This window comes from Saccopteryx bilineata, chromosome 1 (genome assembly GCF_036850765.1).
Source record: "Saccopteryx bilineata isolate mSacBil1 chromosome 1, mSacBil1_pri_phased_curated, whole genome shotgun sequence".
Lineage (NCBI taxonomy): Eukaryota > Metazoa > Chordata > Mammalia > Chiroptera > Emballonuridae > Saccopteryx > Saccopteryx bilineata.
Window position 1 is genome coordinate 352732862 of NC_089490.1, and position 141311 is coordinate 352874172.

Here is a 141311-nt window from a genome sequence, read left to right on the forward strand (position 1 = left end):
CTCCATCCCCTTCTGGCGGCATCCAACTGGCTGACAGCCCTGGAACCTGGGTCCCAGCAGCCATGCTGTTTTTGTTCTTGGAAATATGTAGAAGTTTATCTTTATGCCTGGACTCATGGCAGATTGCTTTTAGGGAGAGAAAAAGATCTATCAAACCAATTCATCTCCTAGCTGTAGGCCTTTTTTGCCTACAGCTTTTCCTAGGACATGCTGATCCGGGCCCACAGCTAGGCAAAAACGACAGGCCCTTCTATCAGTGAACAGCCCAATCCCCCATCACCCCAACATGGCACCTGATAGTTATTTATAAAGACCAAATTCTCTCACCACCCCCAAGGACAGCTCAGACTCTATCTGGAATCTCACCTGGCCTGTGGTGGTGCAGTGGATAGTGTTGACCTGGAATGCTGAGGTTGCCAGTTCAAGAACCCAGGCTTGCCCGGTCTAAGTCATATATGAGAAGCAACTACAAGTTGATGCTTCCTGCTCCTCCCCTGCCTCTCTCAAATCAATATATAAAATCTAAAAAAAATAATAAAAATCTCTAAATATCCTATGAAATGAGCCTATTGAAAGGCCTATACAGAGCTGAGTCTTCCTCAGTCAACAAATCTTTTCTTTACCCTTCATCCTCCAGCCCAGCCTAGGGAAGGTCTTAGAGAACAAAGAGGCTCACAACATGTAACAGTCACAGCTAGTTTATTGAGCATCACCTCTGTACCTGGCCCTGGCTAGAGATTTCCTCAGTTGGCCCACACAATCCCATGAGACAGGAATCCTACCATTTTCCAAATGAGGAATGTGACAAAGATTAAATGACTGTCAGCAATAAGTGGCAGGCCAGGACTTGAACTCAGGCCTGATTCCGAAGTCTGTACTCTCAGTCAGACACATGCCGGGGCCCCACAGGACAGTAACAGATGCTGGGAGTTAGGGAAATACAGCTCCAAAGATGGAGATGACGATAAAGAGAAAAGTAGTGCTTAGTACAGAGACATTTAACAGTCCTGACCTGGAAGCCCAAACGGATGTGTTCAGTCAGGATAGGAGTGGACTACCAGTTGTCCCAGAGCCAAGAGGCAACACCTGCCTATCTGAAGTGTTGAAGGCCTGAGCAGACCAAAGGTGAAGGAACAGAAGCTATGAGTAAGCAGAGGGAGCTGGTCTGTAGACAGGTCAGAATAGAGGAGAATGGAGATGCCAGGACAGAAAGCCCAAATGGCTTCTGACAGTGGCTCCCGAGAGATGGAAAAAGGAGTCAAACCCAGAGATGTCTTGAATCCCAAACCATCTAGTTTCCATGACACCAAAGTGATCCATAATTCCCAGACACCCCTGTGTTCTCACACTAAACGCCCTTATTCATTAGGTAGCCCGGATGATTTTAATCTTCTTGCAACCAGGAATCCTTCATCAGAGCAGGGCTGAGCCAGGGATTTTACTGCACTTTGTTTCTTGGACAGTAGAAAGGTGGAACCAGGTCCTGGGTCACAGCCTGGCTGGTTACAGTCTTCAGAGTTCTGGGCATGGCGTTCAAAACTTGCCTCCCCTTTCAAGGGGAGTGTATGTGGGGGGGTCCATAGGTCACCTGCGCTTATAGAGACATGGCTGAAGCTTCAGGCCTGAGAGTTGAGCCTTGGGGCCTACCCGAGGGGGCCCAATCTTTTCAAAATCAAACAAGAAGAAGTGGCTGTTGGTCAGGTCCTAGGGGCAGAAAAGACCCAGTGAGCCCCAAGTCCTCACCCCACTCTTCAAAAACACCTTCATCTATGTCCCACCCCTGCTCAGAAAGCTTCCCAGGGCTCTCCCATGAGTTGTGCCTTCAAGGAGCAAATGTCTACGCCAACGGCCTCTTTCCTGAGCACCATTACCTTTTTTGAAAAGGGTCACACATTAGCCTGACCTGGGGTGTTGCAGTGGATAAAGTGTCAACCTGGAACTCTGAGGTCGCCAGTTCAAAACCCAGGCTTGCCTGGTCAAGGCACACATGGGAATCAACTATGAGTAGATGCTTCCTGCTTTCCCTCAACACCCTTTCTCTCTCTCTCTCCCCTCTCTAAAATGAATAAAATCTTAAAAAACAAAACAAAACAAAAAAACAGGCCCTGGCTGGTTTGCTCAATGGTAGAGCATCGGCCAAGCATGTCAAAGTCCCGGGTTTGATTCCTAGCCAGAGCACACAGAAGAAGCGCCCATCTGCTTCTCCACCTTTCCCCCTCTCCTCTCTCTCTTTCCCTTCCGCATCTACGGCTCCATTGGAGCAAAGTTGGCCTGGGCATTGAGGATGACTCCATGGACTCCACCTCAGGTGCTAGAATGGCTTCAGTTACAACGGAGCAACGCCCCAGATGGGCAGAGCATCGCCCCCTAGTGGGGTTGCCAGTAGGGCGCTTACAGGAGTCTGTCTTTCTGCCTATCCCAGGAAAAAAACAAAAAAAACCCCCAAAACAAAAAAAACGAACGGACCACACATGTGACAAAAATAGGAACAGACATCTTGGAGCCCTTACCTTGAATATGACCTTGAAGCCCAGTTTGGTCACAGCTCCTAGAAAGGTCCGAACATCTTCAAAGCGGCTGCTAACTTCAGCCACTTTCAGGAGACCCCTAAGAATGGAAAGTTCTATGTAAGTGCACAGACACATGCATGTGCACATACAAAAGCACCTGTGTTCTAGAGGCTCTTACCCTGGCTTCAGCACTCGATTTGCTTCCTCTAGGAAGTCCCTGATGTTGGTTCCCATCAGCGAAAGGCAGAACACAGCCACATCTACAGATTCATCCTCCAGAGGCACCTGAGGAGTCAGGGTGTTGTGTGAGGCACAGAATATGGGGAGAAGAAAGCCAGCCCCGAATGGTAAGAGTTGAACACCAGGATGGGGCGGGGGGGGAGGGAGAAAAGAGTGTTAAGAAATAGCACATACAGCCTGACTAGGCAGTGGTACAGTGGATAGAGCGTTGGACTGGGATGCGGAGGACCCAGGTTCGAGACCCTGAGGTCGCCAGCTTGAGCGCGGGCTCATCTGGTTTGAGCAAAGCTCACCAGCTTGGACCCAAAGTCGCTGGCTTGAGCAAGAGGTTACTCGGTCTGCTGTAGCCCCACAGTCAAGGCACATATGAGAAATCAATCAATGAACAACTAAGGTGTCGCAATGGAAAACTAATGATTGATGCTTCTCATCTCTCTCCATTCCTGTCTATCCCTCTCTCTGACTCTCTGTCTCTGTAAAAAAAAAAAAAAAAGAAAAGAAAAAAAGAAAGAAAAAAAAAGAAAAGAAATAGCACATACAGGTTAGGCCTAGAGAGCACAGGCCAGGTACACAGAGGGATAAAGGGGTTTACCTGGGCCATATCACAAACAGTGACCCTGGGGTCCAGAGAGGCCAAGTCAAAGCAGTGCACAGGATTCCGAATACTTGAAGCCAAGCGGCAGTCCCCACAGCCAAAGTCAGCTACCACCAGGGATGCAGGCCTGGGAGTGGAGGGGAGGGATCATTCACTGGTTTAATCTAAGCCCATGACTGACCCTCATTGCTTTTCAGTGCCCAACCCCTATTCACCGCTGGCGAAGATCCCTAGCGATGCGGTCTACTGGCTGTAGTGGCCACTTCTTGATTTGGCTCTGGAATCCCCGGTGGTAAAGGAGAAAGGCCTCAGGGTCTTCCTGGAAGAGGCGTTGTGCAGCACTGCTGGGCCCTGAGTACAATTGTTCGTTGAGGTAGCGAAACTGAGCACCATCCAGCCGCAGTGTCATGCGGGCTCGCAGAGCTCCTGCACGAGCCTCTTGGCTGTCCTGAGTGGGGGCAGGAGGCACCTCTGTCTCCTCTGTGGGGACTGTGGCTAAAGCTGGGGCTGGAGGCTGAGGTGGCCGAAACTTGTTCTTATGTCTACGCTTGTTCTTCTGCCGGTTCCGCCACTGCTTGCGACTCAAGGTATGGGGTGTTAAAGAGGAAGTGGTCCCAGGGCTTGGCTTGGAAGGGTCATCTGTAGTACTACTCTTGCAAGTTTTGGGACCTGTAGGAATGGAGATGGGAAGGCAAATTTGGGGCAAGATCCACTGAATTCAGAGTCTTGGCAAATTCATCCTGGCCAAGAAAGAGACTCTGGCCTAGATGAAAGTACTTCTAATTGCCTAACCCCAAACCTAATGGTGGCAAGTAACCTCTGTGATCTGTAGTAACATCAGATGATCGCCCTCCTCCCTTTCCCACACACAAACATGTATCCGCTAATACCTGTTTGGTCAACACTGCCCAGGTGCTGGACAGTGTATAAAGGGGACTGTTTCTGGCATTTCCTTTTTCTTTTCTCTTCTGTAGCAGAGTCACTGCCAAGAAGAGTCCCTTTACGGAACTTTTTTGTTACTTCCTTTTCTGCTGCGTCACTGACAGGTAGGCCCTGTTTTTGATGCTGCTTCTTCCTTTTCTCCTCTACTTCCGTAGAAGCAGTGGCAAAGAAAACCTTTTTCGGGCATTTCCTCTTCCTCTCCACCACCTCCTCCTCCTCAGAGTCACTGCCAGGCAGGCTGGGGGGTTGCTGGGAAAGAGATGCTGCCTCCAAGACCCGTAGTGTGGCCAAGAGCCGGCGACGCTTGGAGCCCTGGGGGAAAACAAGGGATGGAAGCAAGAGTGAGACTGGATGGGACCCAGGGAATAATAAGGGAGAGATGGAGCCCTGTTTCAGATGCTGGCAAAGGTATCTGAACTACTCCCAGTTAACTAGCTTGTCATGAAGGCTGCCAGACCCTGAAGAACTTTCAGGTTGCCATCCCAACCTTCCGGCAGAGAAAGCACCCATCCTGCTCTCTTCAGTGTTCAGAGGAGATACTAGGATTCCCCAGAGGAATGTGGTAAGACCACAAGCAACAGGACCATGGCCAGAGACCAGGAGTTCCAATCCTGCATCTCAGACTTTTGTCTCCAGCTTATAAAAGGTAGAAAGTTTTCTGAAAACAAAACTGACAAGATGACATATGTTTATTGAAAATGACTCTAGCTGCAGGGTGAAGAACAAACTGAAGGGGACAAGCTGCAGACAGAGGGGCCAATAGCCTGTATTATAGCAATGGGTTGAGAGAATGAAGAAGAGGCGTCAAGCAGACAGATTCCATCTTTGGAACTCACAGAGGATAGGAAGGACCTAAGAAAGTACACCAACCTTCGCATCAGCAAAAGCTTAAAAGAGAAAGAAGGTCTACTGTCTGGGAGGACTTCAGGTTTGAAGTCCTACTGGGCAGTCCTAGACCAGGCACCTGAAAGGGAGGTTCTTAGTACCTTCCTCCTACCACCTTTTGAAATGGTATTACTGACTGACAACCCTTCACTGCCATTCCCTCTTACTCTCTCAAATTCAATCTCCACACTGCAATTCTGAAGGAATCCTTCCACTGCTAAAACTGCTTTTTTGGCTTCTATCCTTAAAATATGCAAAACCCTCACTTACCTCTCCAAATTCAATGGCATCCTCTCTCTCTGTGCTCCGATGACATGGATTAGTGTGTGTGTGTGTGTGTGTGTGTGTGAGAGAGAGAGAGAGAGAGAGAGAGACCCTGAAAGGACATGCTCTCCTGTCCCAGGACTTTTGCATGTGTTTTTCCGGTCCAAGAAACCCTCTGGGCTTCACTAACTCCTACCTACCAAATCTCAGTTCCAACATCATTTTCTTTTGGAAGTTCTCAGCTTCGTTCGCAGTCGACCGTTGCGCGCTCGCACACCCGCACCCACACACCCACACCCACCCAGGAGTGCGCGCACGGCGCGGCCAACGCTGTGATCCACCTGGATCCGCTTCTTGGCCTGATACAGTTCCCAGGGCCTTCCCTGCGCGGCTACTCACCTTGATTTGCAAGGCTGCCGTGGGCCGAGGCCGTGAGGCTACAGGCTCGAGGGCCGCGGCTAATGGGGCCTCCTCGGCCCACTCTGGCTCCTCAAACATGCGGGTGGTGCGGAGTGAGGTCGCGGGGGGCCCGCGCCCGACCAAGCACAGAGAGCGTCTCCAAAAATCCGGGCATGTAGGGCCGCCAAAAGAGAGCCGGAAACCAAAAAAAGAAAGCCAAGGTGGCTAGAGCGGCCACTGCGATGCCTAAAACCATCGAGTTTAAGCACTGGTGGGCTAGAAGGGCAAGGAAGAGAGAGGAAGGGAGGCCTTCGTCGGCCCCTGAGGGCCAGGGGCGGGGCGGGGCCGCGCGGCGGGCGCGGCCGGACGGGAGTTCCCCAAAGAAGGCTCCTCCAGCCCAAGTCCCGGTGAGTGCAAGAACACCCGTACCTCCTCCCCAAAGCCCGAGGGCTGCCGACCCGTCATCCTTCACTCTGCCTAAGTTACGAGTCGGGAACGAGGGCCACTCTTGGGAAAGATCCTCGATCTCCTCCCCGAGGGAATAGAGCGCCTGAACTTCTCCCCTCCCCCAGCTCTGTTAGCGGGTTGAGTTCCTGTGCTTGCTCTCTGACATCCCTTCAGGAAATACTACCTCCTCATCAACCCCTACCTGGCCCGGACTCGCCTTACCCTCACGCCCGGGACACAGAGTTGGGGATCATCCTGTTGCCCCCAACTGCTTCCCAGTCCTCCACTAACTGGGGACGCAGCACCGAGACTCCCCAACACAAACACTGCTGCAGGGTACAAAATTTGGGTTCATCTCTTTTTCCTGGATCTCTTCACAGCCCCCAGGATTCCCCATTAAGGGGACTCAGCGCCGGGACGCTGCTATGGACGACATTTTTACCCAATGCCGGGAGGGCAACGCGGTAGCCGTTCGCTTGTGGCTGGACAACACGGAGAACGACCTCAACCAGGGGTGAGCTGAGGTTGCTGGTGGGGAAAGGCAAAGACAGCCTCTGCTCAGTTATGTGGGGTGCTCACATCTGGTGGGGTGTGATGAGTGCCAAGCACAGCCTCTGGGGGTGGGGGTGGGGGTGAGGGACGGGGAGGGAGCTGAGGGTCTCCACAAGAAGCAGCTTGTTTGGGCTAAATCTTGACTGCTAAATAAGAGTTTTATTGGCAGAGGCTGCAGAGAGCTTTCCAGCCTCAGTGAAATGCATGGGCGAGGAGGCAAAACAGAGGAGAGTGTCCGGAAATTGTCCAGTTTCATATGGCTGAAGGATAGAAATCTACTTTGGGCTTCTGTGGGCTGAAGCAATGGGTTTACAAGTGGAGAAGGATAGGAGACTGGACAGGTCTGCAAGGGCCAGCCAGATCATGAAAGTATATTTAGGCTATAATAAGGTCTTTATTCTAAGAACAAGGGTTTAAAGCCATGTAGTGATAGGAGGTTGTCCATTTGTGAAGTGTCAATTTGGACTCTTTGTGAAGAACAGGTGGCAATGTGAAGAGAGGCAAAAACCCAGTCCATCCCAAAAGTGGCGGTGGCTTGGACTAAAATATGTGTCGATGAAAAAAGAACGATCAGATTTCTGAAATCTATTATAAAGAATTGGTGAAAATGTCAGGGGGATATGTCCCCATGTATAAGATGCATCTTAATTTTGGAGCCCGAACTTTGAAAAAAAATGTACTACATAAAGTTATTGAACTCGTTTTATTCATCATAAAATTCATACAACTCCTCATCACTGTCAAAACTCCCATCCATTAGCTTGTCCTCATCCGTGTCTAATGACAATTCACTGTTTTCAACAATGAGTGCAAAAACAAGCATGAAAAAGCGGGAAATGCAAATAAAAAAAACCCCCTACAACCACTGTATAAGACACACCCAGTTTTTAGACCCCAAGTTTTTCGAAAAAGGGTGCATCTTACACATGGGGAAATACGGTGTATGATTGGCTAACCACTATGCTGTACACCTGAAATTAGTACAAAATAATATTGAACTATATCTAATTGGAAAAAAAGAATTGGTGCTTCTTGGTGTGGGAAATGAGGAAGGTCAGAGTCAATGACCAGGGTTCTGGCTTGGGCACTTGGGTAGGTGGTAGTTTCTTGTACTGAGATGGATAAGACTGAATGATGATGACCTCTACTCTAGACTTGTTAAAGTGACAGTACAGTGAAGTGGAAGTGTTGAGTAGGTTGTTGGTCATGCATATTTGGTTTTCAGGAGATGGGTCTGAGTCAAAGGCACGGATTTGGGAGATATTAGCATATAGATAATTCCTGAAGACATGGGTGGGAAGGAGGGGAAGCCTGCAAGAATTAAAAGTTGGAGAAACAGGAAAATGTTGGTAAAGCTTAGGTGAATATTTCAATGAAGGGGGAGTGGTAAACAGTAGTTTAGGCTCCTGAGAGGTCAAAGAACTTGAACACTTTAAGGTAACCATTGAATTTACAGTTAATATTTGATTATCTCTCTGAGGGATAGTTCAGAGGAAAACAGGTGAACAATCCAGATTACACTGGTTGCTTCATTTAAGTAACTAGACCAAACACCCTTTGCTAGGTGTTCGAGTTAGGGAATCAGACTTAATGCCTGACCTTATGGCAGAGGCCTTGTGCCAGGTTGAATGGGAGATGAAGCTGCCTGAGACTGAAGACAAGAAAAACAATAGTGATGTTGACTCAGGATGGAGAGTCAACAACATTTTTATTTAAAAATTTTATTTAAGGTTTGCAGAGTTCAGTTTTTAGGTTTGAGAGGTAAGAATCACCTGTCATCTTCATCCAGGCTCCCACTGGGCTCATTAGTTCTCATTAGGCCCTATATTACTTCTCCATAATTTGTAGTCACCTGCTATTAATGTAATTCTCAAAGGGTGCTCTAATAAAGGCAGTGGGCACCCTTACTATTTTGTTGGTGAGGTTATAAAAGTTTAGGGGAAGTTGTCCAGTGGGTGTGGCATCTATATAGACTCTGCTGCCCAAAGGTGCAGGAGTGACATTAGTGAAACTGGAAGACTTTGTTGGTTTGAGGGGATAGGTTGTGGGGGCCCAAACTGGCCATATGATAGATATGATGTGAGGATGAATTTCCTGCAGGCCCCTTTGGGATTCAAGTCTAGGCCCTGAGGTGACAGGCAGCCTGAATGTGGGCAGAACCCTGCCCATATTTTTGCCCTCAGACTTTTGCTTGCTCTGGGGGCATAGACTGAGGGAGGCTGATAAGCCAAGGCACAAATTAAAGACCTGGGAGGTAAAACTGACTGATAGGCAAGGGGTGGTAATTGCTTTGGGGAGGGAGAGGATCCCCACCTCCCAGGAAAGCTTTTGGCTATCTATGTGAGCAGATGAAGTCAGCTCTGGAAGGAAATCATTAAGTTAAAAGCCACGCCTCCCTTTCCCCATCAGCTGTTGTGGTATCTGGGTGGCCTATGGTGGCCAGACCCTTGAACAGCTCCAGGCTTGGCCTAGAGCCCCCACACGGGAAGTGACCACAGCACTAAGGCATCTGGAGGCAGTGGGCCCAAACCGCAGACCGCCTCTTGCTCCGCCCCTTGGATCTATCTCCCGGACTGGAGGGAATTTCCTTTTATGGCCCCAGGCTGTCAGGCAGGCCCAACTCCTACCCAATTGTTTTTTTTTTTTTTTGTACATTTCTTTTACTTTATAAGATACACGTGCTTGGGAAAAGAAAAATATCAGACAGGTTTCTTTCTGCAGAAGCCATTCTTATTTTCTTCTGTTGTCTGTGGCCAGGATTGCTTGAATAGACGAATCCTGTTTTATGTGGTTGGTTGATATCTGCCTCATCAGTAATGACTTATAAAAATATCTCACTTTCATTATAAACCCTTCTAAAACGTCATTATAATTCCACTCCATTTTTAGATCTGAATTTCAGTACCAGAGCCAGTCAATAAATTTGCTCCCCCTCCCATGAGCTGTGGCCTTCCTTTTCTAAGACCCCATCTCCAACATGCACTGGACACCTACTGTCAATTCATTCTCTCCAGAAGCTTACAGTCTGACAAGACAGCCCATTAACAAATTTTTACAATCCAGTGTGATAGGTGCTTTAGTAAGGGTATGTACAAGATGCAATGGAACCAACAGATATTGCAAGAGGGATGCAGAGGACACCAGATGAAGAATGCTACCATTTAATAATAGGGTATGCTACAGAAGGCTGGTAGAAGATAGTCCTGAAAACAATGAATCATATAGATTTTTGGGGAGTTGGGTTTGAAGCTGGGGGAAGGTCTCGGACAGCTTTGGGAGTTGCTGACATGAATGAGAATTGAAGTCCTGGAGAGGTAAGGTTTCCCAGGGTTGGTATGCAGAGGGACTCAGTTTTTCCTATACTAAGGCCTCTGCCCCCATTCACCTCCAGATAAATAACCACTGCCCTTCCCTTCAAAGGGATGATCATGGCTTCTCCCCCTTGCACTGGGCCTGCCGAGAGGGCCGCTCTGCGGTAGTTGAGATGCTGATCATGCGGGGGGCACGAATCAATGTGATGAACCGTGGGGATGACACTCCCTTGCACCTGGCAGCCAGTCATGGACACCGTGATATTGTACAGAAGGTACATATGATCCCCTCGGTCCCCTATATCACATACGTGCTCAAAAGTCAGTTACAGGCAACATAACATTGTGGAGAAGCATGTGTACTCTTCTCTTTCCCCGCGTGTCTTAACACCCATCTCTCATTTGGGACTGACTCTGCCTTTTGCCTCCTTTCTGTCTGGCCGGCCCTGGGGACCAGCTGCTGCAGTACAAAGCTGACATCAATGCAGTGAATGAGCATGGAAATGTGCCTCTGCACTATGCCTGTTTTTGGGGTCAAGATCAGGTAGCAGAAGTGAGTACTCAGGCCCCGAGCCCTGGGATGGGTGGGAAGTCAAGTCTGAGCCTCTGTGGGAGATCTGTAATCCTCAACCATCCTGTAAGCACTGCTGAGTATAATATGACACCCACAGAGTCTGTATTGCATCTGCATTCATGGTTGGTTGTGACTGCCAGGAAGGTAGCCGTGACCCTCGGGACCCTCGCTATAACCACTTTATTTCAGGACCTGGTGGCTAATGGGGCCCTTGTCAGCATCTGCAACAAGTATGGAGAAATGCCTGTGGACAAAGCCAAGGCACCCCTGAGAGAGCTGCTCCGAGGTCTGTCCTCCACCCCCAGCTTGTGTCCCTCTTGTCTTGTCCCTGCCTATTTCCTTCCTCTACCCTGCAGCTGAGGCCAAGACTGTCTGCCTTTCTTTCCCAGAGCGAGCAGAGAAGATGGGCCAGAATCTCAACCGCATTCCATACAAGGACACATTCTGGAAGGGGACCACCCGCACTCGGCCCAGTGAGTCAGTTGTGAGGGGAGGGGTAATAGGAATAATCCTTGGGCCGGGTTAGGGGGAAGCTGGGTACCTGACATGCTCACACTCTCAGGAAATGGGACTCTGAACAAACACTCTGGCATTGACTTCAAACAACTCAACTTCCTCGCAAAGCTCAATGAGAACCACTCTGGAGAGGTAACCCCTGTCTTCTGTGCCCTTCCCTCCCCAAATTACATGCTTTGTACCTCTTTTAAGTTTCTTCTATTGTTAGTGGGCACGAAAGTGGTGGCCTTAGTTAAAGCCTTCTAACCCTTACCTGTCCCTCAGCTGTGGAAGGGCCGCTGGCAGGGCAATGACATCGTCGTGAAGGTGCTGAAGGTTCGAGACTGGAGTACAAGGAAAAGCAGGGACTTCAATGAGGAGTGTCCCCGGCTCAGGTGGGACAAGGTCTAACCTGGAAGCTGCTGCTTCCAAGGAAACCTGACTAGCACCCAAGAGGGAGGTGTTTTACTCTGGGTCTCAGCCAGGGACACTCTCTTCCTCTCCCAGGATTTTCTCGCATCCGAATGTGCTCCCAGTGCTAGGTTTCTGTCAGTCTCCACCTGCTCCTCACCCTACCCTCATCACACACTGGATGCCATATGGATCCCTGTACAATGTACTACATGAAGGCACCAGTGAGTAGGGGATGCCAGATCTCACTGAAGTGGGGAAAGGGTGTGTGAGCCTCTCCAAACTATTTTCTTGCCTCCTCTCCTAGATTTTGTTGTGGACCAGAGCCAGGCTGTGAAGTTTGCATTGGACATGGCAAGGGGCATGGCCTTCCTACACACACTAGAGCCCCTCATCCCACGACATGCGCTCAATAGTCGTAGTGTAATGGTGAGGTCACAGCTTCACTTCTAGCTCCATTTCCCCTCAGAAGACCGTTCCCTATCTAGAATTGGATTTACCTCCTTCCATATATCTATCTTTTTCTCAGATTGATGAGGATATGACTGCCCGAATCAGCATGGCTGATGTCAAATTCTCCTTCCAATGCCCTGGGCGCATGTATGCACCTGCCTGGGTGGCCCCTGAAGGTGAGTGCAGGCATGTTGGGAGGTAGAGAAGGGCCAGCAGTGGAAGAGGGCAGAAGCAGGACAGGTCAGACAGCTGGAACAGATAAGTCCTGTCCCGCCAGCTCTACAGAAGAAGCCTGAAGACACAAATAGACGCTCAGCTGACATGTGGAGTTTTGCAGTGCTTCTATGGGAACTGGTGACACGGGAAGTGCCCTTTGCTGACCTCTCCAACATGGAGATTGGAATGAAGGTAAGGGCACACTTTTGCAGGGGAATGGCTATAGTAGTGACAGTAATTATAGAGGGGTGGGGTTTTTCCCACATTTGTTCAAATATACAGGAATCCTGTCCTGAGGGCTGGAGGCCTCTCACAGAAGACTCAAATTCTGAGACCCACCTTGTTTATCCCTGTATTTACAGGTGGCACTGGAAGGCCTTCGGCCTACCATCCCGCCAGGCATTTCCCCCCATGTGTGTAAACTCATGAAGATCTGCATGAATGAAGACCCTGCTAAGCGACCCAAGTTTGACATGATTGTGCCTATCCTGGAGAAGATGCAGGACAAGTAGGGCTGGAAAGTCCTTGCCTAAACTTCAGAGGTGTGGGGTTAGGGGAGTGTGCCTCCCCAAAGCAGCAGGCCTCTGGTTGCCTCCCTCCCCTGCCTTGTCATGGTACTACCCCAGCCATGGGGCCCATCCCCTGCCCCCATTCCTACCACTGTGGCCCCCAAAGGGGCTGGGCTCAGAGCTTTGTCATGTGCCACACGGTGTCTCCCAGCATGGGAGGGATCAGCCCTGCCTGTCACAATAAAGTTTATTATGAAAACAGGCTGGTGTGGGGACAAGGGAACAGACAAATACATATAGGTTGGGTGGCTCAGGTGAAATAGTGCGGCTTCTTCACATTGATGCCATACTCGCTGAGGGCGGGGGTCAAGTCCTCCATGGTTAGAGTGTACTTGCGGTCCTGAGGGAAAAGGGAAGAGCACCAGCTCAACATGGGAATCCTGATTTTAATCCCAGGTGGGAGACCCTGAGTAGGTTTTTTTTTTTTACCTCCCCTAGGCTATTTCCCTAAAGGGATTTCAAGGTAAATTAAATCTCTTTGCTGTGGGAGGTAATTACTGATTCAGTGAACCTCCCCTCACACCTTGCTCTTGCTTCGGGAGCTGCCAGAAGCTGTGCCCTTCATTTTGCAGTGCTGTAGTGCATCATTGGCAATATCTGAGATGAATTTCTGGGCAGCTAGGGAGATAAGCCGAATTCTAGAGAGAAAAAACTGGTATAAGGAGATGGACAGCAAATTGCACAAGTACCCAAGGATCTAATCTGTCGAGAATTTACTCACATGCGAGGGTCTGAGGCCTCAAAGCCAGCGCGGTTCAGGTAGTAACCAGTCACTGCATCTGGGATCTGAGAAATCAATCAGACAACTGTCAGTGTTAGCCCTGTGCACTGCTGGGCTGAGTGAGGGTAAGGGCAGGAGGACCGGCCTGGCTATCAGAAAGCTCGCAGTTTGGGTGGGCAGAGAGAATAAGTCACAAGACCTAGCAAGAAAACAAATACAAGAGGATGCTGGAAATCCAGACGGTGGAGCAGAAAGCTGGCATGACAGCGGGTCAATAGCCTTGTTCAGGCAGTATGCCCACCGTGGGTGTGTAATCCTCCAGCTGCATCAGGAAGTCCACCAGAGGCGTGCTGGACACCACCGGCTTCACGTCTCCGTTGGCCGCACTGGGCAGCACATAAACTCCATTAGACAACGCCCCCTCGGGGGGCGCCGCGCCGCCCGCCGACACCGGAGCTGGAGGAGAACCAACAAACTGAGACACGGAGGTGAAAGGCGCAGAGCCCCAGCTAGGTCGGCCTTATACCCTCTGCCCTTCCCGTCGAAGGGCCCAGACCAAGGCACTGCCCTTGCCCCTCATCCGTCCCGGCCCTCACCCGCCCCGCGCCGCTCGGCCGGCTCCACGGCCCGCGCCGCCACGGGTCCCGTGCCCCCAGCCGCGGCTCCAGCCCCAGGCCCCCCTACTGTCCCCGCGGGGCTGGCCTTGTTCTCCGCAGCGGTGCCAGTGGGCAGCGCGGCGGGGGCCGAGACCGCGGGGGCCGGAGCCGGGGCCGAGGCGGCGCCAACAGGCGCAGCTTCGGGGTCCGCGCCGGAGCCGCTGCAGCTCATCAGGCCGGTGGGAGAGGCGGGGAACAGAGCCGCTTCCGCTTCCGCTCACGTTACGCACACCCTGAAGTGACGTCAGGCTCCTCGCACTTGCCCCTCCCACTCCATGACGGCTCTCTGCCTTGGGCTTATCTCCTCTTGGTTTCTTAAATGCCCGCTGGATGACACAGACCGAGGCGGTGAAGACCAAACCTTGGAGAACAGCGGTGCTCGCGGACGTTCCACAGCCCGCTCCGCTGTACTCCTAGTCGGTCCTGTCGGGCTAGGAATCCTGGAATGCCGAGGACGTCTCTTTCCGGCCTGGGACCTCCGGACTCCTAAAAGACCTCCTTTAGGGCTCATCGGCCCGGCATCCCCCCACCACCCATGCCTGCCAGTCTGCATCCTTTCTAGTTCCCTTGTTCAGCCTTTTAAGGCTTTGTAGTGGAAGTGGAAAGCCCCCCTTTCCGCCAGCCGCACGCACGGAGAAGCGAGGGCTGCAGGAGAGTGCACACAATGCTGCTGTAGATGGGCAGGAAGGCATTTCAGCCCCAGTAAACAACATACGTAGCATGACAGTAAGTCCAAGAGTGAGGTTTTCAATGAAGCATTTATTTAATTTTTATTTTCCAATCTTGTACTACGGCCTGGGAATACAAAGTTAAGTGAAACAAGATTCTTGTCTTCTAGGCACCAACGGTCTTGGAAAGGGAGTCAAACAGGTCAACTGGCAATTTCAATACCATGTATAAGTTACAATATTGGAGGTAGACACAGAGTGTGCAGTGCAAAAAACGAAGGGAATTAACAGCTGCTGCCTACTTCTGTGTGTCAAGTACTCTATCACCTTTATTCCATTTAATTATTCGTTGACTATTATGAGAGGCAGGTATTGATATCCTCACTTAACAAGTGAAGAAAAGGCTCAGGGAGATGAACTTAATTGCCCAAGGCTCTCCACTAGTCTGTACAGGAAACAAGAATCAAAGAGGGTTGGTTTCACAATCTTAAGATTTTTGTGAGCCAAAAGGTCCACAAGAGAAGGTGGCTTCTGAGCTGAGTTTGGAAGGAATCCTTGAAATCAACCAATCAAAGGGGAATCAGGAGTAGTGTTAAGGGCACAGACTATCTTGAGCAAAAATGTTTGGGGGAGAGCAGGGAGGATAAACAATTTGTTGCTTAGGAACAAATAGCAAGGAATGGATCAACTTTGTGAGTCATTAAAAGCCTGAAATGTATCCAGTAATCTTTGAAAGGGTCTTAATCAAGTAAATGGCTTAATGCATTTTTCATTTTACTCTGGAAGATGGTTTAGGAAAGAGCAAAAAGAAAGGTCATTTTTTGCAAGAGCCTCCTTCAATTTAGAGGAGAGAAAAATAATGGCTTTAAGCTAATGTAGTAGCAGTGGAGATGGAGAGAAGTAGATGAGTTCTAGATATACATAGGAAATATAACTGGCAGGACTTGTGGATTGATAAAGATATATTTAAGTAGGAGTTATTAACTGAAGGGGAAGAGGTGAAGGAAATGGGAGTCTAGAAGGACATTTAGCTCTCTGGCTTGGTTGAAAAAAGCATAGTATCATTTACCAACAAGAAACAAAAGGAAACAAGTTTGGGATTGGGAAGGAGGAAGAGATGAAATGTTGAGAACTGCACATTTAGGATTTGGAGTATCAATCACTATTGGATAGAAAGTCTGCTTTAGTGACATGGTGATGGCTGTGGATGCCAATGATTGATTTAGTCCAGGAATCAATGGGTAGTGTGAGAAGAGCAAAAGACTAAGGATGCAGTAATAAAGTACAACATTCAATGAGGAAGCAGAGAAGGCGAAGAAGGAAAAGGGCATGGTTGGAAAAAAAGTTAAGCCCTAGAAGCTAAGGAAGGAGAGGGAGTGGGTGGCTATGGCAGAGGGCTATAAAACAAAGATTGGGAATTGTACACTCAATGAAGCATCAGGGAGGCCACTGTTGCTGTGATAGGAGATGAAAGACTTAAAAAGTGAAAGCAGAGGTCTCCCTGCAATGAATTAAGTCACAAATATGAAGTAAAATCATGTACACAGACAGTGTAGACAACCCTTTAGAAAAGCCTGGTTGTAAAGAGAAAGAAGTAATGAGGTGGGGGATGCTCCCAAATAATACTGGTGAGGAAACCTGAGGCAAGAACAGGGAGACCTGAGTATGATGGACCAGGGTAGGGTTGGGAGTTAAGTCACACGCATAGCAGCACTTCAGGGTTAGGGAGATAAGCTGTCTGCAGCAGTCAACAGGTGAGGGTTCAGCAGGGCTTTCAACAGTGTAGAACAAGGAAGGAAGCTACCAGCTGTGGGGTAGGGGATAGGCCCACTCTCCTAGCAGGAAATGGTCAAGGATTGATTAATGTCTTCAGCAGAACCGGGAAATTGGGTGTTCCCCAGCCTGTCACAGGATCCCAGCCAGGGCCAGAGCAGAAACCTTGTCCCTGTATCTCTTCATTCAGACAGGACTCATGGCAGCCATGGGTTACCTAGGGATAAGGTGGGCATCAGATCTGGGCTGGCTGGAACTGATACTAGCAGACTATACTCCCTCATTCTGTATTCACATCCCAGAGACTTCCATGCCCCATCAGAACTGTTCTCAAGTTTATCTTAGCACTCCCCTTACTCTTATGAAAATGTCCACACATCTCCCTTCCACACTCACATCAAAGAGACCTGCTCCACGCTGCTGGTAGAGTCTAGGGTTGAGAAAGCCAAGAGGGGGACGGCCACTGAGGATTCGGTGTTCATTTATCAGGGATAGGATCCCTCCAAACACTGGAGTAGAGGCCTGCAAGAGTGAGGATGCAAGTAGAGGTTAGGGGTTCATATTAATAGGACTTTGGGGGAGGGATGTTTGAAAGGATCAGAAGTCTCCGAAGAGTCAGGGGTCTAGGTGCAAGGTTTTGGGGGTAGAAGCTAAAGGTGGTTCCTGAGGGTTTGAGGCCAGGCTGATTCTCACCGAGGTGCCAGATACCCATGGAATAGGCACACGGTTGCTGACCACCCAGTAGTTATCGGAGAGTGCAGCCACATCTGGATAGGCACGTCCACTGGCATTGAAGTAACTGGATGGTGGCAAGCGGGGACTGGAGCTCAGGAAATGGGCTACAGCTTCTTCCTGAAGGGCATTGTTGAGTGAGTATGTCTCCTGAACTGAGGATTTCTGACCCCTACCCTCATCTACCCACATTAGCATACACATACCTGGTATGAAGGCCGTGGGAACACATTGCTGAAGCCGCCACCACTGATAGAGTCAACAATCTCACTTGTGATTTTGTAAGGATTCTGGAAGGCTGTGCCTCCCACTGTGGTGACATAAGGGCTGAGAGCAGCAGACAATACTCAGATTGTTGGAGTCTCAAAGGGTATCTCCAAAATGTGTGGGGATGGGTAAGTATGGCCTGGGTATGGCTGGAGGGACTGGACCCTGTGGGGAAGCATGTATGTGGGGAAGACTAAAGTTCTGAGCCTTGAAGGCTTGGCTTGAGGTCACTACATACTTCTCCTACAGAACACCCTCCAAATCTTCTAGTGAAATGCCTGGGGACTGAGGAAGAGAAACACTGGGAGCTGTGTCCTACTCAGGAGACTGGGGGCCTGGGACCTACAGGGAGTAAAGGGAAGTACAGCAACCAGGGCATGTAAAACTAAGGCTGAGCTATAGGTGCACCTGGTGAGGTCAAGGCAAAGGTTCAGACCATGAGGTCACAGAGAAAGGCTGGTGGTCTCAGATAAGTGGGGAGCTGAGGTGCTTACCTGGAGGCAGGGAAGCTGGGTCGGAACTCGTATCTTCCAGAGACAGACCGACACCCAGTTCCAATGTCACCTGGGAGAAAGACCAAGTTTAGCACTCAGGTTAATTGGTCAGAGTGTCATATGCAGGTTCGGCTGTCAAAGAGGAAATTTAAGTGTTAGGCATTATTGTAAGAGGTCGGGCCAGTGGTCCCTATTAAATTCAGATCATGACTTAGAGATCAGGATTAGAGGTCACTGTGGGGTCAAAGCTCCCAGATTGGGAAGAGGGGTCTAAGTTTCCAGGAGGAGGTCACCTGAGGCAAAGAGCAGGGTAAGACCCCGAGCAGCAGCTTTCATGAACTCGGTGTTGACCCTCTGGATATAGGCGCTGCTGAGGGAGTCCTCGTCATCTCCGTAGCTCACGGTGTGCACAGTTGGCAGGGCTGACTCGTTACTGAGCAGCAGGAGCCACTGCAGGAAGGGCTCCTGTGACTCGTGCCGGCCTAGATTTTTTGAGGGGAGTGGGGCACAAAGTGGTCATTTGTGGGGTTGTCAGGACTTCCCTCTACTTCATGGGATTCCCTTGAGGGAACAAAGATCAACATTCACCCCCTACCCTTCTCCCCACCAACCAGTCCCCTTGGTAGTACCAGGGTTACTGTAGACCCAGGTGGAGATGTTGGCGCCAGCACTCATCAGGTACTGCACATCTAGACTGGCCTCGAGCCCAGCCCGGCCCCGGCCCTGTTGTCCGATCACACGGGCTACTGATTCCTGGTGTGCAAAGTGCCCACCGAAGAGATGCATGAATTCGGCCAAGTCTGAGTCATGGAAATACTGCTCCAGGAACTGCAGAGGGAGTCAAAGCAGATACCATCAATCAAATAACACAGCCCCAAGGGTCAGGGCAAGAGAGACATCGTATATCACGAGATAGGGGATAAGAGCAGGCTTTTAGCTGGTCAGGCTCCCTGGAGAGGCTTTAAGGATCCTGGGGCTCCTGCATGACTCACCTGGGCACAGGCTTGGCTGTTGTTGGTTGCGCCAGAGCCCACGTCTTGTGCTGTCAAGTTGTATCGCTCACGGAACACCGATGGGGTCACCCCCAGGTGCAGGCCAACAGTATCTGCCACCTGTGGCTCAGGGCGTTGCCTCAAGGATGACGTCGGGGGAAAACGGTGCAGCCCCCCAACTGTGAGGAGATCGGGTTTGAGAAGATCTTTTAGACTCCAACGTCTACTTTACTGCTAATCTCCCCAACCTCCCACACAGCATCTAAAGTTCTCCAGCCCTTGACTCTGCATGCCCCAAACCCACCAATCCCACTAGGTGTTACCAAAATCCACATGTGGGGCCAAAGCCTTCGGGAGCTGGTAGGGATGTGGGGACCTCACAACATGGGTCTCTGCAGGTCCCCCCACATAGCGATGAAACTCAGACCCAGAGAGCAGCAGCTCTGCCTGTCTGGAGGTCAGAGATCAGAGAACAGAGGTCAAAAGGCATGGAACAGAGCAGAGCAGTGTCCATGACGGTCACCAGGCAGTTAGTTGTTTCCCCATGCTTCAGCTCTCGCCCATAGTCCCCAGCAAGCTCTCAGCTCTCTCTCATTGCGTGACCAGTCTCCCTGATGGGATGATTGGTACCCTGGGGCAATCATTCTTTCTCACCGGACACTCATCCAGCAGGTCAGAAAGTCCTGTGTGGCCACTGAGTTGCAGTTCCGGGCTCCAGCTGCCAAGAGCCATTTCTGGACTGTGCGGAGAGTCAGTGATGATGGCCGGACCAGTTCAGCCACATCGTCCAGGGTCAGGTATTTTCCTACAGGGATCAGTAGAGACTCGTGCCTTCATTCACTACTTTCCTAGTGAATGTAAACCAGAAGACATCAGGAGTCCAGAGAAGGGTCTTGAGGGAGAAGTAGGAACTTTCTAGCAAAAAGGTAGGCTGTGTAGGTATAGCTTATTCTTGGTGGTCAAGGGAAGAAAACCTGGAGAGAGTTGAAATGCCAGGGCCAGAAATATGAATTTATTTTATAGGCTGCAAATGTTGTACCACAGCATGCACTGCAAAAATCATGAAAAACAAATGAAGTTCCGAAGTTAAACCTATCCATTTTAAGCTTATCTCCAATAAAAGTTTTCAAAACTTTCATAGCCAAATATAAAATGACATCTAGCCTGATCATTGGTGGTGCAGTGCATAGAGAGTCAACCTGGGGACACTGATGTCTCAGGCTTGAAACGCCAAGGCCACTCACTGGCTTGAGTGTGGGCTCATCAGCTTGAGTGCGGGGTCAGTGGCTCAAGCATGGGATCATAGACATGACCCCATGGTAGCTGGCTTGAGTCTAAAGGTCATTGGCTTGAGTCCAAGATCTCTGACTTGAGCAAGGGGTTACTGGCTTGGCTTGAACCCCCTGGTCAAGGCACATATGAGAAGCAATCAATGAGCAACTAAAGTGACTCAACTACAGGTTCATGCTTCTCATCTCTCTCCCTTCCTGTTTCTCTCTCTCTCTCTCAAAAAGATAACATCGAATTTAGGTCAAATTTTCATACTTGTTAATTTTAAGCTCAACATGATGGCGAGCCACTGTTTTCCTGCATAGAACAACACACACTAGTACTTGCCTGTTCGGTGCATCTGAGACTGGCCCCTTCCCCCAACACATACACTCCTGCACCCACCATGAAGGGCTGAAAGCAGGGAAAGAACACAATTCACCCTGATCATTGGAACAAACATTGACTGCTTTGGAGCAGAGTGTGGAGAAGAGTGGAGGGTGGTGTAGAGGAAAAGGCACAATAAGGGGGCTAAGCAGCAGTCAAGTGAGAAAGTAAACAACTGAGCTGGTGGCAACAAGGGATGTTGAGGAGTGGACTACACCAAAGGTTATTCAGAGTTAGAAATGGAAGACAGCATCTGAGTATGAGAGAAGGAAATAGGAGTAAATTTGAGGAATCTGAGTTGATGAGCACCTATATGTACAGATAGTCCCCCACTTATGATTTTTCATATTTATGATGGTGCAAGATCGATACAGATTCAGTGAAAACTATACTTTGAATTTTGATCTTTTCTGAGGCTAGCAATATGTGGTAAGACGCTCTCTCCTAATGCTGGGCAGTGACAGGAAGCCACAGCTCCCAGTCAGCCATGCGATCATGAGGGTAAACAGTTTTTTTTATATTGTTTTCTGAGCATATTTAAGGTAGGCAAGGCTAAGCTATGATGTTCAGTAGGTCAGGTGTTTTAAATGCATTTGATTAAACAATATTTTCAACTTATGAGGGGTTATTGGGACATAATCCCCATGGTAAGTGAATTAATATCTGTACTAGATGCTATGAGTTTTATCTGGTAGCTGGTAAGCAGTAGAGTCATAATTTGAATCCAGATCATAATTTGAATTTCAGGGCTTGTGCTCTTAACTACATCTACTTTTAGGTTTCTGGCCTGATAAACACAGATGGAAAGTTTTGGGGGAAACAATGAGTTAGTTTTGGACAATTTAGCTCTAGTTCACTTTTTTATTCAGAAACTCTTCAGTGCGAGCTACTGCCATTCATCTGCCTTCTATCCTCCCCTTGACAGGCACTGAGAGCATGACCCTAATGTGATCTGCATTATCTATGCTCAGCCCAGCCCTGCGTCCCTGCACTGCCTCCCACATCCTGCCCTAGTCCCGACACACACCGTAGCGAGGAGAGGCAGGATCCGACACGGCCTGCACCAGCTCGGACAGTCTTTCCAGGTTCTGCTGTCTTAGGGCAAAAGTGAGACTCAGCTCTTCCTCAGGGTGTGCCGGGCCCAGGGATGCCCAGCCTGGGGGTAGCCTGTGGGGTCAAGAACATGTCCTTTCTTAGGCTGGCAATGGGAAATGGTGCTCAGGAAGGTTCAGGATCAGGGGCTGAGACCTTGGGTAGGATCCCAGCAGCATATATGGCTCAGAGGAGGTGAATGATAGGCAAATGAGCCTGGGAGCCTGGGGGTGAGACCAGTGGCGGGATTCAGCCAGTTCGCACCTGTTCCACAGAACCGATACCTAATTTTTTGTTGAGTTCGGTGAACTGGTTGTTAAAATGGCATTTCTAATCAGGGTTCTCTCTAAGGTGGGCACCTGGGCAGCTGCCCAAAATGGAAATCACAAATTTACATTCCTTACTCTTTTGTGTATGTGTGTGTGTGTGTGTGTGTGTGTGTGTGTGACAGAGAGAGAGAGAGAGAGAGAGAGAGAGAGAGAGGAAAGAAGAGAGATGAGAAGCATCAATTCTTCATTGCAGCTCCTTAGTCTCCTTAGTTGTTCATTGATTGCTTTCCCATATGTGCCTTGACCGAGGGGCTACAGCAGAGTGAGTGACCCCTTGCTCAAGCCAGCGACCTTGGGCTCAAGCTGGTGAGCTGTGTTCAACCTAGATGAGCCCATGCTCAAGCCGGCGACCTCGGGGTTTTGAACTTGGGTCCTCTGTGTCCCAGCCCAATGCTCTATTCACTGTGCTACAACCTGGTCAGGCCATTCCTTACTCTTTTTCAATGTTCATCTGCGTAACAGCGTATTCTAAGCACCTGTAGTAATGTTCATTCTGTCCATAGGTGAAAAAGATTTGATGGAGCTATGCTTGCAATATTTACTTATTCATTTCATAAAACTTATTATACTTTTGATGAAATACTACATTTTAATTTCTGTGCATTTGTTACTTCAGTAAATAAATACATATAATGTAAAGAGAAAAGTGCCTCTCTTATTGTTTTTATTTAAGTATTAAATGCATGAAATAATAAAATATCTTTCAGTATATCTTTTTTTATATACTTAAAATGATTGTTAGGGCAGAGAATCAGTTGTTAATTATTTGAATCCCACCACTGGATAAAACCAGAGAGTCTGGTAAGGGGGTAAGGAATGCGATGGAGCTGGTAAGGGGGTGAGGAAGGATAGGACCAGGACAGTGGGAGTAGGACAGGGCATGGGGAAAGGGGTGGTCAGTGCTAAATCAACTCACGTCCACTGCTGGTCCGGCTCTGGGTTGTAACTGCATTTGCCCACGATGATGAGGGTTAGGAGCCCTAGGAGGCTGCAGGGGTGGTAGGTGAGTTTCAGCGGGAGCTGGATTGTCATTGTGTCCCCACCCTCCAACATAGACTCCCTCCAGCGTGATCCCCTTCTCCCAGGCCCTCCAAATTTCTCACCCGGTTTGGAGTCCCATTCCGTCTTTTAGCAGACTGCTGTCATGTGACAGGTCACATGAATCTTATAGTTGACCACCCTTCTGCCTAGAAACTAGTGACGTAACTGGATCCTCCCTCAAGTGGGTGGTCCTGAATGCTAGGGGAATGCTGCCTGCCACTTGGATTCTCTCTGTGGCCGAGTTTTTCATTAAACCCAGGGCTTCCCCCTACTGCCAGAATCCAGCGAACACTCACCACAAGGTCTGGGGGGCTTAAGAAAGGTGCCCTAGAGGCCTACAGATTCTTAGACCCGAATTCTTCCTAGCTGTAGATCAGGAAACTCACCTAACCTCTCAGAGCCCAGGTTTCTTCATTTAGATTACAAACTGTTACATTAAAAGTGGGCTGTCTCATAGGGTTGCAGTGAAAATTTACATATGTGTCTTGACCAGGCAAGCCCAGGATTTTGAACCAGCGACCTTAGAATTCCAGGTCGATGCTTTATCCACTGTGCCACCACAGGTCAGGCTGCAGTGAAAAGTTACAGATAAAACAGGCAAATTGCTCAGCAGAGCAAAGGCTCTACAAATTTGAACTTCCTATTGATTCCAGAAAAATACCCATGTTTGTGCTGCCTGTTACCACTCAGCCAAATAGAAGACACAAGGACTGATCCTTTATTTTTATTTATTTATTTATTTATTTATTGTATTTTTCTGAAGCTGGAAACGAAGAGAGACAGTCAGACAGACTCCCGCATGCGCCCGACCAGGATCCACCCGGCACGCCCACCAGGGGGCGACGCTCTGCCCACCAGGGGGCGATGCTCTGCCCCTCCGGGGCGTCGCTCTGTTGCGACCAGAGCCACTCTAGCGCCTGGGGCAGAGGCCAAGGAGCCATCCCCAGCGCCCGGGCCATCCTTGCTCCAATGGAGCCTCGCTGCGGGAGGGGAAGAGAGAGACAGAGAGGAAGGAGAGGGGGAGGGGTGGAGAAGCAGATGGGCGCCTCTCCTATGTGCCCTGGCCGGGAATCGAACCCGGGACTTCTGCACGCCAAGCCGACGCTCTACCACTGAGCCAACCGGCCAGGGCCAGGACTGATCCTTTATATGTGCTTTATTCAGATGGGTGGCGATCTGAGAAGGTGGGGGTTCTGTACCCCCAAACCATCTTAACATCTCGTCTCAGCCAACCTTTTTTTTTTTTTTTTTAAGGGGAAGAAAGGAGTAGGTAAAGGATTTGGAATTTAAGAAGTTAATTAGATAAAAGTTGCAGTCCAGGGGTTCTTCTAGTGTTTCATCTGCTGACCAGTACTTCTTTATCTGTGTCCTTGTCAGGGGGCGTTCTGTCCTTGAAGCACCTGGACTTAGATACCATCTTGCTTGTAGATCTCTTAGACATGGGGCACAAAGGTGGGTTGCCTGCAGCCTTATCAAGTCACATAGTTCCTATTCATGTGTCCAGCTCCTAGAACAAGCTTTTAATTTGCATTAACCATTAAGCCTATTGATTATAACTAAAAGCTACTATTATATTACTAAAGCTAAATTTCTAACTCTTGAGTTCCCCTATCAGTATTACATGTGAGTATATACTGGCTGCTCCTGTATCCACCCCCATTTCCTTGAAGACTCTAAGGCTTAGATCTGGGCATTTCTAAGCTCTCTCCTCATCCAATCTCTCTGTCACTGTCTGCCTTCTTCCTGGCCTCTTGCCTGTGTTAGAGGGAAAGGTTAGCTACAGAGAGATGGCTCCCAGTGCCAGTTCCACCTTATATGCCCCTGTGCTCATCACACCTCTGTGCCTCTGGAGACGTCCACAATGTGCTAGGTACCTTCCAGTCAAGCCCCCACCCCTATGGCCCGCACAGAATTGAGCCGGACGCTTGATACAAACTGCAGTTTATTAAGGCTCCAGAGTGAGAATTGGCACTTGGTTCTGGGCAGGGGCAAGGGTGACAATGGAACCCAAAGGAGCTGGGCCCAAAGAGGTTGGAGGACCTTGCTCAACCCCCTACCCCCAATAAATAAAGTCTCAGCTCCATCTCAGGGTGCTGGCGCAGGGCAGAAGCCCTCACTGAGGAGAACCCAGGGCTGCTGCCGCCTTCATATTTCTCCTCACTTTGGATCTGGCCACAGGTCACTGCCCACAGGGCCTCTGTTGTGCTGGTGCTCTGATGGGACCAGGGTGAAATGTGCAACCTGCCCCCACTGGAGGAGTTTAGGTTGGGAAGCTGGTCTCCCCTGTGGCCAATCATGGTCCAAGGCTGCCCAGGGCAGGCTCAGATGGGGCCTGCATTGGGGACACTGAACGCGTCCCAAGTCAGGGCCCAGCTGGGCCACAACTAGATGTGCAGCTCAGTGTCATCGGGTGGCTCCAGGCCAGACTCTGTGCTGAGTGCTGAAGCTGAGGGGCCCTGGGCCACCCCAAAAGGCGAGACAACAGGTGAGCGAGCAGCCAGAGGAGAGAGTGAAGGTGAGAAGCTGGGGGACATGGCAGCTGAGGACAGAGAGCCTTCGTGGCTGATGGGAGAGCGGTGAGAGGCTGGTGGGAAGATGGCCCGGGTTGCAGCTGTGCTGGCTGGCTTGGGGGGCACGGACTTGGCTCCTGGGTGGGCCACGGCAGTGATGAGGGGTGGCGGGTCAATACGGGGAGCTGGGGGACAGGGCCGTGCTTCATCCTTGAGCCGGGCGATCTCTGTGAACACACTGGCCAGTGGCTGGAACTGAGGGCACCAGCTCAGCAGGTAGTCCCAATTATAGCTGCCACGGAGCTCTTCCTCGCCAGCTACAATGGCTGTCAGTGCACCTGCCACGCACGGCTTGCCATCTGCTGGGAAGCCATAGTCCCCAGTGGGTGCAGGGCTCAGGCCACAGCCCCCCAAGAAGGCCGTGGCAGGGGCTGGGGGCCCCTCTTCTCGGTACAGAGTGGCTCCTGCACCTGGCAGCAGCAGCCCTGCCTTTCGACCCTTATACCAGGTGTCAGGGGCAGGTGGCTCACAGGATGTGTCACTCAGTCCGTCTGCGTCCTGCTGGATGCCTGAGTCAGGGCCCCGGGCAGCCAGGGAGGAGGCCACACTGGCCACACGGGGGAACTCGTTGATCATGCGGATCTCGTCATCCTCTGCAGCTTCTGCTGAGCCTCGGCCACTTGAATGGGAAGGGTCCAGGGAGCCACCCCGGGGGTAGGGGCCCCCAGCTCCTGGCCCACCATAGCTGGGGAGAGTCTGGTGATACAGGTGCTCTGATGGTGGTGGGCTGGGGGGCTCTCTGTCCAGCTTCTGCAGGGAGCCACTGGCCAGGGGTGCTGCTTGCGACATTGGGCCAGGCGCTGCTTCTGCCTTGCGACTACGGGCCCGCACCAGCCCGAGGACCAGGGCCACCAGTGCAAGTACCACCACCACTCCCAGGGAGGCCGCCACAGCCCCCACCAAGAGCAGGTTGAGGTCAGGTGCCAGGCCCAGTGCAGTGTGGGTGATATCCACGGTCACAGGCACTGTGGCACTCCTTGAACCAGGCAGAGGTCCCCGTGCCACCACTTCCAACCTCAGCTCCCGTGGCGCTTCGCGCCGGGTCCGGACCCCACCCCCAGAGGGGCCTGTTCCACTGCCTGGTGCCCGGCTGTCCACCCGCAGATACAAGGCACCTGTAGTCTGGTTGATACCAAAGTAGGGAGAAGAGGTGGCAAGTGAATAAAGCACCAGACCATCAGCACCTCCATCCTCATCTGTGGCCTGCACATGACCCAGGCTGTGGCCACGCCGGGCACCTTCTGGCACTTGGAAGTGGAAAGCTGGAGCTAGGAATACTGGGTCATACTCATCCTCGCCAGTCACCAGCACTGACACAGTGACCGAAGCTGAGAGATTCCCAGCATCAGCAGCACCCACCAGCAGCTGGAAGCTTCCTGTGTGCTCATAGTCAAAGGCCACTCGTGCCCTCAGCTCCCCTGTCGAGCCGTTCAGTGCAAATGCCTCATGTCCCTCAGGCCCTGGCCCGGCCTCCAACAGGCTGTAGCGGAGCCTCCCAAAAGCACCAGCATCCTGATCAATCGCATGCAGAGTGGTCACAAGAGTGCCTGGAGGCTGGTTCTCTGCCAGGCTAGTGCTGAGCAAGCTCAGTGGGAAGGCTGGACTATGGTCATTCACATCCTGGACCTCAATGGTCACTGGTGCCAGTGCAAAGTGTGCCCCCGCAGGGTCTGCAGCCTGCACTACAAGCTGATGTTGAGCCTGGGTCTCACAGTCCAAGGGGCGGGCCAGTCGCAAGGCACCCGAGCTCTCATCCAGCTCAAAGAACCCGGAAGGGTCACCTGAGCTGAGGGTGAAACGCACAAGGCCATGAGGGCCTGGGTCAGCGTCAGAGGCCTCCACATGTAGCAGCTCGGCTCCAACCGGCGTGTCTTCAGATATGGCCACGCGGTAGGATGATCGAGTAAAGACAGGTGGGTTGTCGTTGACATCCAGCACAGTGACAGTGACTGGCACGGCTGAGCTGCGAGGTGGCTGTCCCCGATCTGCTGCAGCCACAGTTAGATTGTACTGGGTTAAGCTTTCAAAGTCTAGAGGCTCAAGCAACACCAAGCATCCCAGTGCCTGGGGGCCAAGTCCACCACTCTCCCCAGCTTCAGCAAGCCGGGGTTCTAGCTGGAAGACTCGGCCCCGGTTGCCACTGACAATGCTGTAGTCCACAGTGGCATGGGTACGGCTTCCATCGGCATCTGTGGCCTCCAGGGTGAGCAGGGTGGAGCCAGGGGGCAGGTCCTCAGTCACAGCCACACGGTAGTGTGGCAGTGTGAAGCTCGGGGCATGGTCGTTCTGGTCCTGCAGCTGCACATGCACTGTGGCTCGGGCTGCCCGGCCCGGCATCCCATGATCTCGTGCTTCCAGCACCACGTCCACAACTCCTAGATCCTCATGGCCCAAGGCCATTGTTCCCACTGTTGTGAACAAGGTCCCTGAGATAAGGGAGTGAAGAGAAACACGCATTCACCAGAGGCTGTGGGTGAGCAGAAGAAGTAAGCCTTCAGGATCTAGGAAACAGACTCAGAAGTCAGACTCCAGGGAATGAATAGCCTGTGTGCTGGGAGATTATGGGATGGCCTCCAGGATTCAGGGAATAGCTTCTAGACATGCAGCCAGAAAAGGGCTTAAAATAGAAACAAAGGAGGAAAAATGTCCTCTTGGGTTAGAGATTCTGGAGTTAAGAGTTTGGGCAAAAAATTCTAGGAATGAGGTCAGATTGTGGCCTAAACAGTCAAAGATAAAGGGTCAGGTTCGGGGAAGAACGCACCGTTGTTGGGGTCAACACTGAAGCCCTCAGCAGGGGAAGCCAGGTGGTAGGATATGTGACCATTGGCACCTGAGTCCCGGTCAGTGGCAGAGACGGAGAGAATGGCACTGCCTGGGGGCGTGTGCTCAAGCATCGTCACCTGAAGTGTGAGGACAAATGTTCATGGCCATGCTGCCCTGCTGCCCATCCAGCCTGTGTTCGGGAGGTGGGTCCCATGAGCCCTACTGGCATCCATTCCAGCTTCAAGCCCATACTCCTTAGTATCTGAATTGCTCACTTTTCCCCATTTTTGGACATGGGACAAAGAACATGGATACAGTTCTCAGGACTCACAAGGCTAGTCTGAAATGGGACCTCCCACCCAGAGCTCCATACCCACAACAGTTCTAAGGTCCAGCTGATCTCAGACATTTCTACCTTCCTCAATTCTCTCAAATATGAACACTGGGTCCAGGTGTGGGGACAACTGGGAGCATTGGTACCTGGTAAAGGTTCTGTGAGAAGACAGGTGCATTGTCGTTGACGTCCTCCACAAGCACCGTGAGGTTGGCACGGCCCTCATGAGGCCCATCATGTGCCAGCAGTTGCAGGTGGTAGTGGTCACGCTGCTCGAAGTCCAAGGGGCCTGTGAGGGAGACGCGACCTCCATAGCGGCCTACACTGAAAGGATCCTGGGGTTCAGATGAGCTCAGCACATACCACAGCACCGGTCCGGAGTCCACATCATTCCCTGTGACCTGTGCAATCTCTGAGCCCAACAGTGCATCTGAAATACATGGAACAATTGTGTTTGGCATGGTTCAAGACACCTCCAGAGCCCCAGAGTGGGGAAGCAGTGCCACCCTACCACCTTCTGTACCTCTTCTTTTATCCAGCCCTCACCTTCGGATACTCTGAGCTCCCAAGGTTGGGGGATGGTAGGGCGATTGTCATTGGTGTCGATGACCATCACTGTCAGGGTAGCTGAGCCCACCAGGGCTGGGCTTCCTCTGTCTGTGGCCATCAGTACCAGCCTGGACACAATCAGGGGAAGCACAATTGGGGGAGGGGTCTCGGGATGAGGTCCAACACTGGGCAGGGCTAGGAAGACTCAGGATGTGGCCTAAGGATTGAGGGGGATTCAAGGCAGGGCCTGAAACTGTATGGACTCAGGATGGTGTCCCGGGATCTATAGAGCCAGGGCTCACCGTGTTTCTGCCCAGATCTCACGGTCCAGGATGGCTGTGGTAGTGATAGTGCCTGTGGCTGGGTCTACGTGGAACAATCCCCGTGCTGGCTGGGATGCAGCCAGACTGTAGAAGATCTGTCCACTGGGGCCTTGATCCAGGTCATCTGCTTCCACCTGGTGGGAGGAGGAGGCTGCTGGCACTGACCTGGGCACAGACTAGTCTGACCAGCCCTGCCCTCCATTTTCCCATCATGTCCCATACCTGCAGCAGGGGCCCATCCAAGGGCCTAGACTCAGGCAGGAAGGCCACGTAGTGGGGCTGCAGGAAGCGGGGAGCGTTGTCATTGGTGTCTTGCAGGGTCAGGGTCAGCACAGAGAAGGCAAAGGCTCCTCCACTTTCCGCCTGCAGCACCAGTCGTAGCCGTGGATTTGCCTCAAAGTCCAGCCCCTCTGCTGAGCGAACTGTGATAGCTCCTGGGAGGAGGCAGAATGCATCACTGACAGCCCCTTGCTTCCCTTGGAGCCTCCCTCTCTGAAGCCTCTTTCTCAAGGGCAGCCCCTCTAACCCCTTTCCATCAGAGCCTCTTTGGGCCCAAAGGGGAACTTCTTCAGAAGCCTCTCCCTTCACAGAGTCCCTTGCTCCAGACCCTTACCTGTGCTAGGCTGGATGAAGAATGTCCCTTTCTCATTCCCACTGAGAATGCTGTAGGTGATCAGTCCATTTGAGCCCCCTGTGTGGACAGCCTTGGGGGAGGCAATGATAGTCCCTGCAGAGAGAATGGCATTGGTTGGACTATGAGCTCGAGACTGAGGGAGTTTGGGGTCATTTTTAATAAGTAAGCCCAGCCCATGCAGAGAATAAGGCTAGGAGACATAGTTGGAGACCCACCTGGGGGTGCATTCTCACGAAGCACAGTTTCACTACTAGCACGGGGAAAGCGGGGTCCACGTTCAGACTCCCCCTGTAGCCCAACAATGACCACACCTGTGGCAGAGCGAGCAGGACGGCCAAGGTCAGTGGCCACGATGAAGAGGACACGATCCCGGGGGCCCAGGGCTACAAGTGGGCGGGCCACACGGATTTCACCAGTGTAAGAGTCCACAGTGGTGCCAGGAGGTGCTGTGCCTGCCAGCCGATAGAGAATGGAGGCATTGGCACCAGCATCACGGTCTTCGGCTCGCAGAGTGGCCAGAGCCAGGGTTGGGGTGCTGGGGCTGGGACGGGGCAGGCGCAGCCTCAGGGGACTGGTGGGGAAGGTGGGTGCATGGTCATTGACATCATGCACTGTGATGGTAATAGGCACTGTGGTGCTCAGGGGCCCAGCAGCTGCACCATCCACCGCGCTTGCAGAAAAGGCATAGCTGGGACACTGCTCTCTATCTAGGGCTGTGGCTGTGCGCAATTCCCCAGAACTTGGCTCCAGCAGGAAGGCTCCTGCTGCACCTGCACCCAGGTAGTAGGTCACATGGCCATTGGCCCCAGCATCAGGGTCATGAGCCTGTAGCTGCAATAGAAGAGTCCCTGCAGGAGCATCCTCAGGCACCTCCACAGAATAGGCCGGCACAGGGAAAGTTGGGGCATGGTCATTGGCATCCAGCACTGTCACTGTCAAAAGCAGAGTGGCACTGAGAGCTGGCTGGCCTCCGTCCTGGGCCTCTATCCGCAGCTGGAATGCTGGTTCCACCTCTCGGTCTAGTGGTCTCATGGTGCCAAACTTCCCAGAGGCTAGATCCAGGACAAAGGCTCCCGATGGGTCCCCATCTGCAGAGAAGGACATGCACACATAAACATACATGTATCAGCCGAAGGGAGTGCAGATCACTTACAAGCACCCGCAAAGAATAAGATAGAGGGAATGGAAGGGAGAGAAAGGAGAGGTGGAGAGAAAGATAAAGACAAAGAGAAAGAGAAAGGAAAAAAGAGAGGCAAAAAATAGTTGGGAGAAAGGCAGAAAAACAAAGAGAAATGCAGAAGGTAAAGTAAGATACTATAAAACAGCTAATCTTAGAGTGTGGTTTGGGGACCCCTGGGAGTCTCCTGAGATCCTTTCAAGGGAGCACATAAAATCAAAACTATCATATTTTCATAACAATACTAAGACACTACATACCTTTTTCATTCTCATTAACTCACAAATGTACAGTGGAGTTCAGACAGTACAAGACATGTGATGACATCACCACTTGGATGGTGAATAGAATGTTTGATTTATAGTCTTGTGTTTTTAGAATATTCCAGGTAGAAAGTTTGGAATATAACTATGTTTATTCATTCAGTTTTTGCTGGCTTAATTTCAGTTACAGTTCAGCTAAAACTTTGCAACCTCATTACAGTCCAACAAATTGTTATTTAAAACCAGAACACAGTAGACTTCACTGGTTTGCATTGCAATATTTTATAATGTCCTTGGCTTTAATATCTAATATAATAAATATTGATATATTTATAAATTTAGATTATATATTTATTATGATGTTATCATACTATTATATCATATAAACAATAGCTCTTCAGGGATCTCAAAAATTAAAAGCGTTAAGGGTTCCTGAGACCAAAAAGTTTGAGAATTACTCAACTGGGAGAGACAAGAAAGAAAAAGAAAGTTAAAAACAGAGACTAGCCTGACCAGGTGGTGGTGCAGTGGATAGAGCGTCGGACTGGGATGCGGAAGGACCCAGGTTCGAGACCCCGAGGTCTCCAGCTTGAGCGAGGGCTCATCTGGTTTGAGCAAAAGCTCACCAGCTTGAGCCCAAGGTCGCTGGCTCGAGGAAGGGGTTACTCAGTCTGCTGAAGGCCCGCGGTCAATGCACGTATGAGAAAGCAATCAATGAACAATTAAGGTGTTACAATGCACAACGAAAAACTAATGATTGATGCTTCTCATCTCTCCGTTCCTGTCTGTCTGTCCCTGTCTATCCCTCTCTCTGACTCTCTCTCCGTCTCTGTAAAAAACAAACAAATAAACAAAAACCCCCAAAAAAACCCCAGAGACTAGAGGGGCATAAAGAGCCAGAGAAGCCCAGAGACACAGATATCTGCATGAAAGACAAAGGAATACATAAAGAAAAAGAAAAGGAGACCCTGATACATTACCCAAGTTTGACACAGGCCAACAAGGAGTAGAACTCAGCACACAGGTGCTGGGAAGGTTCTCACCGAGGATGCGGTACTGCAACTTCCCGTTGGCTCCCACATCTGGATCAGAGGCCCGCAGCGTGGTAAGGATCTGAGGGTCCTGGCCCTCGGGCACTTCCAGGGAGAGATGGGCACTCCCAAAGGTTGGGGCATGGTCATTCTCATCCTCTACAGTCACTCGCACTGTGACATGGGTCAACAGAGGAGGTGATCCCCTGTCCCGGGCATACACTATGAGGAAGCAAAATTAATGAGCTCTTGCCTGCTCCCATGTTGTGTTCATACGTGTTTACCAGGTACACACACATAACAGAAAATGTCCTTTTGTCCACACCCCACAAGCACACAGGACATGCACACATAAATACACAGTTGTTAGAGATGTTATTTTCTTCCCACCTCCCATGCTTGGTGCATGCAAGATATATCTTGGATTAGTGGTGGTATGATGGAAAAAGCACTAAATGAGGTATCAAAAGATCTGGGCTCAAGTCCCATCTTGTTACTTTTTTTTTTTTGCGCTCAATAACAATATGCTCCTCTGTTAAATGTCTGCAGTATAATCTGAGGGAATACTAGAGGCCATAGCATGACATTACGCATTCGAGAGTTTGTGTGATCACCCCGATGACAGTTTAGAGGTCAGTTGACCTTGCACTCTGACAAACTGTTGATTCCCCAAAAGGATCCAAAAATATAACAGAAGCTGGGTTGTAATGAGTGGAAGCTTCTAAAAGGTAACCACATAGGTGGTGCTGCCTATGTAACTCTGGTGCTTACAACAGCTCTCAGGTTCTTGGGGTCTGATCAATGTGTACCTGTCAGGTTAATCTCCTCCTGCTCTTCTCGATCCAAAGCCCGAAGAGCTGTGAGAACTCCAGTGTCTGGATCCAGGGAGAAGCTTTCGCCAGAGATGCCTCCATATGTCACTTGACCATTCGCCCCTGTGGAGGGGCAGCATGGAGGATGATCAGAGGGCAATTCCTCCCGCCCCCTTTTTAGCCCCAGTCCATCTCTCTTTCTCAACTCACCCTTGCCTCTCCCAAGGTCTTACCCAGGTCAGGGTCAGTTGCTTGCAGAGTTAGCAGAGATGTGCCAGGGGGGCTGTTCTCCCGCAAGAGGACGCTGTACTCCTGCTGCTGGAAAGTGGGTGCCTCGTCGTTGACATCAGCGACAGTGACAGTCAGTAGCTGCGTGGTTGAGCGCGGCGGGGAGCCGTGGTCAGAGGCCACCACGGTCAGAACGTGCTCAGCTCGCTGTTCGCGGTCCAGGGGCCGCACCACGGACAGCGCTCCTACAGGAGCAGTAGGGCAGGTTGAAAAAACCTCCAAACTCTCTCCATATCACACCCACCTGATCCTGACTAGCCAGACCCAACTCACCAGTGCTGGAGTGTAGCCGGAAGTAGCCATCCCCGCCTGCGGCCAGGCGGTAGGTCACGCGTGCGGCCTCGCCCAGGTCCGGGTCCCGGGCTACCACGTGCAGCGCTACGGGGCCAGGTGGCTGATCTTCGGGGAGGCGCACACGTGAGGGCGAGGCGAAGACGGGAGCATTGTCATTCTCATCCGTGACAAAGACGCGCGCGGAGACGCGCGCCGTGCGGCGACGGCTGGCATTCGCGGGCCGGTCAGTCGCTTCCACAAGCAGCAGCATCGCGGGCGTAGTCTCGCGGTCCAGACCCCGCGGAGCGCTCAGCGCTCCGGTGCGCGCGTCCAGGCGCAGAGCAGGCGCGGGCGGCTCCTGGCGCAGCAGGCGGTAGCGCACGTCGCTGTTGGGGCCCGGACCATCTGCGTCAGACGCTCGGAAAGTGTACAAAGCCGCGCCGGGCTCTGGGTTCTCCGGCAGTGCCAGCGCCAGCGGATCTCGGGCGAAGGCCGGCGCGTGCTCGTTCTCGTCTTGCACGCGCACTTGTACGCGCAGCAGTCGCGCGCCCGCGCCGCCCGGTCCCTCGGCGCGCACCGTGAGCGCGCGCCACGTTGGGCCCGCCTCAAAGTCCAGTGGCCGAGCCAGGTACAGGCTCCCCGAGGCAGCGTCCAGCGCGAAGGTGCCGTCTGGGTCCGCGCCGCCCACCAGCGTGTAGGTGAATGCTCCCACCCCCGCCGGCTCTGGCGGTGCCACCGAGCCCAATAGAGAACCGGGTTGCAGTCCTTCAGCTGCTGTTACCGTCAGCACCACAGGCACGGGCGCCAAGGGATCTGGCTCTGAATAATCTGGCGGAGGCTCAGCCGAGTGAGCTGAGGGAAGCACCTGTTGTGGACCGAGGCAGGAGTAAGAAATCAGGGGGGACCCATGTAAAGGAGATCTGGGTTGGACGGATGGGTAGCAGGAACGGTGCTCAGAATAGCCCGAGGAGAAGGGAAAGGACCCAATGAAGATGGAGCTATTGTAGGTACACCCACAGCCGTGGTCAAGTGGACATACTGGAGGAGAGACAGCCATACCTGCACCAGCAGTTGGAGACTGGAGCTCCGAGGAGGGTTGCCTTGGTCGTGAGCACTCAGCGTCAGGACATAGTGGGGCCGTTCTGCTCGGATTAGGGGTGCTGCAGTGAGCAGCTCCCCTGAGTGAGGGTGCAGAGAAAAAAGCTCTGAGCCAGGACCTGGGGGCAGGGAGTAGAAAGGAGAGGACCTAGGTCCCAGAGCTGTGCAACAGGCAGGTCATGAGGCTGTGCAACACCCATCAACTCCCTTCTCTCCACCCTCATACCAGTCAGTGTGTACAGGATGGTCCCATTCTCCCCCTCATCCGGATCCTTGGCCTGTAGAGTCGTCACCAGTGTTCCTGGAGGCGCGCGATCTGGTACCTGTGGGGACACACAACTCACCTACAGTTGTCTCTTTCCTGTTCTTAAGACAACTCTGGATGGAGTTCCCCTCACTTGTGTGGAGGCAGAGCCCCTTTTTTGCTCTCGCACCTGTTCCAAAAAGCAGTCTCCTTTACCTACACCTAGAGCTGTATGGGGATACACCCATTCTCTCACTTCTTTTGGGCAGAGTCCTCTGCTTCACATACCTGGATAGGGAGGCCCCCGCCAGCAGCCCCTGAAGCCTGCAGGAAGGTGGGGCTGTTGTCGTTGAGGTCCAGCACTGCAATGTGCACGGTGCCTGTGGTACTCCGGGGTGGGTTCCCACCATCCTGCACCTGCACCAGGAGCTGGTAGCTGCTCTGCCGCTCGCGGTCCAGGGTTTGGAGTGTGGTCACTTCTCCTGGGAGTACAGGAGAGGGGACCATGTATGGAATAGCTAGGAATGCAGAGCTGGAGGCCTGTGACTGAGGAGCTGGGATTTGGGGAGTGTGGGAGGGAATCCCTGGGTGAAACTCCAGGCTCAGTCCTGGTCTTTTGTGACCAGGCTCCAGAGATCCTGTTTGGGTGTTCACCAATCTGAGGATGAGACTTATGGGGTCTCAAATTTGGGTGCCAGTACTCACCAGCCTGGGGGTGTATTCGGAAAGCCTTGCTGTCTTCTGACACCTGTTGCAGGCTGTAGGTCAGACGTCCATTGGGCCCCGAGTCTCGATCAGTGGCAAAAACCCGGCCCACACTGGTCCCTGGGGGCTGGTTCTCTGCCACAGCCAGGAAGGTGGGTTCCTCAGACAAGTGGGGACTGTGGTCATTCTGGTTGAGGATGCTGACCCTTATAGTGGCTGTTCCTGTCTGCTGTCCCAACTCAGCTTTGGATCCAGACACTGCCATTACCTTAAGTGTGTACAATTCCTGTGCCTCACGGTCCAGTGCTGCCCGCACCCATAGCCACCCACTGTGTGGCTCCAGACCAAAAGGGCTACTTGGCCCATCTCCTTCAAGGTGATAGGTGACAGAGCCCCCATCAGGTGCTCGAGCCTGCACTTGCAGGACCTGAGTTCCAGGGATGGTGCCTGAGGGCAGGTCCACACGGTAGATAGGACTGTCAAAGTGGGGAACCAACCCACGAGTCCCCAAGTCCTGTACCACCACCCTCAGTCGAAAGTGGCTGGTGCGGGGTGGGGAACCCCCATCCCGGGCCTCCAGCTCCAGCTCATGGGCTGTCTCCCCTAGAGGCCCCAGGGGTCCCATAAGTCGTATGTGGCCTGTGGTGGGGTCCACGGTGAAGACCCCACCACCTCCAGCAAGAAGGGTAAAGGTGACTTGACTGTTAATGCCTGAGTCGGGGTCCAGAGCACGCAGTGTATAGATGAGGGTCCCTGGGGCAGTGTTTGGTGGCAGCATCACTGTGTCTTCAGGTGCAGGGAAGGCAGGGGAGTTGTCATTCACATCATCCAGCAGTACCCGCACCCGAGCTACAGCAAAAGCCGGGGGCACTCCACTGCCTGCCCGAACCTCAAGCTCCAGCACTGGCCCCAGCAGCTCCCGGTCCAGGGGGTGAAGCGTTTGTAATAGCCCTGAGGCCCCATCTAGGGAGAAGAGTCCTCGAGGATCCCCACCTGATAGGGTGAGGGTTACAGGCCCCAGGTGACCTAGGGAGGAGGAGAGAGGGGTCAGGAAAGAGATGGAGATGCATCTATTGAGTTGGGGCCAAACTCTGATCCCAAGAGCGGCTACATAAGACTCAAGCTTGTGCATTTCAGAGGATTAGGGGAAGGGGTCGATGTTGGCAGAAAGCAGGGTGGCACAGGAGGGAGATACTCATATGCCTGGGGATGAAGCAAAGCACCTGCACATAGCAAAGGTGGTGTTGGGAACTGAACCAGGGTGTTTTGTATTGGGGCTATTTGGGGTACCCTGAGGTGGAGTTTGGGGGTTCTATTAGGGTGTTTGGGTATGGCACCAAGTGGGTAAAATGATTGATACCTTGTGGGTTGTGTGCCTGGATTATGCCCACACTGGTGCCTGGTGCCACGTCCTCTCGCACAGAAAAGACATACTGTAGTTGTTCAAATATGGGTGGTTTGGGGGTTCCAGGCACAATACTGATGTTGACTCGGGCACTGGGCTCTGCCTGTAGGCCACCTCCATCCTGAGCCCCAATCTCCAGCTGCACCACAGAGTTGGCCTTTCTAGCCAAAGGCCAGGCTACTGTCAACAGCCCTGGGAAGGGGAATAGAGCAGATAAAAGAGTTGGAAAAGGGGCAGTACTTCACTTAGGCAGGTGGGAGTGGGTAGGTATGGCAGGATTCTCACCTGAGTGCTCATCCAAGGCAAAGAGTGGGGGGTTATTGCCAGCCATGATGTGGTAGGAGAGTTGCCCGTGGGGTCCCTGGTCAGGGTCATGGGCACGCACCCTCAGCACAGCTGTGCCTGGTGGACTCTGGGTGCTCAGACTGGCAGCATACTCCCGTGGATAGAACTGAGGTGGGTTGTCATTCTCGTCTGACACAAAAACTTTTACATATACCATGGACTTGAGGCCACCCTGGTGAGATATGTAGCCATAGTCAGATGGCTTTGTCTGGCTCTGATGCGCGCCCTGCCCCATTGTCCCAACCTGCCATGGTCTGCCCACTCACCCCATCCACAGCCGTCACTGTGAAGTCAAAGCTTGAGGGCCCCTGGTCGCGGTCCAGGGTGTGGGTCGTGCACACATCACCACTGTGGGCATCAATGCGGAAAGGGGGAGACCCCGAAGCCCCAAGTCCAGCACCCAAAGAATAGGAGAGGAGGCCAAATGGGCCACTGTCTGCGTCTGTGGCAGTCACCTGTGGAGAGGCTGGGGTGAATAATGTCCCATCTTTTTTGGCCAGAAAAGCTAGAGCTACATGGCTCTTAGAAGGAGCAGGTCCTGGGCCAGCTGGGGCTCACAGTCTCTGCATAGTGGTCACACATATACCACAGCCTATCATAACCCAGACTTCATTACCTGTGTTAAGTTCCCGTGAGCTTTCCATCACACTTTTGTCAACTGGTCAATACATAACTTTGTTTTATGTGTGCTTCTGTTTAAAGATACCTAATTTAACATGTATTATTAATTCATTAACATTGAACTTATGGCCAATGGCATTATAACTCTTATCTGAACAAAGCTTATCTAAACACACATACACAAGTGGTCAAAAGTAGGTTTATAGGTCTGACTGGTGGTGGCGCAGTGGATAGAGCGTCGACCTGGAAAGTTTGAAACCCTGAGGTCGCCAGCTTGAGTGCCATCTCATCCGGCTTGAGTGCAGGCTCACCAGCTTGAGCTTGGGTTTGCTGGCTTGAGTGTGAGATCATTGACATGATCCCATGGTCGTTGGTTTGAGCCCAAAGGTCACTTGGCTTGAGCCCCAGGTTGCTGGCTAGAGCAAGGGGTCACTGGCTCAGGTGGCACCTGCCCAGTCAAGGCACGTATGAGAAGTAATCAATGAACAACTAAAGTGATGTAATTATGAGTTGATGCTTCTCATTTCTCTCCCCTTCCTGTCTGTCTGTCTCTTTTACTCATGCACAAAAAAAAAAAAAAAAAAAGAAAAGAAAAGAAACATAGAGAAAAGCAGGTTTATAGTTGTGAGTATACAAAATACAGGGTTTATTCATTTAACCTGCATGTCTTTTTTGTATGAACAACTGTAAATCTACTTTTGCCCACCCCCATATTTTCTCCATAAGGCACACACCACAGCCTTTTTGTGCTTAAAAACACTGGACAGCACTTCAGCACCACACTTGGGTGACCATCTTAAATAGCAAAATCACCAACAAAAAGCACAAACATGCAAAACAGCAGAAAACGTGGCACTGAATAGAGTGCATCAAGGACCCTTTCTTACAGTCTAAGACCTGAAACATGATGGTAGAGCCTTGCCATGTTCAACCTCAGCTGGGAATGTGTGCATTGGGTGACTTGAATTTTTCATCGCTTTGTGCATGTCCAAGAATGACTGCAAGTGTTCCATGAGTATTGAGTTTTGGGTTATGTGTAAATTTTAGAGAGTCAGAAAATTCACAAATGTAGAATCTGCAAAGAATGAAGACCAATTGTCTTATAAAGAAGAGTGCTAAAGGGCTGTGACCACAAATCCTGGTGGATCACAGGGAGTTAATAACCATCACCACGTCTCATAATCACTCCAAGCAGAGACCTGGCTCTCTGATAGAATAATAGAGGCTGATGTCGTAGGCCTACTGAGTTTGGTCATTACAGAATGAGATCTGACTGATACTGGAATCTGATCCCTGGAGTGATCAGGATCTGCTCTATGGATTTGTGGATGTGGCTCATGCACTTTTAGTGTCCCTTCACCTCTCATGCCAACCTCATTGGAAGTGGAAAAATTGCAGGTCTGTATTTCAGGTCCAATAATGAGGTCATTCAGTTGTGGGGGCTCACCAAAACTAAGAAGTAGGAAATGGCTTTCCTGGTTAACTCTTGGACATCTCCCAGACTGATTCAGAAAGAGTTACATAATTGGATACCAATGTCAGGAGCTACTGAACATTTCAGAGCCAGATCAGCAGGAGACACCATTCTGGGAGCTCCTAAGCCAGGATAGGGCCAGGCACACCCTAGGAACTCTATGTATATTTGTTCGTTGAGTAAATGGACATTCTGATTGCCCTGTCTTACAACAAAAACTTCTTTCAAACTGAGTTTTATACCGTGGGTGCATATTAGGGCCTCAATAGTGGGTTAGCTGGTGCCGACTGCCGTAGCCTGTGACAAAGTGCTCTTTGTGGATACAAGGGCCTCAGGGTCATGATATGCTGTAAAAAGAAGCTGGAGAGTTCCCCTTTCTGAGCCAGAAAATGTTGCTCAGGGAGAAGGCTGGCCAAGGACTTCTGATGGTTGCCCAGGCCCTTGACAAAAGTGATTTGTGCCATTGTTTACCCTCCTGAGAGACACTAAGACCTGCCATGACTAGACCCTGGAAACAGCTCCTGCTCCAACCCTTTACTATGGCCCTGGGCCCGGATATCCCAGGAGACAAACTTCCCCTGCATAAAGCCTGCAGGCTGCAGCACAGCTGTGGCACTATTTCCAGAAGCTGTTAAAGACCTTTGCCCTCTAACTCTTTGCAGGAAGAAAGCAATAAATAGTGGTCAGGGGAAGTTGTCAGGAACTGGCCCCAGAAGGCACAGGGGCCATTGACTGGAACTGACCAAGACAGAAGTAAATTGCTCAGCCTGTGCAGCCCCTGTGCTCAGAGGTTCCACTGCAAATGCACAGTCTCCATTTCAGCAGGCTGCACAGTACAACCATGTCAGCAACCTCTCCCCAAACCCATAAGTAACCTCATCTCTCTCCTCTTGTACCACCCCCCCCCACCCCAAGCTCTCATCAAATGCACTCTTTCAAGGAGCAAATAAAGACCTTTATCTGTGAATTCTCTAAAATGTCTAACAGACCATAAAACTTACTGCATTAGCCCATCCTGACCTCCTTCCTTGGTGTTTCTCCCACTTTGACTTCTTGACCCTGCTTTTCCCACTGCTCCCCCCACCCCAACCGCCCCTCTTGGTCTTCCTTTGCCTCCACTTACTCTGCATGTTCTTACACGTCTTTGGTCCCTGGAATCTTTCCTTGGCCTCTTCTTACTCTACATGCTTGTTTAAGCCCTTCTCTTCCATTTTCTCTGAGCCCCTGTGACAGTAAACACATGAGCCATTTTCCTGGCTTTGACCAATGTCTGTACTTTGACCCAGATCACTCTTCTGATCTCCAACCTTGTACATACAGATGCCTGCTCAACATCTCCACTTGGATATCCCACAGGCACCTTAAATCCAACTGTCCAAAACTAAAATCATCATCATTCCAAACCCCTCCGTAATGACTCTTCCATCCATGCAGTTGCTCAAGCCAGAAATGTGTTCTTCCCTCTTCCTCTCCCAGTATATCAATCAACCAGGGACTAAGTTAATCCTCATTATCTCTCCTATTTGTCTCTTTCTTTCCATCATCATTATATCATTATCACTGTTCTGAACTAAACCTGAGTTGTTGTTCCCCTGGACTATTATAATTTCCTTCTCATAGCTGTCTGATCCTCCTATCCTTCCTCTACACCACGATGTCTCAACCTCAGCATGACTGACATTTTGGATTCTTTCCTGCGGTATGGTCATGTACATTATAGGACCCATGACCTCTACCCACTAGATACCAGTAACACCCCACCAGCTGTGACAATCTAAAATGTCTCTGGACATTGCCAAATGTCACCTCCAGAAGGCAAATCACCTTGAGCTGTAAGCCACTGCTCTACACTGATCATCAAAAGCATTTTTTGAGAAAACAAATATGATCATATTACTTCTCTACTCAGAAAGTTTCAATGTTCACTAAAGAAAAAGCTCAAACCCCTTGGCTTGGCTCGACTTCTCACCATCTGGTCTCTGTGCACGGTCTCATCTCCCACTCTCCCATCTCACACCTTCAACTCCAGAGACGCTGAGTCACTGTGAGCCCTTGAACAAGTCAGGCTCTCCCACTCCTCTGTGCATGTCACCTCTGCTTGGTGCCTTCCCCTGTCTGGTCCCTTCATAAATTCCTTATCTTTTAAGTCTGAGCTCAAGGGTCCTTTCCTTTGGGAAGACATTCTGTACCTCACATTTATTCCAATTATGGAAGTTTTCTTATTGTAGTGAAACTGTTCCTTAGCACGTGAATCTCCCCTTTAGAATATAAACTCCATTAAGAATGTGTGTGTGTGTGTGGGGGGTGACTCATTCATTAACTCAGCCTCCCTAACACAATGACTGGCACATGGTAGAAACTCTAAATGTATAACCAGTGAATGAATTATTAAGTTTTCTTGTAACCATTTTGAACACCCTTTGGTTATTTTTACCCTGCTTCCTTATGGTTACTAACAGGAAAAACTCCAGGAAACCACCTGGAGAGCTGCCCTCTTGCTTCAGGCACTAGTGAGGAGGAAGGAGTTTGGAAGCCATAGTCCATTGGTCCTGGGCCAAGAGTGACAGTAAACACATGAGAGAGTGGGTGGGAACTGGACAGCAGCAGGCAGGCAAAACTCAGAGGCTGGCTAGGAGGGAAAGGCATCATCCAGGCCCAGGCATAGCCTAGAAGTCTAGGCCAGCAGCCCCTGGATGTTCAGGGATCTGTTGGACTTCTGAGACATAAAGACTTTTAGCACTGGTTTCCTGAGAGGCCTCCCCTATCCAGTCTCTGCTCCTGCACCCACACTCTATGATGCAAGCAAAGCAATCTTTCCAAAAGACCTATCAGATTTTCCTAGAGCCCCTCATTGGCTACCTATGGTTTTAAAGATCAAGTCAATGCTTGTAAGCTAGTCTCTGTCTCTTGTCTCAACTCCCCCCAACTCTTTATCAGCACAGCTGAGGTCAACCTAAACAATACAGTCCTCTAAACACCATGGTATTCTGCAGCTTTTTCTGTAGGCTTGGAATCCCTCTTTATATACCCTATGTTGTCCATTTGATAAAGTCTCATTGGTCATTTTTTTTAATTAAATGAGAGACAGGGAGGTGGGGAGGCAGAGACAGACTCCCGCATGTATCTTGACTGGGATCTACCCAGCAAGACCCCTATAGGGCGATGCTCTGCCCATTTGGAGCCATCCTTAGCACCTGGGGCCAACTTGCTCAAACCATCTGAGCCATGGCTGCGGGAGAGGAAGAGAGAGAGAGAGAGGGAGAAGGAGAAGGAGAAGGAGGAGGGGGCGGGGTGGAAAAGCAGATTGTCTCTTCTCCTGTGTGCCCTGACTGGGAATCAAACCTGGGATTTCCACACACCAGGGCGACGCTCTACCATTAAGCCAACTGGGCTCATTGGTTCTTCAAAGTCCCATCCTCTGGTCTTCCACAACAGCTTATATGCCACCTGCTATAGCACTAGTTACTGGTGTGTCTCTCCACCTAAACTCAGACCTGCCTAGGCACAAGACCATCTCCTTTTATTGTTCCCAGAGCCTAGCACAGTACTAGATGTATAGGGTACTTTAATTCTTGATACTGCAAGACACTTTTTCTCTAGACCCAATCTTAATTCCTTTACCTACCAAGATTACTTGGCTCAGCTCTGCAACCCGCTCTCATCTTTTCACTAACCCTCACCCTCTGCACAGACTTTGTAGCTTACAGGACCAAACCCTCTGGCATAAGTCACCATCAACAGATGCACCTGCAAAACTTTGTTCTTGCTCTGAGCTACCCTGTGGCCCTCGAATCCACTCCTGCTCAAAGCAGCATCCTGCTGTGTGCAGGGCTTATCTACCTGTAGGAAGCAGGTTCCAGGCTGGGTGCCTTCAGGCAGTGAGGCATTGTAGAAGGTTTTCTGGAACTGAGGCTCATTATCATTCACATCTTGCAGCATCACGCTAACTGTGGCAGAGGAGGTGAGAGGGGGCAAGCCCCCATCTGTGGCCACCACAATGAGTTGTGGCTGGGGCTCCAACTCATAGTCCAGCGAGGCAGCCGTGGTGATGATGCCTGAGGTGGGGTCGATGGAGAACCAGCGGGTGTGGGTGCCTGGGGCCAGGCTATAGGTGACCTGACCATTGGTGCCCTGGTCAGGATCCCGGGCCATCACCCGCACCACGAAGCTGCCGGGTAGTGCAACCTCAGGCAGGGGCTCAGGTCGGTAGAGCTGGCGGTCAAAGGCAGGAGCATTGTCATTGACATCAGTGACATGCAACACAAAGGCAGCCTCAGCCCGCAGTGGGGGTGAGCCTGAGTCTGTGGCGGTTACCCGTAAGTTATAGGCATCCCGCTCCTCCCGATCCAGCTGCCGAGCCACGCACACCAGGTAAATGACGCTGTCCTGGGTGCTTAAGGCAAAGTGGCCCTCTCCACCCTCCAGGGACACATTGACATGGGCAAAGTCACCATCATCTGGGTCTGACACAGAGATGCGAGCAACAAGCTGGCCCGGGGGGGCAGCCTCGGACACTCGTGGGGAGCCGTCTGCACTGAGGAAGATGACAGTCATGGAGGGCTGATTGTCATTGGCGTCTCGCACGTGCACAGTCACAAAGGCTGAGCCCAGCTCAGGGTGAGCGCCCCCGTCCCGCGCCTGTACCACCAGTTCGTGGACCCGCCGCTGCTCAAAGTCCAATGGCCGCTCCAGCCGCAGCAGCCCTGTGTGCGCGTCAATGGAGAAGGGTCCATCGCCCTCGCTCTGCCTCCGGTTGATCTCATATGTCACGGCCCCATTGGCATCGGCATCAGCATCAGCTGCGTACACCTGCAAGACTGGGCTGCCAGGGGCCAGGCTCTCAGACACCACAGCGTGATAGCGGCTCTGATTGAAAGCTGGGGCATGGTCATTGATGTCCAGCAGTGTCACATCCAGCAGGGCCTGGGCCCTCCAGGGGGGTGAGCCACCATCATAGGCCTCCAGTTGCAGCACATAGTGTGAGCGGTTCTCTCGGTCCAGCTCCCCAGTAACAACCAGCTCGGGCACTGGGACCCCGTCAGGACCAGGGCGTGTCTCCAGCCGGAAGGTCTCTCCAGCCCCGTCACCAGACAGGGCGTAGCCCTGGGTTCCTAGGCGACCCGCATCTGCATCACGGGCAGGCTCCAGCGGGTAGCGGGTGCCAAGAGCTGTATGCTCAGGTATCTGCAGGGTAGCACGGGCCTGCGGGAAGACTGGAGCATGGTCATTGATGTCAGCCACTTGCACAGTAACTTCCACAGTGGCGCCGTCAGGAGTGACTGCAGTGAAGCGGTAGCGATCCCGCCGCTCCCGGTCCAAGACACGGGCTGTACGGACCACCCCACTGTGCTCGTCGATTGCCAGGTCTGTGCCCACACCGCTGCCCTCCTGCGCGGAAATGAAGTACATGGGAGGTGTTGCTGTGCCTGCCGGAAGCCCCGCACTGATGTCCCCGATCAGTGTGCCTGCTGGTTGTTCCTCATCGATCTGCAGGTCCAAGCTCCCGGCCTGGCCCCAGGCGCCTGTCACCCTGGCCCCCAGCAGCAGCAGCAGCAGTGGGAGCAGGGGAAGGGGCCCGGGGCTCTGCATGCTAGTGCAGGAAGACACAGTGCCCAGTTCTCTCTGCATGACAGGTGCAGTCCAGATGTGTTTTGGGCTCCGGCTCCAGTCCAGGCTCTGGGCCCAGCTTGATCTTAGGCTTTGGATCAGGTCCAACTCGGGCCCTGGCTCCAGAACAAGCTCCCTGACCTGGGAGAAAAGCAGAAGGAAAAAGGTCATGATGGGGGAGGGAGCAACAGTTCAGGGAGACTGGAGTCTAGACCTTGGGCTGCCGTACATCCATCTCGGGTCCAGAAAACCTCTGCTTCAGGACTCCTCGGGACCCACTCTGTCTTTCCCTGGCAGGTTCCCATCCCACCCTGACCACCCTCTCTCAGCAGATTGTTTTGTTCCTATTTTTCAGGTCTGAATGCCCTCAGATTCCCTTCAATCTCTAGACTTTAAAATATGGTCCGTCCTTTCTCACTTTTCTTCTCATTCAGAAGTAATACCTCAGTAACCATTGGCTTGGGAACCTCATCTGAATGTTGGCCTTTTCCTCTCTGCTGAAGACTTCTATCAGCATTTAAATATGCTGAAGTCTCTCTCTCTCTCTCTCTCTCTCTCTCTCTTTCTCTCCATATATATATTCTCTTAGCCCCATTTTCCTCTCCATTCAACAAGAAATTGAGCACCTACTCTGTGGAGGCATTGGAGACAGACACATCCAGGAATAAAGAAAACAGTCCCTGGCTTCATGGAGCTTACAGTTCAGGAACTGGACAAGTGATTAGGGCTGTAAGAAGTACAGGGAGCTATGAGGACATAAGGGGATTAACATAGGGAGTGTGGGAGAGCTAATAGTCAAGTTGGAATCTACTTAATGAGTAGCTATTAGCTAGGCAATGGTGGGCAGAGAAGGGGGTACAGAAAGGAGAGAAGAGCTTTCGGAAGAGGGAAGAGACTGGAAAGGTTTAGAGCCCACAGTAAAGAAAGGGCTGATTGTTTGGGGTGTAATTAGGGGACAATGTGTGTGAGGTGTAGAGTGCTAGGGGTGACAGTATGAAGTGGGGCAGGGACTCATAAGCCATAGTGATGATTTTGACTTCATCCTAAAGGCAAGTAGAAGACACAAAAGTATTTTGAGAAGGGGTGTGCCAGGACATGACTTACATTTTGTGAAGATCACTGTCGCTGCCCTTAGGAAAATAAGGGGCATGCAGACAGGATGGTTATCTTAGGGCAGCCCCTGCAGCACACTTGTAGGAGCCCAGGAGATGGCGCTGCTTTGATAATGACTTAGATGAGTGTCAGCAATGAAAGTGATAGAGTGGATAGGTCTGTAGGAGGTCTAGGAGGTAGAAGAGACAGGGCTTGATGCCTGTTTGAAGGTGGGGGATGAGGTAATAGGAGAGGTCAACTGTGATAGGCAAATTTCTGACCTGAACCATCAACTGGACCTTAATGGGCTAGAGAGAAAGAAACAGAAAACCAGAGAGGGGAGGTGCCTCTGAGGCTAAGGGGAGCCAGGGTGTCAAATGCTGCTGAAGTTCAAGAAGAAGGAGGCCAAAAGCCTCATGAAAGCATTTAGTGACTGAGAGCAACCGTCTTTGAAAGGTTGGCTCATTTCTTCCGATTTCTCACTTCTCACACCCTCCACCTCTATGAAGTGAGGCTTCCTCTCCTATGACATTGCTTTCACTAAGCTTCCATGTTCTACATCTAACCTAAACTTATTTTTATTCCCCCTACTGTATTCTTCTGGAATACTGGATTACTGATCATTGGCTTCTTGAAGCCTACTTATCTTGGCTTCACATGGTTACACCCCACCTCTTGGTTCCATTGTACTTCTCTGTCCACTCCTTAGTCTCCTGTGCAAGTTCTACTTCAACCCATCTTTAAAAATTGGTTTTCAGCCTGGCCTGTGATGGCGCAGTGGATGGAGCGTCAACCTGGAATGCTGAGCTCATTGGTTCAAGATCCTGGGCTTAGCCAGGTCAAGGCACGTGCAAGACACAACTGCGAGTTGATGCTTTCCACTCCTCCCCCAACCCCCGCCTTTCTCTTTCTCTCTCTTTTCTCTAAAATTAATAAATATTATCTTTAAAAAAATAAAGTAAAAACTGGTTCTCTGCAGGACTCAACCCTGGCCACATCTTACCCACTCTCCACACTCCGCCTGGGAGAACTTATCCATTACCATGCTTTCGAATCAAGTGCATCAATCAGGTTTTTATGTGTCATTTATCTGTTGATGACGTTCTAATCTACATTTCTGCCTCTGACATCTCTGGTGGCATATGTCCAGCCATATACTGGACTTCCTTCACAGCAGATACCCAACCTTCACCTCAAACTGACTTCCTCCATTCCCTTTCCTGGGGACAACACCATCACTCTTCCAGGTGTTCAAGGCAGAAATCCAGAAGCTCTCCTGGCTTCCCTGCTCTTAGTCATCCAATTAGTCATCCAAACCTAACTGTCTCAACTTGACGGGTCTCAAGGATGCCCTTTCCTTTCTTCCCCACTGCTGCTGTCCTAGTGTGAGCTTTGTCATCTCTCCTTTCGATTCTGCTCCTTACTGGTCCTCCAGCCTCCTGGCTTGGACCCTCTGGTCCATCTCTACCTGACCAGACCTATTCCTGACAAACCACTCCTGACAAAAGGATTCCATTGGGTTCCCATTACTTACAGCAGAAAACTGCTACTCCTCCAGGGGGAAAATGCAGATACACATACACACAAACTGTGTCCACAGTTTCATGAGGTTCATGGACACTAGGTATAGAATTTCTGGCCCACAATATAGAGTCCAACATTCTTAATATATCTTCCTGATCTGAGTCCTGCCGATCTCTCTAGTGTGCCCCTCCTTCATTTTACCATCATATCCCGTATTCCAACACTAACTCCATTGCCATGATCCTTTCCAACTCCTTGCTTAGTATGAATTATTCTCTCGGTTTGTTTTTTTTAAAGAGAGACAGACAGAGACAGACAGGAAGGGAGAGAGATGAGAAACATCAACTCAGAGTTGTGGCATTTAAATTGTTTATTGATTGCTTTTTCATATATGCCTTGACCGGGGAGCTCTAACTGAGCCAATGACCCCTTGCACAAGTCAATGACCTTGGGATTCAAGCCAGCGACCATAGGCTCATGTCTGTTATCTGATGCTCAAGCCAGTGACCCTGCGCTCAAGCTGGTGAGCCTTCACTCAAGCCAGTGACCTCAGGGTTTCAAACCTGGGTCCTCGGCGTCCCAGGCTGATACTCTATCCATTGCACCACCACCCGGTCAGGCTAGTCTTTCTATTGAGATATCCTCTATAAATCCTCTCCAAGTGGCTATCTCCTACTCAAACTTCAAGATGAAGTTCAAATGTCCTGTATTTTATGGAGTCTTCTACATCTCCATCACCCCCTGCAGAGCCAACTGTATCCTCTACTGGGCTCCCATTGTTTTTGGTGCACACTGACCATAAACTGCACAGCAACCCTCATTTGTTCATGTATCTGCCCCCCCTGCAGAACTGGAAGTTCCTTGTGGGCAGCAACTTGTTGGTCTTATTTTGTCTCTGATCTCCAGCATTAGTAGAGGTGTATGGTCAGCAGGCAATCAGTGCTGAATGAATGGTCAGAGAACTGCACACCGCCACACTCATCTATCAACACAGAGAGAAGCACCCATGGACATGCCAACTAACATGAGATACACAAACTTGTGTGAGCCTGTGCCCTGGAGACACCATGGTTAGTCCTGCGGCTATGGAAAGGTGTTCTTTGGTCTTGACAGATTTGCTCTGCTCTAGGACTTTCAGTCCTCCTAAGTGAAGAGAGCTTCTGACCCCCCCCCCCCATATTACACTTCTAACCCCCATCTCTTCTATCTGCATAAGGCAATAAGAAGAGCAGGGACTCCAGAGTTTGAGCTGGGTTTGAGTCCTGGTCTCAGTGTTATTTTCCTAATCTATAAAATGGCTACAGCAATACCTACCTTGTGGGGTTTGCGGGAATTAGAGGCAATGGAAGCAAGGAAATGAGAGCTGGGCATTTGGTGGATGCTCTCTCATCAGTTCCCAGCACCATCTCAGGGAGGGGCAAGGACCAGAAAGACAACAGGGTGAGGAGAAGATGGGTGTACCCTCATCCCAGCTTCAGAATTCTGGGACTCTGGGTGTGCACTAAGATCCCTATCCCTGAGCTCAAGGCTGAGGAGCCAATGAGCTGCCTGTGGAATAACACATCAGAGAAATGCAGAACAAGGAGGTCAGAGTGAACACAAGCCTGACTCAAAGAAGGGAGAGGCTGAGTGTAGAGGGACAGCCTAGGGGCCCAAGTCAGGAATCTAGACCTAGAGACTGGATTCGATATCAAGGATTAAAAGCTGTTCCTACTCATTTAATCAGTCAGTAGAGAAAAGGCAGTTATGATTGGGAGGGAGAGAAGATAATGGACAGTAAGGTCAATAAACTTAATACACCGAGTTATCACTTTGTCTCCCCACCCAGAGACAAAATGTCATCTATTTGAAGGCCAGGACTGTATCTTATTCACCTTTGTGGGCAGCACATAGTACATGAGCAATACATTTTTTGAATGAAAGGGTGTATGAAATGTATGAGACAAGAGCTCGGGTGAAAGATCAACCGGAAAGAGGAGGCATTCGGACCCAGGCAGATGCCCCTTCTTCCTAACTATGTAGACCCCGGTGCCCTCCTCATCACCCAGCCTAGGCCCCTTTCCAGTGCAGACTTCCCCAATACACTCTTACAGTGGACAAAGGTGCATACTCATAGTCACAGACCTACACATGCTCTAACTTACCTGCAGACAAGCACACTCAACACACACTCATACACATATGGACAGACTTCATAGCCAGTGTGCATGCACAGATACCCCTTGTCACAAATACAGAGAAACATGTTTTCACACACACACAGAGGGCAAGTTCATTCACATGGGCCCCCTGCCCCCCAAAACACACACACATACACACACACACACACACACACACGCAGGCATACATACAAACACAGAAAGACTTTATCACAGGCTTTCCATGGACGGGCACATTCTCATAGATTACCTCCCCTCCCCCACAATGTATACACACAGGCACACTCCACGCACAGGCAGACCCACTTTCACACGTGCACAGACTCACACAGACACACGCGCAGACACTTGTAGACCCACCCACACGCAGGCATGCTCTCACACATGCTGCCAGGGCACTCGTGGTCAGCTCTGCGGCTGCAGCTGTGACCTCTGGGTCCCTGGGGCCTCTGTCTGGACTGTGCCTCATCATTTCCTGCTTCAGGGCTTCCAGTTCCAAACTGGAACTCCAGACTCTCTCTCGAGACCGTCTCATCCTCTCTCCAACTCTCTTCTTAGCACCATCTCCCCCATCTGTCCAATATTTCTCACTGCCTCTTCCCCAAGAGTTGCTCCTCCTCCCTGTTCCTGTCTCTTTTCCTCTCCAGGTCTGTCGCATCCCTTCCCCCAGATCTGGTATAAACCATCCATCTTGTCTCTTTCTCCAAGCTGTCCTGCCTCCTGCCCAGGTCTGTCTTCTTCTCCCCCCAGATCTGTCACACCTCTTTCCCCACCCAGTTCTGCTTTGCTGCGTGCCCTCACTTTGTCCCAGTCCTGTTACTCTGTCCTCTGGCTCCATCCTGCTCTCCCCCTTTAGCCCCACATCTGGGCCTCTGGAACCACAGCTGGTTCTCATTAGGAGGGGGAGGGGCGAGACTGTTCATTGGGGCCTGCAATATGATGTCAATCCTCCCCCCACCCACGGCTTGTGTATCTATAGGACCTGGGAGCGGGGGTGCATGGGAGAGGAGGGAGAAGAAGGAAAAGTAGGTTGAGGGGAGGAATAAGGGGACCATAAAGGAAGAGGGTACTCTAGGAGGAAGTAGAGGAGTGGCCCGAGGTACAGAGGGGAAGCAGGCTGGGCGGGCTGGCATCACCCAGGCCTCCTGCTTCAACTTCCTGTCCCAGGGTCAGGGAGGAGCAGGGACCAGAAAGACAACAGGGTGAGGAGAGCTACCAAAGGCGGACTGGCACAGAAGTGGAGGAAGAAGAGCGTAGCCTCAGTGAGCAAAGAGAGGTGTAAAGACATAAAGGAGAGAAGAAAGAGTTCTGGTGGGTAGATGACAGGGAGCAGGACTGAGGGAGAGCGAGTGTGCGTGGCAAAGAAAAGAGTGAGAGGGCTTGCTGCAGGAAGGCGAAGTAAGTCAAAGACAGGAACAGCAAGCCTGGAGAGATGGGTGAGGAAGTCAAAAGAGGCAGGAGCCAGAGCTGGAAGGGTAGGGGGGCAGAGAGGAGAGGAGGCTGAGGAAGGGAGGAGGGAGAAAGGGCTGACAGACTGGCTTCCCTGGATAGCCTTACGACAACCCTGTAGGTCAATGACCGGTGACCAGGCCCGCACCCGGTGGGTTCCCCTGAGAACTGGCTCCCAGGATGCATCCCAGGGAGAGGCTGGGGACGGATGTGAGCAGAGGAAGCAGAAATAAAGTCTATTTTCTGAGTTTGTATGGTGTGTTGGGCCCTATGCCAGCCAATTCACAGACAGTATCTCGTTTAATCATCATAACAACGCTGTGTAAAAGGTGTCCCGCCTTCCATTGAGGAAACTGAAGCTCAGACTGAAACAACTTCCCTGAGGTAACACGGCCTCAGTTTGACCCCAGGACACCACACTGCCTGGGACTCAGGGAGAAGGGAAAGATGGAGAGAGGGAGAAATGACAAGGGAGCTGAAGGGAAGCGTCCTAGCAAGCCAAGGGAGACCTGAACAGGGAACTGAGAGGACGAGGTGTGACGTGTCTGTAACAGCTCGGCCCAGGAACAGTGCGATTGAGAGGGCACAGGAAGAAAGGTGCAAGGAAGTGAAGCTACAAGACTTGGCCACTGACTCTCAGGAAGGGTGAGGGGATAGAAGGGCTCTAGACAGACTCCCAGGCTTCTGGCCGGGTTACTAAAGTGGTGCCATTAGGATACCACAGAGGAGGAGCCATTTTGGGGGTGCCTGGCAGGATCCCCACGTGGAATTGTTCCAGGCACAGTTGGATCTGGAGCCTAGGAGAGAGGTCTTGATTTGAAAAAATCAAGGAGGAATGGAAAGCCATAGGTGTGGGGACCATCAGATAAGACATGTAGAGTGGGAAGAGTCTAGGACAGAACCCTGGGGAACAGTCACATTTTAAATGCAGACTGAGCAGACCTTTATTATTCTTGGAGAAGGAGGCAGTGTCACAGAAGTTAAGGGAAGAAACATTTCAACAAGGAGGGAGAGAGCAATAGCATCTAATGCTGCTGAGAGCTAAGTAAGATGAGGGCTGAGCAGTGGCCGCTGAGGAGTTCGCTAGTGACCTTGTGGAGAACAGTTTAGGAGGGCCATAAAGGTGCAACCTCCTCTAGTGGGAAATGAAAGAGAATGAACTGATAAACAACTGGCCATAGAAAAGATGTCAGCATAGATTTACTCATCAATGCACCTGTATTGAACTCTTGGACTAGGAAGGCCATATATCATAGTGAGGCAGGACAGGATCGGGTGAAGATGTGGATACTGGGGCCAAACCAACTGGATTTCTGCCCAGCTTCACACTTACTAGCTGTATGACCTTGGGCAAGCCACTTAATTTCTTAGTGCTTCCATTTTCTCATTTATAAAATAAAGACAATACTGATATCTACTGCACTATGTTTGCAGTTTGAACAGTGTCTGGCACACAGTAAATGTTGTTCAAGGGTGCAAGCATGAACTATTATTACAGTATGAAGAAGATGAGCTCTGCTGTCAGACAGACTTGAGTTCAAGTTCTGACTCTACCACTTATAGTGTAACCCTGGGCAAGCTGTTTAACCTATCAAACTCTTTTTCCTTCTGTAAAATGGGGGTTAAGGGACCTACTTTATATGGTTGATACAAGAGTTAAATGAGCCTGACCTGTGGTGGCACAGTGGATAAAGCGTTGACCCGGAACGCTGAGGTTCGAAATCCTGGGCTTGCTTGGTCAAGGCACGTGGGAGTGGATGCTTCCTGCTCTTTCCCCCTTCTCTCTCTCTGTCTCTCTCACTCTATCTCCTCTCAAAAATAAATAAAATCTTAAAAAGAAAAAGTTAAAGAACACTACAAAAAACTTAGCAGTGTTTGGCATAGAGAGAAGGCTCAATAAATATCAGTTGCTATTGTTTGCCAGACATACATGATAACTCTGAGATAAGTGTTATTTCACAAATGAGGAAACTGAGGCTCAGAGCAACTAGCAGAGAGACATCTGGAATGAAGCTCTGATGAACTCCAAAACTAGTGCTTTCTGTTAACACCATATTGCTTTTCTGCTTGAGGGCTTGGAATGCCCTGATAGAGGGTCACGGCCAGGCAACAGAACAGGGATGGAGAACAAGCAAAGTTTGCTTTAGTATAATAATTTGGCAGTGTGCACAGGATGGGTTAGAAGAGAATATTAATGATGAGATAATTGCCAGTCCAGGTAGATGGTCACGTGGGCATGGAGTCAGACAGTAAGACAGGGGAAGGGACCAGAGGATGCTTGGAGGTTCAAGGGCATGCTTGTGAAATAATTCATTAATAGATTTAGTCAACAAATATTTACTGAAGGCTTACCATGTGCCAAACACCATATTAAGCAGTAGAGAAATTGTTGCCTGACCTGTGGTGGTGCAGTGGATAAAGTGTTGACCTGAATGCTGAGGTCGCCAGTTCAAAACCCCGGGCTTGCCCGGTAAAAGCATATACAAGAAGCAGCCACGAGTTGATGCTTCTTGCTCCTCCCTCTCCTCTCTCTCTCTCTCAAATAAATAAATCAATTCTTTAAAAGAAAAAAAAAAGAAATTGTAGTGACTTGGAGAGATCGAGTCCCTGCCTTTGTGGTATCTGGAGGTAGGGAGACCTGGAAATGGTGAGGAAGCTAGGAGTGGTGGTGATGGGCAGTAAAGATCTGATCTTAAATTCTGACCCTGACAATCAGAGTCCGGACTGCAGAAGAGGCTAGTGCTGCTGGAGCTAGCTGGAGCTAGCAACTCAGAGATATTGAGAGGAAAGAACAAGTCTGGGGAAGCAGGAGGCTGGAGACTGAGGGCAGATGAACACAGCAGAGAGACTGAGACATTGGAAATAAAATTAAGTTCAAAGTTCAGCACCTAATAGTTGTCTTCTTTATGAATCCTCAAACAATTCTCTTAATGTTACTGGCATTTTCATCTGAAGAAAGGGGAGCTCAGAGATGCTAGAGTCATCCAAGTGGCAAATGGTGTGGTTGGAAAGTCTGATGTGTCTACCCTCTCCCCTCTTTCCTCTCTCCCCTCCTCCTTCCTCACCAACCTTGTGGGAGTGCTAGGCCCTGAGAGACAACAGCTCCCTTCTTTGAGAAGCTTAGAGAGAAACATAAATAGATTTTAGTGTGCTAATCAGAACACAGAGGGGCATCCTGACTCAGGTTTGGGGCTCCAGGTGGACTTCTTGGAGGAGGTGCCCTCTCACCAGTGACACAAGAACTGAGAAGACTTTCCCATGTGGCATTGGTTGAAAATTCCTGGAAGTCAAAGGGTTGCCCAGGAAACTTAGACACTGGAGCTGAAGGAGGGGGCAGGCAGCGGGAAACCAGGAAACAGATTTTGGATTTGCAAATTTCTGGTGCTCCTTAAGTATTTGCTAACTGAATGAAAGAGAAATAAAGTGCAGAAAGGAGAGAGGAAGAGGATCCAGAAAAAGAGAAGCCCAGGTAAAAGGGAGAAAGGAGAGAGAAGAAGATGAGGAAGGGTAAGTTTGGGGGAGGGAAGTGGAAATGTTTCCAGTGGGATAAGTGGGTATGTGTGGAAATACCTTGACTGTGTGGGCAGTTGAGACCAGATGTCAGTCTTCTGAAGAGTGAGTGATTGAGGGTGAGGCATGTGCTGTCAAGTGCCTCATTCATTCATCTGTTCATTGCCAAGAATCTGTAGAGTAGCCCTGGGGACATGAAGATGAATAACATGCAACCTTGTCATCATGAAATCCAAGTCCAGTTAGAGAAACAGAACAGGGGAGAGGCAATCATGACAGCAAGACAAGAAGATCCCAAGCCTGGCTGGTGGAGTCAGGAAAGGCATGGTTTGAGAATGGATCTGAGGATGGGAAGGGGTTGGCCAGGAGAAGAAGGGAGTGAAGGGTTTTTAGGGCAGAAAGTAGTATGTGCCAAGAGCCAGAAGCATGGAAGAATGCCAGTGTCTTTGGGGAACTACGAGGAATTCAATGACTGGAACTCACAATATGAGGGAGCTAGGAAAATGGGAGAGGTGATGAGGCTGGGGGGAGTCAGATCATGAGGATCTCATAAGCCTTGTTAAAATACAGATTTCATCCAAGACAATGGAAGAACCCTGAAGAATGTTGAGCAAGCAATGACATGGCTGGATCTGCACTTTAGAGAGATTCCTCTTGCTACAATGAAAATGGACAAGAAGAAGGAAGAGGAGAGGATTAGGAATACAAGTAAGAAGGCTCTTTCAGTAATTTATGTGAAAATATGGTGAGGTGAGGGCAGTAGATGAGGTCATCAAGAAAAGGGGTATCCAAGAAAGTAGGTAGAACTAACAGATTCCAATGACTTTCTGAGTTATGGTACATGTGAAGAAGGGAGTGGCCATAGTTAACTTCTGGGTTTTTAGCATGATAACTGAGTAGGGTTGGTTTGGGGGAGAAAGAAATTATGAGGTCAGGTTTGTATATGTTAAGGGGCTTGTGAGTTACATAGTAAAGATCAGGTAGGAAGCAGATATGAAGGTCTGGAGGTCAGAAGTCTGAAAGAGGAAGATATTTGGGAGTCATCAACTTAAATAGATGATAATCAAAGCCCTGGAAATGAATGAGATGGATCAGCCAGAGAGGTGTATACAGTAGATGGACAATAAAGTCTAAGCCAGAACCCTAAGGAACAGTGACATTTAAGGGTCACCCAACGGAACCCCTAAAGTGGGTTGAGAAGGAACAGCCAGGAGGAGTTCTGGGAGATGCACAGATTCCCACCATACTGTAATCATCTGTTTAATTGCTTTTCTCTTCTACTGAGGTTCAAACTTCTTGAGGGTAGGAATAGTGTCTTCAGTCATAGTATTCCCATCGCCTAGCAGTGTGGTTGGCACAAGAGAGTTCATTAAATGTTGACAGAATAAAATAATGGCTCAGAAGCCATAAGACAAGAATGATTTAAATAGAAAAGAATAGTCACCTGACCTGTGGTAGCACATTGGATAAAGCGTTGACCTGGAATGCTGAGGTCACCGGTTCAAAACCCCAGGCTTGCCTGGTCAAAGCACATATGAGAAGCTACGACGAGTTGATGCTTCTTACTCCTTCCCCGCCCCCTTTTCCTCTCTCTCCTCTCTCTAAAATCAATAAATAAAATATTGGAAAAAAGAAAAGGAAAAGAATGGTTAACACTGCTAAGGGGTCAAGCAATGAAGGACTCTTGAAAAGAGCCCCTAGATTTGTCAGGTGAGAGAGGTGAGAGGTCCTTCTCTCTCCGGGAGAGCAGTTACATGGAGGAGCTGGAAGGAGTAAATGGGAAATGAGGAAGTGGGAGCAGCTCCATGCTACGAAATGTAGCAGTTTATAAAGCAAAGTGAAAGTTTCTTAGTCAATTGGGTATTACAAGGTTAAGGAAAGTAGAAGAGACTGGAGGCTATTCATGTGTTCATAGGAGGAACGGGGATATAGAGAGAAACTGGAGACATTGGTAAGACATAGGAATCGTCAACTGAGGTCCCTGTGGTGGGAAGGAGATGGGATCCACACACAGGTGGAGGATGGGTCTTAAATAGAAGAGCTGCCTTTTCATTACCACAGGAAAGCAGAAGAGGTTGAGGAGGATGCAAATACAATTTGAAGGAGGAGGCAGAAAGCTGAGGAATTCAAACTGGATGGCTTCAGTTTTCTCAGTGTTCAGGTAGACCAGGTTATCTACTTTGTCCCTCTCCTCAATCTCCACATCCATTCTGTCACTGCTGCCCTCACTGCCTAAAGAACTCTTGAAACCATCTACCTCCTTCCCCTGTATTTCCACTAGTCCAGCTCAAGCCAGTGTGATCACCTCCTGGGTTCCTGCAACAGCCAACTCTATCCTTTTTAGACTCCTCCTTCCAGTCTCCACACTGCTGTTAGGATTGATGTTTCTAAAATAGATCTGGTTATATCACACCACACCTTCAAATGATTTGGTGACGTTCCTTGGGTTAAATATTTTTCGTATGACCTACAAGAACCGTGTGATAGAACTAACCCTCCATCAACCACTCTCTTCCAGACTCTCACCTCTCCTCTCACCATGCTATTAGTGCCAGGCTCACTGAATTGCTTTGCACCTCAACATACATCACCTGCTTCATCTGGGCTTTCTCATGCTGCTCTCTTGGCTTGGAATATTCTCCACCCACCCTACCTCACCTCCACCTCTCTTTTGTTTGGTTGACCCCCTGTTTATCCATTAAGCTTAAGCTTAAATTTTACTTCCTCCAGAAAGCCTCTTCTGACTTCCCTACATCAGCGTAGGTTTCCCTACTACGTGCTGTTGTATCACAGTACTCACTCCATAGCCTGCCTGTAAGCCCCATAAAGGTAGACCATGTCCATTTTATTCATCCTTGCAATGTTAGCACCTACCACATTGCCTAGCACAGAACAGGTGCTTAATCTGTGTTTACTGAATGAATGAATCAGCAAATTGACTAATTAATATGTTGGGAACAATGGGGTAAGGGATGTAAAATAAGTGGTGTGCCAGAAATAGAAAAAAAATCATCTATTTACTTATTTATGGAGGTAGAATTTATAGAAGCATGAATTTATAGAAGCACCATTTGGTGTGGTTGAGAGTTTATTCCAGCTAGTGTTGAGACTTTGGGGGGTGGGTGGGCTCAAGGAAAATGTAACCAACAGTGGCCAAGGAGTGGAGTGGTCCTGGGTGTATAAATTGGAAGAAGAGCACAAAGCTAGGGAGGGGCAATTAGGAGAAAGCAAAGAGGTCATGGGCAAGAGGCCGGTATGAGGATGAAAGGTTAAAAACTAATTAGAATGGAAGTGTGAGCAGCTGAAAACTGGAAGGACACAGGAGGCTCTGGGCAGAGAGTGGAATGCAGAAGTATGGAATTTTAGAGATGGACCAGTTCTACAGAGTGGTCCTGGGAGGGGAGAAACATGAGCTAAGGAAAGCAAGAAACTGTGAGGCTGGGGTTTCGGAGGGACACTTAGAACCATGGCAGGATATAAGGTGAGGGGAAGACTGATCCAGGCCCCCAAGTTCTCAGGAGATAAGAGGGTAAGCCCGGCAGTCTATGGATGAGAAGTAATGGTTTGAGCATCATAATTTATTTAACAGCTGGGATGGCTCACTCTAGTGTGTGCATGTCACCTAAAAGTCTGTCCCCTATGGCAGTGGTCCCCAACCTTTTTTGGGCCACGGACTGGTTTAATGTCAGAAAATATTTTCACCAACTGGCCTTTAGGGTGGGACGGATAAATGTATCACGTGACCGAGACAAGCGTCAAGAGTGAATCTTGGATGGATGTAACAGAGGGAATCTGGTCATTTTTTAAAAATAAAACATCGTTCAGACTTAAATATAAACAAAACGGAAATAATGTAAGTTATTTATTCTTTCTCTGCGGACAGGTACCAAATGGCGCACGGACCGGTACCAGTCCACGGCCCGGGGGTTGGGGACCACTGCCCTATGGGTTTGTACAAGTGGGTGTGTGGTAAGGGTGATTGCAGCACAGCTTCCAATAAGTGTCAAGTCTCTGGGACACCTGTGTTATATGAGCAGCTCTGATGAACTATAACCTAGATGATGGGTTGACTGTGACAGTGTTTCCAGTAGATGTGTATTACTGTGACAGTGCCTCCCACAGTATGTGCTGGTTTTGACAATCCTGTGGGAATGTATTGGCTGTATCATTTCTGCTGAGTGTGCGTGTTGTCCTGAGAGCATCTTCCTTAGATGCGTATTGGCTCTGACAGTGCTTCCTTGGGGTGTGTGATGTCTTTGAAGACATTTTTGTGAGTATGTGTTGCCTGGGACTGTGTCCCCTGTGGGTTGAGTAGGGCTATGACTATGTCCCCTGTGGGTATTTGAGGAGTTGATACAAGCAACAATATTTTTCTGGCCTATGACTCCTGTGGCTTCGGGCCCAGCCCAGGCCACACTGAGTTCATTGTGCTTCTAGACCTCCTTCTCCCCACCCCCTCCACGTGGAACCAGGCCTGTGGTGACCTTCCTCCGTCCCCTGCACAGGATTCTGATGGAGGTGTCCTGGACCCTAACTCAGAACGTGGCCTGGGATGACCAGCCTCCACTTCAGGCTTTGACTGTCTCTTTCCTGATTCTCTTTACTTCTCCCCTCCTCAGTTTCTTTGTCTCTCTCTCAGTTTGTCTGTCACACATCCAATCCTCCACATTCTGACACATGGCAGCAACACACACACACATGCACTCACACAAACACTCCCTCACAGGGACTCGCACACCATGACACACACTCATTCTAACACACACACCCTCATAATGACACGCACATACACACGCGACCAGCACACACACAGCCACACAACCTCCTAGTGACACGCACTGACTCACACAACCCATGCACTCGCACTCGCAGTAGCACACACACCCTGCCCGCACCCCCAGCACACTCACTCCAACACACACCCCAACTCGATGACACACGCACACAAAGACCCCCCCCCCCCGGGCCCTGCCCCCGCGCTCACGTTCACGCTCGCCCTCGTCCCGCAGGCCCATGCACCCCCCCACCACCCCATTGTCTCCAGCTCAGAACAAAGCCCCCGGCTGTGCCGCCGCCGCCGCCGCCCGGGAGAGGCCGGCCGGGCTGGGCGGCCGCGGACACTGACCTCCGCGCAGCGCGGGCTCTCTCGCCCGGTCCTGGGGTGCGGTCCGGCCGCGGTCAGCCCCCCGGGCAGCGCCCGGCGGCGCAGGGCCTGGGGCGGCGCATCGTCCGCCGCTGCCGTCTCCGGGTCCGCGATCAGCTACGGGAAGCCGGCCGTCGTTCCTCGTGCCCCTGGCCGTCGGTCGGTCGGTTCGCCGCCGCCGCCGGGGCGCCGCCTCCTCCACAGCCGCCCCGCGGAGGATGCGAGCTCCGCCGCCGCGTCCCGCGCCCCCGCCGTCCCCTCCCCGCCCCCGCCCTCCGCGGTAACCCGAGCCCCCGCCCTCGGCCCGCGGAGCCCCCGCCTCCGCCCCCACCCGCGCTCGGTGCCGCGGAGCCCCTAACACCCGGCCGGCCTTCTCCGCCCCTCCACTTCCCGGCCCCAGTCCCCAGAGCGGGATCCGGCCCCTGCTCTACGCCGTCCCAGTTCCCTTCCCTTTTCCCGGTCACTGCGCCCGGCCCCTCCTCCCATCCCGTTCTTTACGTCTCCTCTCCTTGTCCCCTTCTCCTCGTCCTCCCTTTCCATCTTCTCTCCAAGCCCCTGCTCCTTCTTCGTCCCCGCGTCTCCCTCACTGTCCTATTCTCCCACTCGCGCAACCCTTCTCTTTATCGACCCTTTTTCTCTATTCTTTCTTTCTCCCTATCTTCTCACCCCCTTTCCCCATCTCTTCTCGCCCCCCAGTTCTTCTCTTATGCCCCTCTCCCTTCCCTGTCTCCTCCCCAGCCCATTTTCCCATCTCTTCTCGTCATCTCTCTCTCCCCAACCCCTTTTCCATGTCCCTTTCTCCCTGGCTGCTCATCACCCGCTTCTGCCACCTTCTCCCCACTCCCTTCTGTTACCTGTCCTGGTCCTCCTCTTTCCCATCCTCTTCTTTCTTAATCGCCCCATTCCCTCCCCCTAGTCACTTGTATTTCTCCCATTCCCTTTATCCCTTTACCCTCTTCATTGCCTAGTTTTCTTTCCCTCACTCCTTCTTTCTCCTCAAACTTGAGGCTAGAGATAGGATGGAGGGTATTGGAGCACAGATTAGGATGGTTGTTTATCTCATAAACTCCCCAGAGGAGGAAATTGAGTTGGAATCTGAGCAAGGAGGTAGAAGGGACTTGAGGGGCTAACTTGGTAGAGAAAATGGGGAGAAGTGAATTCAGACAGCAGCAGAGAGTACTGAAGAACTAACTAGAAGAGGTTTGAACCCTCCCCTTCTATCTTTATGACTGTGAGTAGGTGTGAGTTCGAAGGTATTCTGGATTTGAGACTTATTCAAATGGCACATAGAAATCATGAATTTCTGGGGATAGAGACAAAATTTCAGTTAAAAAAGAAGGGAATGTGATTTTGAAAGAGAGGAGTAAAGGAGAGTCTGGAGTCTTTGATAAGATCCAGGTTTCTGGCTTGAGCAGCTGGGTGGATGGTGGCGATATTCATCGTACTAGACAAAAGGGTAACTTGTAGGGAGAAGATACAGAAAGATGATGGCTTTCCATTTGGGCTGCTCACTTTGAAGTGCCAGTTGGGTAGATAGATCTGCAGTTTAGAGGAGCTGTCTGAGATGGAAATAAATATTTGGGAGTCTTCTGCAAATACCGTATAAACTTGAATATAGGGTGAGGTTTTTCCTTTTTTTGTTTTCCCCAAATCATCCCTCAGGATAGAGGGAGTAACCTTATATTTGACATCTTACAAAGTCTCTTATATTACAGGGTTTGCTCTCATTTACTTTATTTTGAACAACAAACCACTGGATAGAGCAGTATGGTATGGTGACTAAGTTTGTGGATTCTGGAGCCAGACTGCCTGGCCTGGGTCCAGACTCTGCCATTTTTAAGCTGTGTGGCTTTTGGAAAATTACTTAACCTGTCTCTGCTTCACTTTTTTCAACTATAAAGTGGGGCTAAGGGTTAAAATATTTAATATATGTAAAGTACAGTGTGTCCATAAAGTCATGATGCACTTTTGACCAGTCACAGGAAAGCAACAAAAGACGATAGAAATATGAAATCTGCACCAAATAAAAGGAAAACTCTCCCAGTTTCTGTAGGATGATGTGGCAGCATGTACGCATGCACAGATGATGACGTAACACTGTGTATACAGCGGAGCAGCCCACGGCCATGCCAGTCAAGATGTGGACGGTACAGAGGAAAGTTCAGTGTGTTCTGTGGCTCGCTAAATTCGAATCAGTGACCAAAGTGCAACGTGAATATCGGCGCATTTATAATGAAGCGCCAGCACATAGGAATAACATTACTTGGTGGGATAAGCAGTTGAAGGAAACCAGCAATTTGGTGGAGAAACCCCATTCTGGTAGGCCATCAGTCAGTGACGAGTCTGTAGAGGCTATACGGGATAGCTACCTAAGGAGCCCTAAAAATCTGTGCGTGAGCCCACATTGAACTGCACTGAATAGGTATGAAATTGGGAGAGTTTTCCTTTTATTTGGTGCAGATTTCACATTTCTATCATCTTTTGTTGCTTTCCTGTGACTGGTCAAAAATGCACCCTGACTTTACGGACATACTGTATGTACTTAGTGCATTGTAAGTGCTCAATACATAATATTTTTACGGTTTGGGCTAACTCATTAACCTGAAATGTCCTGAGCAATACTATTTCAAGTACTTGTATAGGTCACATGCCACAGAATCCATGGTCAAAGTAATTTAACAGCTTTGGTTACTATTCCTGATACTATGACTTCACAACTGCATATGTTGGGTGTCTCTATAAACACTTTTTAGATAAAAAAAAAATTCAGTGAGAGGAGGGGAGGCAGAGAGACAGCCTCCCGCATGCATGGGACTGGGATCCACACAGCAAACTCACTAGATGCTCTGCCAATCTGAGGCTTTGCTCTGTTGCTCAGCAACCGAGCTCTTCTTAGTGTCTGAGGCAGAGGGCATGGAGTCATTCTCAGTGCCTCCAGGCCAACTCACTCCAATCAAGCCATGGCTGCAGGAGGGAGGGAGAGAGAGAGAGAGGAGAGAGGGAGAGGGATGGAGAAGCCAATGGGTGCTTTTGTGTGCCCTAACTGGGAATTGAATCTTTGATATCCACACACCTGGACAACACTCTACCACTGAGACAATCAGCCAGGGCCTCTATAAACACTTATAAAAGATTATTTTAAAAAGTAGTACAGTAGTACTTGAGAGAGGCTTCTGGGATGCTGGGAATGTTCTATTACTTGACCTGAGTGATGTTATATGGCTGACAATTCATTGAGCTGAGCACTTTTCTGTATAAATGTTATACTTCAGTAAAAAAAAAAAATTAACAATTTAAAATTATTTTAAGCTCTGGCTGAGTGACTCAGTGGATAAAGCAATGACCTGGTAAACCAGAGGTCACATGTTCATTCAACCCCTGTTCAAAGTATGTAAAAGAAGCAATTAATGAGTGCACAACTAAATGGAACTAGGTGAAACAATGAGTTGATATCTCTCTCTTTCTCTCCCTCATTCTCTTTTACTTCCCCCCTTCTCCCTTCTTCTCTCTCTCTCTCCAATAAGTGGCAACAATTTATAAAAATTATTTTAAAATGACAAAATATTAAGTGATTTTTTGAGATCATGAGTATACTCTTACAGGCCTTAGACCAAAAACCACTGCCCAAGTGTGATGCAAATGGGACTTGTGACTTGGGATAAAATTTCCAATGACTGCGTAATGTGTAGGTTCAAATTGTGCTGTGTTCTCTCCCACATTCTTCACTTGATTGGAGAGAAGGGCATCCATTCTGGAAAATGTGTAAGGTGGCTGGAAAAGTCTAATAAGTAATAGAAGTAAGTTGTTTCATCCTCATTCTTTTAAAAAATTATTTATTTATTTATTTGTATTTTTTGGAAGTGAGAAGCAAGGAGGCAGAGAGACAGACTCCTGCATGTGCCCAACTGGGATCCACCTGGCAAACCCTCTTGAGGGCGATGCTCTGCCCATCTGGGGCATTGCTCCTTTGCAACCAGAGCCATTCTAGTGTGTGAGGTGGAGACCATGGAGCCGTCCTCAGCACCCGGGCTAACTTTGCTCCAGTGGAGCCTTGGCTTCGGGAGGGGAAGAGAGAGATAGAAAGGAGAAGGGGAAGGGTGGAGAAGCAGATGGGCACTTCTCCTGTGTGCCCTGGCTGGGAATTGAACCCAGACTTCCACATGCTGGGTCGATGCTCTACCACTGAGCAAACTGGCCAGGGTCTCATCCTCATTCTTAAATGTATTAATTTTCAGGTTTTATTTTCTCATTGGAAAAAATGAGGAATCACCTTAGGTTTGGGTAGCCTTACATATGGCATATGTAATAAATGGTAAATGAAGCTAAGGGAATGAATAAGATTGTCCAGGAACAGCATGTTCATTGGAAGAGAAGGGCATCTAGGACCTGAGGAGCTCAAACATTTAAAGGTTGAGGAGAGGAGGAGCAGCCTTCAAAGGAATGTGAGAAAGAGTGGCCAGAGAAGGAGAAGAAAGGGAGGTTAGTGGTGCCACTGAGTAAGGGAATGGCCAATAAAGAAGCCTTGAAGCAGAGAGTGGTCATCAGGATCAGATGACACAGAGAAGGCCAGGGAGGTAAGGGCTGAAAGGTATCCACTGGATTTGGTGAAAGAGCAGACACTGGTGACCTTGGAGACAACTGAGGTGAGGGGGTGCAGCTGGAATATTAAAGGGGAAACTAGGGAAAGTAAGGGAACTAAAACTTGGAGACCATTCTTTAAAGAGGCTTGACAACAAGGAAGGAGAGAGATCTACACTCGGGGAGGGGACAGGTGTTTTAGGGGGCCATAAAGTTTTTAAAATAGGAGAACCTAAATGTTCTTCCTTTTTTTGAGACAAATTTTACCTAAATGTATTTTTTGCTTTATTTATTTATTGAAGACACACGTAAGTGTCCACTGTGTGCTGATTTTATACTTAAAGTACATAGTGAAGATTTGACTGAGGAGTTCATGGCAAGCTGTGAAAACAGATCTGCAGACTATCACTGAGAGTGTAATGACAGAGAAAAGCATGGGATTGTGGTCATAGAGGGGATTTCTAACCCAGTCTAGGGTTAGGATGTCAGCAAATGATGTCATAGAGATGACAGGGGATCTTGATCCTGAAGAATGAATCAAAGCATAGCAGAAGAACAAGTTGGAGAAAGGACTTTCAGGCAGCATACGTAATAGTACCATGTTCAAAATCAAGGGCATGAAATAAAATTGCTTCTGGCCAAGGAGGTGTGGTATGATGGTGGTCTTGAGTGGCTTGTTTTGGCTAGAGTATAGAGCATATGAACTAGTGTGAAAGGAGGAATCAGGAAAGATAAATAGGTTCAACTCATAGAGGGTATTACATATATGCAAAGGGCCCAGGCTCAGAAGAGTCATGGATAAGTTTAATAAGGGAAGCAGAATGAGCAGGTTATGTGATGTTGACATCATTTTGGCCGCATTATTGAAGGTCAGAGACATCAGTTAGGTGTCAGTTTCAATTACTTAGTTTATATTGAGATCTAAACTAAGTGATAGTAGGATTAGAAAAGAGGAGTAATAGATAAAACTACAACTTGGTGGCTGACTAGAATTGAGGAGTGGTGGCAAAAAAGGATTCTAAGATGTCTTCCTTATTTCTGGACCATACATTAGTGATGTTATGCTTGAAGTTGGGAAACAAAGGAGAAGCTATTTAGCAAGGAGAGAGAGAAGATAATGATGTTTTTAGACATGATGATTTTAAGATGCATGTGCCATATCCAAATGAAGATATCTAGTAGGTGGTTGAGTATAAAATTTGGAAATCAAAAGAGACAGTTGACCTGAGCATAGATATTCTGGAGCCACCAGTTTAGTTTATAGGTGGTTAAGTGGACCCATGAGAATGGATGTGGCTACCTATGGAGAACAAGTAGTGAGAAGGAGGTCTGGGGAGTCTTTGAAGGGTGATAACAAAACAAGAGCCTTGAAGGAGTTTGGGAAGAAACAGCTAACAAGGTAAGAATTGAAGATGAGAGTCCAATGTGTTATCATAGAAGCCACCAAAAGAAATAGCTACTAGAATGAGGGTTGTCAACAGAATAAAAAGACCACAGTAAGATGAGGTCAGACAGGTCTCCATTAGATTTTGGAATTATTGATGATGATGATCTTATGGATCAAAAGAAAGGAGGAGGAGAAGAAAAAAGCTGGAGGTGTCACATTTCCTGATGTTAAACTATATCACAAAGTTTTAGTAATAAAAACAGTATGACAATGGCATAAAAACAGACACATAAACCAATGGAACAGAATAGAGTCTGGAATTAAACCCATACATATGAATTAATTTTCAACAAAAGAGTTAAGAATACACAATGAGGAAATAATAGTTTCTTTAAAAAATGGTATCGGGGAAACTCGATATCCACATGCAGAAGACTAAAATTGGGCCACTATCTTACACCTTACACAAAAGTTAGCTTAAAATAGACTCAAGACTTGAAGGTAAGACCTGTAACTGAAACTGGAAGCATAGGGGGTAAGCTCCTGGACATTGGTCTTGGCAATGATTTTTTGGATTTGACATAAAAAGCAAAGGAAACGAAAGCAAAAATAAACAAATAGGACTATATTAAACTAAAAAGTTTTTGTACAACAAAGGAAACAAAAAACAAAACCTGTGGAATGGGAGAAAATATTTGCAAATCACATATCTGATAAGGGGTTAATATTCAAAATATACAAGTAATTTATACAACTCAATAGCAAAAAATCAAATAACCCAAAGAAAAACCATTGGCAAAAGAATTTAATGCATATTTTTTTCCAAAGAAGATATCTATATGTGGCTAACAGGTACATGGAAGGGTGTTCTACACCACTAATCATTAGGTTACTACAAATCAAAACCATAATAAGCTATCACCTCACACCTATTAGGATGTATACTATTTTTTTAAAAAAAACATGAGATAATGCATGCTGGTGAGGATTCAGAGAAACAGTGAACCCTTGAACATAGTTTTTGGGAATGTAAACTGGTATAGCCACTGTGGAAAACAGTATAGAAATTCCTGAGGAAATTAAAAGTAAAACTACCATATGATGCAGAAATCCCACTTCTAGTTATATATCTGAAGAAAATGAAATCATTATCTGAAAAAACTAATCTGTCCCCCATGCTCTTTGCAGCCAAGACATGGAAACAACCTGATTTGTCAAAATATGAATGGATAAAGGAAATGTGAGATATATATATATATATATATATATATATATATATATATATTGATATGAATATTATTCAGCCTTCAAAAATAAGGAAATCCTGGGCATTTCTGGTTGAGATGGAGTATAGATTAATGTGGTAATATAATCCTTCCACAACCACATCATAACTATTACTAAACCTCAGAAGAACTATCATTCAGAATTGCCTGCAATCTAGCTGAATGGAAGTCTTACAATTAGAAATTTTAAAGAAGAAGCCACATGGGAACTAGGTCAACTCCTGCACAGCAGCTCCTCTGCTAATGTCACAGTTAGTCCTCAAAGTAAATTGGCCTGGTGTCAATCCTTCTCAGTGATGCCAACAGCAATCAAGACTGAAATACAATAGGACAGTGCACACAGCCCACACAGAGGCGCACCTGGAGTTCCTAGCTTGGGTGATAGAAGAAGCTGTGCCACTGGGCCCTACAGTATACCTAATACTCAAGGCCACTCTGCCAAATCCAGCAGATGTAGCGGCTCTTCCTAGTGCATAGAAACAAACATAAGGAAGCAGCCAAAATGTGGAGACAAACAAGCAGGTTCAAAATAAAAGAACAGGAGGAATCTCCAGAAAAACAACTAAATGAAATGGAAGGAAGCAAACTATCAGATATACCAGTGGTAGTCAACCTGGTCCTTACCGCCCACTAGTGGGCGTTCCAGCTTTCATGGTGGGCAGTAGTGGAGCAACCAAAATATAAATAAAGAGATAGATTTAACTATAGTAAGTTGTTTTATAAAGATTTATTCTGCCAAACTTAGCAAAAATTCGACATAAAGTACTTGATAAGTAATTATTATTATATGCTTTAACTTGCTATAACTCTGTTTTATAAATTTTATAAAGTAAAGTTACTTCCATATTTTATAAATCACCATTACTGTGGAACTGGTGGGAGGTTAGCAAATTTTACTACTAACAGAGATACAAAAGTGGACGGTAGGTATAAAAAGGTTGACTACCCCTGAGATACACAGTTCAAAACAAAATAAAGATGCTCAAGGAACTTAGAACTTCAACGGCATGAAAAAGGACATAGAAACCATAAAAAGAACCAGTCAGAAATGAAGATTAATTTACAGGGAATCAAGAATAGAATAGATAATGTGGAGAATCAAATCAGCAATTTGGAATATAAGGAAGCAGAAAACACTCCATCAGAACAGCAAAATGAAAAAAGAATAGAAAAAAAAAGAATATGTAAGGTGTCTCTGGGACAATTTCAAGTTTACCAACATTCACATCATGAGGTTTTGAAAGGAAAAGAGGGAAAGGAAGAAATTGAAAGCCTATTTGAAAAAATGACAGAAAACTTCCCTAACCTGGTAAAAGAAAAGAAACAAGCACACAAATCCAGGAAGTGCCTAGAATTCTACACAAGATGAACCCCAAAAGACCCACACCAAGGCACATCATAATTAAAATGCCAAAAGTTAGGCCTTGGCTAGTTGACTCAGCAGTAGAGTGTCGGCCTGGCATGTGGAAGTACTGGGTTTGATTCTCAGTCTGGGCACACAGGAGAAGCCACCATTTGCTTTCCACCAGTCCCCCCCATTCTCTTTCTCTTTCTCTCATTTTCTCCTCCCACAGCCATGGCTCATTTGAGCAAGTTGGCCCTGGGCACTGAGGATGGCACCATGGCCCCGCCTCAGGCACTAAAATAACATGGTTGCCGAGCAATGGGGCAGCAGTCCCCAGATGAGCAGAGCATCACCCTAGAAGGGGCTTGCCAGGTGGATCTCAGTCAGGGCACATGCAGGAGTCTGTCTCTCTGCCTCCCCACCTCTCACTTAATAATAATTTTTTTTAAATACCGAAAGTTAAAGATAAAGAGAGAGAATCTTAAAAGCAATAAGAAAAAAAGCAGTTAATTGTTTACAAGGGAGCTCCCATAAGATTGTCAGCTGATTTCTCAACAGAAACTTTGCAGGCCAGAAAGCAGTGGCAAGCAGTATTCAAAGTGATGAAAAGCAAGAACCGACAACCAACATTACCCTATGCAACAAAGCTATCATTCAAAATTGAAGGACAGATAAAGAGCTTCCCAGACAAGAAAAAGCTAACGGAGCTCATCACCACCAACCAGTATTAATAAAATGTTAAAGATCTTCTTTAGGAAAAGAAAGGGGGAATATAAACAATAAAATGGCAATAAATATATAAGTATCAATAATTGAATCTAAAAATCAAAGTAAATGAAAAAGCAGAACAGGAACTGACTCACAGGTACAGAGAACAGTTTGACCAATATGAGGGAGTTTGGAGGTATAAGTGAAAAAGGTGAAGGGATTAAGAAGTACAAGTTGGTAGTTACAGAATGGTCATGGGGATGTAAAGTACAGTCTAGGGCAGGGGTCCCCAAACTTTTTACACAGGGGGCCAGTTCACTGTCCCTCAAACTGTTGGAGGGCCGTACTATAAAAAAAAAACTATGAACAAATCCCTATGCACACTGCACATATCTTAAAGTAAAAAAACAAAACAGGAACAAATACAATATTTAAAATAAAGAACAAGTAAATTTAAATCAACAAACTGACCAGTATTTCAATGGAAACTATGCTCCTCTCACTGACCACCAATGAAAGAGGTGCCCCTTCCGGAAGTGCGGTGGGGGCTGGATAAATGGCCTCAGAGGGCCGCATGTGGCCCGTGGGCCGTAGTTTGGGGACCCCTGGTCTAGGGCAGTGGTCGACAAACTGCGGCTCATGAGCCACATGCGGCTCTTTGGCCCCTTGAGTGTGGCTCTTCCACAAAATACCACGTGCGGGCGCTACCTCGATAAGGAATATACCTATCTATATAGTTTAAGTTTAAAAACTTTGGCTTTCAAAAGAAATTTCAATCATTGTACTGTTGATATTTGGCTCTGTTGACTAATGAGTTTGCTGACCACTGGTTTAGGGAATATAGTCAATAACATTCTAGTAACTATGTATGGTGTCAATGGGTATGAGATTTATCAGGATGATTATTTAGTAAGTTATATAGTGTCCAATCACTAGGCTGTACACCTGAAACTAATATAATAATGTGTATCAACTGTAATTGACAAAATTTAAATGATTAAAATCAAATAAAAATAAAGAAAATAAGGAAATTCTGCCATTTTTGACAACATGGATGAAGCTGGAGGGTTTTGTGCTAAATAAAATAAGCCAAACTGAGAAAGCAAATACTGCGTGGTATCACTTATATAGGAAATCTTAAAGCAAACAAACAAACAAACAAACAAAAAGTCAAACTCATAGAAACAGAATAGAATGGTAGTTGCTAGGGACAGAGGGATGGAGGAAATGAAAGAGATTGAATTTATTTTTAAAGGGTCAAACTTTTAATTATAAGATGAATAAGGTTTGAGGATAATAAGTGAAACTAGCAAAGAGGAGAAAAGAGAGGGGAAAGAATCCAGGCCAGAGTGAGATAAGGAGAAAGTGACAGTGAAACAATAGCGACTGTTTGTAAGAGTGAAAACTTAATTGCATGTGAAAGGAACCTTTTTGAATTAGTTTGTGAAACAAGGGTAGCTTTGTTGGTTTAGATCAGCGATTTTCAACTGGTGTGTTGTGGCAGGCACACTGGTGTGCTGCAAGAGTTTTTGCGGCACTTTAATGTTCATGCTTCTCATATGTGTCTTGATCAAGGGGCTCAAGTTGAGCCAGTGACTCCTTGCTCAAGCAAGTGACCTTTGACCTCAAGCCAGTGATCTTGGAATCCTGCCTGTGATCCCAGGTTCAAGCCAGTGATGGCTGGCCACATCAGGGTTTCAAACCTGGGACCTCAGCATCCCAGGTCGACACTCCATCTACTGTGCCACCACTGATCAGGCTTAGACCATTTAAAACATGCAGTACCTGACTGTTCAGTCACAGGCACTGACCTCTTTTCTATTAGGTTGTCCAATTTAAGAATGACAACAGCCAACACAACAATAGCTGTCTGGTGTGAATGAATCAAAATTATACCTATTTTTTTTTGTCAGATTGGCCAAAAATGTAATATTTTTTTTTTGGTGCACTGCAGAATTTTAGTAATTAGTTTATGTGTACCATGAGACAAAAAAAGTTGAAAATCACTGGTTTAGATGACCAAGCCTGGGAGATTGCTGGCTAATGGAACCAGAAACTCAAACACTGTCAAGAATTTCTCTGTGTCTGTAGTTTCCGCTTTTCATGTTATTTTGCTTCATTCTCTTCTATTAATGTTTTAAATTGTTACTTTGGAATCATTTTAGATTTATAGAAAAGTTGCAAAGATGGTATGAGGGTTCCCATATATCCTTCACCTAGTTTCCGCTAATAGTAACATCTTAAACAATTATGTCACAACTCTTAAAAATAAGAGGTTAATTTTGGCACATCACTATTAAGTAAACTTTTTTTCTGGTTTCTCCATGTTTTGGGTTTTTTTTTTACTAATATCATTTTTATATCCTAGGATTCAATCCAGGATACCACATTGCATTGAGTCATCATGTTTGGTTAGTTTTCTCTGGTCAGTTACAGTTTTTCTGTCTTTCCATTTTTTTTTAATGACCTTGACAGTTTTGAAGAGAACTGGCCAAGCATTTGTAGAATGTCCCTTAGACTGGGAGAAACAGTGCCACAGAGAGGAAGTACCCTCCTCATCACATCGTATCAGGAGGCACATTATATCAACATATATGATTACTGGTGACATTAACTTTGACCATTTGGTTAAGGTTGTGTCTGCCAGGTCTCTCTACTGTAAAGCTACATTTTTTTTTTCTCTTTTCATATTCTGTTCTTTGGGAGTAAGTTACTAACTCCAGTGTTCAGGAATGGAGAGACTAAGCTCCAGCTTCTGGAAGGGGGAACGTATTATATATATTATAACATAATATGTGGTATATTACTTGGAATATTTCTGTTTGGAATATTTGTCTCTTCTCCCTCCTTATATTTTAAACTAATTTTAAAATCAATATTATGTAACTACTTAGATTAAAAAAAACCCCAGTAGATAAACCTTGTAACAACACCCAGAAATTCATTAGTTTTGAAGAAAGCCTCCAGATGGTCTGGGTTGACTCCTGTGCCCATCCAGATCAATCTTGGAAGAGGAGGGCAAGATTATTTAAGAAGATGGAAACTCCCATTCACACTGATTGTTTAAAAAGCTATCACCTAAACTTGTCCTCTTTCCCATAGCATGTTTTGGTCTGTTAAGTGACCTCTCATCTACCCTTTAGGACTCAGCTGAAACCTGATTCCATCACAGACATCTTCCCTGATTTCTCTGACTAGGTCGAGTCTCCATGTGATGGGTCTGCATAGTGCCTGGTGCTCCTCCTTTGTGGCAGTTATCACAATTACAGGTTTCTGGTATGTATTTGATTAAATGTCTATGTACTTCACTAAACAGTAAGCTTGATTTGTTCACCATTGTAGCACATACTGTGTCTCCTTATAGGTTATGTTCAATCAGTATTTGTTAAGTGAATGACTGACATGAAGAGGCTTTTCCAGAGTTAAGAAAGGATGTCAGTGATTGGTGAGATCCAAGATGATGGCAAAGTAGGTGGATGTTACACTCATTTCTTCCCAGGACCAACCTGGAATTACAACTAAATTTAAGAACAATTATCCAGAATAACCAACTGCAGACTAAATGTAGAGTAGTCTTCATAACCAAAGATTCATAGAAGAAGCCATATCAAAACTGGTAGAAAGGGTAGAGATGTGAAGAGGGCTGACCCTGCTCTCATAAGCAGCAGCTGAGATTCCAGAAGGCTATCTCAGTGTGGGGGGTTGGGAGGATTCCCCTGAGAAGTATGGGGCCTAACCGCAAGCTAGGACCCCTAGCCCAGAGCACCAGAACTGGCAATAGGAACCCACATAATATCTGGCTGTGAAAAGCAGCAGGGTTTCTGTCTGCCAGAAAGAGACAGTAGTCCACAGAGATTCAGGCAGCCTGTTAAAGGGCCAGTGCACACACAGTCTCATTCACCGTCACTTACCCTGGGTTCCAGTGGAGAAAGGGTTGAGTGGATAAGAGTTGTATGAGGAGAGTCTGGGGTTTGCAGCTCTGGGGAGACAATGAAGGGACAGCCACCAGGATCCCTTTGTTGTGCCATTCTCCCATACCATAGATGCAGATGCCATCTTTCTTGGATAGAGTACTGTCTTCCATGTGACTTCTACCAGGGGGAAAACAATTGCCTACCCTCTGGACTCCCTCTTATATCACCCTGATGAGATTAGGTGGTACTGAGGACTCAGTGCCTTAGCCAGGGTGTAGAGGTCTGGGTAAACTCAGGGGTTGTCAGTGACTCAGTTGTCTTGCTTTGAGGAGGGCATTCTCCCCACTTTCCCATGAATCTCACTTGTGGTTCCCCTTTATGGGAAATTCAATAGCACTACTCTCCTGGCCACTGGTAGATCCATCTTCCCAGCTCCAGAGGCCCCATCTACCTGATTCCTAGTGGCTTCATTTTTCTAAGGTGGTAAAAAAATCCTGGACAAACTGAGACCTGTGACTCTGGGGTAGGAGCCACATCCACCACCTTTACTGAAGCCCAACTGGCTCTCCCCCCTCAGGTGAACTCCACTAGCTCCATCCTCCCTATTCCACTATAGGCTCCATTTCTTTCTGTTTTTTTTTTGTTTGTTTGTTGTTGTTTTTTTAGCAAGAGAGAGAGAGAGAGAGAGAGAGAGAGGCAGGAACAGACAGATAGGAGGGAGAGAAATAAGAAGCATCAATTCTTTGTTGCAGCACCTTAGTTGTTCATTGATTGCTTTCTCATATGTGCTTTGACTAGGGGAATCCAACAGAGCAAGTGACCCCTTGCTCAAGCCAATGACCTTGTACTCAAGCCAACAACCTTGGGCTTCAAGCCAGCCACCATGGGGTCATGTCTATGATCCAAGGCTCAAGCCAGTGACCCTGCACTCAAGCTGGTGCACCTGTGCTCAAGCTGGATGAGCCCATGCTCAAGCCAGTGACCTTGGGGTTTTGAGCCTGGGTCTTCAACATCCCAGGCCAATGCTCTATTCACTGTGCCACCTCCTGGTAAGGCTTTGCTATAGGCTCTTACACTTATTGAGCCTAAAATGCAGCCAGCAGACTAGGTAGTCAGAGGCAGATCTTGGGGTGACTTGGGACTTTTGCTGACTTACCCCTGGACCCAGTGCCAGTAAAAGCTGGCCTTGGTGTACAGCTTGACCTTCCTGCACAACCCAAGCCCAGCAGAGGCAACCACAAATGTTAGATTACTTGTCACTCCAAACAGGTTGCCAAGTCACAGGCAGTGTCTTACATTGACCTGTACCAGAGCCCTTACCAAGAGGCTCAGAACTATACACCTAGTAGCCAGATTCAGAAAACATCAGAGCAGGACTTAATTTGCTTCATAAGCAGTATTTCCAAAGGGAGATCTAGTCAGGCACCAAAACCAACTAAGGCAAATTCCACTTCCTCTGCTGAGCACCTGCACAGCAACTCACGTGCATTGGTCGGGGTATAGCCTCATAGTCAGCCAGCCTGAGGCTCAATCCCATGCACACTAGGCCAATAGCAATTCAGGTAATTAAAAGAGGAGGGTGCACATAGCCTACACAAGGGACATTCTTGGAAAACCCAGCTCAGGTGACCAAAGAGACTGTACCACTGAACCCTACTGAATACCTACTATATAAGGTCACTCCATGAAGACTGGGAGTCATAGGGTTATGTAATACATAGAAACAAATACAAAGAGGCAACCAAAATGGGGAGATAAAGAAACAGGCCCCAAATGACAGAACAAGAGAAATCTCCAAAAAAGACCTAATTTATCGGATATAGAGCTTTTAAAAAATGGTTATAAGGATGCTCAAGGAACATAGAACTTCAACAAAGAGATACTAAGCATAAAAAATTACACAGACACCATGAAAAAGAACCAGTCAGAAATGAAGAATACAATATCTGACAACAAGAATACACTGGAAGGAATAACCAGAAGGTTGGATGAAGTGGAGGAGTAAATCAGCCATTTGGAAGATAAGATAGAAAAGAACACTCAACCAAAGCATATATATAAATATATATATTTATAATGAAAAAGAATGAGGATAGTTTCAAAGACCTTTGGGACAATATGAAGAGTAACAACATATCATAGGGGTATTTGAAGGAGAAGAGAGAGAACAAGGTCTTGAGAACCTATTTGAAAAAATAATGTTCAAAAATTTTCCTAACCTGGTGAAGGAAACAGACACACAAGTTTAGGAAGTGCAAAGAGTCCCAAACAAGATGGAGACAAAGAGGCCCACACCAAGACACATCATAATTAAAATGGCAAAGATTAAAGACAAAGAATCTTAAAAGCAAAAAGAGAAAAGCAGTTAGTTAACTACAAGAGAGCTCCCATAAGGCAGTCAGCTGATGTCACAACAAACACATTTCAGATGAGAATGAATTGGCATGAAATATTCAAAGTGATGAAAAGCAAGAACCTACAACCAATACTAATTTAACCAGTAATGATAATGCTATCATTTAAAATTGAAGGAGAAATAAAGAGCTTCTAAGACAAGAAAAAGAAATATTAAAGGGCCTTCTTTAAGGAGAAAGTCGAGAAGGAGCAGGAAGAGGAGGATAAGGACGACGAGGAGGAGAAAGAAACAGAGGAACATAGAAGAACAAAATGGCAATAAATATATACCTATCAGTAATCACTTTAAATGTAAATGATGTAAATGCACCAATCAAAAGACATAGGGTAGCTGAATGGATAAGAAAGCAAGACCCATATATATGCTGTCTACAAGAGACCCACCTCAGAATGAAAGATAAACACAAACTAAAAGTAAAGGGAAAAAGATGTTTCAAATGGAAATAGAAAATGATTCAGATCAAAATACTTCTATTTGATAAAATAGACTTTAAAACAAAGGCTAAAGTAAGAAACAAAGAAGGACACTACACAATGATAAAGGGAGTAATCCAAGAAAAGGATATAACCCTTGTAAATACTTATATATTCAATATAGAAGCACCTAAATCTTTGTTTTTTGAAAGTGAGATACACTATGGGATAGAGTGAAGGAGGAGAGAAATGAAAAACATTATTAACTTATAGTTGCATCACTTTAGTTGTTCATTGATTGCTTATCATATGTATTTGCCTTGATCAGAGGGCTCTAGCCAAGCCAGTGACCCCTTGTTTAAGCCAGTGACCTTGGGCTCAAGCCAGAGATTTTTGAATCATGTTGATGATCCCATGCTTTAGCCAGCAACCTTGGGGTTCCAAACTGGGGATCTCAGCATCCCAGGTCAATGCTCTATCTACTGTGCCACCATCGGTTAGGTGCAGCACCTAAGTCTTGATTGACATAAAGAGAGAAAGATTGACTGTAATACAGTCATAAAAGGGGATTTTAACGACTCATTGACATCAATGGATATATCTACCAGCCAGAAAATCAACAAGGAAATGGCAGCTTAAATGATACATTAGATCAGAGCATTTTTTGATATCTTCAGAGCATTTTATACCAAAGCAGCAGAATATATATTTATTTTGAGTACACGTGAAACATTTTATAGGATAGACCACATATTAGGACACAAAGCAAGCCTCAATAACTGTAAGAATATTGAAATCATGTAAAGCATCTTCTTTGACCATAATGGTGTGAAACTGGAAATCAATCACAAGAACAAAACCAAAAAACACACAAAGACATGGAAGTAAGTAATATGTTATTAAACAATGAATGGATTGACAATGAGATCAAAGAAAAAATAAAAAAATACCTTAAAACAAGGAAAATGATAACACAACAGCTGTGTCTACGAGACTCAGCAAATGCAGTTCTAAGAAGGAAAATTCAAAGAATTGTAGGCCTACCTCAAGAAACAAAAATCTCAAATGAAAAATCTAATTTTACACTATAAGGAACTTGATAAAATAATAACAAACAAAGCACAAAGTGAGTAGAAGGAAGGAAATAATAAAGATCAGAACAAAGTTAAAAAAATAGAGTCTAAAAAAAAGTACAAAAGATCAATGAGCCTGACCTGTGGTGGCGCAGTGGCTAAAGCATCGACCTGGAAATGCTGAGGTCACCGGTTCGAAACCCTGGGCTTGCCTGGTCAAGGCACATATGGGAGTTGATGCTTCCAGGTCCTCCCCCCTTCTCTCTCTCTCTGTCTCTCCTCTCTCTCTCTCTCTCTCTGTCTCTCCCTCTCCTCTCTAAAATGAATAAATAAATAAAAAAGATCAATGAAACCAAGAGTTGGTTCTTTGAAAAGATAAACAAGATTGACAAACCTTTAACCAGACAGACACATCAAGAAAAAAAGAAAAAGAGAGGAACACAATAAATAAAATCAGAGATGAAAGAGAAGTAACAACTGACACCAAAGAAATACAAAAGATTGTAAGAAAATATTACAAACAATTATATGTGAACAGAGTGAAAAATCTGGACAAAATGGATAAATTCCTAGAAATGTACAATATTCCTAAACTGAATCAGGAAGAATACATAGAATATAGCTAGTGAAATTGAAGCAGTAATAAAAAAACTCCCAACAAACAAAAGTTCTGGACTGGATGACTTCACAGGTGAATTTTACCAAATATTCAAAGAAAAAGTAACACCTATTCTTCTCAAACTATTCCAAAGAGTTCAAGAGGAGGAATGAGTCCCAAGCTCATTTTAATAGGCCAGCATTATCCTAACTCCAAAACCAAATAAAGACACTATAAAGAAAGAAAATTATAGGCCAATATCCCTTATGAACATAAATGCTAAAATCCTCAACATAATACTAGCAAACCAGATCCAGCAATACATTAAAAAGGTAATAAATATACCACAATCAAGTGGGATTTATGCCAGGGATACAAAGTTGGTACAACATCTGCAAATTATAGACTTTATTTATTTTTTAATTTTTAAAGACTTTATTTATTCATTTTAGAGAGGAGAGATAGAAAGAGAGAGAAGGGAGGAGCAGGAAGCATCAACTCCCATATGTGCCTTGACCAGGCAAGCCCAGGATTTTGAACCGGGGACCTCAGCATTTCAAGTTGACGCTTTATCCACTGTGCCACCACAGATGTGGCCAACATCTGCAAATTATAAATGTGATACACCACATAAACAAAATGAAGGATAAAAATCACATAATTATATCAATATATGCAGAAAAAGCAATTGTTAAAACTCAGCACCCATTTATGTTAAAAACTCAGCACCCATTTATGTTAAAAACTCTCAGCAAATTAGGAATAAGTGGAACATACCGTAGTGTAGTAAGGCTATATACATGGCAAACCCACAGCTAACATCATACTCACTGGGCAAAAAAACAAATGTTTCCCTTAAGATCAAGAACAAAACAGGGCTCTGGCCAGTTAGCTTGGTTGATTAGAGCATCATCCAGAGACACAAAGGTTATGGATTTGAATCTGGTCAGGGCACATACAATAACAGATTGATATTTCTGTCTCTTTCTCTCTTTCTCCCTGCTCCCCTTTTCTCTCTCTCTAAAGTCAATAGATAAAATAAAATATAAAAAAGAACAAAATAAGAATGTCTGCTATTGCCACTCTTATTCAATATAGTATTAGAAGTCCTAGCCACAGCAAATGGAAATAAAGAAGAAATAAAAGGCAGCCAATTTGTAAAGAAAGAAGTAAAACTCATTATTTTCAGATGACATAATATTATATATAGAGAACCCTAAAGATTCCACCAAAAAGCTCCTATAACTGATAAATGAATTTAGTAAAGTAGCAGTATACAAAATAAGTATTCAGAAATCAGTTGAATTTTTATACACTAATAATAATCTATCAGAAAGGGAAACTTAAGAAAGCAATCTCATTTACAATTGCTTCAAAAGAATAAAATACTAGAAATAAATTTAGTTAAGGATGTAAAAGATTGTACGTAGACAATTATAAGACATTGTAGAAAGAAATTGAAGAAGATACAAAGAAGTGGAAGCATATACCATGTTGATGTATAGAAAGAACTAACATCATTAAAATGTTCATATTACCCAAAGCAATGTATAGATTTGATGCAATTCCTATCAAGATACCAATGATGTATTTCACAGAACGAGAACAAATATTTCAAAAATTTATATGGAACCACAAAAGACCCCAAACAGATACAGCAATTTTTAGAAAGGAAAACAAAGTTGAGGAATCAGACTACCTGATATCATACACAAGGTTATTATCATCAAAACAACATGGTACCGGCATAAAAACAGATATATAGATCAATGGAACAAAATAGAGAGCCTAGAAATTAACCTATGCCTATATGGTCAATTAATACTTGACAAAGGAGGCAAGGAAAACTAAAGAAAAAACAAACAAACGGGGCCACACGAAACTAAAATGGTTTTTGCACAGCAAAGGAATTCATCAAGAAAATGAAAAGACAACCCACTGAATGGGAGAACATATTTGTATGGGAGATACATTTGACAAGGGTTTAATATCCAAAATTTATAAAGAGTTTATAAAACTCAAAAAGATGACAAACAACCCAATTAATAAATAGGCAAAGGACCTTAATAGACACTTCTCCATAGAAGACAAATCAATGGCCAATAGACATATGAATAAATGCTCAACATCACTAATCATCAGAGAAATACAAATTAAAACTACAATGACATATCACCTCACACCTGTGAAAATGGCTATCATCAATAAATCAACAAACAAGAATTGGCGAATATGTGGATAAAGTAGAATCCTCATGCACTGTTGGTGGGAATGCAGATGAGTACAGCCACTGTGAGAAGCAGTGTGAAGTTACCTCAAAAAATTACAAATAAAACTGCCTTATGACCCAATAATTTCACTTCTAGGAATATACCCAAAGAAATCCAAAACACCAGTTTGAAATAATATATGCAACCCTTTGTTCATTGCAGCATTATTTTCAATAGCCAAGATTTGTAAGTAGCCCAAGTGCTTATCAGTATGTGAGTGAATAAAAAAAGCTGTGGTACTTGTACACAATGGGATACTACATGGCCATAAAAAAGAAGAAAACTGTACCTTTTGCAAAAGTATGGATAGACCTAGAGAGCATTATGCTAAGTGAATAAGCCATTCAGAGAAAAACAAGTACCATATGATTTCAGTCATATGTGGAATCTAATGAAGAGAATGAACTAGCAAGCAAAATAGAAACAAACTCAGAGAGAGCAAGCTGACAGCTGTCAGTGATGGGGGCTGGGTGAGTGGGGTGGAGGTATTAAGCTAAAAAGAACAAAGAGAAAGTAAAAGCTCGTGGACATGGACAACAGTGTGGTGCTGGCTGAGGGTGGGGGGTAGGTGGAGAAGGGTATAGAGAGGATAAATGCTGATGGACAAAGACTTCACTTAGGGGCAGTGAACATACAATACAGTGTACAGAGATGTGTTGTTGAATTGGGCATCTGAAACCTGTATAATTATGTTAACCAGTGTCACCCCAATAAATTTAATTTGAAGTTAAAAAAGAAAAACAATTAAAATCTTAGAAAAAAAGAGAAAGGATGTTGTTAGTGAGACAGCAGAATCAAAGACAGTTACTCAGTGAATGCAGCTAGAAAAGAGAGAGGATAGGTAACAGGAGGTGGGGAAGAGGAAGGACTGAGGGAGAGTTGCTTGGAAGAAAGCAATAGGGCCGTCTTTAACACCACAGATAAGGAGCTAATGGACAAGCAATGGCTAGTGGAGCAAGGTCCCAGAGGAGAGGGGAGGGACTGAGGACTTAACCATGACTACAAGGAGGAATTGGTCTTCAACAGATGACTGGCACTACCTCCTTCAAGACTGAAAGGGAAGATGGGTGAGGATGCAGTAAGTGTATGCATGAGGAGGTTTTGAGGGCAACACAGAAGGAAGGTGGAGAGGGCAGGAATTTGAGGCTTCATACCTGGTGATTCATAGTCTCTGGGGAGGAGTTGGGATTTTGTTAAAAATGAGGCAGATGAAGGAGATAAATTAGGTAACTCAAGGAAAATGTTAAAGAATTAGAGGCACTGTTGAGAGAAATGATGCTGGTGGGCTCATTGGCCTAAAGGACCATAGAGTTGAGGATGCTGGTGAAAAAACAAGGGATATAAGCTCAGCTACATGAAATTAATTGATGAAAAGGAGGGAAGGTCATTTCAAAACAACACTGAGGAGGAAGTGAAGGCTCAGAGGCATATAAATGGGATGAGAGTTTAGCTTTTTCACCATGAAATAGAGGCTTCAGAACAGGGAAGACTGGGAGGTGTGTCCACAATGGGAAGAATTCAAACAGGGAAGCAGTGGAAGGGTGAATTAACTAGGGGCATGGAAGGTCAGATTAGTGTGGGGATGGACAAAAGGCCTGCTTTGTAAATAAAGATCTTGAATGACAGGATGGGAGGCTGAAATTCTTGCTGTCTCTGTTTCATGTGTCCCATCTTAGTGCAGGAGGCAGCACTGGAGGTAGCAGTGCCTGGTTTCATACTGCTCCAAGCCTTAGTCCCTCTTTCAATGCTCATGAGAAGCCACAAGTCATTAAAGATCTTCAGTGCAGCCCAGCCCTGGAGAAAATGAGCAGGACTATTGAGAAATGGCCAGAGTCCAGCACTGTTTGAGTTGGGATCTTCCAAGAGTTAGTATGTTTTCCCAGCTCTGAAGGACCTTCCACTTCCTGTAGAAACTCAAGGAAAGAAAAAAAGACGCTCCAGATTGTCTCCTACAGAGCAAGAGCCAGAAAAAGCAGAAGCATGGGTTTTGGAACAGATGAGGGGCTAAATGTGACATTGACAGACTTCCATTTTCTGGGGTGGGAAGGACGGAAAGCCAGTTCTCTGAATTTCGGTTCACAATAATCAATTTGCTGAAATTTGCCCACTCTGTCATTTAACCAAAATGTTGTTTTTTAAAAAGTTATGTGTATAGTTTATAACAATTTGCAGGGTTGGGTGGATTTTAACTACTTGTGAAGATTTCTACAAAGTAACAGTTGACTAATTTAAAGTTTAGTTTAGCTTTCATTTATTTGCAGCTGTTTCACTGAAGTTGTTTTGCCCTCGTTGGCCAAAGTTCAGTGTATTCTAAGTTTTTCCTTGCTTTGAATCTATGACTTTTGGGAATTAGAATTTCTTGTGTATTTTGCTCCACAAGTGTTGTGCAATGATTGAAATGTCAAAAATGTTATGAACATCTATTGGAAAGACGGATTTTTCTTTTCCAAAACATTTTCAATCCAATAATTTGCCTTTCTGTATCTTTTTTTTGCATTTTTAATTTTAATAGCTGTATAGGTAGAGACTGAAATAGGGCCATACTGTATTTCCATGCTAGTTGGTATATGCTATTAATAGTTACTATAATAAGTGATATAATTAATTATATAAACTCCACTATAAACTCATTGGTTCCAAATAATTTTTCTTAGATGTCATGAAAACTGATAAATGGACCCCTGGCCATAATGACATCTGTCCCTGTAGAATTTCTGCCACATTCATTCATATCACAATAAGAAGACTACTTTAGGAAGAGCTCTGCTTATTGTTATCCTTGATTATGTAGTTTTATTACTTCTATATAGTTACTTTTATTTTATTTTGTAATTGTTTAACAGTTTTAGTGAGATATAATTTATTTAACCTTAAGTTCATCCTTTAAAAATACATAATTTATAGTGGTTTTTAGTACATTCACAAAGTTGTATATCCATTACCACAATCAAATTTCAGAATATCTTTATTGACTATGAAGAAACCCCACAACCAGTCATAGTTACTCTCCATTTCCTCCTCTTCTCAGCCCCTGGCAACCAATGATCTACTCTCTGTTTTCATGAGTTTGCCTATTTTAGATATTTCATATAAATGGAATCATACAATATATGGTCTTTTCTGTCTGGCTTCTTTCACTTAGCATGTTTTTGAGATTCATTTACGTTGTTGCATATATCAGTATTTCATTTCTTTTAAATAATGAACAATATTCCATTGTATGACTATATCACATTTTGTTTATTCATTCATCAGCTGATAGACATTTGGATTTCTTCCCACTTTTTGGCTATTCTGAATAATGCTGCTGTTAATATTTGTATGCATGTTTCTGTGTTAGCATATCTTTTCCATTCTCTTGAATATATATGTAGAAATGGAACTGCTGGTATGATACCTATTGTAAGTCTATATTTAACTTTTTGAGGAAATATGTAAGATGTTGCCAAACTTTTCTACATCATCTGTACCATTCCACATTTCCACCAGAGGTGTATGAGGACTCTAGTTCTCCACATTTTCACTAATACTTGTAATTGTTGATCTATTTGTTTATTTTTTAAGTTTTAAATTAATGGTTCACAGCCCTGGCCAGTTGGTTCAGTGGTAGAGTGTGGGCCTGGTATGTGGATGTCCACAGTTCAATTCCTAGTGAGGGCACACAGGAGAAGTGACCATCTGCTTCTCCATTACTCCCCCTCCTCTTCTCTCTTTCTTTTTCTTCCCCTCCTACAGCCATGGCTCGATTGGTTCTAGCGAGTTGGCCGCAGGTGCTGAGGATGGCACCCTGGAGCCTCCACCTCAGGCACTAAAAATAGCTTGTTTTTTTAAAAAACCAAGTCCCAGATAGGCAGAGCATGCCCCCTACCTCCCCCCCGCACACACACACCATATGGGGCTTGCCAGGTGGATCCTGATCAGGGTGCATGCAGGAGTCTGTCTCTCTGTCTCCCCTCCTCTCACTTAAAAATAAATTAACAGTTCACACACAATACTAAATGAATTTCAGGTGTACAACCTCATGATTAAACAGTTATATAACTTACAAAGTGATCACTTCAATAAATCTAGTACCCATCTAACACCATATATAGTTATATAGTTATTACTATAGTATCAGCTATATTCCTTATGTTGTACTTCACATTATTGTGACTATTCTGTAACTAACAATTTGTACTTCTAATTTTTATTACCCTTTTTACCCATTTCCCAAACACCCTCTTCTGACAGCCATTAAAATATTCTCTGTATCTGTGAGTCTGTGTCTGTTCTGCATTTTTTTATTTTGCTTTTGAGATTCCACATATAAGTAAAATCATCTGGCATTTGTCTTTCTCTGTCTGACTTACTTCAGTCAGCATAATACCTTCTAGGTTCATCCATGCTGTTGCAGATTTCATTCTTTTTTATGGCTGAGTCATATTCTATTGTATGTATGCACCACTTCTTTATCCATTTATCTATTGATGGGCACTTGTGTTGTTTCCATATCTTGGCTATTGTAGAATATGCTGCAATAACCATATGGATGTATGTCTTTTTGATTTAGTATTCTGAGTTATTTTGGATGAACACTCAGAAGTGGAGTTACTGGGACCTTCTCTGTCTCTCATAAACTTTGTATGGTATAAGTATTGATATCCCAGCTTTTTGTTTGTTTGTTTTCATTTTCATGAATATCTTTTTTCATATTTTTACTTTCAGTCTGTGTGTGTCTTTCTATCTGAAGTGGGTCTCCTATAGGCAGCATTTTTGATAGTCTAATTTTGTTATCCATTCAGTCACTATATGTCTTTTGATTGGATAATTTAATTCATTTGCACTTAAAGTAATTGTTGATACACAGATGCTAAAATTCTCAACAAAATATTAGCAAACCAGATCCAGCAATACATCAAAAAGATCATACATCATGGTCAAGTGGGATTTATTCTGGCGAGGCAAGGTTGGTACAATATTTGCAAATCAATAAATGTGATTCATCACATAAACAAAAAAAAAAGGATAAAATGACATGATTATATCAATAGATGCAGAAAAGTATTTGATAAAATCCAACATCCATTTATGATAAAAATGCTCGGCAAAGTGGGAATATAGAGAATGTACTTTAACATAATAAAAGCCATCTATGACAAACCCACAACCAACATCATATCCAATGGAACAATGCAGGGGTGTCCCCATTCACCACTCCTATTCAACATAATTCTGAAAGTCCTAGCCACAGCAATTAGACAAGAAGAAGAAATAAAAGGCATCCAAATTGGAAAAGAAGACGTAAAATTATCATTTTTTGCTGATGACATGATATTGTACATAGAAAACCATAAACTCTCAAAGACTACTAGACCTGATAAATTAATTTGACAAGGTGGCAGAATATAAAATTAATGTTCATAAATCAGTGGCAGTTTTATATACAAACAATGAATTGTCAGAAAGAGAAATTAAGAAACAATCTCCTTCACTATTGCAACAACAACAAAAAAAAATAAAGTTCCTAGAATGAAATTTAACCAAGGAGGTAAAAGACCTGTACTCAGAAAATTATAAGACATTGAAAAAAGAAATTAAAGAAGATACAAAAAGTAGAAGCATATACAGTGTTCATGGATAGGAAGGATAAACATTATTAAAATGTCTACACAGCCTGACCTGTGGTGGCACAGTGGATAAAGTATTGATCTGGAACACTGAGGTCGCTGGTTCAAAACCCTGGGCTTTCCTGGTCAAGGAATATATGAGAGTTGATGCTTCCTGCTCCTCCCCCCTTCTATCTATCTATCTATCTATCTATCTATCTATCTATCTCTCCTCTCTAATATGAATAAAGTCTATAAAAAAATGTCTACACTTCTCTCTCTTCCCCTCCCACAGCCAAGGCTCCATTGGAGCAAAGTTGGCCCAGGCGCTGAGGATGGCTCTATGGCCTCTGCCTCAGGCACTAGAATGGCTCTGGTTACAACAGAGCAATGGCCCAGATGGGCAGAGCATCGCCCCCTGGTGGGCATGCTGGGTGGATCCCGGTCGGGCACGTGCGGGAGTCTATCTGACTGCCCCCCCTGTTTCCAACTTCAGAAAATACAAAAAAAAAATCTACACTACCCAAAGCAATCTATAGATTCAATGCAATTCCTATTAAAATACCAATGGCATACTTCAAAGATATAGAACACATATTCCAAAAATTTATATGGAACCAAAAAAGAACACGAATAGCCTCAGCAATCTTGAAAAGGAAGAATGAAGTGGGAGGTATCACACTTCCTGATATCAAGTTATACACAAGGCCATTGTAATCAAAACAGCTTGGTACTGGCATAAAAATAGGCATACAGATCAATGGAACAGAACATAGAACCCAGAAATAAGCCCACGCCTTTATGGACAATTTATATTTGACAAAGGAGGCAAAAGCATACAATGGAGTAAAGACTGTCTCTTTAATAAATGGTGTTGGGAAAATTGGACAGGTACATGCAAAAAAAAAAATGAAACCACACCAACAACTTACACCATTCACAAAAATAAACTTAAAATGGGTAAAAGACTTAAATGTAAGTCACGAAACCATAAACATCTTGGAAGAAAAGATAGGCAGTAAACTCTCTGACATCTGCCATAGCAATATTTTTGCCAATATATCTCCATAGGCAAATGAAATAAAGGACAAAATAAACAAATGGGACTACAGTATATCAAACTAAAAAGCTTTTGCACAGCAAAAGAACACTATTAACAAAATAAAAAGACAAGCCACACAATGGAAGAACCCATTTGCCAACATGTCTGATATGGAATTAATAACTAAAATTTATAAAGAACTTGTAAAATTCAACACCAGGAAGGTAAAAAATTCAATCAAAAAATGGGCAAAAGAAATGAATAGACACTTCTCCAAAGAGGACATACAGATGGCCAATAGGCATATGAAAAAATGTTCAACATCACTAATCATCAGAGAAATGCAAATTAAAACCACAATGAGATACCACCTCACACCTGTCAGAATGACTCTCATTAACAAATCAACACACAACAAGTGCTGGCAAGGATGTGGAGAAAAGGGAACCCTCCTGCACTGCTGGTGGGAATGCAGACTTGTGCAGCCACTGTGGAAAACAATATAGCCTTTCCTCAAAAAATTAAAAATGGAACTGCCTTTTGATCCAGCTATCCCACTTTTAGGAATATATCCTAATACCAAAACTCTGATTCAAAAGAAGATGTGCACCCCCATGTTTACTGCAGCATTGTTTATAATAGCCAAGATCTGGAAACAGCCCAAGTGTCTGTCAGTGGATGAGTAGATTAAATAGTTGTGGTACATATACACAATGGGATACTACATGGCTGTGGAAAAGAAGGAAATCTTCCCTTTTGCGACATCATGGATGGACCTGGAGATTATTATGCTAAGTGAAATGAGCCAGGCAGAGAGAGTCAAATATCAGATGATCTCACTTATATGTGGAATCTAATGAACAAGGTGAATTGAGAAACGAAAATAGAGGCAGAGGCAGTGTCACAGGGAACAGAGGGACAGCTGTCAGAGGGAAGGGGGATGAGAGGATGGGATCAGAGAAGGTGAAGAGATTAGTAAAATTATATATACATAACACATAAATACAGATAACAGGACAGCAAATCTAAGAGGAAAGGGAAGAGAGAGTTAGGAGGAGGGGGCATAGAGGATGTAATGGGAGACAGGTGGTTGGGGGTGACGGTGTTATATTGCGTGGGACACATGTTCATGCGTCCCACAATAAATTAAAATTAATACAAAAAAATTAAAAATCTAATCTATAAATAAATAAAGAGAGGAGATAGAGAGAGAAAGGGGGGCAGGGCAGGAGGTGTGGGAAGCGTCAGTTTGTAGTAGTTGCTTCTCATATGTGCCTGAACTAGGTAAACCTGGGGTTTCAAACTGGCAACCTTAGCATTCCAGGTTGACACTCTATCCACTTTGCCACCCTAGTTTAGGCCTCTGCTGGGTTTTACAGCCAGAAGTTATCAGGACTTCTCTTCTTGCCACTGGAACTTCAGAGGGCACTTATGTGAGGCTGGGATTCCTAGCTCCTCAAGGCGAACCTCCACAGTTGAGATATTCCTCTCAATTTTTAACCCCATATGTGAGTGTGGAACCATACCCTTCTGCATCTCTGCACCTCCAACCAGTCTCACTATAGCTTCTTCTATACATCCTTAGTTACAGACCTTCTGTTCAGATAGATTCCAGGTGGATCTGAATGCTGTTTTTTTCTGTAGTTTAGTTGTAATTTTGATGTAGTTGTGGGAGATTTTGAGTATGTTTACTTACACTGCTGTCTTGATTGGAAGTCTGTAAAACTTTTTTATTGTGATCATCCTAGTGGGTATGAAGTAGGATCTCTTTATTTAGATTTGTATTCTTCTAATGAGTTATGATATTCAGCATCTTTTCATATGCTGTTGGCCATTTGTATCTTCTCTGGATTCTTTCAAGATTTTCTCTATGTCTTTGATTTTCTGTGGCTTCAGTATTTTCCGAACCTTGAATATTCTTCAGTATTTTATGCCTAGTTATAGATTTTCTTCAATATTTATCCTGCTTGGTGTTCTCCAAGTTTTCTGTATTTGTGGTCTGGTGTCTGACATTATTTCAAAAAATTCTCAGCCATTATCACTTTAAATACTTTTCTTTCCTTTCCTCTTTCTTTCTCTTTCTTTCTTTCTTTCTTTCTTTCTTTCTTTCTTTCTTTCTTTCTTTCTTTCTTTCTTTCTTTCTTTCTTTCCTTCTTTCTTTTTCTGTCTTCTCTGGTATTCCCATTACATATATTTTGTTGATATTTTTCTTTATTTTTTTTTCTTAGAGGAGAAAGAGAGAGAGGAAGAGAGTGAAAGAGGGGGCAAAATCATGAAGAATCAACTTATAATAGTTACTTTCTGTATGTGCCTTGACTGGACAAGCCCAGGGTTTCAAACCAGTGACCTCAGCATTCCAGATTGACACTTGATCCACTGCGCCACCACAGGTCAGACCTAACATGTGTTTTGTTATTATTGTATCTATAGTTCTTGAATATTCTGTTCTTTTCTTTTTCTTTTTTTTTAAATCCTTTTTTTCTCTTTACTTAAGTTTGGATAGTTTCTATTGCTGTATCTCCAGGTTTACTGATTCTTCCCTCATCTAGTGATTAGCCCCATCAAAAACATTCTTCATTTCTATTATGACATTTTTAATATCTAGTACTTTCTCTTTTTTTCTAGTACTTTCTTTTGATTCTCAAAATTTTCTTCTCTCTGCTTACATCACCCATCTATTCTTGCATATTATCCACTTTTTCTGTTAGAGTCCTTAGCATATAATCATAGTTATTTTAACTTCCCAGCCAGATATTTAAAAAATCTATTCCATATCTGAGTATGGTTCTGATTATTGTTTTGTATTTTTAAACTGTGTTTTATGCCTTTTAGTTAGCCTTGTAATTTTTCGTTGAAACTGGACAGGATATATTGGATAAAAGGAACTGAGGTAGGTAAGCCTTTCATATGAGGTTTTGTGTTTGTCTGGCTAGGGAGGTAGGCTGAGTTTACTGCAACTCTGGGAAGAGAGGCTAAAACTACTTCTTCTTAAATAGGGTCTGGTATTTGCAATTCTTTTAATTATAATTCCCTTTATTATACCGGAGCCCTGTTGATGTGATAACAAGGTGTAGGGGGAGGCAGAGTAGTATATAGTCTTACGATTAAGTCTCAGTCTTTCAGTGAGCTGTGTCCCTGGCCTGTGTTGTTCACAAATGCTTCTGAGTTTCTCTCTCCTACTTCCCAACTTAGCCGTAGAATATGAAGGCTAGAAGGAGCTGAAGTTAGGTATTTCCTTTCCTCCATGTCACTTCGGCTACTGTAAAACCCAAGATGGTTAGGCTCACGTAAAAGAGTTTCCTTTGAGGGCAGGCCTTACTAAGGAGAACAGATAGTTCTGGGCATATTTTGAAATAGTTACTTTTTCTGTTCCTCTGCTGAAAGCAAGAGGAAATTTTCTTGGATCTTCACACTGATCATTGTGTAGGGCTCCTAGTTCTTGTCAAACCAGAAACCAGCTATGTTTCTTCTTTGAAGAAATGACTATACAAATATTTACCCCAATTTGAAATTGGGGTTATTTTTGTTTTTATTGGTGAATAGTAAGGATTAGTTATATAGTCTGGGTACAAGTTTTCTTTTTCTTTTTATTTATTGAATTGAGAGAGAGAGAGAGAGAGAGAGAGAGAGAGAGAGAGAGAGGAACATTGATCTGTCCCTGTATGTGCCCTGATTGGGAAATCAAACCGGCAACCTCTACACTTCAGGATGGTGCTCTAACCAACTGAGTTATCTAGCCAGGGTGGGGTACAAGTTTTTTTTTTAATAAGATACGTAATTTATGAATATTTTCTCCCATTCTATGGATTGTCTTTTTATTTTCCTTATGCTGTGCTTCGAATCATGAAAGGTTTTTGTTTTGGTGAAGTCTATCTAATTTTTCTTTTGCTGCTTATGCTTATGGCATCATATCTAAGAAACCATTGTCTAATTCAAGGTCAAAATTTACTGTTGTATTTTCTTATAAAAATTTCATAGTTTTAGCTCTTACATTTAGGTCTATGATCATTTGAGTTAATTTTTGTATGTGGTGTGAGGTAAAGGTCCAACCCTATTCATTTACACGTGGATATCTTGTCCTAGCAGCATTTGTTAAAAAGACTTGTCTTTCCTCATTTAATTTTCTTGCATATTGTCAAAAAATCAATTGAACTTAAAAGTAAGGGTTTATTTCTGAACTCTCCATTATATTATATTATATTGCTCTATATGTCTATACTTATTTATGCCTATACTACACAGTTTTGATTACTTTGTAGAAGAGTTAAAATCAGAAAGTATGAATTTTCTAACTTTTTCTCCTTTTTCAAGATTATTTTGGCAATTATGCATTCATGAAACTTCCATATGAATTTTAGTTATGGATTGATAATTTCTGCAAGCAAAAAGAAACAAACAAACAAATAAATAAATAATAGGCAGCCATGATTTTTTAAAAAAGATTTAATTTATTGATTTTACAGAGAGAGGAAGATGCAGGGATGAGAAGTAGTTGCTTCATTGTAGATGTTCATTGGTTGCTTGTCATATGTGCCTTGACCAGGCAAGCCCAGGGTTTTGACCCAGTGACCTCAGCATTCCATGCTGGTGTTCTGTCCACTGTGTCACCACAGGCTAGGCAAAGCAGCCATGATTTTGATAGGGGTCACATTGAATCTGTAAATCAATTTGGAGAGCATTTTCATTTTACAATAGTAAGTCTTTTAACCATGAATATGTGATAGTTTTACATTTATTTAGACATTTAAAAATTTATCTCAATAATTTTGAGTAATTTTCAGTATATAAATCTTGTACTTTTTTTTGCAAGACCATGAAATTTCCATTTTATTATAGTTTCATATCATACTAGTTCAAATGCATTTTAAAATTTTATTTATTTATTTATTAAAAGTAATTTTAATGGGGTGACATTGATAAATCAGGGTACATATGTTCAGAGAAAACATCTCTAGGTTATTTTGACATTTGATTATGCTGCATTCCCATCACCCAAAGTCCAATTGTCTTCCGTCATCTTTCTTTGTGCCCCTCCCCTCCCCCAACACCCTCTCTCTCCTCCCCCGCCCATAACCACCACACTCTTGTCCATGTCTCTGAGTCTCATTTTATGTCCCATCTATGTATGGAATCATATAGTTTTTAGTTTTTTCTGATTTACTTATTTCGCTCGGTATAATGTTATCAAGGTCCATCCATGTTGTTGTAAATGATCCGATGTCATCATTTCTTATGGCTGAGTAGTATTCGATAGTATATATGTACCAAAGCTTTTTAATCCACTCGTCAACTGATGGACACTTGGGCTGTTTCCGGATCTTCGTTATTGTGAACAGTGCTGCCATAAACATGGGGATGCATTTCTTCTTTTCAAACAGTGCTATGGAGTTCTAGGGGTATATTCCTAAAAGTGGTATAGCTGGGTCAAAAGGCAGTTCGATTTTCAATTTTTTGAGGAATCTCCATACTGTTTTCTACAGTGGCTGCACCAGTCTGCATTCCCACCAGCAGTGCATGGGGGTTTCCTTTTCTCCACATCCTCACCAGCACTTATTCTGTTTTGTTTTGTTGATGAGCGCCATTCTGACTGGTGTGAGGTGATATCTCATTGTGGTTTTAATTTGTATTTCTCTAATGGTTAGTGATGTTGAGCATTTTTTCATATGCCTATTGGCCATCTGTATGTCCTCTTTGGAGAAGTGTCTATTCATTTCTTTTGCCCAGTTTTTTATTGGATTGTTTGTCTTCCTGGTATTGAGTTTTACAAGTTCCTTATAAATTTTGGTTATTAACCCCTTATCAGACGTATTGTCAAATATATTCTCCCATTGTGTAGTTTGTCCTTTTATTCTGTTCTTATTGTCTTTAGCTGTGCAAAAGCTTTTTAGTTTGATATAGTCCCATTTGTTTATCTTGTCTTTTATTTCACTTGCCCGTAGAGATAAATCGGCAAATATATTGCTGAGAGAGATGTCAGAGAGCTTACTGCCTATGTTTTCTTCTAAAGATGCTTATGGTTTTATGGCTTACAGTTAAGACTTTTATCCATTTTGAGTTTATTTTTGTGAATGGTGTAAGTTGGTGGTCTAGTTTCATTTTTTTGCAGGTAGCTGTCCAATTTTCCCAACACCATTTGTTGAAGAGGCTGTCTTTACTCCAATGTATGCTCTTACCTCCTTTGTCAAATATCAGTTGTCCATAAAAGTGTGGGTTTATTTCTGGGTTCTCAGTTCTTTTCCATTGATCTATATGCCTGTTCTTATGCCAGTACCAGGCTGTTTTGAGTACAGTGGCCTTGTAGTATAAATTGATATCTAGAAGTATGATACCTCCCACTTTATTCTTTCTTTTCAAGATTGCTGAGGCTATTCATGTTCTCTTTTGGTTCCATATAAATTTTTGGAATATGTGTTCTATATCTTTGAAGTAAGTCATTGGTATTTTAATTGGTATTGCATTGAATTTATACATTGCTTTGGGTAATATAGACATTTTAATGTTGTTTATTCTTCCTAACCATGAGTACGGTATATGCTTCCACTTGTTTGTATCTTCCCTGATTTCTTTTATCAATGTTTTATAATTTTCCTAGTACAAGTCTTTAATCTCTCTGGTTAAATTTATTCCTAGGTACTTTATTTTTTTGGTTGCAATGGTGAAGGGGGTTGCTTCCTTAATTTCTCTTTCTGACAGTTCATTGTTTGTGTATAAAAATGCCTCTGATTTCTGAGTATTAATTTTATATTCTACCACCTTACTGAATTCATTTATTAGGTCCAGTAGTTTTCTGACTGAGACTTTAGGGTTTCCTATATACAATATCATATCATCTGCAAATAATGATAGTTTTACTTCTTCTTTTCCAATTTGGATGCCTTTTATTTCTTTTTCTTGTCTGATTGCTATGGCTAGGACTTCCAGAACTATGTTGAATAAGAGTGGTGAAAGGGGGCACCCCTGCCTTGTTTCTGATCTTAAGAGGATTGCTTTTAATTTTTTCCCAGTGAGTATGATGTTGGCTGTGGGTTTTTCATAGATGGCCTTTATCATGTTGAGGTATGTTTCCTGTATTCCCACTTTGCTGAGAGTTTTGATCATGAATGGATGCTGGATTTTATCAAATGCTTTTTCTGCATTTACTGAAATTATCATGTGGTTTTTCGCCTTCCTTTTGTTTATGTGATGAATCACATTGATTGATTTGCGAATATTGTATCAGCCTTGCCTCCCAAGAATAAATCCCATGTGATCATGGTGTATGATTTTTTTAATATATTGCTGGATCCGGTTTGCTAATATTTTGTTGAGGATTTTAGTATCTAAATTCATCAAAGATATTGGCCTGTAATTTTCCTTCTTTGTGTTGTCTTTGCCTGGTTTTAGAATCAGAATTATACTCGCCTCATAAAAGGAGCTTGGAAGTCTTCCTTCCTCTTGAATTTTTTGAAATAGCTTGAGAAGGATAGGAGTTAGGTCTTCTTTGAATATTTGGTAAAATTCACCTGTGAAGCCATCAGGCCCAGGACTTTTCTTTTTTGGGAGTTTTTTTGTTTGTTTGTTTTTTGTTTTTTTTTGTACTTTTCTGAAGCTGGAAACGGGGAGAGACAGTCAGACAGAATTCCGCATGCACCCGACCGGGATCCGCCTGACTGGGATCCACCCGGCACACTCACCAGGGGCGATGTTCTGCCCACCAGGGGGCGATGCTCTGCCCCTCCAGGGCGTAGCTCTGCCACGACCAGAGCCACTCTGGTGCCTGGGGCAGAGGCCAAGGAGCCATCCCCAGCGCCCGGGCCATCTTTGCTCCAATGGAGCCTTGGCTGCGGGAGGGGAAGAGAGAAGAGAGAGACAGAGAGGAAGGAGGGGGTGGGGGTGGAGAAGCAAATGGGTGCTTCTCCTATGTGCCCTGGCCGGGAATCGAACCTGGGTCCCCCGCACGCCAGGCCGACGCTCTACCGCTGAGCCAACCGACCAGGGCCTTGAGAGTTTTTTGATAACTGTTTCAATCTCATTTGTTGTATTTGGTCTGTTTAGGTTTTCTGATTCTTTCAGATTAATTTTTGGAAGATTATATGTTTCAAGGAATTTGTCCATTTCATCTAAATTGTGTAGTTTTTTTGGTGTACAGTTCTTCATAGTATTTTCTTACAATATTTTGTATTTCTGTTGTGTCAGTTGTTATTTCTCCACTCTCATTTCTAATTTTATTTATTTGAGTCCTCTCTCTTTTTTTCTTGGTGAGTCTGGTTAAAGGTTCATTGATCTTGTTTACCTTTTCAAGGAACCAGCTCCTGGTTTCATTGATCCTCTGTATTGTTTCTTTAGCCTCTATGTCATCAAATGCATTTTTTTTTGTATTTTTCTGAAGTTGGAAACGGGGAGAGACAGTCAGACAGACTCCCGCATGCGCCCGACCGGGATCCACCCGGCACGCCCACCAGGGGCGACGCTCTGCCCACCAGGGGCCGATGCTCTGCCCCTCCAGGGCATCGCTCTGCCGCGACCAGAGCCACTCTAGCGGCTGGGGCAGAGGCCAAGGAGCCATCCCCAGTGCCCAGGCCATCTTTGCTCCAATGGAGCCTTGGCTGCAGGAGGGGAAGAGAGAGACAGAGAGGAAGGAGGGGGGGGGGTGGAGAAGCAAATGGGCGCTTCTCCTGTGTGCCCTGGCTGGGAATCGAACCTGGGTCCCCCGCACGCCAGGCGGACGCTCTACCGCTGAGCCAACCGGCCAGGGCATCAAATGCATTTTTATACAACCACTGCCACATAGCTTCTTTGGAATTATTTCAGTTATCTACAACATGTGACTTTAGCAGACTTTGAATCTAAAATAAACATAAAATTTCAAATTATTAACTTTTAGATGAAAAGGGTAAGAAATGAAATCAATAGATGATAGGTAGGATTGTTCATTTCCAACAGCGCACTGTGTTGAAATGTTTCTTCTGATACAGCCGTTATAAATTAGAACCTTCAAAAAACAAAGGCAGAGCTCACTTCTGTTTTTTCATATTCTAATGACACATTGCATGTGAGGATGTATGCATTTTCTATTCTTTTTTTTCATATCAGGATGCCGTGCCCCATGGTCTAAAACAAGACCTCTGATTAAGCTGGTATCGGTTTCTGATTTGTGTTTCATCTCCATGATCTCAACCATAAAGAGGTCAATAGGTTCATCTTGTTTTTTAATGGCCAAAATGGGGTCAACTACAGCCTCTGTTAAGACATGAGCAAGTTCAGCATAAACTTTAGTATGCCGAGATGATCTGGCCACATCTATGAGTGTTTCCCTGTCCATTTCTTTGTTTATTTTGATTTGTTCCAAAAATTGAAGTGCCTTTTCCTTTGCAGCTTCAAATCCTTCTGTTATTATTCTAGGATGAAGACCTTCAGAAATGTAGAGATCTGCCTGTTTCAATAGTTCTCCAATGATTAGGACATTGGAAATGGTACCATCACCAGTTATGTCATCCTGGGCTGTTGCTACTTTGGCTATTAAGGAGGCTGTGGGGTGTTGAATTTGCATTTCATGAAGCAGCACATGGTTGTCTTTAGTGAGCTTGATATCTCCAGCATCAGAAACAAGCATCTTCATGGTGCCCTTAGGCCCCAAGTTGGTCCTCAGCACATCCTGCAGCCCCCGGGCCGCGCTGATATTGACCACCAACACTGCCTGGGCTCGGGCCACCTCGGCTTTGGGGTTCAGCGTTTTCACAGCTGCCATAGCTGAGCCAAGAGAAAAGAAAGACACAGCCACAAAGAACGCCCAAAGCCAGCTCGGCGTGGCCGTCAGGCGCTATCTGGGTCTTCTGGCTTTTTTTTTTAAAAGAGTACAGAAGAGAGGAAGAACCTAGTAAAAGCTGAAAGAAAATTCATTAAAAATAAAGTTAAAAAAATAATAGAACTGAAAAAGAAAGCCTGTGGTGACTCAGATAAAGGATTTGTTGTTATTAATCAAAAGGGAATTGACCCATTTTCCTTAGATGCTCTTGCAAAAGAAGGCATAGTAGTTCTGCACAGAGCTAAAAGGAGAAGTATGGAAAGGCTGACTCTTGCTTGTGGTAGGATAGCTCTAAATTCCTTTGATGATCTAAATCCTGATTGTTTGGGACATGCAGGACTTGTCTATGAGTATAAATTGGAAGAAGAGAAGTTCACCTTTATTGAAAAATGTAACAATCCTCGCTCTGTCACATTATTGATCAAAGGACCAAGTAAACACACACTCACTCAAATCAAAGATGCCGTAAGAGGTGGCTTGAGGGCTGTTAAAAATGCTATTGACGATGGCTGTGTAGTTCCAGGTGCTGGTGCAGTGGAAGTGGCAATGGTAGAAGCCCTGATGAAATACAAGCCCAGCATCAAGGGCAGGGCCCAACTTGGAGTTCAAGTGTTTGCTGATGCATGCTCATTATCCCCAAGGTTCTTGCTCAGAATTCTGGCTTTGATCTTCAGGAAACACTAGTTTAAGTTCAAGCAGAACATTCGGAATCAGTACAACTTGTGGTTTTTGTGGACTTGAACACAGGGGAGCCAATGGTAGCAGCAGAAGTAGGCGTCTGGGATAACTATTGTGTAAAGAAACAGCTTCTTCACTCCTGCACTGTGATTGCCACCAACATTCTTCTGGTCGATGAGATCATGCAAACTGGAATGTCTTCTCTAAAAGGTTGAATTGAAGCTTCCCTGGTTATTTTCTGAATCATGAAGACTCTACAGAATGATTTTAAGAATACAGCTATGGAACTTTTGTCCTAGCTTCAAATGATTTTCAAAGGAATTTTCTTTTCCCATATGAAAAAAGGAGAGAACACTGGCAGCTCCTCTTCAAGTTTCTGAGTCTGAAATGATAATTACAGTATTTTTAAAATTGCACTCTGTATACAATAAGCAGGCTGTTTTCACTCATTACACAGAATGTTTTATTTTCGCTTCTGTGATATAAAAATACATGTTAGAAAAGTATATGTTATCTACCTTATTAAATATTCCTTGGAAAACAAAGAAAAAAATTCCCCAAAACTCCCCCAAAACCAAAAAAAACCCCACCAAACCAACAACCCAAAAACAAAAACAAAGGCAGAACCAAAGTACAATAAAAGAAGCTTCTGCAGCTAAAACCTCCCAAAGCCCTAAGCCTCTGACAGAAGCAAGGTAAAGCATCTTTCCTAAAAATTAAGTGGGTTTCCAGTATTTTCATGCAGTTGAGCTTTTAGAGATAGATGCTCAAGACTTATTGTTGATGTATATACCATCTTGGCTCTGGTTGCATTGAGTATGCCTGAAGAGTTTAATATCCATCCAAGTCCAAAGTTGGAAGAACACAAAAATTGGTATGGTAAAAGGCAACAGCACACTATGGAAGCACAGGCTGGTTGTGCTAGTGCAGCCCAGTAGGAAGTTTTCTTCCACAGAGGCCGAGTAGAACAGTCCTGCTAAAGAGACCAATGGAATAAGGACAGTCATCATAGGAAGAGACAGAAACATTAACTCTCCCACTTTTTAAAAAAAATAATTTTTTTGTAAATAAAATCATTTTATTTATTTACTTTTGAGTTACTATAACCTATTCTTTTTAAAATTAATTTTAATGGGGTGACATTGATAAATCAGGGTACATATGTTCAGAGAAAACATCTCTAGGTTATTTTGACATTTGATTATGCTGCATTCCCATCACTCAAAGTCCAGTTGTCTTCTGTCACCTTCTTTTTTTTTTTTTTTTTTTTTGCATTTTTCCGAAGCTGGAAATGGGGAGGCAGTCAGACAGACTCCCACATGAGCCCGACCGGGATCCACCCGGCACACCCACCAGGGGGCGATGCTCTGCCCATCTGGGGTGTAGCTCTGTTGCATCCAGAGCCATTCTAGTGCCTGAGGCAGAGCCCACAGAGCCATCCTCAGCGCCCAGGCTATCTTTGCTCCAATGGAGCCTCGGCTGCGGAAGGGGAAGAGAGAGACAGAGAGGAAGGAGAGGGGGAGGGGTGGAGAAGCAAATGGGCCCTTCTCCTGTATGCCCTGGCCGGGAATCAAACCCGGGACTCCCGCACGCCAGGCCGACACTCTACCACTGAGCCAACCGGCCAGGGCCTCTGTCACCTTCTAACTGGTTTTCTTTGTGCCCCACCCCTCCCCCAACTCCCTCTCTCTCCTTCCCCCCACCCCGTAACCCCCACACTCTTGTCCATGTCTGAGTCTCATTTTTATGTCCCACCTATGTATGGAATCATATAGTTCTTAGTTTTTCTGATTTACTTATTTCGCTCAGTATAATGTTATCAAGGTCCATCCATGTTGTAAATGATCTGATTTCATCATTTCTTATGGCTGAGTAGTACTCCATAGTATATATGTACCAAAGCTTTTTATCCACTTGTCCACTGATGGACACTTGGGCTGTTTCCAGATCTTCGCTATTGTGAACAATGCTGCCATAAACATGGGGGTGCATTTCTTCTTTTCAAACAGTGCTATGGTGTTCTTGGGGTATATTCCTAAAAGTGGTATAGCTGGGTCAAAAGGCAGTTCGATTTTTAATTTCTTGAGGAATCTCCATATTGTTTTCCACAGTGACTGCACCAGTCTGCATTCCCACCAGCAGTGCATGAGAGTTTCCTTTTCTCCACACCCTCGCCAGCAATTATTCTGTGTTGTTTTGTTGATGAGCACCATTCTGACTGGTATGAGGTGATATCTCAATGTAGTTTTAATTTGCATTTCTCTAATGATTAGTGATGTGGAGCATTTATTCATATGCCTATTGGTCCTCTGTATGTCCTCTTTGGAGAAGTGTCTATTCATTTCTTTCACCCATTTTTTGATTGGATTGTTTGTCTTCCTGGTATTGAGTTTTACAAGTTCTTTATAAATTTTGGTTATTAACCCCTTATCAGATGTATTGTCAAATATATTCTTCCATTGTGTAGTTTGTCTTTTTATTCTGTTCTTATTGTCTTTAACTGCACAGAAGCTCTTTTAGTTTGATATAGTCCCATTTGTTTATCTTGTTTTTTATTTCACTTGCCCGTGGAGATAAATCAGCAAATATATTGCTCCAAGAGATGTCGGAGAGCTTACTGCCTATGTTTCTTCTAAGATGCTTATGGTTTTATGGCTTACATTGAAGTCTTTTATCTATTTTGAGTTTATAAAAATAATTTTTTATTTACAGTAATACTACTTCAGTTTTCGTTGACTTCGGTTATCGTCAGTTTTTGTGGATTTTTTCTGCAAAAAATTTGTCTTAGTTTTTGTCAGTTGCCTCGGATTTGGTTGGTGTGCTCACTGGACCTCACTGCTAATTTTATGAAAACAAAGGATGACCCACGCATTCTCCTGCTCAATGTGGCGTTGTTTCTCGTTGTGTGAGCACTCCGCATGTTTAGCTAAACAATTCCATTGCTTTTCAGTGTTTCTGTGCTTTTTTAATTGATTGCAAGTGCTAATTTAGTAATTGGATTTACATTGATTTATATGGAAATAATGCCTCGGTTTTTGTTGGTTTCAGATTTTGCTGATTGTTTTCAGACGAATTATCAAATAAAGAGGTATCACTGTATTCATTTTAGAGAGGGGGGAGAGAGAGAAGAGGGGAGGAGAAGGAAGCATCAACTCCCATATGTGCCTTGACCAGGCAAGCCCAGGGTTTCAAACCAGCAACCTCAGAGTTCCAGGTCAACGTTTTATCCACTGCGCCACCACAGATCAGGCGCCTCTTCCACTTAATACCTGCCACCCTGACATTTTAAAAGATAGATGATATTAAGAAAATTTAGCTATTGTTGTTCTTAATTATGATCTAGTGCTGCTCCATATCTTCTTGCTTTTTATTTTGATGTGCTATCCTAGCTGACTGTTTTCATATTAGAAATGCTATCAATAATTGGATAAACTATTCCCAATTCTTCATTAATCAATTCACTTGTTGATGTTTCACTTCTGAGCCTGTTTCTTGGAGAATGGGCACACCAAGAACTCCAGCAGCACTAAGGTAAAAGGCACAGGGTTGTTTCCTAGGGGGTCCTCTCACTCTTGTCAGTCCACGGCCATGACCTTGACAGGTGCAGGCAGCTGTGTGTCACCGACAGTGGACCATCGTGTGCATTCTCTCTGCACTACTGAGGCAAGCCTTCAGTATGCTGCACTTAAAATGGTCTGGCAGTCCGCACCTGATCCTCACCACCCTCCACCAGGCTCAGCTGCCAAGCCCAGCGCTCAAGCTGAACTCCCGTGCATCCAGCCTGGCCAACCAGTCCCCACCCCTCTTAAGTTGTGAATTTTTTTGTTGTTCTTTAAATTTCTTTCTAAAAATTTTATTCTTTTTAAAAATTATTGTAAATAGAATTTTGTTAATTTCTCTTTTGAATTGTTTCTTGCTAGTGTGGGTAAATACAATGTCTTTTTGTATAAAATTAATTTTTGGATATTGATCTTATGTCCTGTAAACTTGCTGAATTCACTTGTTCGTTTTAATAGTTTTATGGTGGATTCCTTAGGATTCTCTGTACTATATAAGATCATGTCATCTAGGAATAGAGACAGTTTCACTTCTTCCTTTCAAGTACAGCTGTCTTTTCTACTTTTTCTTGTCTAATTGAACTGAACAGAATGATGAATGGAAGTAGCAAGAATGGACATCTTATTTTGTTCCTGATTTCAGAAAGGAAGCAATGTTTTAATATTAAGTATGATGCTAGCTGTAAGCTTTTTCATACATGCCCTTTATTATGTTGAGAAATTCCCTTTATTCCTAGTTTATTGAGTGTTTTTATGATGAAAAGGTGTCAGATTTTGTCAGATTACTTTTTGTGTCTGCTGAGATAATCGTTTGCTTTTGTTTCTTAGTCTTGATATGCTATGGTATATTAAATTACTTGATTTTTGTATGCTAAGCCAAGTTGTATTCCTGGGATAAATCCACTAGTCACAGTGTATAATTCTTTTCTACGTTGTTGGATACAGTTTACTAGTACTTTGTTGAGGAATTTTGCATAAGAAATATATGCAGCTGTATTTTTCTTTTTCTGGTTTTATTATCAGAGTAAGACTGGCCTCATGTAATAAATTAGAAAGTGCTGTTTTTAATTCATAGATTTATTTAAGTCAAATAAAAATAATCTATTTGTTGTAGGCTCCTAAATCCTAAGTGTTTGAAATGAGACTTACACACAAAAGTGACATTCAATAGAGTCTGAAATCTGGTACACAACAGATCTCAGAAAAAGACTAGTAGAACTAAAACTAAACTAAGTCAAACTGAAACTAATTGAAAACTTAAAATAGAGACTCCACAAAGCTACTAAACTTTTCATGCAACAAAATTTCTGTAAATTTTATAAATAATATTGATAGAAACAAAATTTTGATAAATTGGTAATTTCAACAAGTTGGATTTTGGTGTTCAAAAGAAAATGTTTCTAAAGTTGATAAATTTGGAAATTTTGGTGAATTGACCTTTTGATAGCTTGATCATTGGGTGTAGTGTCTTCAGTAAATAGATTTTCAACCAACTGCCTCTTTTCTGGATGCAGATAAAGGTTCAGAGGAGAGGAAATTGAGATTATGCCTACAGTCACCCAACCCCTTTTTTATTTTTGTGAAGTGCTGATGGTAAGAGATGAAGATCCAAAGAGTTTAAGAAAAGTGGAGAGTTAGCAGGAGTCAGAGATGACAGGATTGAACAATCCAGGCTTACTGGGTTGTGTTCAGGGATCAGCTCTGTTGATTTCAGTTCCAGTGGTTATGCAATATTTTTTGTTCCTAAAAGCTCTCATTGATGAGGGCACAGGACTAGAGAAATCTGATGATTATTAAATGGGTGGAAGAGAAAGATATGGTGTTGAATAGGGGCTACCATGAAAATGGATCAAAGTATTGGATCATGACAATCAGGCTGGGTTGAAAGGAAGAAAGGCCTGGTACGCTCAGGGAGCAAAGTGAGTTCAAAGGCCTTGAGTTACAAGAGGATGCAAGTTTGATATGTGTGCACATAGATGAGAGATCCAGAGGTAAAGCAGATCTGATCATGAAAGGGTCAAACCTGGTAAACAGGGTGGGCTTAATGGATGGGGTTTCGGGAGGAGAGAAAAATAAAGAACTATGGGGCCAGAATCTTTGTGTGTGTGTGTGTGTGTGTGTGTGTGTATGTGTGTGTGTGTATGAGAGAGAGAGAGAGAGAGAGAGAGAGAGAGAGAGAGAGAGAGATGGACAGATAGAGACAGACAGGAAGGGAGAGAGATGAGAAACATCAATTCTTTGTTGTAGCACCTTAGTTGCTCACTGATTGCTTTCTCATATGTGCTGCCTTGACTGGGGAGGGGGCTACAGCAGACCAAGTGACCCCTTGCTCAAGCCAACAACCTTGGTTTCAAGCTGGTGAGCTGTGCTCAAACCAGATGAGCCCATGCTCAAGCTGGTGACCTCGGGGTTTTGAACCTCAGTCCTCTGCATCCCAGTCTGATGCTCTATCTACTGCATCACTGCCTGGTCAGGCTGGGGCCAGAATCTTGAATAGGGCATGCACTTGGATAGGGTAAGAAGGAGGTAGCATAATGGGATGCTACCTCTTAAGGGATAGTATAATGATTGGGATGGTAGCAGGTCTTGGGATGGTGAATGACTCTGGACCTTAGACTTCACTAAATGTGTGAGTGATCAGAAGCTGTCTTTTCCTACCTCCATCCCCAATCAGCCAGCATAAATCTTCAGGGCCAGGGTAGGGGAATGGGGTTGAGGGTGGGGACACTGATTCTCAGTGTTTATAACACTCTTCCAGAGAGGACTTTGACCTTCCTGTACTAGCTTCAACCTTTGCTAGTCCCATGTTGACTTCTCAGTTGTGCTTTGAACTAATGATATTTTGTCTGTCACTCCAGCCCTTCCTTTTAGGTCTCTGATTGACTGAATTCAATGATTCATTTTGTGACTATCTCCAAGCTATGTTTTCTTCAAAGACAGACAGGCTTGAACCGCAAACTTTCCAATTTAGTTCCTGTGGGTTGGGCCAGCGGGTGGTCTAGGCTTTAGCAGACAATGTCAAGTTCCAAAAGAGAAGGGCTTTACATAAAAATGTGGAGAAGCCATGGAAGCTACAATGGGGAATGAGAAAGCTCTCCCCTCTTCCCTTTTGCCCTCCACCTATGATTTTGGACTTTTACCTCCACCTGTAGTGTCTGTTTGCACCCCTAAGGACTGGCAGAAGTACTCATTATAAAATTGTCACAGTTTTTTTCTGATTTACTTATTTCACTCCGTATAATGTTATCAAGTTCCCATCATTTTGCTGTAAATGATCTGATGTCATCATTTCTTATGGCTGAGTAGTATTCCATAGTGTATATGTGCCACATCTTCTTTATCCAGTCTTCTATTGAAGGGTTTTTTGGTTGTTTCCATGTCTTGGCCACCATGAACTGTGCTGCACCAGGGGTGGGGGGAGGGAGAGAGTTAGGGGGAGGGGGAGGGGCACAGAGAACTAGATAGAGGGTGGCAGAGGACAATCTGACTTTGGGCGAGGGGTATGCAACATAATTTAATGACAAAATAACCTAGACATATTTTCTTTGAATATATGTACCCTGATTTATTAATGTAATCCCATTACCATTAATAAAAAATTATTTAAAAAAAATTCTCACAGTTTGTTCATTCTGCTATAATAAAATACCACAGACTGGACAGCTTAGAAACAACAAAATTTTATTTCTCATGGTTCTGGAAGCTGGGAAGTCCAAGATCAAGATGCCAGCATGGTCAAGTACTGGTGTGGGCACCTTCTTCATTCATAGACAGTGGCTTCTCATCATGTCCCAAGTAGTACATGGGACAAGGGATCTCTATGGGGTCTCTTTTATATGAACACTAATCCTGTTCATGAGGATTCCACCGAAAGTTCCCACCTCCTAACACCATCACATTGGACATTAGGATTTCATAATAGAAAAATTTGGAGATAGGGTAAAGACACATTCAAACCATAGCAAAAATGAATGCATTAGTCTTCAAAATTCACGCTTTCAATCTATTTTCCTCTCAAGGTGCTGCATATCTCTGCCCTGTCTTATTTTTTGTCACTTTACTTTTTGAGTTGTCTTTATGATTTCTGCTTTTGCCCCACTCAAGAGACTGCTCTGTCACAGGTCAACAGTGGACACGGTAATTCCCAAGTCCAGAGGCCAAAGATACTCAGATACTCAACCACTACTCTGGAGGCTGGCCAACATTAGGGGGTGACAATGCAAAAATTATCCGGTGTCTTCCCCCAAGAATTCACAACCTACAGAGGGAGATAGACACAAACAGATGTTTTTGATATCTTCTCCCCTTGGATTTTGAGACACCAGTGTTCTAATTGTACTTCTTTTTACCATCCTCAGATGGGTTCTCTTTATCTTGCCTTTTCATGTGGCTCAATCCTAGGCCTTTTTTTTCCCCCCTCTTATACTGTATTTTATGTTGGAAATCTGTTCTAGTCCAGTGGCCTCCATTTCCATGTATGTATGTGATTTGCTAGCTTACATATATGTAGTATCTGAGCTCACAAGACTGTTACATATATCATCTGTTCACAAAGTAGCTCTGGGCCTCACCTGTGGTGGCACAATGGATAAAGTGTTGATCTGGAACACTGAGGCTTGCCTGGTCAAGGCACAATTTGGAGTTGATGCTTCCTCCTCTTCCCCTCTTCTCTATCTCTCTATCCTCTCTAAAATGAATAAATAACATCTCTCTCTCTCTCTCTCTCTCTCTCTTTTAATTCAGTGAGAGCAGGGGAGGCAGAGACAGATTCCCACATACGCCTGGACCAGGATCCACCTGGCAAGCCCACTAGGGGGCAATGCTTTGCCCATCTGGGATGTCACTCTGCTGCTCAGCAACTGAGTTCTTGGTGCCTGAGATGGAGGCCATGGAACCATCTTCAGCACCTAGGGCCAACTTGCTCCAATTAAGCCATGGCTTCAGGAGAGGAACAGGGAGAGAGAGAGAGAGAGAGAGAGAGAGAGAGAGAGAGAGAGAGAGAGAAAGAGAGTGAAGCAAAAGGGGGAGGGGTGGAGAAGCAGATGGGTGCTTTCTCTTTTTGCCCTGTCTGGGAATCAAACCTGGGACATCCACACACCGGGCTGATGCTCTAACACTGAGCCAACTGGTCAGGGCAGTAAAATCTTAAAAAAAAAAAAAAAAAAAAGCTTGTTGCCTGGTCTGTGGTGGCCTAGTGGAGAGAGACTTAACCTAGAGCATTGAGGTTCTAGGTTCCAGGCCCCAGGTTTGCCCGGTCAAGGCACATATGAGAAGCAACTATGAGCTGATGCTTCCTGCTCCTCTGTCTCCCTTTCTCTTTCTATCTCCTCTCTAAAATCAATGAATAAAATATTTTAAGAAAACAAACAGCCTGGCCAGGTGGTGGCACATTGGATAGAGCATTGGACTGGGACACAGAGGACCAAGGTTCTAAACCCTGAAGTTGCTGGCTTGAGCGTGGGCTCATCCAGCTTGAGTGTGAGCTCACCAGCTTGAGTGCAGGGTCACTGGCTTGAGCATGGCATTATAGACATGACCCCATGGTCACTGGCTTGAGCCCAAGGTCTCTGGCTTGAGCAAGGAAGGGGTCACTCACTCTGCTGGAGTACCCCGGTCAAAGCACATATGAGAGAGCAGTCAATGGACAACTAAGGTGCTGCAACGAAGAAGTGATGATTCTCATCTCTCTCCCTTCCTGTCTCTCCCTGTCTCTCACAAAAACAAAACAAAACAAAAATCATAGGAAACAATTAAAATGCACAAGATAGCTCCTTAACATGAATTTTTTGTTTTCAACAAAGTTTATCACGGTAATGTCAGATCTGCTTATTCTATGCTCTTCTGTTAATGGAATGATTTTTTGTGAATGGAATTACTTTGCCCAAGCAGAAACCTGGTGTTACCATTTACTCTTAACTTCTTCCTCTACTTTATGTAATCACAGACAATGTCTGATTTATTCTATCTCTTATATTGCTGTCTGATCTGTCTTTTCTGTCCTCTGCCTCTGGTCTAGTCTAGTCTTCAATCACCCTTGAGTTCCTAAAGTAAGTTATTTGGTTTCTTTACTTCTTGTCTCTCATCTTCCAGTCTGATGCAAGAATGATCTTTATGAAATGTAAATCTGATCCCTTTTCTCTGCATTTAGAAATCCTTCAGTGGTTTCTTCTGGTCTTCAGGATAAAATTCAAGCACTTTATCATGTCTTACAGAGCCCTTTGTAACATGATCTTGCCTGGCTTTCCTGCTTCATTTCCTCCACTTCTTTTTCAAATACTAAATCCCAGCTGTACTAAATTACTCACTTGGAATTTCTCAACCACTACATACTGCTTCATAGTTCAGTGCATGTACACCTGCAGCTCTTGCTGCCTTCAATGCCCTCACAGCTGACTTCTCTCCTTCATGCTTGATGAATACCTGCTTTCTTGAAGATTTAGCCATAGCATTGTTTACTCTGAAGTTCTGCATTGACCTCCTCCTTTCTTAGTACTCCAGTAAGCCTTATGTGCACCATTTTCAAACTATACAAGTATTTCAAACTATACTTGTACTTGTTTACTGATTGACTGAATTTAATGATTCATTTTATGACTACCTCCAAGTTATGTTTTCCTCAAAGGCAGACAGGCTTGAACCGCAAACTTTCCAATTTAGTTCTTTGTTTTCTATGTTGTATTTGTTTATGATCTGTTCCTCCAGTTGGCCTGTTGGGTTCTTGAATAGTCATCCTTGTGTTTTCTACATTAGCACAGTGCTTTGGATAGAGAAAGAACATCCTTGCTGAATATATTTAATAATTTTTTTGAGTGCATCCTATGCACAAGGAAGACACTGCATTAGGTACTGTGATGAATTTTGCAGGTTCTCTTTCTTCTTAGAAGGCAATTTCCCAGTCTCCTTCATAGATTCTGTATTCTTCCCTCTAAGGTCTGACCTCAGCCTCCATTCCCTCTACATGTACACTCTGAGTCACGCCATCATTTCCTTAACTATAATTGCTGACAACTCCCAAATCTGTTTCCACAGCAAAGAACTCTCTCCCAAATGCCAGATGCTCCCAGGCATCTCAAACTCAACACATATGAAACTGAACTATTTTTTCTGTCTTTTATCCTTCTGGGATAAAAAGATAACTGTATGAAAGTTTCTGAAAGAATTTTAAGGAAAAGCAATATGTCAGGACAATGGCAGTAAGTGTTCTGTGACATCCTCAGGAATAGCATTTATAGTATCATCTCCTTAAAGTAAACAGCAGTAAAGCATTAATGCTGTGCTTCCCATGCTGGGCTACATGGTGGTGCATCAAGGTACATGTGAAGCCACAGTGTAAATGAGGTTCATTCTTAGAGCATCAATTTTGATAGAAGTTGCTGTGTGTGTGTGTGTGTGAGTGTATGTGTGTGTGTGTAATGTACAATATTTAAGTTGTAAGAAGTAGCCTGGCTGGTTTGGTCAGTGGTAGAGCATCAGCCTGGGATGTGGATGTCCCAGGTTCAAGTGCCAGTCAGGAGAAGCGACCATTTGCTTCCTCACCTGTCCCCCTCTCCTTTCTCTCTCTTCCTCTCCTGCAGCCATGGCTTTAGTGGTTCAAGCAAGTTGGCCCCAGATGCTGAGGATGGCTCTGTGCAGCCTCCTCCCCGGAGGCTAAAAATAGCTAGGTTGCTGAGCAATGGCTCAAGATGGGCTGAGCATCACTGCCTGGTAAGGAATTTGCCCAGTGGATCCCTGTTGGTGTGCATGCGGGAGTCTGTCTCTCTGACTCCCCAACTTGCACTTAATAAAAACAAAACAAACTTGTAAGAATTGAAAACACTATTTTTATATTGTGGAAAATGCTGCAAAATGCAAGAAAAGTTTAAACTTCTTTTCTTAAATTATAGGCACATAGACCATTTGTATTATTAGGGAATCTCAAGTACAACTACCAAATTCACTTTCTAGAGTCAAAGACTTGAATTACTATATGCCCATGTTTTTAAAGGCATAGAGAAGAAAGCTCAAGGGTACAGACATTATCCAGTAGTGAACAATGGGAAATCAGTGTAGCAGGAAGTTCTTTTTCAGATGAAGTAAGAGGAAACTGGGGAAGGGAGGAGTTAGTGAGCTTTAAATAACAAGCCAGGCTGAAGATCCATGTTTAATGCACTGATTCAGTCAACAGACTAGTTTAGATGACTATTTTGTTCCATGTACTCTACTGGATGGCATGAGAATGAATTAGCTATGTGCCCTAACCTTAAAGAGTTCACTATATAATGAAGGGTGCCAAATAATGTAATTGTGCCTTTGCTGCAATGAAGGATGTACAGCTGAAATTGGACCACTGGAAAAGTGCCTAACTTTCCCTGGGAAATTCAGTGACTACTTCACAAAAGACACATTATTTCAGCTTTTGACCAAGACTTGGAAAATGTATAGGTATTTTATGCCTGTAGGTTGGTGAGACTTTAGGAAACTGAATATGAATTGTGTGGGAAATGATTAAGATACATGCTTCGACCCTTAACAGTTGTTATGAGCATTTAGGCCCCAGAGAGGAAGTTGGTTCTTTAGCATTGATATATTCAGCAGTGTTGCTCAGCACTGTCCTGTACACAGCACCACATTTATTGTTTTGTAAAGCTCAGACTGAGAGTTGAATGTCACTGACAACATATAGCTTATTCTTCATTTAATAAACATATATTGAGCACCTATTATGAATTAGGTCCTTTGGTAGGAATAGAGTTATCCAGAATAAGTCCCCCTTTTTGGCTTCAGGAACTCAGTTGAATGAAGAAATCAGTCAAGCAGGCAGGCATTTGTGGCACAGTATGATGACTGTGTGCTAGGTGTAAGCCCTGAGGACTGTAACTGCACACAGGAAGGGACCTAGCCCCATTTGGATGGAGTGTGAAGTGGAAGTTGGAGAATGCCTCAAAGAAGCAACTTTTGAACAGATGTTTGAACTAGGAGGTAAATTAAAACAGAACAAGCATAATAGAGGCAACATCATGCACATAGGTTTTCAAAAAATTAGTAGTTTCCTATGAAGAGTAGAAGCAGATAATGGTGGGAGATGAGACTGAGAGGTAGCTGAGACCCAGCCATAGGTCTTTGTGTCCTAATACAAGTCTGGATTTTATCCAAAAAGGAACAGTGAGTCACCGTAATTAATGGTGGTTGAGATGTGTGATTTTCAGAAAAGGGTATATATTATATAATCCATTAGTGAGCAGTGAATCAATTTAGTGAATTGGGACCTGTATTTTTAAAAAGCAAACTTGAAAGCCTTGGCCAGTTGGTTCAGTGGTAGAGAGTTGGCCTGGCATGTGGATGTCCTGGGTTTGGTTCCTGGTCAGGGCACACAGAAGTGACCATCTGCTTCTCCACCCTTCCCCCTTCTCTCTGTTCCCCTCCTGCAGCCATGGCTTGATTTGATTAGTTCCAGCCAGTTGGCCTTAGGTACTGAGGATGGCTTTGTGGCCTTCAAAAGGCACTTTAAACAACACACACACACACGCACGCACGCACGCACGCACGCACGCACGCATGCGCGCGCCCCTTGGTTGCTAAGCAATGGCCCCAGATAGACAGAGCATCGCCCCTTGGTGGGCTTCCTGGGTAGATCCCGATCAGGGTACACGCGGGAGTCTGTCTCTCAACCTCCCCTCCTCTCACTCAAAAAAAAAAAAAAAAAAAAAAAAAGGTAAACCAGAATAGTAGAAATATTAGTATGCATGTGTGTGAAGGTAAATGTTTTGTAATGCTTTTGTTTCAATTATATATGTGAATAGTGCACTCTGAGGTGAAATGTTTTCGATCTTTGGATCATAGTAAAAAAAAATTAAAGCTTCAACAGAAATTAATTTAGGCCTATCATTCACTGAACCATCAATAACAAGGGGACAGAAATACTGATTGCGTTAGAGTAATTTGGGATGGATGTTTGGGAACCAACTCACTGTAGGAAACTATAATACAATGTGGAAAATTCAGTGGGTTATAAAAATATTATAGTGTACCTGGGTTCACAAAGTAATGAACTTAAGTGTGTGGGTGGTCAGAGGAGCCGCCCAGGACATGCTACATTTGTGTACAAGATAGGTAGGTAAAAGGGGGAGAAGGGTTTTCTGGGTGGTAGAAACTGCATTAACCAATGGTGGTACGGGGAGCTGTGCATAGGGAAACAGTCAAAATACAGACTTTGTTTCTGGAGCATTAAAGTAGAGGGAAGGGGAAATAGCTGGAACTGAGGGGTCATGATAAGGAACCTGGATTCTTTTTCTATTGAGATGAGCCACTGAAGATTATCAAGCAGAGAAACAAGGTATCAGACTCTATCACTGTCTACAATGTGGAGGAAGTTAGTAGGCTGTGCCAGTAATCCAGGATAGATCTCTTAAGATTCTTATGAGAGATGACTGCAGATTTCAGGAGCATTGTAGACATAAATGCAACATGACTTGTTAATTAGACTGTTGATGCGTGTAAGGAAACAGTCCCTAGCTTTTGCAGTTGTTTCCTCTGGATATTGGGCTTATACTGTGTCATTGATCTGTTGAGGCTAGAATTCATTATTTTTTGAAGGGAGTGGGCATAACTCAATCTTGAAGTAAAATACTGGAGCCCAAGGACCTCTCAAAGTAGAAGTCCAATGCATCTGGGCACCTCTCTTGGGGGCCTAAGATTTGTTAAAGAGGTGCCTAGATAGACTTGAGGGCATATTCCAACTGGGATGAATAGTTATGTTATAGGTCAGTTTAGTAAAACAGTGTTATTTCCCTTATATTGTCCCTGAGCCTTTAGTAAATGTTTTAGGATTCATATACTCTTATTGGGCCAAATATTAAAGGGGATGAAGTATCTCTTGAGGCCACAGTGGCATGGATAGTGGGGCATTAGATTGTGAGCTCCTTGAAGGTAGACATTGTTTTTTCTTATCTCTGTATCCCTTGTATCTAGCCCAGGGTCTCACATATGGCAAGCACCTGATAAAGACTGTATCCCTAGTGCCTAAACTGATGCTGGGTAGTAGCAGATGCTTAATAAGCACTTGGGGAACTGCTGAAAACTCCAAGAGGGGATATATTTCTGGGATTAAGAGGAAAATCAATGTCAGCCACAGTCCACCTATTAACAATAATACACTGTTCACAAAAATTAGGGGATCAGGGAGCATGCAGATAGTCCAGTACTTCCAGCCTTTTGTAATTTTCACCAATGAAATAAAAGTTGGCTTTACATCTCATTTGCATAATCTAATAACTTTCTTTGACTTTTTTGCTTTTCTGATGTTCTTGTTTAATAAAAAAAAATCAAATGCTGGTTTTATCGCTTCATATTAATTTTGAATTATCCCCTAATTTTTGTGAGCAGTAGACTTAAAGACGTGGTTTAATATTAAGAAAAGTGCTTTCTGTAGGAGTCAGGGATGGAACCAAGCTATCTAACTGAGGTGAATATTCATGCCAAAAAGACAGGAAGGGGATGAATTTTGGGGTAGAAGCATTCAGTTGTAGGTTTATTTAATAAAAGCTTTGAGTGCCTAGTATGTCATTCAAAAGTCAGAAAGTTTTCTGGTAATAAGGTGTGGACAAATTGGAGTAGAGAGAGAGATGCAGAACCCTGTTGAGAGCAGATGAGTGTCATATTAGAGCAGCTGCAATGAAATAAACCGGAATAGCTGCTACTGAAGCTACTGTTAGACCTGTGATCTCTTTGCCATCACCCTTACCATCTATCATCTCAGACAATGGATGGATCTATTGGGCCCATACACTCAAAAGGTCCAGCCCAAGATAAAATATCCTTCACACTATACTGGGGATATGGGAACTATCACATCCTATTAAGCGCTTAGGCAAGGATGACAGCACCAAGTCTTCCCATTTCTACCACCCTAGTCAAACCTTTAAGCCCTGAGGGATGGGCAGCCTGGCTGGGCCAAGTATGGCTTCATAGTACTTAGTAGATATAAAGGAGCTTCCTATTTCTCACATGCCCTGGCCATTCTGAAGCTGAATTTCCCTTTTCTGAGTTCCTAGAGAGGTCCAGATTGGACAATAAAAAATTTCCAGCCTGGCCAGGCGGTGGTGCAGTGGATAGAGCATTGGACTGGGATGCAGAGGATCCAGGTTCGAAACTCTAGAGCTCGCCAGCTTGAGCATGGGCTCATCTGGTGGTTTGAGCTTACCAGCTTGAACCCAAGGTCACTGGCTTAAGAAAGGGGTCACTCTGTTTGCTGTAACCTCCTGGTCAAGGCACATATGAAAAAGCAATCAATGAACAACTAAGGTGCCACAACAAAGAACTGATGCTTCTCATCCTTCTCCCTCCCTGCCTTCCCTGTCTGTCTGTCCCTATCTGTCTCTCTCTCTCTCTGGGGGGGGGGGGGGGGGGGATCCAGGATATTCCTGGCTGGTTTAACTTCCTAATCCTCCCACTTCAACCTTCTCCTTCACTCTACTCTCCCCTCCTGCCCACTCCCACCCCCAGAGAAAGCAGTTTTTCCTGGAATCCAATATCCTCTGCTGAATGCTTGTACCTCCTAGGCCAGGATGGTAGTACCTATGAGTTCTCTTCTGACACTCATTCAGGGCCTGAGGGGAGCACATGAGGGCAATAGGTGATCCTGCCTAGAAACAGAGGAATGGTGTCGTATTCCATAAAGGTTCTCAGGGTTCCAAATCAGATGCTATGGAAGATTCACTTCTAGATGTTCACTCTCCAACCCATCAAGAAGTAATTTTTCTCTAATAAATCCCAGGGGCTCAGTCTTTATGCTAGATGTTGTAACTCAATCACTTTTGGGGGCCAGTTTGGAATTACATGGTACATGCCTCATATAAAACAAAGGAAAACAAAACTGTGCTAACTAAATAAAACACAGATTTAAGAGCCAGAAACATATGACGTAAAATTACTATCCCATAAAGACCAAGCATTTGGATACTTTTCATTCTCAGAAATCCCATGGGAAGAAAATAAAAAATCAGTTTACATATATTCACATAAGGATTTTATCTATCATGCAAGGAGAAGGTTATCTGGTTTCCCAGCAGGTTCTGGGTTCCATTAAAATCATCCATTTCACAACTCTAGCTCCAGTTCTTCTTAGAGATTAAGAATCCAAAGGCCTATGATCATGGGCACTGATGAGGGAGGGCTACACACCCTTTGGCTCCAGTTAAATCCCTGATGTTAGAGGTGTGTTGGAGCTGTGGATGCTTGCTTCCTGGTCCTGCCGCAGTCCCAAAAGTAGCTGGTTTAGGAGTGTAAGGTTGCTGTCTCTGTGAGGCAGGGGCAGGGGTGGGAGGCAGTTCCCTTTATACTCGATCACTGCCATCTTGGCCCGATCCTGCTGATTCCGATTTGGGATCTGCAGCATTCTTGTGTAGCCCCCATTCTGACCTTGGTACCGAGGGGCCAGTACTTGAAACAGCTTTGGGATCAAGTCTTTCTCCTAGAGGGGGAGAGTTATCCAGAAGAGAGCAGAGTCAGGCACCACTGCAGAGACATTTACCTTTCAGCACTCCCAAAGGTAGGAGGAACTCCAAATAAACCCACCTAGACCTCCCCCACCTCTAGTGTGGAGTCAGCTACACGCAGATGTGAAGATTCAGATTCATATTGAATTCAAACTACTTAAGGCACACCTTTCTAATTTAGTCCACATCATTTGTCCATACGTGAGTGCCTTAGCTTAATTCTGCCCAGCCCACCTTCCTCTAACTCCTCCCACTCAGGGAACAAAGCAGGAGATTTGGGTGGCAGACAGGATGCACTTACTGTGAGCCAGAAGTCAGCCATGCGCATGGCTCGCTCATTGGTGTCTCCCAGCTTCCCATAGTCGATGAGCTATGAGGACAGAACATCACTGATGCAACGGGTGCAAGAAATGAGGCGCTGATCTTGCTCCTCTAATGCTGGACTGCAGCCCATTCATTCCACTAGCCAAGCTCCTCTCAAACTCAGGCCACCACTAACCCCGCAGCCCTAACTGGCGTCCAGTTAAGGGGCCGGTGGACTGGGCTCAGCTCAAGAAACTGGAGGATTCAAACTTCGGGCTAACCAGGACGGTCCCCCTCCTTCCCTCCCCGGTTTCCAGCTGGACCCGCCGCTCAGGTCAGACTCGCGCAGTGGACCAGATCGTCCCGCCTCTCACCTTCTCCGCATAGCCCCTCATCTCGTCCACGCGCGCCCATGACGCCTCGATGCGTTCGTGTCGCACTAGTCCCGTAAGCAGGTTCCTCAACAGGTGGATGCGGGACTCGGGACCAAGGCCCATGCGGCGATATACGCGGCCATGGGAGATGGCAGTGGCGACGGAGAGGCGCATCTCCACAGCTTCAGCCCGCCACAGTGAGGCCGGAACTGAAAACTGAAAGAGCGTCTATGAGAAGAAACGTACTTGAGAGGACGCATGCGCCATAGCCAAGTGCGTGGTGGACGTGTTTGCGCATGAGCATCAGAGCCTGCCCCGTTGGCAACCTGGGGGAGGGCGGACAAGGGGTGTTGACGTCTTCCAGACGACGCTGCCGGGCGGGCCTCAGGCATCTCCAGCGTTTCCTGTCCGCTGGGGAACCGGACGCCCTCTAGTGAGCGTTTTGTTGTGTCTGGTAGAGCTTTGGGAAGCTCCGCCGCAGAGCCTGCTGGGAAAGTGAGTATCCGAGGAAAAGTCGCCTGGGGGCGGGAGGCGGGGCGCTCCTGTCAGCTGGAGACCCAGTCCAGTCCTAAACAGGGCAAGCCAATAGGGCAAGCACGCGTGTGTGATAACCCGAGGGCAGCATTTTTAAATTTATTTTTATTTTTTATAAAGAAAGAGAGAGGGATAGAAAGGGACAGACAGACAGGAACGGAGAGAGATGAGAAGCATCAATTATCAGTTTTTCTTTGCGACACCTTAGTTGTTCATTGATTGCTTTCTCATATGTGCCTTGACCGTGGGCCTTCAGCGGACTGAGTAACCCCTTGCTGGAGCCAGGGGTCTTGAGCCTAAGCTGGTGAGTTTTGCTCAAACCAGATGAGCCAAGCTGGAACCTGGGTCTTCCGCATCCCAGTCCGATGCTCTATCCACTGTGCCACCACCTGGTCAGGTCCGAGGGCAGCATTTTTGATAAAATTATTTTCAGTAGTAATGGTGAAATGAAAGCAATAACAATAACAATGATGTTCAGTTGAGAAATGCAGATAGTGAAAAATTTCTTTTGTTGAAGTAAGTACATAAAATCATCCCTGTTAAAGAAAAAAACAGCACTCAAAGGAAAAGTAACGCAGATGAGGGGAGAGAAACTCAGACCTGTATGAGGGTTTGAGATGACTGGGAGGTGAAATTCTCTTGGAGCTTAGTTGTAAGCGACACACTTCAACCTATTATGCAATACACCTAGAAATTTGTTCACACTGTAGATATACAAAGAAAACTAAAATTAACATGGAAAACAGGTCTTCTAAGGTCGACAAACCTCAGGAACACCAGTCCCACCCCTGCCCTGTTTATACTTCTGCAGGTTAACTTGCAAGAATCTACTGAAATGGTGGCCTGACCTGTGGTGACCCGGTGGATAAAGCATCCACCTGGAACTCCGAGGTTGCTGGTTTAAAACCCTGGGCTTGCCTGGTCAAGGCACATATGGGAGTTGATGCTTCCTGTCCCCCCCCCCCCAATGAATAAATAAAAAAACATTTACTGAAATGGAAAATTTTAACTCAAAATGATATCAGCTTAAATTGGCCAAAGGAGGGAGCTTTTGTTACCCCCAAATTGACTTTTCTACCGTGCTCAATTAGAAAATGCCAGTTCTAAACTTCAATAGAATGAAAGAGAAGCAAATATGGATTGGAAATGTGAAGCTTCTAGCAGAACCACAGATCAATTATTAAAAAATATTTTAGAGACTGTCTCTGAACTAATGAAGGTATCTGAAGGTAATGAACACTAGCTAACACTCTGGTTCCTCCGCTTCCACAGCTCCTCCACTATGTTTTCTATCTGAGCTTCCTTGTCGGGATTTGCCCTCCCCATCCCTTCTTCCTTCCCTTTCTGTGTCTTCTATATGTCCTCCACTACTCCTCCCTACTGACCTAGGGGAAAATAAGAGGAATTCAGACAAGAATAACTCTGGATTTCTAGCAGCTCGCTTTGGATAAAAGCTGGTTTCAGGCAGAGGGGAACCAGAAATTTTATATGTTTCTTGGACTAGAACAGAATTTAAGACTCTACCTGAAAGATTTCTTCATTTTTTTCTGGGACCCTAATGGGTTCACAATGGAATTTAACTGTTAGAACATGTGATTTTGGCTATTCTGACCTATTCCAACCAATATATTTACTGGTTTCTGGAAGCAAAGCAATAGAATTACTAAATAGGGTTTATTGGGAAACTCTTGTAGAGGAGTCTTTCATTTTTAGAAATCCAGGTCACCTTTAGATTATTATAGGAAACTAAAATGGGATTTAGTAACAGAAAAGAAATTGAAGCAAGTTTATGGTTGCTCCAAGAACTGAGGGGACATTTCCCTTTCTCCTTACTAATAGCTTAGGAGAAAGCTACTACTCAAAAGGGAGAAATTATAATACTAAGGCTCCCTTACTAAGTACTTGGGGCTATTTTATCTGTTCTTAACTATATCCAACTAAGTCTCCTTCTTCTTCAGAGTAAAACTTCTGTGCAAATGGTAGGGATATGTAATTAATCAATGACTTTTCAACTAGTTAATGTTAAGGGGCAATATATATTTTGCTAATCAAATATGCCCCAGTTAACCTGATAGGATGAGGTTGGAGGTTGACTAAAATCACCAATGACCAATGATTTAATCAATATGTTTCCATAAAACCCCTAAAGAGCGGGTTTTGAAGAGTTTCTGGGTTGTTGAACACATTGAGGTATTGGGAGGTTTAGCATGCTCAGAGAGGGCGTGGATCGATTTCTATAGCACTTCCTACATATGTTGAGCTAAGAATCTTTTCCATTTGGCTTTTCTTGAATTATATCCTTTTATAAACCAGTAATATTACAGTAAAGCACTTTTGTGTTGTTCTAACAAATTATCAAACTCGAGAAGATAATGGGAACTTCCTATATATAGCTGGTTGGTTAGAAGTACAGGTGACAACTTGGGACTTGCAATTGACTTCTGAAGTAGGGGATTGAGCCCTTAACCTATATGGTTGCACTAACTGTAGATAGTGTTAGAATTAAATTGTGGGACACCAGTTGATGTGTGCAGAGTATTGGAGAGTTGCTTGGTGTAGAAAACCCACATATTTGGTGTCAGAAGTGTTATAAGTAGAGAAACAAGCTTTTTCCTTTACTCTGAATGACTGCATCTTATTCTGCTGAAGCCTCCATGAAGTGATGTCCTGGGAGCCAGTACAGGGAGCTCAGCAAGTGTTCAGTCAGGGATTTAGTGGTGATGGTAGAGGGAATTGTTAGCTGGACCTCAAGCCAACTTTTAGTTCTATCCATAGAATCATGAAGGTCTTGAAGTAAAGGAACTGGCTCTTGATATTTTTTCCTCTCAGTTCAGGCTCTTGAAACCTCTCTGGGTCCAAAGATCTGGGAAGGACTGGACAGAGATAGAATCTGTATGTGGTATCAGATGGAGCTGCAATCATATTAGGTTCAGTTAAAATGAATTTTCCACAATTAGAAGTATCACTTGAATATTGAATATAACAATGAAATATATCTCAAACGACAACAAGAAATCTTTTAAGCGGTTGAATGTAAGAATAAATTTCTAACTGAAGTTGAGTTGGTCCAGGGTTGTAGAGGGACATGGAGTTTGGATAGAAATCAGCAAAACTTTGTATGGTGGTTTTTCTCTGGAAATGATGACTAGCTGTTTCCAACTTTGCTTAAGTTTTTCATGTGATGTTCTTTCCCTTCCTTGCTTCATTTCCTGGTATTATTAGTGAGAGAAGCTGCCTGCTGTTGAGATTATCAGGTCTTTCAAGGTCAGGGAAAAACTCTCACTCTTGTATCCCATCCCTTTTCCTTCTCTTTTACCTTTAAACTAGTGCTGTGCTTTTTTTCTCCTAGAGTCGGTCACTGCAAGTTTGTTTTTAAAAAAATTGATTTATTTTCTCATATGTGTGTTTCTTGTTTTATTCACTTTACTTAGAGTAATTGTTTATCCTCTCCCTTAGGAGGAAAGAGCAAGGATACAGATTTTCCCCTAGAGTCTCCAAAAGGAAGGCAGCTCTGAGAATAATTTGCGTTTAGCATGATAAGATTAAATTTAGATTTTACATAATCAGAAATGTAAGATAATTAATCTCTTGTTTTAAACCATTAATACTGTGGTAATTTATTGCAGCAGCAATGGGAAACTAAGAGTGGATGTCTGATTCTTCACTATGATGAAGGAATTTTAGAAATAAACAAGGATGTGTCTGTGAGAATTCCAAACCAATATGATGTAATGTGACCAGACAGTTTACTTCCAGTCCCTCTCTCTAATCTGCAAACCTCCTTAAACTTTCCAGGCTAAAAGTTCTGGTGGTCAAGTGAAAAGAGCAGTCTTTGTAGCCATCAGACTGCAATGACACTGGGGATGAGGATGTGGATGAAGATGGCATGGTCAGGCTCTTTCTTAGTCCATGAGGGTCATTCATTTGTCAAGGGGGGGATTAGAATTCTTTATAAAGGAAATGTATAAAAAAACACACCAAATATTTTCTTTGGTATCTAATATAGATTAGGCCATGTTTCAGGTTGAGGTTTTAGTCACAGAAATGTAGCACATCATAGTCAGGTAGAGGAAACCTGACTATGGGGTTTAACTTTTTCAAAGATACCCTGAATTTAATGAACTGTGAATGCTCAGTTGAAACCCAGTGGGCTGCGATAGGCCTATTATAGCAGAGTGAGTTGATTCAGCCATCAAGTAGTATGGACTGCTGAGCCAAATTTGGGATGGAGCACTTGGCAGTAAACTCAGGGGTTCTGCAGGCAGTGAAATCCTTGGACTAGGATCTGCAATTTAGGAACATTGTTTCTGCCAAAAGTCTAGATCCCAAGTTACCATATTTTTTGCTCCATAAGATGCACTTCTTTCCCCCCAAAAGTGGAGGGGAAAATGCCCGTGTGTCTTATGGAGTGAAAAATATGGTATTTTATTAAATATTTTAACACACTATATTCAGAATATTTTTTTTCTTATTTTTCTCCTTAAAACCCTAGGTGTGTCTTATGGTCAGGTGAGTCTTATGGAGCGAAAAATACGATAACTAGTCAATTCAGCAGTGGTATCCTTCAGAATGTTGACAGATAGGTGCATGAAGGAGAATGTTCCAAGACTAGCAGGTGGCAGCCACCACATCAGAAAAGACCCTTCTCAATGTCAGGAGACTGCAGGAGCACACTTTTCCCACAGTGGTTTGGGAGCGAGGCAAGGGAAGGAGAGGCTCTCTGAGTGATCCAGCATTATTTTTTTCTAACAGAGAACAAACACTTCCTAAAAATGTATTTAAATTGTCAGATTGGATTAAGTTTAAACTAAATTGAGGCTTTACTTTTTTTCTCCTGTTAACCAGTGGTTGGCATTTGGGAGGGATATGAGATTCTAGACTAAAACACACCTTCTGAATATAGTGTGTCCTTCTGCAAGGTCATTTAGATTTCTTCTTGGATAAGGTTTTCAGAAGAGGAAAGAGAAGATCAGAGAAGTATATACTAATTTACCTGCCTTCTTCTTTTTTCTTTTTTCCATCCCTGTTTCCTTGTCTGTCTTTGAGTTTTGACAGTTGAGAGGGAATTTAAATTTGTATTCATAGCCCATTTGCTCCTATGTCATTCTCTCTTCTCTCCTTTTAGGAGAATGTTGTCCAGACAGAACGGTTTCCAGTAAATACCCTTATTCAGCAAACATTTACTGAAGGTTCATACATATGAAGCCCTATAATACGTATGAAATATGTTGAAGAAGAAAAGACTGGCCTTCACCTGTACACAGGGAACAAAGGAAATAAGCATTTAAGTAAACGGTTGTTATAAATAACCATTTGAAGAAAAAGGAGTGGAGACTTTTATATTGACTCTTTCTAGGCCCATGTATGTGAAGTCTTCCCTGACCTCCAATCAGTTATATTCTCTTTATCTTTGGCTAATAGTTCTACCTTGTATTTCCATGCCACTTATATTTTATTTTGTCCTCTGTTCATTTTTTCCAACCAGTTTGTGTACATCTTTGGAACAAGATCTATGTCTTATTCACTTTGTAAAATTCTGAGTTCAGGCCCCAAATTCTGATACACAGAAATGTTGAATATGAAACAGCGTTAATCTAAGCCTGTTCAAGGATGTATGTTCAAAGATGTTAATTGTAATGCTAAATTTTTCAGAGAGAGAGAGAGGGAGAGAGAGAAGAAGAGGGAGGGAGGGAGAAAGATGAGAAGCATCAACTCACAGTTGCATCACTTTAGTTCTTTTTTTTTTTAGATTTTATTTATTCATTTTTATTAGAGAGAGGAGAGACAGAGATAAAGAAAAAGAGAAAACGGGGAGGAGCTGGAAGCATCAACTCCCACATGTGCTTTTACCAGGCAAGCCTGGGGTTTCAAACCAGCGACCTCGCATTCCAGGTCAACACTTCATCCACTGCACTACCACAGGTCAGACACTTTAGTTGTTCTTTGATTGCTTCTCCTATGTGCCTGACTTGGGGATTCAAGCCAAAGCAGTCACCCTTTGCTCAAGCCGGTGATCTTGGCCTTCAAGCCAGCTACTTTTGAGCTCAAGTCAGTGACCCTGGCAGCACCTCAATCATCCCACACTAAAGCTCGTGACCCAACACTCAGCTGGTGAGTGTGTGCTCAAGTTAGTGACCTCAGAGTTTTGAACCCAGGACCTCAGGTCCCAGGTTGATGCTCTACCTACTGCACCACCACTGGTCAGACATAATGCTATTTATAATAGTGAAAATTTAGGTAACTTGGCACCAATTAGTAGAGATCTGTTTTAAGTACAAACATAAGGTACTAGGCAGATATTAAAATTATTAAAATAGACCAATATTGTTTTTTTTTTAAGTGAGAGAGAGATGGACAGACAGGAATAGACAGGCTGGAAGGGACATAGATGAGAAGCACCAATTCTTTTTTGCAACGTATTAGTTGTTCATTGATTGCTTTCTCATATGTGCCTTGACCAGGGGCTATAGTAGACCGAGTGACCCCTTGCTAAAGCCAGCAACCTTGGACTCAAGCCAGTGTCCTTGGGCTTTAAGCCAGTTACCCTTGGGCTCAAGCCAGTGGCCATGGGGTCATGTCTATGATACGATGCTCAAGCCGGTGATCCTGTGCTTAAGCTGGTGAGCCCACACTCAAGCCAGGTGAGCCTGCACTCAAGCCGGTGACCTTGGGGTTTCAAACCTGGGTCCTTTTGCATCCCAGTTTGACACTCTATCCACTGTGCTATTGCCTGGTCAGGCTAGACCAATATTGTTTATCTCAAAATATGTCCACATGAAATTTTGAGTGAAAAAGGGAATTATAGGATAGTATGTATACTATACATGGTTATATATGAAAATTATAAATGTTTATGTGTCCATATGCTTGGAAGTATGGTCACTAAACTGTTCACAGAAGTTTATCTGAGGGGTGAGATTTTTGTATGTTTTCTATTTCCTTTTGTATGTTTTCCCACATTAAAAACTTTTCTCAATGAATAAATGCTATTAAAACAAGAACAACAGCCTGACCTGTGGTAGCACAGTGGATAAAGCATCAACTTGTAATACTGAGGTCATCTGTTCAAAAACCTAGTCTTGCCTGGTCAAGGCACATATGAGCAACAACTAGAAGTTGATGCTTCCCACGTCTCTTCCCCTTTCTCTCTCCTCTCTCTAAAATCAATAAAAATAAAAATTAAAACAAACAACAAGTATTTTTAAAATCCCATCAAAATCTGATTGTTTATCCTTGTTTATGTACAGGATAATCTCCCATGAAAAGGAATTACCTGGCCTCAAGTGTCAACAGTTAAGTTGGAAATTTGATCGAAATTAATCTGATAAGGTTCTTTACCACCATCTGGTGGTAAGAGAAGGGCCTGCAACTTCTGTATACCTTTCAGAGGGAATTCAGATGATTGGATTAGGACCTCAGAAATAAGATGGGAGGTCATAAAATGGATAGGTTGACCAGGAGATGGGGGAAGAGCAAGGGAAATTTGTGTTTGAGAAGATTTGTGATGCTATTAATAAGATTATTACTTAGTTGTGAGGCTACCATTTTTGTATTTTTAAATTCTACACAAAGATTTCTAGTTTCCAGTTTCATTGTGACTTCAGATAAATAGGTGCTGAGGCAAGAAAGGCATCCATTTGTAAGGTCTACACTTTATTTTTTGACCCCACCTTTCTTACTGCCATCCTGAAGGCTATGCAGAAAAAAAAAAACTATTCTTGCTCTGCTTATCAGTTTTACCTCTCTCTCTCTCTCTCTCTCTCTCTCTCTCTCTCTCTTGCCTCTCTAGAATTTTTTTTTAAATTATCACTTACTAATGATTGCCAATCCAGCAGCCATGTCTCATTCTTTTCACTGCTCTCAACTGGGCTTTGGGCAAAACAATGTATTGAAGCAATATATTTCCCTTTAACTGAGTTGAGAAAAGCTGTCAGTAGAGCAGATTTTGGATGAGGGGTATCTAGAATCCAATTTCAAGCATGTTAATCTTGAGATATCTTTAAGTCATCCAAGTGGAAATGTTATGCAAGTAGGCATTTGACATATGGGGAGAGGTGAGGGTGAGACATATGTATTAGGAGTCATCAATGTGTAGGTGATATTTCATGCCATGGAGACTTTTGACACATTAAGAGAAAGAGTCTAGGTATAGAAGGAACAGCAAACATTGAGCCCTTGGAGTATGTTAGCACTTAACGTTCTACTAGGAGACAAAGAACCAGTAAAACAGAGTGGTGTAGGAGGAAAATCAAGAGTGCAGTATTCTCAAATCCAAATGAAGACAGTGTTTCAGAGAAGGGGGAGTGGTAAAATGATGCTGGGAGAGTAAGATTTTTGAGAATAAAAAATTGGATTTAGTAAAGTAGTGGCCGTTTGTGATTTTTATTTAGTTAAGTGTTAACTGCATTATCTGTTTGAAATGTCAGAGCTGTCTTTAATTTCTTTAATTTTTCTCCAACCATCATCACTTCCACATTTAATAGCTAATAAACTTGTCCTATTGATTGTATTTAACAGCCATTATTTATCACCTACACTGGGGTAAATAACATTCTAGATTCTGAGCACATGGAGATGAATAAGTAATGGACCCTCTTCTTTGGGAGCTTACAATTGAGAATGGGATGCAGGCATAACTACATCCCACTATATTGAAATAACGGCATTGATGATAACAAGTGTTAATAATTACCATAATTTCTTCTATTAATAAGACTTTTTCTCTCTTGCTGCTGCTGCTGCAACTACTATTACTATCACTATAATTGGAATACATACTCTGTGCTGGGCATATGTATTATCTCAAATATTTCTCACCTTAATGAAGTGACACTATTTTTTAGAGAAACAAACTGAAGCAGAGACAGATTGCATAAATCATCCAAAGTCACACAGCTACTAAATGGTGGAGGCTCTGCAACATCAAGCAGTTGAACTTCTGATTTTGTGTTCTTCACCACAGCTGCAAGCTGGCATTCCCTAACTCTCAAAACTTAACTTATACCTACTAATTTATTCCCTCATTTTAATTAATTCCACCTTCTTTTTAAATTTTTACTGAGAAAATTTTTCTAATAAGTCACTTTTATGTGAATCTATGTCTTAGGCCTGCTCCTGAGGAACCTAAAACATAACTATCTTCCTACTGCTAAAGAACTGTGACAGTGACTTTGCTATGTCTTTGATGGTTGATTAGTGTCTGAAATAGTTGTAACTACTGATAAAGTATCAAAGGACATCAATACCTCTAGGTGCATTTTAAGCTAAAAGTTAAAATCATATTTATTGAGAATTTAGTATGATCTTAATAGTGATTTTCCAAGGCCTCCTTGCTGAATATTTCTGCACACGAAGCTCAGATTAATCTATCTCAACTTAGCAATGTGGCTTTTTTTTTTTTTTTTCAGAGACAGAGAGAGAAAGTCAGAGAGAGGGATAGACAGACAGGAATGGAGAGAGATGAGAAGCATCAATCATTAGTTTTTTGTTGTGACACTTTAGTTGTTCATTGATTCCTTTCTCATATGTGCCTTGACCGTGGGGTTACAGCAGACCGAGTAACCCCTTGCTCGAGCCAGCGACCTTGGGTCCAAGCTGGCGAGCTTTGCTCAAACCAGATGAGCCCGTGCTCAAGCTGGCGACCTCGGGGTCTTGAACCTGGGTCCTCTGCGTCCCAGTCCAACGCTCTATCCATTGTGCCACCGCCTGCTCAGGTTCCAATGGATGCTCTTAAATGAACACATTTTCTTCTTTGAATCAGATTTTCTTTAGATCATCAGTTTTGACAATCCAGCATAAGCCTTTTTCTTTTTTTAGGAGGTGTTGGTTTTCAGAATTGTGACTTATTTCCTTTTTAGGCTCCTGATTAGCTTTAGAGTGCTCTTCATTTTTATTCTGATCATGACCCTAGGGCTCAAATAGTGTGAAATGTCTCAAGGCTCCCTGTTTAGGAGACAAATATTTGCTTACATTTTATTTATTTATTTATTTATTTGTATTTTTCCGAAGCTGGAAACGGGGAGAGACAGTCAGACTCCCGCATGCGCCCGACTGGGATCCATCCGGCACGCCCACCAGGGGCTACGCTCTGCCCACCAGGGGGCGATGCTCTGCCCCTCCGGGGGTCTCTCAGCTGCGACCAGAGCCACTCTAGCTCCTGGGGCAGAGGCCAAGGAGCCATCCCCAGCACCCGGGCCATATTTGCTCCAATGGAGCCTTGGCTGCGGGAGGGGAAGAGAGAGACAGAGAGGAAGGAGGGGGCGGGGGTGGAGAAGCAAATGGGCGCTTCTCCTATGTGCCCTGGCTGGGAATCGAACCCCGGTCTCCCACACGCCAGGCCAACACTCTACCGCTAAGCCAACCGGCCAGGGCCTGCTTACATTTTAATGCATAAAAAAGTATATACTATTTCATATTTTATTCTTGAAAGAATAGTTTTTAAAAATCATTAATGCTCAGCCATAAGAAATGATGACATCAGATCATTTACAGCAAAATGGTGGGATCTTGATAACATTATACGGAGTGAAATAAGTAAATCAGAAAAAACCAAGAACTACATGATTCCATACATTGGTGGAACATAAAAATGAGACTAAGAGACATGGACAAGAGTGTGGTGGTTACCAGGGGTGGGGGGAGGGAGGACTTAGGAGGGAGGGAGGGAGAGAGTTAGGGGGAGGGGGAGGGGCACAGAGAACTAGATAGGAGGACAATCTGACTATGGGCGAGGGGTATGCAACATAATTTAATGACAAGATAACCTAGACATGTTTCTTTGAATATATGTACCCTGATTTATTAATGTCATCCCATTAACATTAATAAAAATTTATAAAAAAAATCATTAATGGTACAATAAAATCAGACCTTGTCCACAGCCTTGGTTAGAATGGCCCTTTTCAGCAGCTCATAGCTCTTTTTCCAAAAGCTAGTCCTTCTTAGATTTGTACAAAGCACCAGGCTTTGAATACCAAAGCTCTTGTGAACCATTTTTTTTTAAAATTATGCACAGAGAACTGTGAAGATGCCAGAGGAAAAGAAGTGATGGTTAAATAAGAAAAAGTTATTTAATTTCTATTTACTCTATTTGCTTGATAAGGTTTTATAAATTGATGCCAGCTGTGTCCTGGTCAAGTTCTTGTGTTATTCTTTACTGAACAGAATATGTCTAAATATTGCTATGCTTGGGAATCATGAACTTTCCATGAATATTTTCCTCACAAGTTCAGAAGGCAAAAAAGTGCACTTAAAAAAGGCAATTCGGCCTGACCAGGCGGTGGCGCAGTGGATACAGCGTCAGACTGGGATGCGGAAGGACCCAGGTTCGAGACTCCGAGGTCGCCAGCTTGAGGGCAGACTCACCTGGCTTGAGCAAAAAAAAAAAAAAAAAAAGCACCAGCTTGGACCCAAGGTCACTGGCTCCAGCGAGGGGTTACTCGGTCTGCTGAAGGCCCGCTGCCAAGGCACATGTGAGAAAGCAATCGATGCACAACTAAGGTATTGCAACAAAAAACTGATGATTGATGCTTCTCATCTCTCTCTGTTCCTGTCTGTCCCTATCTATCCCCCTCTCTTTCTCTCTATCTTGAAATTAAAAAAAAGGCAATTTGTAGTTTCTAGCCAAGAACTGTATATTGGTTTCAAATATCCATACAGTTAATCTATAGAAATCTGTATCAGCAATGATTTAGATTTCCCACTATGAGAATGACTTCCTTTGAGATTTTATATATTTTAAAATAAAACAACATTCTTTTTTTTTTTTTTTTAATTCAGTGAGAGGAGGGGAGGCAGAGACAGACTCCTGTATGTGCCTTGACTGGGATCCACCAAGAAAGCCCACTAGGGGGCGATGCTCTGCCCATCTGGGGAATTGCTTCACTGCTCAGCAACTGAGCTCTTCATAATGCCTGAGAGAGAGGACATAGAATCATCCTTAGTGCTTAGGCAAACTTGCCATGGCTTTAGGAGGGGAAGAGTGAGAGAGAGAGAGATAGAGAGAAAGAGATGATAGGGGGAGGAGTGGAGAAGCAGATGGGCACTTCTCCTGTGTGCCTTGATTGGGCTGACTGGGAATTGAACCTGGGACATCCCCACACTGGGCTGACGCTCTACCACCGAGTCAATCAGCCAGGGCTAAAACAACATTCTGAAGAATAGTTTAAAAAGAAAAGGTGAGTTATATTTAACTTTTATCATAATGTTCATATATTTTAATAATTTGTTTTTAAATTGAAGGATGAGACAAAAAAAAATGAAGTCTTTTCAACCTGAAATTTCAACTCTTGAAATGTTAATTGATTTATTTTAAGCTGTTTCATTTAAAAAAAAATAGAAGTTTTCTGATTCTTCCAGATTGATTTTTGGAAGATTGTATGTTTCAAGGAATTTGTCCATTTCATCTAGGTTGTCTAGTTTTGTGGCATACAGTTCTTCATAGTATTTTCTTACAATATTTTGTATTTCTGTTGTGTCAGTTGTTATTTCTCCTCTCTCATTTCTAATTTTATTTATTTGAGTCCTCTCTCTCTTTTTCTTGGTGAGTCTACTTAAAGGTTCATCAATCTTGTTTACCTTTTCAAAGAACCAGCTCCTAGTTTCATTGATCCTCTGTATTGTTTCTTTAGCCTCTATGTCATTTATTTCTGCTCTGATCTTTATTATTTCCTTCCTTCTACTACATTTGGGCTTTACTTGCTGTTCTTTTTCTAATTCTTTTAGATGCAGGGTTAAGTTGTTTATTTGAGCTTTTTCTAGCTTCTGAAAGTGTGCCTGTAGACCGATTACACCAAATGAGATCGAAACAGTTATCAAAAAACTCCCAACAAAGAAAAGTCCAGGACCCGATGGCTTCACAACAGAATTCTACCAAATATTCAAAAAAGAACTAACTCCTATCCTTCTCAAACTATTTCAAAAAATTCAAGAGGAAGGAAGACTTCCAAGCTCCTTTTATGAGGCGAGCATAATTCTGATTCCAAAACCAGGCAAAGACAACACAAAGAAAGAAAATTATAGGACAATATCTCTGATGAATATAGATGCTAAAATCCTCAACAAAATATTAGCAAACCGGATCCAACAATATATGGAAAAAATCATACACCATGATCAAGTGGGATTTATCCTGGGGAGGCAAGGCTGGTACAATATTCGTAAATCAATCAATGTGATTCATCACATAAACAAAAAGAAGGAGAAAAACCATATGATAATTTCAATAGATGCAGAAAAAGCATTTGATAAAATCCAGCACCCATTCATGATCAAAACTCTCAGCAAAGTGGGAATACAGGGAACATACCTCAACATGATAAAAGCCATCTATGACAAACCCACAGCCAACATCATACTCAATGGGCAAAAATTAAAAGCAATACCCTTAAGATCAGGAACAAGGCAGGGGTGCCCCCTTTCACCACTCTTATTTAACATAGTCCTGGAAGTCCTAGCCACAGCAATCAGACAAGAAGAAGAAATAAAAGGCATTCAAGTTGGAAAAGAAGAAGTAAAACTATCATTATTTGCAGATGATATGATATTGTATATAGAAAACCCTAAAGTCTCAGTCAAAAAACTACTGGACCTGATAAATAAATTCAGCAAAGTGGCAGGATATAAAATCAATACTCAGAAATCAGAAGCATTTTTATACACCAACAATGAACAGTCAGAAAGAGAAATTAAGGAAACAATCCCCTTCACAATTATAACCAAAAAAATAAAGTACCTAGGAGTAAACTTAACCAAGGAGACTAAAGACTTGTACTCGGAAAATTACAAAGCATTGATAAAAGAAATCAAGGAAGATACAAACAAGTGGAAGCACATACCCTGCTCATGGTTAGGAAGAATAAACATCATTAAAATATCTATATTACCCAAAGCAATCTATAAATTCAATGCAATACCAATTAAAATACCAATGACATACTTCAAAGATATAGAACACATATTCCAAAAATTTATATGGAACCAAAAGAGGACACGAATAGCCTCAGCAATCTTAAAAAAGAAGAATAAAGTGGGAGGTATCACACTTCTTGATATCAAGTTATACTACAAGGCCGTTGTACTCAAAACAGCCTGGTACTGGCATAAGAACAGGCATATAGATCAATGGAACAGAACAGAGAACCCAGAAATAAACCTACAGTTCTATGGACAACTGATATTTGACAAAGGAGGTAAAGAAATACAATGGAGTAAAGACAGCCTCTTTAACAAATGGTGTTGGGAAAATTGGACAGCTACCTGCAAAAAAATGAAACTAGATCACCAGCTTACACCACTCACAAAAATAAACTCAAAATGGATAAAAGACTTAAACGTAGGCCGTGAAACCATAAGCATCTTAGAAGAAAACATAGGCAGTAAGCTCTCCGACATCTCTCGGAGCAATATATTTGCTGATTTATCTCCACGGGGAAGTGAAATAAAAGACAGGATAAACAAATGGGACTATATCAAACTAAAGAGGTTTTGCACAGCTAAAGACAACAAGAACAGAATAAAAAGACAAACTACACAATGGGAGAACATATTTGACAATACGTCTGATAAGGGGTTAATAACCAAAATTTATAAAGAACTTGCAAAACTCAACACCAGGAAGACAAACAACCCAATCCAAAAATGGGCTAAAGAGATGAATAGACACTTCTCCAAAGAGGACATACAGATGGCCAATAGACATATGAAAAAATGCTCAACATCACTAATCATTAGAGAAATGCAAATTAAAACCACAATGAGATATCACCTCACACCAGTCAGAATGGTGCTTATCAACAAAACAACACAGAATAAGTGCTGGCGAGGATGTGGAGAAAAGGGAACCCTCCTGCACTGCTGGTGGGAATGCAGACTGGTGCAGCCACTGTGGAAAACAGTATGGAGATTCCTCAAAAATTTGAAAATTGAACTGCCTTTTGACCCAGCTATCCCACTTTTAGGAATATACCCCAAGGACACCATAGAACGGCTCGAAAAGGAGAAATGCACCCGCATGTTTGTGGCAGCATTGCTCACAATAGCGAAGATCTGGAAACAGCCCAAGTGTCCGTCAGAGGATGAGTGGATTAAAAAGCTTTGGTACATATATACTATGGAATACTACTCAGCCATAAGAAATGATGACATCGGATCATTTACAATAACATGGATGGACCTTGACAACATTATACGGAGTGAAATAAGTAAATCAGAAAAAAAAAAAACCTAAGATGAATCCATACATAGAAGGGACATAAAAATGAGACTCAGAGACATGAACAAGAATGTGATGGCAACAGGGGCGGGAGGTTGGGAGAGGGGGGAGGGGGTGAAGAAGGAGAGAGGGGTTAGGGGAGGGGAGGGGCACAAAGAAAACCAGATAGAAGATGACAGAAGACAATTTAACTTTGGGCGAGGGGTATACAGCACAATCAAATGTCAAAATAATCTAGAGATATTTTCCCTCAACATATGTACCCTGATTTATCAATGTCACTGCATTAAATTTAATAAAAAAAATAGAAGTAATAAAGGTTCTCATTTTGAAAAGATGGTATTTTTAGGATGGTCAGGTTCTGTGACTTGCTCAGATTCTGGTAGTCTTTTTTGATTATTGAGTAATACTGGTTTTTCAAATCATCAAGCACATCTTGCTTTGTGATTTTGGCCTAGGCTTCAGAGGTTTTATCTCTACGTATAAATTGTTTGATATTTTTTTCCTAGGTTTGATCTGAAATGCCAGAAAAACCATTTCCAGTATGGCTGGGTGGATGAGTCTGGGGTGATGAGCTCCATGTAGCATATTCCTCTCCTGTCTGTCCATAGTTCTTATATGGGAATTTATGACCATTAAAGAAAATAAATGAAAAATCACTTGCTACCAAATTAGTACAGTAATCAATGACTTACAGAAAACAGTTCTCTTTTGTACTCTGTCCCTCCATTGACAGTCTGAGTATGGTGAAAAGGAACAATGTGGTCTCTATCATGTGTAGGGATTGTGTTTGTTCAAATTGCTCCACAGAAAGGACACTGTTTCCAGCAGCCACAGAGGTGTTCAGAGAGCATTTTCTGGATTTCAGGAACCATTGCTTCTACAGGCATACTCAGACACTTTTCTACTGTGTTCATTGTGGGATTCAAAGCTTTACTTATGGCTTCTTTGAGAAAGTCAGTATCTTTTATTTCCTGCTGTTCAATGCTTATCAGATCTTTCTGTGGAAGGATCAGGTTACTCTTCAGGTGATTACAGAACAAATTTAACCACCCATACACATTGCTGCTTTTATCTTTAGCTATCACTGTGGATTCACAAATAGCTAAGAAGATGGCATTCTTTTTTTTTTTTTTTTGAAGCTGGAAACGGGGAGAGACAGTCACAGACTCCCGCATGTGCCTGACTGGGAACCACCTGGCACGCCCACCAGGGGTGATGCTCTGCCCCTCCCGGGCGTCGCTCCTTGCGACCAGAGCCACTCTAGCGCCTGGGGCCAAGGCCAAGGAGCCATCTCCAGCGCCCGGGCCATCTTTGCTCCAATGGAGCCTCCACTGCGGGAGGGGAAGAGAGAGAGAGGAAGGAGGGGGGGAGGGGTGGAGAAGCAGACGGGCGCTTCTCCTGTGTGCCCTGGCCGGGAATCCAACCCGGGACCTCCGCACGCCCGGCCGACGCTCTACCACTGAGCCAACCGGCCAGGGCGAAGATGGCATTCTTGATGTCATCTAAACTTATTGTTTTTAAAGTCTTGGTATTTTTTTATTTTTTTTGGTCTGAATAATATCTTTTAATATGGTTTTGAGTGTAATTTCTAAAAATTGATTCTGAATTATTCAGGTAATCCCAGTAATCACCAAAATTTCTTTTCCTCTTAGAGAGATAAGAATGTGTTTCTTGCCCTGGCCGGTTGGCTCAGCGGTAGAGCGTCGGCCTAGCGTGCGGAGGACCCGGGTTCGATTCCCGGCCAGGGCACATTGGAGAAGCGCCCATTTGCTTCTCCACCCCTCCGCCGCGCCTTCCTCTCTGTCTCTCTCTTCCCCTCCCGCAGCCGAGGCTCCATTGGAGCGGAGATGGCCCGGGCGCTGGGGATGGCTCTGTGGCCTCTGCCCCAGGCGCTAGAGTGGCTCTGGTCGCAATATGGCGACGCCCAGGAGGGTCGCAACATGGCGACGCCCAGGATGGGCAGAGCATCGCCCCCTGGTGGGCAGAGCGTCGCCCCATGGTGGGCGTGCCGGGTAGATCCCGGTCGGGCGCATGCGGGAGTCTATCTGACTGTCTCTCCCTGTTTCCAGCTTCAGAAAAGAAAATGCAAAAAAAAAAAAAAAAAAAAAAGAATGTGTTTCTCCAGGTTAACCCTGTTTCCATTGAATGTGTGCAGGTAGCTTGATGTCCTCAGCAATTTTAGGGGTTATTTTCTCTGAAATAGTGGTAGAAACAGCAGGAGTGAGTTTGTTCCACAGAAAGTCAATAAATGTTGTGATTCAGATTGCTCGAGAAGAGATCTTAAAACTCATGAAAAAATCAGCTTTCTTGCTTTCTAGATACTTAACAGGATTATTTGCTCTTTTGAATGCCTTATGCATTTTCTTAAACTTTTCTGATGCTCTTTGGAATAAACACAAACATAAGCCAATTTTATATTTACTTGTAAATGTGTATCTTTCATCTGTTTGGGCAGATTTTACCTCCTTTTCTATTATTCTCAAGATTTCATGGAAATAACTTGGATTTTAATCATGCTGTTGCCTCTGAATGTTTTATAGTTCCAGTAAATCTTGAAACAATGTGGTCAATAGTCCTATTTATGGACTTTTTATCAAGTACTTCTAAAGACCTTATAATTATGTGAAATGTTTTGCTCATTTTGACATGTTCCTTTTAATTGATTTAAAATATATTTTTAGAAAGTTTCTTCAGTATGTTCACCATGTCTGCCTTTTCTTAAAAATAATCCTAAAGAATGTTCTGAATCCACATCAATGTTAGGCTTTGTGATTGGAGGGACAGTTAAGGACACATCATAGATCCATTTTCCCCAAACTTGATTGATTTTATGATATAGCTTTTTCTCACTTAATTCTTTGCCCTTAGAGTTAAGGCCCAATTTCAGCTTTTTCCTAATAATACCTTTTCATAATCTGTCTTTTTGTTTTCCAGCATTTCTTGGTATTTTTTTTGTAATGAATATGTCCTTTAGCTTTACTTTTGATCTCTAATATAAGTTCTTCTTTAAGAATTATTAGCTTATTTTCAAAGTTTTCTTTCCACTTAATAAGTATTTCACTGTCTGAATTAACATCAAAGTATTTTTCATGTTCTTGCTTGATGGCTTTATATTTTTCTTTAACTGGAACCTTAAATAGCTTGTTGAGGGTGTCTGGAGTAATTCTAGGAGGGCTGAATCCTCCCTGGCTTCCCTTTAGCTATTTTTATTATCATATAATTCATAGGGTTGTTTTCTTTCATGGAAAATACATTGCAATCCATTTGCAATGAAGAGATGGTGGCTTCATAATTACCATCACTGAGCAATCTCAAGTCTTTTTCTAGGCTTTCCAAATCATGATCTGCTCCAGATTTGAGAGGATATGTGCAACTTCCTTTGACAAAAATTGACCCATGTCATGCCTTATAAATGCCAAGCATTGTGTTTTCTCCTCTGGAGAAACTGCTATAACTCCAACAGTAGCTGTAATACTGGTGAGCACCAGGAATGCATGAGCTCTGTAGGAACAAATTGTTTTGAGCTCCTGGTATTTATCTTGGGCAGTTTGCATTTCACTCAATAAGAAGTCTACTTGATCACAACCCAGAGATCCTAAAAAGTATTGTTCACCACATGATATCCTGCAGCAGCTGCAATGAAAAGTAACAGGAGCTGTGTGTCTGGCTGATCTGTTATGTGGAGGTAATTTAAGAAGCAGTCAAGAGACAAGCTGACCTCATAAGTGGCCTTTCTTTGAGCTTCTTCCACAGTTTCTGAAGACTCAGATTTGGCCTTCACTTCTGTGAGGTCATCCTGGGCTTCCTGTAAGACTTTAATTAATTCAGAAAACAGGGAGATGTTGATGTGTTCTTGCTCTGACTCTGACCAGAAGATCCATTGCCTGATGGAATAAATTGGGGAAAGTTTTTCATTCTGTAGATGTGAGGATCCAAAGGGATGTGAAACTGAGATTTATTAAATTTAGTTTTATTGATGGAAGATATTTTCTTGAAAAAGTTAACTGTGTTTACCAGAAAATTCTGTAGACCCCATCTGTGAGGCATATTTTAACCCAAGTGTCATAACTATGTTTTTTGACTTGACATGTACATGAAATTTATCAGCTTGTTAAGCTGTTCTTAATAGTCCCTTGATTTCACATCCTCTAGGAAAGCTCTAGCCTCTTGTCCAACACTCAGTAATTCTTTTCTATTCTGGATCTGGGCAGTGAAGCCAGTCCAGTAAGTTAGCTACCTGAAGAGGGTTCTTAAAATCATTTCTGTGACTGGAGAGGATGATGTCCCAAATAGGCACCAGCTGAAGGCCCCAGTCAATGACACACCAGGTTTGATTACTGGTAACTAGGCCAGCTTTCCACTGGGAAAAGCAAAATACATCTGGTGGGTCACTTATCTGGTTCACAGATAACTGGACCTTGGTTTGGATATTTTGGAAAGTTGTCCATTGGGCAGCCATTTTTGAATGAGTGCTTGACACATCCAAATCAGTAGCAACTTTCACTCCAAAGCCACTGTAGCTACCCCTTATGTGAGTGTTCAGGAACCCTGCTGACTGCTGTTTTACTTCTGCCAGCTGTTCACTTTGGAAACCCTTTGAAATGGCTTTCCACCAGTATATTCTTCCCATGTGCAGAGGGCCCTGGCTAGCATGAGAGTCAAACCTGTGGAAGAAACCTTCAGTCCTGTGCTTCAGCAAAGTCTATCCTGGTCTGTAGGATGACCCAGAAGGTCTTCAGTGCATTTCAGTTCCTGGACAGCAGCCTTCCAGAACTAGAGCTGATCAATGGGAAAGTGGCAGGAAGAAGTGGGACATAGCTGAACTTGGTAGAGCAGTAAAAAGAGTGCTCATGTGATTGTTGGGTTTCTTTGGATTCTGAATATTTGCTGTGGTCGACTACAGTTTTCAAGCTAGATCCACAATCTCTACCCTTGCCTGAGGCAGTTATACTGAAGCCCAGCTTCTCTATTGTCTGGGTATCAGGGCTTCTACTTGAGATGTAAATTCCACCTGACACTGTGGATAGAGCATTGGACTGGGATGCAGAGGACGTAGGTTCAAAACCCCGAGGTCGCCGGCTTGAGCACAGGCTTATCTGGCTTGAGCACGGGCTCATCAGCTTGAGCACGGGGTTGCTGGCTCGAGCTTGGGATGATAAACATGACCCCATGGTAACTGGCTTGAGCCCAAAGGTCACAGGCTGAAACCCAAGGTCGCTGGCTTGAGCAAGACTCATTTGCTCTACTGGGTGCATTTGTGCACCTCAGTCAAGGCACATATGAGAAAGCAGTCAATGAAGAACTAAGGTGCCCCAACAGAGAGTCGATGCTACTAATCTTTCTCTTTTCCTGTCTGTCCCTATTTGTCCCTCTCTGTCTTTGGAGAGAGAGAGAGAGAGAGAGAGAGAGAGAGAGAGAGAGAGAGAGAAAGATGTAAAAATTCTTTTTTTTTAAAATCTGTGTGTACTGCTCAGTGCCAGAGAGTAAGGACTTCTTGGAGACACTTAGTAGCCCTTCTCTCCTTTTGGTAGCTGATTTTGTAAATTACCTATAGTTCCTGCCATGCAGATTCTCTTCTCACCAGATCTCTGTCTGCAGTGTTTTGCCCATTAGACTGTGTGGCATATATGACGTTGAGTTGTGTTTGCATATTTTCAATGACTTCTGTTAGGGATTTTTTTGGGGTAGTCCATACTTTTTGGAAATCTCCATTGCCTGCCTCAGTCTGCTTCTTTTTCTCTTACTGTCTCTTTTTGTGATTGCCTTCTTTCTGACAGCATGTCTCTTAGCTCCTGCAGTACTTCCTCTACCTCCTTCAGTTTTTTTTTCTTTATCTTTTTCAACACAGATTCTTGTATCTCTGAAAATATCTTTGATTGTGACAAGTTAAGGAGCTTCTCCAAGGCCCTTTCTTCCCAAAAATTTTGTGCCTGAGATTTCAGCTTCCAGAAGTCTCTTTTGCCTAGGTTTTGTAATTCCAGTACACAGGTCACCCCAGGTGTTTATGCAGCTTGGACAACAAGACCTCAACTGCAAGTCCCACTTTGTGCAGCATCTTTTGGAATTCTTGCATCCTTTTGTTTCTGAGAAGGGACTTAACATACTTGGGCACTCTACTGCTCATGGCTGTGGAAAGAAAAGATAGTAACAGATGGTCTGGAGGGGCATATCAGCTGTGGCGAGGTCTTCCCTGAAAGGTGATGGTATTAAGCCCCTGGCTAGAATTCCCAGGTTAGAGCACCAGGAACTAAAAGAGGTGCCCAGAGAGCATTTGGCAGTGAGAAGAGGCAAGGTTTCTCTCTGTGAGAAGGAGCCAGAAGATCTCAGAGATGCAGGCACCATCTTCAAGGGCTAGTGCAGATAATCTCATTTACAGCCACTTTCCTGGGCTCTGATGGAGGGAAAGCTGAGAGGACTAGAGTTGCATGAGGAGAGTGTGAAGTTGGAGACCTTGGGAAGAGACATGGTGGGTGCTGGCCACCAAAACCCTTGTGCTGAATCATTCTCATATACTGCAGTTGCCATCTGTCATGGGTAGAGTAATCCTTTTTACTGCACGCTAGGGGAAGGCAGCTGGTCCACCTTCAGGAATCTCTCTTGCCCCACCCAAAGAAGATTGGGCCCTGCTAAGAAGAAGCCACCTTGGCCAGGAAGCAAGGCATAGCAGTGTGTCTGTTGTTTGACATTGAGGCTGGAGCTTTCCCTGCACTGTCCCAAAACTATATCTGTTGCTTCCACTTCATGGGAGACTCAGTAGAAACTGTCTGGACTGTGGGAAGACAAAATATCTGGGTTTTAAAGGTATACCCACTAGACTCCAAGTGGACATACCCTAGTGAGGTCTTTGAAAAATTTCAGGACAGACTAACACCTGGGGTGGGAGTCATTCCCTCCACCTTTTCTATTTCTGCATTACCTCTGACTCTAGATTCTACCAGAGCATTTTTCAGTGGCTGAGCTCAGCAATCAGCCAGCAGACAGAGGTAATAGGAGGCAGCTCTCAGGGAACATTGGACCTTTTGCTGACTTACCCTCAGCCCCAGTGCTGGTAAAAGCTGCCTAGAGGCCTGGCCTGTGGTGGCACAGTGAATAAAGCATCTACCTTGGATCTTTAGTTCACTGATTCAAAACCCTGGGCTTGCCTGGTCAAGGCAAAAATGAGAAGCAACTGTGAGCAACTATGAAGCAACTCCTACCTGCTTCCCCCTTTCTCTCCTTTCTCTAAAATAAAAAATAAAATCTTTAAAAAAGCATGCCTAGGTATGTAGCTTAGTCCTTCCACATGTACCTAAGCCTAGCAGAGGCAGCCACAAACTGTGCTTTTCTAATAGCCCCAAAATGGTTGCTGAGGGCTGGCTAGTCAAGGTCAGTGTCTCACACTGGTCTGCACCAGATTCCCTCCTAAGAGGCCCAGAACTAACACATCCAGTGGCCAGCTATAGTTTACAACAGAGCAGGACACAACTAGCCTTTCTAGCAGCATGTCCAAAGAGAGAGATTGTCAAGCATCAAACCCAGCTGAAGCAAATTTCATTTTTTGTGGTCAACACCTGCATAACATCTCACATGCATTGGATGAGGTATAGCTTCACGGTCAGCCAGCCAAAGTCCTGGATATTCTACCCCACTGGGGTAGGTTCCATAGGGGAAGAAAGAGATGCTTAGAGCAAAGACGTTAAAGCTCTGAGTTCCTTAAAGGCTATTGTTGGGGCTAGTCAAGGGGATTAGGCACTTCTGTGGGGGCACAGTCAGTCTTAGTGGAAGACTTTCTAAATCTTCCTCCCTGTGACAAGGGACTCTCAAGCTGAGAGAACTTTTTTAGAGGAGATGGTTGGCACCAATCTGAACCTGCTGCTTCCCTCACTGGAAAGAAACAGAATTGGAGTATCCAACAGTGGTTGCATGATTAGGCTCTGAAGTTGGGGCCACCTTCCCTCTACTGAGCTCCTGACCAAGAGACTCCCAAAGTAGGGTGTCCCACTAAGGTCATTCTAAACTCAGCTGCCCTACACCACTAAGCTTGCAATCTGTGAATGGGTTGATGTGGTGAGGCCAGCCTGTGCCTACTCTACAATCTTTCTACAGAAGATCCTGTAGGAAAACCAGGCAGCTGCAAGAGGAAGTGGAGCAACTGGAAGGTGGAGGCAGATCTTAAGAAACTTGAGTCCTTTTACAAAGCTGCTGTCAGCGCTAAACAGGAGGAAGCTGATCCTTATACATAAGTTGGCTACTTCCACACACACCTAGGTACAGAAAATGCAGATATAAACAGTGAACAGAGCAGTAGCTACAGACAGGTAGCACATGGTGGGTTACAAACAATGTCTGACATCAGCATTTACTTTAATTCTCCCCAAGAGGACCCAGAACCAACACAACCACTAATGGGTGGCAGATTGCACCAAAGCTAGACCCATATAGCCACATGAGTTGCATGCCCAAATGAGGAATCCAATAGGGACTATACTGTGCTGAGAATAACTACTCCACATAGGACAGACACTGCACAGCATTTTATACATGTGATCAAGATCGAACATTAAGTCCCACCAACCTGAAGGGTTAACTTCAACCAAGAAAAGGCCAATAACATTCAAGATTCACATAAAACAGAAGGGTAAATAGAGCCCTCAAGAAACATTCCTAGAGCAAGGAGCTCAGGTGGCTTGGATGTTAGTACTACTGAACTCACATTCCTCATAAAGACATCACAACAAATTAGGGAGTGAGCAGGACTACCTATTACACAGACACATTAGGCTGACAAAGAAATATGACCCAATGAATCAACAAGAGAAATCCCTAGAAAAAGAATTAAGTTAAATGGAAGTAACTAGACTCTCAGATGCAGAATTCAAAATAATGGTTATTAGGACAATCAAAGATATTAAAGTAAGAATAAATGATCACAATGAGAACTAAACCAAAAAGAATCACTATTAAAAAAGTCATTAGAACCATAAAAAAGAACAGTCAGAAATGTCAATTACGATATCTGAAAAGAAAACTGCACTAGAAGGAATCAACAGCAGGTTGGATGAAATGGAAGATCTGCCATTTAGAGGACAAGATAAACATAAGCACGAAAGCAGAGCAGCAAAAAGAAAAAAAGATCAAAAAGGCTAAAGGAATTCTAAGAGACCTCTGTGACAACATGAAGAGAAACAACATTTACATCATAGGCAGTCCTGAAGGAGAAGAGAATGAACAAGGGATAGAGAACTTGTTTGAAGAATTCAAACCTGAAAATTTCTCTAAATTGATGAAAAAGTCCCACAAGTTAAAGAGGCACAGAGAGTCCCAGTAAAGATTTACTCAAGAGACCCATACCAAGAGAAATCATAATTAAAATGCCAAAGATAAGAGAAAAAAAATACGAAAAGCTACAAGTGTGTTTTCCAATAAATTGCCTACTAAGAAGCCCTCATAAGGCTGACATCTGACTCCTAAATAGAAACACTTCAGGAAGGAAGGAATTTGCAAAAAAAGAAGTGGAAGCACATACCATGTCCACGGATTGGAAGAATTAACATCATTAAAATGTCCACACTACCCAAGGCAACCTATAGATTCAATACAATTCTTATTAACATACCAGTTGCATTCTTTACAGATGTAGAACAAATATTCCAAAAATTTATGTGTGACCAAAATAGAACCCGACTAACCTCAGCAATCCTGAAAATGAAGAACAAAGTATGAGGTATTATACTTTCTGATATCAAGCTATACTACAAGACCATTGTAATAAAAACATCCTGGTATTGACATAAGAACAGGCATACAAATCAATTGATCAAAACAGAGAACCCAGAAATAAGCTCACACCTTTATGGTCAATTAATATTTGACAAAGGAGGAAAGAGTATACAATGGAGTAAAGACAATTTAATAAATGATGGGAAAATTAGGTACATGAAAAAAATAAAACTAGACCACAAAGTTACACCATTTACAAAAATAAACTAAAAATGGATAAAAGATTTAAATGTAAGCTGTGAACTCATAAAAATCCTAGAAGAAAACCTTGGCAGTAGACTCTCAAAAACCTGGAAGCAATAATTTTGTGGATATATCTTCTTGGGCAAGTGAAATAAAGG

At 44.7% G+C, this 141311-nt stretch overlaps 7 protein-coding genes and 3 pseudogenes across 9 annotated transcripts; 2 read left to right on the forward strand and 8 right to left on the reverse strand.

The window, feature by feature from the left end:
• Positions 1 to 682: 682 nt before the first annotated feature.
• Positions 683 to 6075, reverse strand: RRP8 (ribosomal RNA processing 8). Its single transcript, XM_066250834.1, has 7 exons — positions 5836 to 6075; positions 4236 to 4599; positions 3561 to 4014; positions 3343 to 3472; positions 2689 to 2795; positions 2511 to 2607; positions 683 to 1704 (listed from the first exon to the last, which is right to left on the reverse strand). The coding sequence occupies exons 1-7, from the start codon at positions 5932 to 5934 to the stop codon at positions 1585 to 1587; spliced, it is 1371 nt and encodes a 456-aa protein (XP_066106931.1). The 5' UTR covers positions 5935 to 6075; the 3' UTR covers positions 683 to 1584.
• A 22-nt stretch (positions 6076 to 6097) lies between these two features.
• ILK (integrin linked kinase) lies at positions 6098 to 13065 on the forward strand. 2 transcript variants are annotated; one of them, XM_066250832.1, is made up of 13 exons: positions 6098 to 6242; positions 6663 to 6796; positions 10255 to 10420; positions 10603 to 10698; positions 10909 to 11005; positions 11109 to 11192; positions 11282 to 11367; positions 11500 to 11609; positions 11722 to 11849; positions 11933 to 12054; positions 12155 to 12254; positions 12356 to 12486; positions 12657 to 13065. In XM_066250832.1, exons 2-13 carry the CDS (start codon positions 6708 to 6710, stop codon positions 12804 to 12806), a joined length of 1359 nt encoding a protein of 452 aa, XP_066106929.1. In that variant the 5' UTR covers positions 6098 to 6242; positions 6663 to 6707; the 3' UTR covers positions 12807 to 13065. The 2 variants fall into 2 exon arrangements, with proteins under 2 accessions (XP_066106929.1, XP_066106930.1); XM_066250833.1 differs by lacking the exon at positions 10255 to 10420 and having other exon boundaries at positions 6117 to 6242.
• Positions 13033 to 14450, reverse strand: TAF10 (TATA-box binding protein associated factor 10). Its single transcript, XM_066250835.1, has 5 exons — positions 14181 to 14450; positions 13886 to 14040; positions 13585 to 13649; positions 13387 to 13501; positions 13033 to 13203 (listed from the first exon to the last, which is right to left on the reverse strand). The coding sequence occupies exons 1-5, from the start codon at positions 14410 to 14412 to the stop codon at positions 13114 to 13116; spliced, it is 657 nt and encodes a 218-aa protein (XP_066106932.1). The 5' UTR covers positions 14413 to 14450; the 3' UTR covers positions 13033 to 13113.
• A 529-nt stretch (positions 14451 to 14979) lies between these two features.
• On the reverse strand, positions 14980 to 23406 carry TPP1 (tripeptidyl peptidase 1). 2 transcript variants are annotated; one of them, XM_066250838.1, is made up of 13 exons: positions 23347 to 23406; positions 23160 to 23231; positions 21850 to 21989; positions 19821 to 19971; positions 19490 to 19617; positions 19167 to 19345; positions 18804 to 19002; positions 18468 to 18656; positions 18175 to 18244; positions 17620 to 17740; positions 17375 to 17533; positions 17078 to 17203; positions 14980 to 16898 (listed from the first exon to the last, which is right to left on the reverse strand). In XM_066250838.1, exons 1-13 carry the CDS (start codon positions 23361 to 23363, stop codon positions 16758 to 16760), a joined length of 1692 nt encoding a protein of 563 aa, XP_066106935.1. In that variant the 5' UTR covers positions 23364 to 23406; the 3' UTR covers positions 14980 to 16757. The 2 variants fall into 2 exon arrangements, with proteins under 2 accessions (XP_066106935.1, XP_066106933.1); XM_066250836.1 differs by lacking the exon at positions 23347 to 23406 and having other exon boundaries at positions 23160 to 23340.
• Positions 23407 to 25208: 1802 nt separating this feature from the next.
• DCHS1 (dachsous cadherin-related 1) lies at positions 25209 to 60913 on the reverse strand. Its single transcript, XM_066250839.1, has 21 exons — positions 60660 to 60913; positions 44034 to 45941; positions 38365 to 38553; positions 38039 to 38270; positions 37709 to 37945; positions 36349 to 37374; positions 35932 to 36125; positions 35626 to 35722; positions 35361 to 35518; positions 34302 to 35166; positions 33974 to 34213; positions 33738 to 33863; positions 32941 to 33150; positions 30673 to 31545; positions 30437 to 30550; positions 30046 to 30257; positions 29803 to 29957; positions 29498 to 29628; positions 29098 to 29381; positions 28616 to 28754; positions 25209 to 28280 (listed from the first exon to the last, which is right to left on the reverse strand). Exons 2-21 carry the CDS (start codon positions 45819 to 45821, stop codon positions 25669 to 25671), a joined length of 9882 nt encoding a protein of 3293 aa, XP_066106936.1. The 5' UTR covers positions 45822 to 45941; positions 60660 to 60913; the 3' UTR covers positions 25209 to 25668.
• Positions 60914 to 97103: 36190 nt separating this feature from the next.
• Positions 97104 to 98183, forward strand: LOC136319637 (T-complex protein 1 subunit zeta pseudogene; annotated as a pseudogene).
• A 341-nt stretch (positions 98184 to 98524) lies between these two features.
• Positions 98525 to 98785, reverse strand: LOC136319638 (phosphatidylinositol N-acetylglucosaminyltransferase subunit Y-like). Its single transcript, XM_066252797.1, has one exon. It carries the CDS (start codon positions 98783 to 98785, stop codon positions 98525 to 98527), a length of 261 nt encoding a protein of 86 aa, XP_066108894.1.
• A 15448-nt stretch (positions 98786 to 114233) lies between these two features.
• Positions 114234 to 115751, reverse strand: MRPL17 (mitochondrial ribosomal protein L17). Its single transcript, XM_066250852.1, has 3 exons — positions 115464 to 115751; positions 115088 to 115156; positions 114234 to 114761 (listed from the first exon to the last, which is right to left on the reverse strand). The coding sequence occupies exons 1-3, from the start codon at positions 115635 to 115637 to the stop codon at positions 114486 to 114488; spliced, it is 519 nt and encodes a 172-aa protein (XP_066106949.1). The 5' UTR covers positions 115638 to 115751; the 3' UTR covers positions 114234 to 114485.
• A 15933-nt stretch (positions 115752 to 131684) lies between these two features.
• LOC136319640 (interferon-induced very large GTPase 1-like) lies at positions 131685 to 134372 on the reverse strand (annotated as a pseudogene).
• Positions 134373 to 134407: 35 nt separating this feature from the next.
• On the reverse strand, positions 134408 to 137335 carry LOC136319641 (interferon-induced very large GTPase 1-like; annotated as a pseudogene).
• Positions 137336 to 141311: the final 3976 nt, after the last annotated feature.

Coding starts and splice junctions, on each gene's coding strand:
- TAF10 (XM_066250835.1), bottom strand. CDS start 14,412: ATGAGCTGCAGCGGCTCCGGCGCGGACCCCGAAGCTGCGCCTGTTGGC. Junction 13,502..13,584: donor GAGGCCTCAGACCCTCGCAT/GTGAGTAAATTC, acceptor TTTTCTCTCTAG/AATTCGGCTTATCTCCCTAG. Junction 13,204..13,386: donor GCTCCCGAAGCAAGAGCAAG/GTGTGAGGGGAG, acceptor CTTTTCCCTCAG/GACCGCAAGTACACTCTAAC.
- DCHS1 (XM_066250839.1), bottom strand. CDS start 45,821: ATGCAGAGAGAACTGGGCACTGTGTCTTCCTGCACTAGCATGCAGAGC. Junction 35,723..35,931: donor GCGGGGGCCTCCCTATCCAG/GTATGTGAAGCA, acceptor GTGTCCCCACAG/GTACCAGATCGCGCGCCTCC. Junction 28,755..29,097: donor TCTCACAGAACCTTTACCAG/GTACCAATGCTC, acceptor CTCACACTTCAG/GTGACGATGCTTGAGCACAC.
- RRP8 (XM_066250834.1), bottom strand. CDS start 5,934: ATGTTTGAGGAGCCAGAGTGGGCCGAGGAGGCCCCATTAGCCGCGGCC. Junction 4,600..5,835: donor CGGCAGCCTTGCAAATCAAG/GTGAGTAGCCGC, acceptor GTTTTCCCCCAG/GGCTCCAAGCGTCGCCGGCT. Junction 4,015..4,235: donor GGGCAGTGTTGACCAAACAG/GTATTAGCGGAT, acceptor CCATTCCTACAG/GTCCCAAAACTTGCAAGAGT.
- ILK (XM_066250832.1), top strand. CDS start 6,708: ATGGACGACATTTTTACCCAATGCCGGGAGGGCAACGCGGTAGCCGTT. Junction 12,255..12,355: donor TGCCTGGGTGGCCCCTGAAG/GTGAGTGCAGGC, acceptor CTGTCCCGCCAG/CTCTACAGAAGAAGCCTGAA. Junction 12,487..12,656: donor ACATGGAGATTGGAATGAAG/GTAAGGGCACAC, acceptor CTGTATTTACAG/GTGGCACTGGAAGGCCTTCG.
- TPP1 (XM_066250836.1), bottom strand. CDS start 23,296: ATGTTGGAGGGTGGGGACACAATGACAATCCAGCTCCCGCTGAAACTC. Junction 19,346..19,489: donor GGCCCCACATGTGGATTTTG/GTAACACCTAGT, acceptor ATCTCCTCACAG/TTGGGGGGCTGCACCGTTTT. Junction 17,741..18,174: donor CCCAGCTTCCCTGCCTCCAG/GTAAGCACCTCA, acceptor TGCTGCTCTCAG/CCCTTATGTCACCACAGTGG.
- LOC136319638 (XM_066252797.1), bottom strand. CDS start 98,785: ATGTTTCTGTCTCTTCCTATGATGACTGTCCTTATTCCATTGGTCTCT.
- MRPL17 (XM_066250852.1), bottom strand. CDS start 115,637: ATGCGCCTCTCCGTCGCCACTGCCATCTCCCATGGCCGCGTATATCGC. Junction 115,157..115,463: donor TGAGGGGCTATGCGGAGAAG/GTGAGAGGCGGG, acceptor CTGTCCTCATAG/CTCATCGACTATGGGAAGCT. Junction 114,762..115,087: donor TGGCTGACTTCTGGCTCACA/GTAAGTGCATCC, acceptor CTCCCCCTCTAG/GAGAAAGACTTGATCCCAAA.